General features: G+C 37.9%; 1 protein-coding gene across 2 annotated transcripts; it reads right to left on the bottom strand.

Annotated features, from left to right (window-relative positions):
- Nucleotides 1–42,513: 42,513 nt before the first annotated feature.
- On the bottom strand, nucleotides 42,514–107,577 carry LOC145984210 (uncharacterized). 2 transcript variants are annotated; one of them, XM_083117741.1, is made up of 5 exons: nucleotides 107,385–107,577; nucleotides 76,265–76,491; nucleotides 72,900–73,105; nucleotides 61,751–67,423; nucleotides 42,514–49,793 (listed from the first exon to the last, which is right to left on the bottom strand). In XM_083117741.1, the coding sequence occupies exons 1-5, from the start codon at nucleotides 107,492–107,494 to the stop codon at nucleotides 49,743–49,745; spliced, it is 6,267 nt and encodes a 2,088-aa protein (XP_082973867.1). In that variant the 5' UTR covers nucleotides 107,495–107,577; the 3' UTR covers nucleotides 42,514–49,742. The 2 variants fall into 2 exon arrangements, with proteins under 2 accessions (XP_082973867.1, XP_082973868.1); XM_083117742.1 differs by lacking the exon at nucleotides 107,385–107,577 and adding an exon at nucleotides 84,809–84,868.
- Between the last annotated feature and the right edge of the window lie 1,337 nt (nucleotides 107,578–108,914).

The raw sequence follows: 108,914 nt of genomic DNA, 5'->3' as shown, positions 1-108,914 counted from the left end.
AGTCCCAGTAGTCTACTATTTGACCTCCGGGGCGAGGTAGTTAGCACAGTGCGCTACGACAGCAGGGGTCCCGGGTTCGAATCCCGAGTAAGACATGGATGTTTATGTTCTGAATGTGAATGTTAAAAAATATGGAACTGAGTAAATACTGATATATGAGAAAGCAGAGAAAATATGACATCGGACTGCCACGTAGTAAACCCAGGTTCGATTCTCAGTGTGAATGATTTCAAGCGGAAAATTTTCCAACATTATCCTTGCATAAAACCAACTCTGTGAATGTATTTGATCTATTTTTATAAAACTTTCACTGATACATAATATATGCACTAATTTAATCAAACTTGCATATTTTAATTAATATTAGGTCTAAAGCAAAATATGGCCATTTAATACCATGTGGTCCAAAAAGATAATAATTGAGAAAATGGTCAACTTTTTCTATTTATATATATTTTTGTTGTTGTAACCCCTATGCAAGGGTAGTATTTTCCTTTACATGACTTCGTTTAAAAATTGCGGCCCTGTTTGACATGATTTGCGGCATTTTTAGCCTTTGTAGACAGTTGCGGTAATTATGATAACTCATCTAAGAAAAATGATAGCTTGGGTAAAAAACATTGTTTTCAGCACATTTCAAGCTACATTGTATGTTTCGCGTATTTTTTCAACATATTGATTTTGAACAAAATTCAAAGTTTAGGATATTTTTGTTAGGGAAGTTATGTAATATCAGAGTATTTCGGCTGAATTACTGTTATAGCTCTTTGATCGTTTCTTGATTCTCTTTTTCAAAATTTTGAGCCCAGATGTCTCCGATGGGGGAGCTAAAAAAAATTATATTTACAGCGTAAGGATTACTCTATGACAGGTACCTGTGAAACAAAAAAATTCCAGATTGATATTTCATGGATAACAAACCTACAACAGGGGAGGGATTGGTCAAAAACAGGCATTTTACATTATTATTTACAAAGAAATGTTTGCTTTTTAATAATCATGTAATTAGAATTATTGTGTTTATTAATTACATCATGCGAATGGCGTAATAAGTCCGTTAGTAGTGTTACGAATTAAATTTTCCTTTTTCTTTATCCCATTAGTTATGAAGAACTTCATCCCGGCTCGACAAATGTCACAAGGTCTTTCAAACTAAAAAATAGACTGCTTTATGCCAAATTTAAGTCAGATTACGTGTCAGTAAGCAGTTTTTCACATGTTTAGACCACTACTTCAACTGCGACATTTGTCCGAACGGGAAGTTTACCGATTCTGGCCTATGTTAACTTATTCTTTATAGAATTACAACAAAATGGGTTGCTTTGTTATTTTATTGTAATTTTGAAAAATCCAATTATATATAAAAAGATGTTTTGTTACTATAATTAACTACTTGTATTTGAAAGAAATTGGTAAAGCCACCAACCTGCATTATGCAATGTGTTTTGAAGGCATATTGGTGGGTGGGTGGTGGTGGCTCTTTACATATTCACAGTCTCGCTTATTTATAGAGGCGATGCAAATCGTCTCTATGCTCGCACGTAATATATCCTCTCCTCCGGGAATCGAACGTCCGGGCAGTCAAGCTCCTATCGATGGCCTTTATCCTCCCAAAACTAATTTCCGAAATAAATTATGACCGATTTTGAATCAGGTGCAACACAAACAACATTGGAGATATTGAATTGGTTTAATCGGTAGAGAAAACCCGATTTGCAGGTTGTAAACTTATATTGGCTCCCGAGCGTTCCTGTATATAAATATAAGCCCCCCCCATTTTTTATAATTCTCTAGGCATTGAATTAATAATGGAGGTTAGTATATTGAATCTTTCACCCGAAATTCATTATAAAATTTTAAAATTAATTCTTAATGATTTATTGATTTAGTGTTTTAAGTCCACTTTATGCACAGTAAGGCTAATCGGGACTGAGCCAGGCATGGAACCCGGGATCCCTTGATTACAAGGCGACGACGCTACCACTGCGCCATCGAGGATGCTCAGTTTTTAATGGGGAAGTAATTCAAATTATTAATATTACAAAAGCCTCCCCGCTATTTATTCCATCCTGTTTAATGATTACGAAAGATCGTTGTTTCAATTTAGCATGTAGAAGGGTTCGAACAGGTGTACCAGCCAGATTAAATCGGCGTTATCTTCCAACGTTTCGAGCACATACATAGCAACAACATCTCCTACCTGAAGACGAGAGCAATGCATACGATGGAAGCTAACGTCGATTGACGTCGCCAGGAAAGCTACAACTCTTATGTAGAAGGGTGGAAATACAAACGAGTTGGATGAGATAATTGAGGAAATTAATGAATGATAAGTCTGATGAGATGGAGGCCAAAAAAAATATATACATAAGAAGATAAAGTGCCTACTGGCAAGAGCTAAATATAATAAGATATTAGATGGAAAATACAAAAATTGATTTAGTAATAATTGGAGGTTATTGTAAGCGTAAAAAATTGATGAATGAAAAATATGTTTTGATATGTTTAATGAGTTATGATTAGGGTGCGGATTTATAGGCAATTTTTTCTATCTATCTATCAATCAATCATATGTTTTGTCACTGCTGTTTACCTACTAACTATTCATACTGTGCTTCAAAAGCTGCTTACTTTTAGGGATATTTGATATCGAAGCAACACGCGACAAGCGACACGTGTCTCTTGGTAACTGGCTCTCAGTAATAAACGCAATCAACCATTCAGCTTGTGTTGTCTGTTGCTTGTGTGTCCCTAGGACTGAGTTCTTTTTCATACCGTGCATCGTGTCGCCCTGGCCTGTTGTTCGCTCATACACAGTGAATATTTTGCTTTAGACGGTGTGAAATATCAGTGTCGCTTGAGGATTTCACCAATTCAACGCAGGTTTGTGTGACATGTTATTGTACAGCTGTGTGAAACGTTGCTGTTGATTGGATTGTTCTCTAGAGGTATGTGTCGCTTGTCACTTCGGTCTGCAGCTACATTGAGAAACGTTGCTGTTGACTGGCTCGTTCCCAAGCGACACGGAACATTCACATCCAGCAACAAGAGCCTATACAGTTTAAAGCAAAACATGCACGAACAACAAACCGAGTCGACATGATACACGATATTGAGAGAAAGTCCCAGTCCGAGCGACATGCGACACGAGTAGCTTCTTTCAGTCATGAACAAGCTATGAAGATGTAATTGAATTCATTGTCACTCGCCCTCTTAGGGAGAACTCACACCGAAGCGACAAGCAACATATGTCGCTTGGGAACGAGCCAATCAGCAGCAACGTTTCACACCGTAGCGGCATGACAGGCCGCATATGCCTACGCTCGATTGGTGAAATTCTCAAGCGACACGTGTCGCCGGTCACTTGTCGTTCCGGTGTGTTTTCTCCCTCCATCACGATTAATGTATTCACATAATATCGAAAGTAAAATATTAATGAAACTAGAATTAAAAAAATTGCAAGATGTAGGTTCCATTATTATAACATAACATTACATATAGTATAATTGAATGTGCAGTGAATTATATTTAAAATTTAAAAATCTACCTTCAGCATAGTTGTCTTACCTCTTTATGAAATACATCAGTGTTCTGTAAATGTGAATGTATTGCCCAAGCGTGTTCTTTGTATAGACACAAATTGTATTTTTAAAATGCGTTGAAGTTAATGTGACTATAATTGAAATTATATTCAGAGATCGAGACGAAAACGAGAGAGCTTTTACATAACTTGGGACAAGAACAAGATTTAGAGTTTGAAAGGGGACCCGACTGTCTCACTTCCTTTCGCTGTAATTTCTGTAGGGCCTCCCAAGGCACGTATCTAGAAATATACCGAACCAATTGTGTCAGGAATAATAATAATAATATGATGTTTAAGTTAAAATTATATTATTATCACATAAATAGGTAAAAAGATCGGATAACAGCAAGTATTCATTATCTAGCTTACCTGTAGTTAAGATCGGCATAATTTGCATAAAAAACAAGTGCCCTGGCAAAGAAATTCATTTCAACTTGATGAAGAATTGAATATTTATTGAATAAAAGAGAATGTTAGATCCGGTTAGCGAAAAGTAAAGTTCCTGATTAATATTTTATGCATATTGTTATAAATAGTAGCGTGCAAGCATAAATCTTTGGTAATTGGTACTGTCCTTCTAAGCCCCCTACTTCCAATCTTTCTTCCAATAAGTTCAAAGAGTGGGCCTCCTCGATGGCGCAGTGGTATCGTCGTTGCCTTGTAATCAAGGAATCCCGGGTTGGATACCCGGTGGATGCAAGTAGTGGTTCGAATCTCACTTTAAGCTGTAAGTCCAGTCCCGATTAGCCTTTCTGTGCAAAAAGTGGACTTAGAAACAACAAATCAATCAATAAGTTCAAAGGACATTATAACCATTTATGTAATAAATGCTACTCAAATATATTTTCATTATTTAATTTTTTCACTTGGTAAGTCTTTCTTGGGGAGGGGTCCGGACCCCTCCCCAAATAAGTCCTTGAGTTTCCTCGATGAAATTAGTAGTAATTATCTCGCCTTGTATTCAAGGGGTCTCAGGTTCGATTCCCGGTAGAACTACACAGTGGTCTGGATCCCACTGTATCCTGTAGCCCCAGTCCCGATTACCCTATTTGAGCATGTAATTGACTTAAAACAAATTTAATTTTGCTATAATGTATGTAAGATTCAATTGGGACAGTCTCTGTATTAATGTATTTATCCTTTTGGAAAATAGAAATAAGACAAATGAAACACAATGAAAAAACAGCCGGGTGAAGGAAATCAACTTTGGATTTTCCGAAATGGTCGGAGCACGGTCAAAAGCCGCCCCCAAGGGAAAAGACAATGCCAAGGGTAGAAGAAGAAGTAATCCAAGCCACGCCCACAGTAGTAAAACCTGGTCAGAGTCATCTATCGGCAGACGGCTGAACTTGTAGGACTTGACCATAACCCCGCCAGCCGATGGCCAGCCCCGCTATGGCTCGAATAAAGCCATTCTCAAAGGTGTTTGAAAATGCATATCAATGTTCGCAATGGCGTATTGTTACAATGGGCCTCTCAATTTGAAAAATAAAAAAATCAGTTTACTCAGGAAGGATGCAAGAAAGCCTTGCAAGGTTAAATTTTGACAGTAACTTAGAATCGGGCTCTATACGTCGATCTAAAAACTGAGATGTTTGACAGTTAATATCTTTTAAAATATAGAAGTGATAAAAAATTTACAATAGTCACTGTTAAGAGTCATTCTTTCTAATTAGTTGGCAACAAAGCTGATTGAAATGCCTCAAATAGTTTTCGAGAAAAAGTGAACTGAATGAAGGTCTGTTTTTCCGCCACACATTCTCAATGGGCGAGAGGTCGGGACTCGATGGTGGCCATGGCAGAGTTCGCACGTGATGGCGAGTCAACCATTATCTTGTCAGCCGCGCTGTATGAGGCCTGGCATTGTCGTGTTGAAAGATGAGACGCCGCCTGTGGAACAGGTGCCTTCGCACTGTGGGAAGATGCCGCTCCAGTATGCGTGTATAGGCGTGTGCATTCACAATGCCCTCACAGACGTGTAGTGGGCCAACCCCAGATGCCGTCATGCATCCCCATACCATCACTGACGCAGGTTTCTGTACCCGACGTGCATAACATTTTGCTTCATTCTGTTCCTCCTTCCGACAAATGACTATTTTCCGTATTTTCCCGTACACAACATTGAAAATGGATTCGTCCGTCCACAAAACCCTGTTCCACTGCCGAAATGTCCATCCCCGGTACATTCGTGCCCACCGTAGTTGATTGCCTTTGTTCAACATGGAAAGGAAGGGTTTACGTTTCGCCTTGTACACTCGGTAACCGCATCGCTGTAGGTAACGACGAATGGTTCTGGTTGACACTTCAATGTGAAAGCGTTCTCGAGTTCACAGTCGTAATTCGGCCACAGAAACATGATTGTTGGTCTGGATATAGCGCCTAAATATCCGTAGGTCACGCACGCTCAGCAGGCGTTTTCGACCGGGGGCCTTACCTGGTTCTGTAGTACCCGTATTTTGGTGGTGTTTGATGATGCAGTGGACGGTTGACTTGGGTAAGTTCAGTTGGCGCCCTATTTCCCGTTCACTGAGTCCATCCCGTTGCAACTCCACCACTCTTCTCCTCACGGTGTTGTCAATAGGTTTGCCCCAGGCCATGGTGATGATGCACTGCGGTTCCTCGGTGCACAGCACGCTCTTATATACGGCGGACTCCCTTATCGTGTCCGTGACGTCATGCTTCCGTCGAATGCGCCACTATCTGGAATTTACCGTATGGGTCTGGTGCCTGGTCGAAGTTCAATGTCACGCGTATAGTTCCCCGTTTTCGTTCTTTACGTGACCTTGGGTGCAACATGCTGGGATCACGATTCTTGCCTGCTCACACGCCTCCTCTTACACACATGCGTCACTTCTGCGTGTCACCCATTCCACCGCCTATGCCTCTGTGCATTTAATCACGTATTCCTTTCTGGTCGAACTTCATTGTCACCAAGGTTGTATAAGGGACAATACTAATATTTTCCAAGGCAATGTTGATCTTATACCATCATTTTCATTTTTGAAAAGACTTCTCCAGGTTGAAATGAAGCTTACATTAATTATAAACATTGAAATACTTGCCTTGGAAAATGGCTGTTCCACAGAATCTAGTGGAGGAAATCAAGTAGCAATTAGAACATGTCCTATTCCTCGAAATCAGTCAAGCAGCCAGCGAGGCAGCCATCATATCCAGGCAGGTAGCCAGTTCAGCTTCAACTAACTGGATATCCAGTTCCGTGACTCGGCCTTAGAATTGTAGAACATGGAAAAATATCCCTGGTTCCTGTATTTTTCACTCATTATTTCGATCTAATGCATATTTTACATTGAATACTCTGTTCGAAAACTAACCAAGTGAACTTCATTTCTGTTATTAACAATCAAAATAACAAACATCCTGCAATTTTTGCAACTTGAAATGAAGGATGCCAATTTCCAGAGGGGGGGGGGGATGGGTCGACTGACCTACCGACACTCATGGAGAAAGCGTTTATCAACAACCAAAAGGCAAATGCGTTATAATGTGATTATAAATAGTTCCAACTTTTAAATTTAATCAGCACATGTGCGTTAGACAATTATAATTTTCGAAACGCGTAAAATATTTTCATTTGATTTGATGAATAGCCAACTGCCGAGCCTACTCCCTCTTGTTTGTGTCCAATCTTTTCGCTTTACTGCTTAAATCCCCTGATTTTTCCGTATCGGGTCTCTCTTAAAGCGATGCATAAATACCGGAGAACAATTGTTTGTTCGCTATCTCATGTTGAAACCAAAAGCCACACAAATATTGTCGCATTTTCCGAAGACACTGCCTTTACACCTTTGAATTCAATGTTATTATTTTCAAAACTGGAAGTGCAGTCCCCGCCAGTGCCAAGGAAGCACAGAAATGTAAACATCCGGTGAATAGCGACCATAATATGAGGGATCTCCACCTTACTCCATCCTCTCAGCGTGAGGTCTCGGGGACAATGAGCAGAAGCATTCAAACCCTACATATCAGATTCTTTTTTATGCTGATACTAATTTCTGACATTCGAAGTCTCGTGCTTTTATCACAAAAATGCACAATTCAGCAAATATCTGCACGTATCCGCTGGACTATTAGTAACAACATTGAAACTCTATTGAAAAGTGACTACCGTTATAGAACAACACTAATTTGCATTTATTGCACTTTCTTTCAAGAATTTGCAAAGATAGTGAAACTACAAGAGAAGGACTGTCAGAGGTGATTACTAAGAAGAGCACATGCAGGCGGCAATTGAAGCAGTAACAAGAAACTGTTTCTCAACAAGGTATCGCAGATGACCAATTAACACACCACACCAGGTGGTCCAATATGAAGGCAAATATCCATTCCCATCAACTTCAACACAAAGAATCTTGGCTATTTCTCCACTAACTCTCTTACTGCAGTTCAGCTGCAACACCATGATTAATCATGTACAGGCTCCGGAGGGGATGTAGAGTTGAGTTTTGGGGGTGTGACGATGCTATACCCACAACAATGCCAATCAACTTTTAGCAAGCTTCTATGAAAATGTTCCAATGAAACAGGATTACAATGAACTGCTTCATTTTTGCTTCCTTTAACCCTTGTAATCAAGGGGTCCCAGGTTCGATACCTGGTGGGGACACAAGCTGTTTGGATCCCACTTTAAACTGTAGGTCCAGTCCCGATTAGCCTTACTTTGCATAAAGTGGACTTAAAACACCAACTCAACCAAACCCAGCAACCATGTTTTGTAATTTGAAACCAAGTTTGTTCAAGGCAGATTCATGACATATAGCCTATTGTGTCTTACACTCCAAGAAAGTGGTCACTGGACATACACTGTAAACGCACAAACATAAAATACAATTTTCTTGAACAATGTAGTAAAATGCAAAGAAAATCATTTTTGCTTTAACACTAGAAGGACCTCACCCGTCAATTTGACGAGTGACTATTTTTATTGTAATTTTGACAATGTTAATTTTACTCCACAGCTTCCATGTTCCCGGACTTTTAACAAATATTAATGCTATACCCTTGTGTAAAAAAAACCTTTTATCTCACGTGTAAAGAATAATATATTGGATTACTACTATAAGTACGATCACCCGTCATTTTGACGGGTACAGTTTTTAGGTAGATGCATCTGTTAGCAGTAGTGTATTCTACGTGTGACTGAACCTTAGTTCATATTTATTTATTTTATTTATTTATTATTATTATTAAAGTAGGGTTACAATTAAGCTTACATTTTTTTTTACATTGATTCCGAACAACAAAAACAGCTTTTTGCCCTACATGAATTAATATACAGTTATGCTATTTGTTTATAAGTATACATACAATGGAATATTTTAAATTTATATAATTGAAAAATATAAGAAATAGACTAAAATAAACATTTTTTGCAGCTACGTTTTATGAAGGAAGAAATGAGGTAGAATAGGCACAGTGTCAGTATTCATAAATTAATGTCCTAATCTGTTGTTTAAATGTGGCCAAATTTCTCTCCTTTCTGCAATTTACAGGCAGTTGATTCCACGCTTTACTTGCCAGTGATGACAGGGATTTTGATCCGTATCTTGCCTTGTTACATTTTGGTACTCGGATACTGTTGGTGTTGTTGGATCGCAGATTGGGATAATTTCTATTACTAGATATCATTACTTTGTCCTTTAATAAGTGGTGGTGCTTGTTAATTGCCTGGTGAATTTTTAGTAGAAATGCATATTTTCGTCTGGATTCCAGCGTGGGTAATTGGAGTTCTTCTCTGCTTGCACGTGAGGTCGTGTGCGCTGTATTTCTTATGCTACGAATAGCCCAAATTTGCATTTTCTCTAGTTTCGTGGTGTTATTTCTATTAATCCCATAAAGTACAGAGGAACAGTATTCAAGTAACGGCCTAATAAATGCTTTGTAGAACGCTAATTTGTGGGCAAGGTGTACATATTTGCAGACAAATTGAAACTGCTTGATTTTAGGTGCTGCGCGTGAACACATTCTTTTTACATGTGGTGAAAAGGATAAACTTTTATCTAGGTGCATACCGAGATATTTTAGAGATTCACATGGTTTTATATTGAAATTTCCTATTTTAATGTTGACAATGAGCGTATTGTTATTATTTTCACTGGATAGTATTAATACTTGCGTCTTAGACTCGTTCACTTTCAACATGTTAGATTGATACCACTCAAGAACTTCGGGCATATTTTCCTCAATATTTGCAATTACTTTTTCTAATTTGCTTGACGCGCAGTACAGGAGGCAGTCATCTGCGTACAAATATAATTCAAACCCAAATTCCCTGTCTGCGATGTCATTCACAAACATGTTAAACAGTTTAGGACCTAGAATAGATCCCTGTGGTACACCGAAAGATACATTTACACGGTTTGAAATCGAGTTGCCTACTTTTGTGTCGATACTCCTATTCCATAAATAACTTTCGATCCAGTTGCATGCAAGGGCAGAGAAATTAAATTGCTGATGTAATTTCTGTATTAATAAATTTGGTTGAACACTGTCGAATGCTTTACTGATATCTAGAGAAATAATGCCAATGTATTGCTTCCCTTTACGATCTAATATATTTCTCCAGTTATGTATCAGTTCGTGCACGAGTAATTCTGTCGAGCGATTTTTTCTAAAAGCAAACTGTCTATCTGTCAGTAGATTGTTAGAATGTAAGTATTGTTCTAATTGCTTGTCTATTACCTTTTCAAGAATCCTGCTTAATGAGGAAGTAATTGATATGGGGCGATAATTATTAACTTGCGTCGGGGACCCCCCTTTAAATATAGGTGTGACCCTTGCGTGTTTCCAAGTGTTAGGAAAGATTCCGCTTTTTAAGGATGAATTAATTATATCTGTGAGAGGTTCGACAATCCATGGGGCGAGTAGATATATTATGCGATTACTTATTTCATTGAAATCTGGACCTTTTCTGACGTTAAGTTTTTGAAGAATTTTCATAACGTCATCACTTGAGACGGGCTTAAAACTGAAGCTGGTTTCTTGATATTTAGCGTCTTTTTCATTTTGTTTGCTACTTTCATTTTTCTTCGCCCTTAAATTGTTAGTGAATGTGTTGGATATTGACTTACCGACGTTAGCAAAGTGGTCATTGAGGACGTTCGACACCCTCGCATCTTCCGTAATTGTTCCATTGTTATGTTCAATAGATGCGATGGATTGGCTTTTGCTATCATTTCCAGTTAAGAACCTGAAAATCTTGAATTTGTTATTGCCTGAATATTTATCGGAATAGATCTGCGTAAGGATATAATTTCTTTTCGCATCTTTTACTGTTTTTGTTACGTAGTTTCTTATGGTCTTATATTGTTCCCACGTGTAATTATTATTATTTGGACAACGTGCGCGCTTAAACATCCGGTTCTTGAGTGATATCAATCTAAGAAGACCGCCAGTGATCCAGGGACGCTTGTTGCCCCTAACACGAAACGTTTTTATTGGCGCATAGACATCCAGAGCTTCGGTTATTAATGACTGCAAATATGTCACCTTATCGTTTATATCCGACATCATTGTTGTTTTGTGAAAGGGTAGATAAGAACAATGATCAACGAACTGTTGTTCAGGGAAATTTTTAAAAGAACGCTTAGTTACGAGTATTCTTGGAGATCTTTGTGGCCTGTTCATCTAACGGACGTATTTTCAAGTTGAATGTTAGTTCAGATAGGCCAACGAATTATCTAGAGTAATCTATTTCCTTACCCTATTTGGCTCAGTTCAGTGTCCAATATATTGCTCAAACCTAGCTCACTGGATTGTGATGTAGCTACTTCATTATCTCCTTGATTTGTCAGACGTCGAATCTGAAGGAGAGGACAATATTGATGAATATGGTGAGTTCAGAGTAGATAATGACAATGCCAGAATAGATGTTCATTACATACGACTTACAAACTTGTCTACAATTATTCTTCAGATGAAGATGTGCAAGATGATGGCAATACATGTGAATGTCGGCAGATATATGTTTCCTCTTGTATTGATTTTTATCGAATGATTTAGTTTATTTTACTTCGCTTTTGTGCCACTTTTGGCTAATTACGACGATGGGGAAGAGAGATGGTATGTTTAAATTGATGAATGGACACTCACAAACATCCATGTCCAGGTAGAGGAAGATACGTCAGCTTTCGCGAGTGGTTGTGTCGTTCCGGTATTCCGCGACGCGACCCTCGGGAAGGGTGAAAAACAGTTGTGTGTGGTCCGCCACTGAACATCATTGGGAGGGGGAATGTGTTCATTGATTACTGCCCAAATTTCATGAAAATTGGTCCACGGGGGCCTGAGATACGAGGAAAAGTTCGTCTATGAATCTAGAGAAAGTGCCATTATGCTTGGAAAGTGAAAGAAAGTGCATCGTGGTGTGAACAAATCTTCCCTGTGAACCCCCTAAGTGCGTTATATGGTGGTGACCCCCCAAATTGTCAAAAGGAAACCCCAGAGGACGTTCTGACATCTCAACCGGCACAAGGAGGGTAAGTACTGGCCTTTTATCAAGGGAAAACCACCCCTATGTTATCCTTATGGGGATATTGAACAATCGCGCCGGGAACTGAAAGTAAGCCCCTAAGCACGGCCGTAGGCAGGAAAAAGTTTCGGGGGGGGTTCATTCATAATTGTTCCCATGGGCGTCGCCAGAAATTTGAATAATAGAAATAATAACAATAATTGTACAATAATTATTAAAATTTCATAATAATAAAATAATACTAATAATTATTATTATTATATTATTGTTATATCCTTGAGGGGGGCTTACTCAATCCAGCAGATGAGTGAATATCCAGCACAAGTTTCTTTTTGTTTTTTTACGTTTCATACAGTGTGTACTGAAATGCACAATTATTATACTTCGTCATTAAACTTTGGACACCTTCAAGAAAAAGCTTTAAAAGTTAGATGGAAATTTTTGTCATAAAGTTTTTGTTGTTTAACTTTAAAATTACATTTTTGGAATTTTGAAAAGTGTGGAAGCAGTTATTATTTTTAAAAACTTAGCCTGGTGCATGGATTGTAACCTCAATCGCGAACGTATCGCTACGAAACTGGAGATCCTAGGTTTGAACTCCTATCAAGGAGGGATTTCCAACTTTATCGGACAGGAAATTTAAAAGCTGGAAAGGGAATTTTGGAACAATCGTAAGGGAATCTTCAGTCTATATTCCTGGTGTCGCAGGAGCAACACTGGAAAGATGACAGCAGAAGTGAAAATGGAGGGGTCGCGGGTTGCTTACGATTCTGAGAATAAATCCTGTTTCACTCAACTTTCAGAATTCCAAATGTATGAAAATTCTAGCTGGATCATTTCAACATTGTCTCCTTGTATTTTTGTGATGCTTCGAAAAAAAAACTTGAAAATTTGTTACAGATTTTGGTTTCTGAACTTCCATTAATCCAACATGTCAGAAGTTTCGGGGGGGGTTTGAACCCTAGAAACCCCCCCTCTAAATACGGCCATGCCCCTAAGGATACTAGAATATGAATCCTTATCCTTTGAAATACCTTTAACCCACGTAGGAAGGATCAAGGATCATAACCAAAAAAAACCGCATTGCGATACTACCCTTAATAAAGAACTTGTTGTGGAAAAACCTCCCCCATAGTAATCTTATGGACAAATTAGGCTTAACTTGATCGGAAGCGAATTTTGTGTTTCCAACTCAAATACTCCAAAACTAGACCTTGCTAAGGGGTGGGACTTATACCCCTGAAAGCCTCATCCCTCCCCGGTGTATTGGGACCATCACAACCCCCATATGTGCAAGGGTGTTTTTTCCAACCCCAGTAAAGTGACTGCATGTGTCGGTGCTGGGCGGCCATAGCGATCGAGCGTTGACACGGACAGCGACCCTGGTTCGACGTGTTTCTGTCATCCGGGGCGGTGACGTAGTGCCACGCGAGAAATGCAGGACGTTGTCTGACAGCTGCGGCACGTGCAGTAATAAAACAAACTCCACGTGCGATTTTGGTGGGAGCGCTGTATCTGTGTCTTCTGCGCGGGTGCTGAGCCGCTCTTGAGTGATTACGGTGTAGTGTGAAGGATGGCTCCTACGGGGGTCACCCCAAAGACAAGCAACAATCGTTCCAACATGGAGCAGCCCCCCGACCCCTTCAAAAGGGGTGGTTTAACACGTTCTCCCCTGCCCAAGAGGAAACACGCCCAGGATAGCCCAGAACAAACCTTCAGTGCGTTTGAAAATAGAGCAGCGACCAGCAACCCCTCTTCAACCCTCACCCCTTCTTTCACCTCCAACCCCTCTGGAAGTCAAATTTCAAAAATCCTGCCGGATTCAACGGAAGTGCAATTAGGTGCCTTCCAGAAGGTGCAACTTGATCTTACTACCCTTGTATCAAAAGAAAAAACTCTAAGTTCAGATAAAAAAGCTCAATTCCTGGAGTTAATTGCAAAAATGAGCCATTTGTACACTGAAAAAACTGCAGAAACTAAATCCCTAAGAACGGCGTGTCTCATCCTTGAATCAAACCCTACCTCAACGGAAAGCAAGCCAACTTATGCCCAGAATCTCTCTGCACCAGCGATGCAAAGTACAAAAGTACAACAAATCCAAAAAGCAACCCAGAATGCAAAACACACAGTATTCATTATGGCGCAAGACAACCAATCGGGTGAGAAATATGGGATAAATTCACCATGTCGGTAAATCCAGTCCGAGAAGGAGTAAGAATACAGGGAATGCGGTCAACACCAAAAACACTAATCGTGGAAACAGCCACAAAAGAAGATGCAGAAAAGATTATAAACAATCCTAAGCTCAAAGATAAGAAATTGAATGCGGAGCTACCGAAAAAGAGGAATCCACTGATGATTATTTACGATGTACCAACAAGAAAACCTGAAGAAGAAATAACTGAAGAATTTTATGTGCTAAATGAAATCGAGGGAATTATGTCTCCAGAGGAATTTTCAAGCAAATTCAAGTTCAAATTTAAAACTGGTCCAAGAAACAAAACAACATGGCACAGAGTCTATTAGGTGGACCCTGCTCTAAGAAGAACCATATTGAAGATGGAAAAGATCCATTTGGCCTACCTCTCATTGTCAATGAGGGACTTTCTGGTAGTCCCTTTCTGCTTGCTGTGTAGAGACTATGGACACGTCGCGAAACACTGCAAGGGTAACAAATGCTGTATCAGATGTGGATTGGAGGATCATGTAAGGGAGGAATGCAGAATAGACAAGTCAGTTGAAATTTGCGTACTTTGCAAGAGAAGGAAGAGAAATTGCCACGAAAATCCGAAAGAGTGCCCTACATTAAAGTTTTTCCAACAGAGATTGATTGAAAAGACCAACTATGAATAGTGAAGTTAAAAGAAAAAGAAAAAATAGAAACACTCCTAGCCGTCGACGACAAAATTCGGGACGAGCGGCGGCCTACGCACTGAGAAAACAACAAGAATTAAAATACACTCTTGAAACTACCTTTACCATAGACTTAGCCCAACATTTAAATGACAAACCACAACAAACTGCATCAAATCTCCTCCATACCACCCATAAATAACTACTCCTTCAACACTGTATCCCAACCTAACCAGGTTTATATACATTATCAACCCCTTCTTAGTAATTATATTCCAGGCCTAAACCCCTGCTCGATATTCTACCCCCAATACTTTCTACCTTCTCCTCTCTATTTGAGTCTTTCAACCCCAGAGCCCAGCCAATATGTATACAACTCACTCCCTCAATCTCCCATCTTAACTCAATCATTTCACACATCACCCTCTGACTCTGTTCAATCCTTATTCATCTCACAATCTGATTTATTGACAGTACCCACTCTCTTGGAGACTTCCTCGTTTTCAGAAACAGAATCATTAAACCCATCACCAATTGCTACTCCTATGTCCTTCCTTACGGACATATCTCCGACTATAGCCACACACCCACCCCTTATTACAATTCCCACACCCCCGGACAGCCCTGCATACCAAACGGAGGACTCCTGCACCTCAAACAACCAACCCCAAAGAATTGCTCATTCAAACTGCCGGGCTGAACCTACCACGTCCAGCCACCTCAATCCGGAAGCACCACCGTACCATTACCAAAATAAGTACCCAAACTTCACGGCACCTACACTAATGACATCCCCCAAACCTGACACTCCAGATCTGCATAACACTGATATAAACCATTAAGCCATTTACCAAAACTTTGAATTGAACCTAAGGTTAAGCCGACTTGAAGAAAGGGACAACCTTGTTGCGGCGCTGCGCCTACTGGTCAGAATGAAACATGAAAACGGAAATTTCATCACCTTTCCTTTCCCAGCGATAGTGGATAAAATGCTCCTGAGATGCAGCAATATCCCCGTGGATCCAGATGAACTGCAGGATTTACTAGAACAGGCACTACAGCGTAGAGATCTAAAATTGGACCTTGGTATACAAGGACTTTGCCAGGGGATATGGAAGAGTTGTTCAGGACACCAGTAAACCATGGCCATCGTGGACTTCGATATTAAGGCATTGAAGGAAAATAAAATAGGCTGCCTACAGGTGAACTTAAATGGGGCTGAGCTGGCCACAGAGGAAATTTTCATCTATGCCAGAAGAAACAATGTGGATTTATTAATGTTGCAAGAACCCTACACTCGAAATGGTAAAATAATTCATGCACCACTTAGTGCCACAGCAATATACAACCCATCTTTAAACGCAAAAGCAGCAATAATCTCACTGAACAAGAAAATTAAAACCTTAAAAATTGCTCAATTATCAGACTCCCATATCAATTGTGTGGAAATTTGCTATGAAACAATAAACTTTATAATAATTAACTGTTCCTGTCAATACAGTCACAATATTGACAAGTACATCGCCTGTATAAGAAGAGCCTATGAAGCCTACCCTAACAGGAAAATTTTGATCACGCTAGATAGCAACTCCTCCTCCCCCTTATGGTTTGGTAGGGTAATCGATGCCAATGGAGAGAAGATGATGGATCTCATTGCTGAAACTAACATAAATATAGAAAATCAACCAGAGAATCCGCCAACTTTTAGAGGTAGAGCTGGAGCATCCAGCAACATCGACCTAACACTATCAAATAGAAGTATGTGTCCATTAATAGAGGGATGGCAGGTACTGGACATGATCACTACCAGTGATCATAATGCCATACATTTTAATATAAGACTGGATGCTATTCCAAACATCCCAAACACTCCAACAGGGCAAAACCTTTCGTACAACTGGAAGAAAACAAACATGGAAACCCTCCTCGATAGTATTGTGTTGCCGGATTATCCTGGACCTGAGCATAGTCTGGATGAATGGGCAGAGATACTTAATAAAGAACTCCAAACTGCAATACAAACTAGTTATCTGATTGTAATCATACATGTCGCCATGAATTAGCTGAAGTGCACACATTTCGGCCTACACATACACAAACATGGCGACAATCTTTTATTTTATCTACAACTTCTGTTTTTCTCACTACAAATTGCAATACTCCACTATAGTGATGGAACTCGAGTGCTCTATACCTTGTCCACTTCCTCCTAAAGGAAACGGGACGGGACACTGAGGGCGGAACACCTAGCCTCTGGGGTGGAGCAAACGACGAAACAATACAAACTAAAATGGTCTTCAACCATCAACTCACCCTCTCTCGGTGGCTGGTCCAGGAGCCTAATCATACCTTTAAAAACCAACTATATTAAATAGAGCACTCGAGCCATACAAATCCTCAATTTCTTAGATTCTGGTACCACAGAATCCGGTACTTACAGCCATACCAAACTTCAATATAAACTGCAAACACTTACATACAGAATCTCAATCTCACGAAGAAATAATTGTGTACTGTAATACTGTGTCCATACACTATTTTATGTAATCATTTCATGTATATAGTAATGTTATCTTCTTGTATACTTTCAAATTTTGTAATGGGAAATTTAATAAAGTGGTAGAGCAAAACAATAACGGGGGAACCGTAATTCGAGCAAAAGACGTCCCAGTTTATTCACAGAGGCACTGGGACAAAGCGTATGCCCTCGAATGCATACAGGTGGAGGTTTGGTAACATTCGGGGGTTCTCCCTTTATTGTCCAGGTAGAGATTCGAACCTAGGAACCCCAGCATTGCAGCACGATGTGATAACCACTATGCCACAGAGGCTGACGTTTTCTTATTTCCAAGTGAGTGTTTGTGTAATTCTAATTATTGTGATAGAATAACGTAATTATATTTTTCAAAAGTTCCCATCAATGAAAAAGGGAATCATAAACTAAATCTACAAATACAAAAACTAAAAAAATAAATAAAAATACACCATAAAGAAATAAAATACACCCATAAAAAATAAAAGGAATAAATTAAATAAATACATGAAATACACATACACACCTTGGTGATTTATTTATATATTTATGGATACATTTCATTATAATTTTGACAATGTTAATTTAACTCCATGTCTTCCATGATTTAACTGAATATGAATAACACTGTCCTTCTGACCAGACATTTTGTTCCTTTTGTGCCCCTCTATTAGCCACTGCATGAGGAAGAATTTGTAATGAATATTTATAATGATGTGAAAATACAGGAAATAGAGAGAGACAGGAGTTTTTTCACTTTCAGAATAAAAGTAGTGAGAAATATTGTATGGAAAAACTATACCCGTCAAAATGACGGGTTTGTCCTAATAGGTAGTTAGGAAATCACCATCCTTCTAGTGTTAAAAACACACTTTTTGAAATTTTGCAATATATCCACCATGAATTAAAATGAAATCAAATAATATAACACAAGTGACCAGTTGTTTATCCACACACCACTACAAACCCCTAACTTGACTTGCTTGACCTGTCTTGAATCTCCCACTGGAACAAAGGGCTGCAATGGTGTTTCACCACTGGATCCTGTTCTTGGCCATCGTGTGAAGATCTGCCCAAGACTCTCCCATCTGCCTCATCTCTTTCCTCAAGATCCTCCTTCAGCTCTTCCTTGGCCTTCTGCATCGTCTCCTTACTTGGGGTTTCCATCCGAGAGCTTCTTTCTCAGGCTATGGCCTATCCAACTCCATTTCCTTCACCACCCCTAACAACGCTCTCAAATTTTTCCACAAAGGACCAATTTATGGTCATACGTATTAACTAATTTACCCTTAAACTCCCAGAATACACACTTACTACCCCCCTCCCCTTTCCAGGTGAAAACTTGGGATAAACCACTGCAAGTGACAAGAAGAAAGTAGCTGTTCACTGTTCCATTTGTGTGTGCTAATTGAGAAAGAAAATCCCACACATAAACATACATAATCATGCTGTCACTTTCATGCAATCATCAAGTCACTTTATGGACTGCTTTAATTTTCTGAAAATGTCCGCCTCTGCCATTGACCAGTAGGTTGCTTCTTAGTCTGGCTCCTCCTCCCTAGCCTGACCAACATGGAAGACACTACCGGTAGCGCCGATATAGCCTAGTGGATCATCAGAATATGCAAGCCCCACCACCAACTAAAAGGTCATTGAACCACTAGGTGGGAAGCTCAGTGAGAGTTGTTTCATTTCCTTTCATTCTTGATAAACTGGGACAAAAACTCCAGTTGCTTTCAAGCATTTCATGGTTGGGAAATTACAGTATTTCTTCAAATATCAAGATGCTATTGAATGTAAGGCACACCACAAATTTTCAAACTTTTCAGATAAAAATTACTTCCAATTTAAGGTGCACAGGTGTATATACCGGTAATACCATACTGGTACTTTAATAGAACAATACCATATAGTATTATATTTATATTGTTATTACATTATTGTTACATTGTACATTTACTCTTAACAATACTACCATAAAAATTTGCAAGGGAGATTTTTATCAATACCAGTATTTTGGTAAAACATAGAGGAAAAACTTGATTATTGAAAATGGCAAATACTACATTCTACGTATTTATACATATGTCTATACTCAAATTCAAGATGCCATAGAATCCATGGTGTACCTAAATTTTCAACATTCAAACCTACCCCTAAAAAGATGCATGTTAGACTCACAGAAATAGTGTGTAACATGATTGTATCCAGTGACGTGACTGAGTAGTAGCTAGTCTAGCAGAGATAGATCAATCAATCTCACATCTCTAATTATTTTCAAATCACAATATTTATTGTCTTGTTGAAGCTACAGCTCATATGCAACACTTTCTCTTTCACGCGCTTCTCGTCCCTCGGTGTGATCCGCGGACAAAACTGGCCTAGCTCGCTCTTCTTCTGCCTTAGCAGTTCCAGGTAGAAACGGGTTTCCGAAGGAAAAGGGAAGATTTTAGCCTCTACCTCCCTTGCTACCTCGCCCCCGCTGCAATGGTTGAAAGCCCGTGCTTTCAGGTCCCCCAGTCTATCTCCTATAGGACAGATAGGGGATTGGTTTCCATTCGATTCCTTTGTAAATCCTCTAAGAACTCAAGGGAAAATTTTCTGCAGTACTTATGTTCTCTGTATTTATAGTATAATATGGGATGTAGTTTTATTATTTATGAAATGGGAACATGTTATGTGCAGACAATAATGATATTCTTTCTTTCTTTTTTTATTTTTAAATATGGAATATATAATGATTAAATTACAAATATTTGCTCAGGCTCTCTCTTTTCATTTTAGTAGTGTTTTCTTTTAATATACTAATCTCTTGCCCTCCAACGGATGTATTTATTTGGGAAAGAGAACGCACCATTCCTATTGTTGTTGGTTTGGTTTATTTTTCTTCGCTTTTCTGCCACATTTGGTTATCGCGAAAATGAGGATGATGTGATGAAATTAATGAAGGGACCTCGAACAATCCAGTCCGGGATTCGAACCCGTGATGAGCGTGCATTCTTGTTCCTGTGTTGTACTCTGCAGTGAATAATGAAATAATTTGAAATGAAAAATGTATCTCAGAACTCAAGAAGCCAAATGAATATTATTGAAGAAACTACAAAAAAGTGTTTTGTCACGTTTTTTGTTTCTGGGCATAAAGTGGACTTAAAACAGCAAATCAACCAACCGTGGGGGAGTGGTTATCACAACGTGCTACGACACCAAGAGTTCCGGGTTCGAACCCCGACCTGGGCATGGGTGTTCTTTGTGTTTGTCCCTTCATTAATTTATCATATCATCTTCGCAATTAACCAAATGTGAGAAAAAAGCGACGCTAAGTAACAAAAATAAAGTCAAATCATTGCTTGATTTGGTTTATTTTACTTCGCTTTTCCGTCACTTTTGGCTAATCACGAAGATAATACAGTATAATTGACGAAGGGACACACTCAAAGAATACCCATGGCCAAGCCGAGATTCGAACCCAGGATTTTTCACTTAGTAGTCAAATCAAATCTTTTTTATTTTCAAATGGTGGTGGGGGTTATGTGTACTTTTTTTTAATACTCATTCATCATTTTGCAATCTTTTGCTGTTATTGATGTTCTATTTTTAGAAATACTGGGCCCTAAAGGGGGGAGGGGTATGAGCCACACCAACACCCCCCCCCCCCCCTTGAGCACACCACTGATTGCTACCCCAAGTGTCGACGTCACCGCACGTCACTGATTATATCATAATGGGTAGATTTCTTTTTAACCCTTATCCCGGCAAGCAGTGTCTATCAGACACTGTTGCTTATATTTTTTGTCACATACTCCAAATGATACTTCCTGCGAACATGATATTTTTTTGACTTTGTTTGTTTCTCTTTTTTCCTCATTTAACAATATTTGACTTTGTTTGATAAAGAAGGTCAGGCGTAAAAAAATCTTTTCCATTTCACTTACGTAAATGGGCAAGCAGTGTCTGTCGGACACAGTTTGTAAACATATAAACAAAAGTTGTAATATTACATGAATATGTATTAACAAATGTTTAATAAAAAATAAAATATTTAATAAGACATCACATAAAAATGTTATTAATTCTAAAGTAGAATAAAATTAAAAAGATATGAGCAAATAAAACAATTTCCTCATGTTTCATATACTATGCTGCAAAATATGCAATTACGATGATGATAAATACAAGAATTATGGACATAACAATGATGATTAGGTTAAATATCATGTTACTTGCTTGTTTCCACAGCGATGAAACATTAAAATCTCGCATTAGAAGGGCAAGATCTGACCAACACTGCTTGCCCAGACACTTTGCAAAAATAGCTTGCCCGGATAAGGGCTAATATATTCAATTTGTTCTATGTGTGCGATAAAAGTATCATTTCAGACTTTTTCAAAGACTGTTACAATAAGACCCAAAGTTTGCAAAGAAATGTTAGGGATGGTGCGAAAGAAGGGATTTTAACAAAGATGAAGTTGTTGTGTCCAAAGGACATTCATAAAGTAATTATTGCCAAGAAAGAATATAGAAATGCACACGAGCTTTTGTGAATGAATCAGCCTTTCTTCACATAAACTCCACCCAGAGTGACACACTTCTCCCATCAATGTATGATCTTGTGGATGCTAGTATTGTAGAAGACCTGTGTCTGGCTGTCCAGGAAGTCATTCACCACAGAAATGAAGTCATGATCATCATAGAAATGCTTACCAGGCAGGGGCTTCCTCATTTCTGGAAAGAGTAAGAAGTCGTTGGGTGCAAGGTCCGGGATTTAAGGAGGGTGAGGGAGAATTTTGAAACCCAAAGAGGCTGCATGAGGTCTTCTCTCCTGAGAAGAATGTGGGGGGGGGGCATTGTTGTGGAAAAGCTGCATTACTCTCATCAGCAGTATGTTATATACTGACCCCTGAATAATGTTCACCTTTCTTACAATGGCTGCAATGGTAATGTGATGATCTGCAAGAACGAGGGATTCCACTTTCTTCACAATTCCAGGTTCCTCCGAGAGAGAAGGTCGCCTGCTGCATTCATCATTTTGCAGACTTGCTGCACCACACTGAAACCTTCTGCTCCACCTTACCATTGTGTCATATGATTGAGCATTCTCTCTGTACACAGTCACAAGTTCATGGTGGATTTATTTTGCAATTTTTTCTTTCAAGAGCAAAAAGCCAATCACACCTTGAACTTTAGTTTGTTCCAAGGACTGCACTATCTTGGTTATCTGTCCCTCTAGCATGTTCCGCAGAACTACTATGTGCCGAATGTGTACCAATCTGATAGCTTAAGGACCAATGGCTTGCCCATAGTACAAATTCTTGATACAAGCTTGTAAATAAAAAGCAAAAGTTATTACTTTATGAACGTCCCTCATAATTCAAGTTTTGTCCTGACAATACAGCATCTGGATCAGACTGAAGGTAGGCTATGTATTATGCATGATGAATGCACATGATCGAGGAACGGAACATTTTCAGAATAGTGATGCTGACCAAACAAGTGACTTGATAATTACATGAAAATGACTACATGATTTCGTATTTATTGTGTTATTTTCTTCTTCAAATAGCAGAACTTCAGGTTGCATATTAGTGATGTACGGTATTATCCAACGCACACAAAATGAACACTCAGCAGTTGTTGCCACCTGTATAACATATTTAACATTTGATTAATAACTGAATTTTGCATCTACATTGCAAAGGTTCAAAAAATGTGTTTTTAAAGGAAAGGAGAATTTTATGTTGTATTCACAACATAGTTCAATAAGACTGTAATGCATGTCTGAATGTTTACAACCCCTTTCTTGGGAGTGTAAGATGTAATATACAAGGTGCATTCAATAAATAACCAGAATAGTAGTATAAAAAGATCTAAACTACGACTGTGATTGTTGTGTGTTTGTTATTTTGTGAAGGCATCTGTAAGCTATTCATAGCTGAGGCTGGCATGCCTGCCTCACACACAGGATGCTGGGAAACAGTTACACAAGATGGCAGCACCCTTACAGGAGTGCTCCATGCTGGAGCAGCGAAGTTACGTGAGATTTTTGTTGAGCGAAGGTGTGAAACCCATAGAAATTCATCGCTGCATGACAGTTCAGTATGGTGTCAACTGTATGAGTTGATCACAAGTGTACGAGTGGGCTGAAGTTCGAACAGGGCATAACCAGTGTTGAAGATTCTCCGTGTCCAGGTCGCTCTGTCATTGCAGTCACGGAAAGCAACATTGCTCAAGTGGAGGACTTGATACAGGAGAACCGGCATATTACTGTTAGTGAAATTGCTTCCTGGATGGTCATAATGTAAACAGTACCACCTACTCCAACCTTTTATGTGAAAAACTGAAACCAGCCATTCTGCAGAGACACTGTCATCTGGTGTCCTCCATGATAATGCGAGACCACACACTGGTCACATTGTCTACCATCGAGGACCTAAAGTTCGAGTGCCACCCTCCATATTTGCCCGATCTTGCCACCCTTGGCCCACTGAAAGATGGACTAAGTGAATCGAGGTTCCAGAATGACCACAAAGTCCAGTTAGTTGTGCACGAGTGGTTATGGACACATCATATATATATATATATATATATATAAAAATCCCTGTGGAATCAGTGCCCTTATCAAGCACTGGCACTGGCATAGGTGCATTGAACTAGGGGAGGACTATGTTGAAACATAGTACAGTAGTTCTTTTGGTGCTTGTAATAATTATTTGTTACAACATATTTCCGGTTATATATTGAATGAGCCTTGTATGTCATTATGGACGTTCAGATAGGGAGGCAAGAGAATTGCAGGAACACGATAACTTCAAACTGAAGGAGTGTTTTTCATTATAGAGCAACACCATTATGGTGGGAAATATTCATAGATTGACACCCTCTCCCATGAAAAAATATCTTACCTGCCTCTGGCTGGAAATTTTTTTTTCCGATCGAGCATTTATGTTATTGGCCTCCCTTGAACAAGCTGTTCCTTTGAAATTTCCAAACATGTCATTGTTGTGCTAAAATCAAGCAAAAATGAAGCAAGTCACTAGTATTCTTCAGTTCAATTGGCATATTATCATAGATACCAGATGGTTATAATTGAACTCACTGTGTTCAGAGTGGTACAGCATGGGCTGTAATGAGCGTAGGAGTCTGAAACTTCTTAGATATGCTAATCAACAATACACTAGCGAATTATGGGGAAAAGGAGAAAAAAAGGTTCCAATTCTCGCCACCAGGTTAAAATATGGTGCTGTAAGCAGTCAGATCATGGAAATTCCCGTAACTCTGATGTCAGTATGTTATTCTGAAGTTGGTGGCATTGCCTACCTGTTCTGTGAGCTCCCTGGTTGTTGTTGGTGACGCTTGTTGATGATTCCTATGGTGATGTGAATGTTCGTTGAAAATTAAAAAGGTTGAATTTGTTCATGTAAAACACAATGGCTATTGCAAAGAGAGACCGTGCACTGCTAGTGAACTTGTTTTACCAGAATAGGAGCAATAGCAACGCTGCATTGCAGGAATATCGCCGACAGAAAGGGCTGAGAAGAGGGTCCATGTCATTAAATGGGCTAAAGAACATGATGAAGAAATTCAAGGAAACAGATGAATTGGGTGTCGCACCAGGGAGAGGAAGATGGCCCATCCCCATGGAAATTGTAGACGAAGTTGCTGTAGCTGTAGCTGTAGCTGACCATGCAGCACATGCTTCAACTGCTGCAACCAGTGCTAGAGCTGTGGCACATGAATTGTCTCTTCCCTGGTCAACAGTTTGCAAGTTTTTGTAGTGCATTTTACACTGGTATCCCTACAAGATTCAAACTGTGCACCAATTGAAATGACAAGAAAGTACAAACTTGTACTTTTCATGTCATGCCAGTCTAATCTCCTCATTCTAAATACTAAATAAAATACTAATAAAAATCCATAACCGTTAGGTAAATGCAAGTAACTAGGAGGTATCCAATTTCTGAAAATCTACAAGACTATATCTACAGAAGTCCTGCACTGTGGCCATGCTGTCTAAGGCATCATGCTTTGGCATCTAAGCCTACGGGACGCACACAGGTTAGAGTCTCCTGGGGGAAGCATAACAACTTTTCTCCAGGGATTTTGGTATGTGTATGGGACCGGTGACCACCCACCATCGTGAGGAAATTGGGGAGCTACGAATGAGTAGAATAACCCGGTCATGAAAACCTACAACAATGACTGGGGGTTCATCATGCTGACCACACAACCCATCCCGTAACTGGTTGGATGATCTTCCACCTCAGCAGGTGGGAGTGAGGCCAGCAGTTTGTAGGTAGGCCCTGGCACTCACTGGCTGTTTATTTATTTATTTATTTGATTCGATTTTACTGCTGAAAAACAGCGTACATGCCTAATACAGCAGTTTGTGATGACATATGACTAGAGGTACATATTTTTGGTAAATAAAAAACCAAAATATCGGTACAAAAGCAGTCGATTTCAGGTTCAAAAGCAGTAAATAAAATGAAATTTCACTGTTATAGCGGTGAAAAAGCAGCATATGAAATGACATTTTGGTTTAAATGTAAATATAATCCCAAATTTGAATTTAAAAATGCACTTACAAAATAAACATATACCTTCTAATAGCACACTAAATCATTACCAGTATATTATTATATTCCTGTATAAAGGGGTCAATTTTTTGCTTCTCAAATATTTACAGCAGAATTAATCACTTTTCCGTGAATTGCATAACTCACAGGATAATTCTGACTTTGTGTCGGTATATAAATGGTAAATTTCGTATTTAAGAGTATTTCACATTTTGCAATTCATTTCACATTATTTCGTGACAAGACGGGGTAGGAAAATACACCTCACACCTTTCAGAAACATGATAAATCAACATTACAATGTGTTATTTCACATTTCTTGTTTTCATCAAAAACGAAATACACAATATTACAATTAAAAAGAAAAAAAATAGAATGTGTACTACATGAAAAAATATAGTGAGAAAACCAATTTCATTAAAATAAAGAAAAATACAATGTAATCACATATGTTAAAAAAAACAGATAAAAGTAAAATTACACATGTTATTATCACAATAAAAGGTTACTGGGCTCCAGTGGATTATGATTCTATTGGGATATAAGAAAATTAAAATTCCTATTATGTCTAAAATAAGAAGTGACAGAAATTGCAGAGCAGTTGTTTCGGAATACATAATGACATGTCTTTAATGCAATTTTAGATAATAAATATGGTACATCAAGTTTTCCATTAATTAATTTGGAAATGTAATTGTAATCGTTGATATTTCTTCTTTACAAGGGACACGAAATATTAAGTTTGTCTTAACAAATTATAATATTCATAGTAAAACCAAAAAAGTCTGAATTTGAAATATAGAAATGAGACAAATCATTTCTGTACATTTTCCAGTATCTTTCATATTATTATTACATGAAAAATTCCATTGTTGTTGTACTGTATTCCAAAATAGGCCTTACATACAAAGTGAATAACTGAATTAACAATAATAGATTGTTTGAATTCTACCATTTGTTAATTAAGTAGCCGCTTTTCTTGGTAGCTTTCCTTACAATTTCATATACATGATCTTTAAAATCAATCCCGTCTAAAATGACACCCAAATCTTTAATAACTTCAACTCTTTTAACTACACACAAGTCTAATTTATAATTATAACTACACCACTGAATTTTCCTTGTAAAAGTGATAATAAAGGATTTCTCTGTATTAATTACAAGTTGATTATTAGCAGCCCAGTTACTGACTGCATTAAGATCAGATTGCAACTGAAAATATCTATCATCAGTGTATATCTTGATATAATCAGCATAAAATATATATTTAGCATGCTTGATTACTTTAGAAATATCATTCAGATAGATAGCAAAGAGAAAATTTCCCAATGGAGATCCCTGGGGCACTCCTTTGTGTATTTTACCTGGAGTTGAAAATGTTGACTTAATCCTTACACATAAAGTTCTATTACAAAGATAACTCATGAAACAAGCACAATATCTAGGAACACATCCATAATTGTTAAGTCTCTGCACTAAAAAATTATGATTGACACTATCAAGAGCTTTGGATAAATCAAGGTTGACTCTCATTACAGAAGGATTGAAAAGCATCAGTTATCAGTCCTGGTATAAACCCATGTTGACATTCATTAATTATACTCTTAGTATTAAAGATTTGTGTATAAGAGTTTCGAAGATCTTACTAAAAATATTAACAATAGTAATAGGTCTGTAATTAGAAACTTTGCTGTTTCCAGTTATCTTCTGAATTGGCACCACAGTTACTTCCTTCCATAATTTGGGGAAGATGCCAGTTTTTAATGATTTGTTAAAAATTAAACACAAGACAGGTGCAAGTATATCACTACATCCTTTGGAAATATAGTTAGGTATAATGCAGAGACCAGAATTACTTCTAACCTTAATTTTCTTGAAGACATCAATTATATCTTTCTCACAGATTACAGAAGGAAATATAGGATTAAAATACCTATCCGATTCCTGAAGATCAGTGTCTTGTGGTTTAGAAAAATTACCCTCAAAATGACTCATAAATGCATCAGCAATTTCCTTCTCATCATGCTATATTTTATCATCAGATGTGACAAGAGTAGACAGCTTAGGAGGTGACCCATTCATTAGTCTCCAAAAACGAGTATTGTCACTAGCGAAATAAGAATTTAAATAATTATAATATCTACACTTAGCATATTTGATCATTCTCTTAATTTCTTTCCTTAATAAATAAAATTTGGCATACCAAGTAAGTTTATTGGTTTTAATGTACTTATAATAAAACCTTTTGTTCTTGTTAAGCATACGTTTTATACTACATATTATCCAAGGAGAACAACTTTCTTTCTTATGATATACCATCTTAGGAACATTTCTGTTTATAGTTATTAGTACAGAAGAGTGTAAGGACTCGACAATAGTATCCAGATCATTAGAAAAATCAATAGTTTCAAGGTTACTCTTTAATTCATAGTAAAGGAGTAATAAGTCGCCCTTGCTAAAACAATATCTCAAAGCTAAAAGGTAAAAGTAAAGGTAAAGTGCTCCCCTGTGCATAGCACCATGCCATGAAGGCGTATACGGGGTGTGGGGGGTAACATCCCACACTTTCTTGATCCAGTCGTGAGTGGGGGTGATGTGATCAGCATCATGCCCCTGACTGCCTTTACCCCCCCCCCCCCCAGGGTTTCCCCCAGGTACCCATGTCATTCAATGCTGGGTGGGCACTGGGCCCGCTTCCAATGTTAGAAAAGTTCCTGGATTTGAACCGGCCGGGGATCGAACCCGGGACCTTTAGCATGGTAGTCAGACGCATTACCGAATGAGCCACCGTGGCTGCTATATCTCAAAGATGACTGATCAAATGATAAATTTTCAGTTTTATGAACATTACTATCAGTAAAACTAAGTACAAGTAAAAGAAGTGTGTGGTAAACATAAACTTTGGATATAGCAGGAATCTTCGTGTCAACTTGAATGCTTTGTGCGAACAATTGGCCTGAGTAATGTCATTATCATAATATACCCAGTTTACACTTACATTGAAATCACTTAAAATTATTAATTTGGCTCTACAACACAAGAAATTATTAATAACTAGATCAATATAACCAGTATACCTTGCCGTATTTGTGTCAGGCGGGAGATAATGCAAACCAATAATAATGTTCATGCATGAATTAATGGTAAGTTTGACCCATAGACATTCGATAACATCAGAATTAAATCAAATAATTCACACGGAATTCTAGACTATATTATTAAAGTGCATCCACCACCTTTCTTTTAGAACTATTAGAGGGAGACCTCCTTATAACTCCATATTCACTGGTTATCGCCTCCCCCATGGCGCAGTGGTAGCGTCATTGCCTTGTAATCAAGGGGTCCCGGGTTCGATACCCGGTGGAGGTACAAGTGGTTCGGATCCCACTTTAAACTGTAGGTCCAGTCCCGATTAGCCTTACTGTGCATAAAGTGGACTTAAAACACCAACTCAAACCAAACTCAACTCGCTGGTTATCAAAACAACTCTCAACTCTTATCTTCATACATCCATGTCTCGGTTAATGCATATATATCATAATTTTCATTAATCATATTACTTTCAAAATTATCATATTTTGGCTTTGTATTGACACCCCTAACATTCTGGTAATAAATTGAAATAGATTATAATGTAGAATCCAGGGCAAGTTGTAATCAAATAAAAAAAATAGAGGGAAAAACTATCTACACTAGACTAATTACTCTTATCACTATATGTCTTTCGAATTGTTTATTAGAATGTATCACTGATTCTTCCTTCAGAGTTCGATAGAATTTAGAGAGAAGTACCCCATCAGGCCACACATTTGGGTCAAGCAAGCAATCTGTATTTTCAATGTTTGCACACACACAAAATGAGGAGTAGCTATCGTACTTAGTTTTCATCTTAACACATTTTGCAATAGGTAATTTCAGGGAAGATTAAAGAAAATTACACAGCTCGTCTGCTGTAACTTCTGGATCCAACCTTGATACAAAAATAGCTTTAGGAGGAGAAACTTTGTGCACAATTTTCAAGGAGGTGGAAGAACTGTGACCTATCGCGATGTTCCTCTTACCCACGGAAGACTTATCAGATGCATTAGAAATTACTTCTTTGTTAGTATTTGCTTTCTGCAATGATTTACTTTTATTTTTTTTTTCAACCACAAACCAATTCTTGCTGTTTACATTTACCTGATTACAATTCTTTGAATTAGCACTACCAGGAGTCTGTCCATCAATGTACTGAGGGGCAGACAAAACAGTTGGGTTTGATGTTACATGATATTAATTTGTTTTCTCAAACACGTCAGTAGGTGAGACTTGACCTTGGTTATTTTTCGCTAAAGCAGCTTCTACATAGGAAGTTGGTCTACTGTCGGTCAGAAGCTTACAATAAAGGGACATATTTTCATCTATAAGATTTGTTACTTGCGATGTAAGGGACTTCACTTCATTGCGTAGCTTATCAACAGATTCGAGTACCTTAAACAAAATGCTTTTATAACCAGAGCAACCGTTGCAGGAAGATGGAGAATCATTCAAGAAATTATATGTAACTGACGTTGCTTCAGGAGAGTGATGTTACCCGTACAGCTTTAATTTTGCAACTGAGGTTGTTGGCACCCATCAAGCCCGAAGACAACTGGGGACAGAGAGAGACAGACATAGGCCTGAAGGTCAGCTGCCAGTTGGGAATGTGACCAGTATGAGTGCAAATAAATTTGCATTATTATATTTGAACACAACCGTATGCATTGCCCTATCTGTGATCCTTACCTGACTACAACACTATCCTGTATATCTTCCATTTTTTTTCCACCAGACAAAAAATTGGTGTTGAATATTCAATTCTCTTTGAGGTTCCTCTTTCCTTTCAGTTATTTTATGTTTATTACAAATTATGATGATCTTCCCGAGCCCCTCCATGGGAAATCAACCAATGAAGAGGCATTTTTTCAACCTCTGATATTTAGATTCATTTGAAATTTGGCATATTGCAAGAACCACCTGAGATAGGAAAATATGAAAATTTGCAGATTCACATCTTTTGTAATTCCAAAATTACAGGTGTACAAAATGTGTAATTTTGGCCAATTTGTTCAACATCTTGTTAATTTAAAAAATTACACATTTCAGCAATCAGAGCATCTACAGAATTGATTCTGTTGGCATTTGAAAGGTCTTGAAGGGCTCTTTCATATGAGATATTGCATGCCTATGTCAAATTAAAATACACTTGAAGATGGTGTAAAGAAGAATTCGGTAGCCATTTTCTCAAAAACTGGTTTCAAATTTTAAAAAAATTAAAAACAATTGTACAAAATTTAAAAATTGGATGCCACCGGGACCTGGTTAGATTTAGGTTAGGTTAGGTAATGCATGTAACATGTTTTGATAGACAAATACATATAATTTAAAAGTAAAAGTCTAACAGAAATGATAAAAATATTGTTTGATTTAACGTATGTGAAGCTGATGTTTACATTCCCAGTTATTAGAAATACAGGGTGATTCAAAAGTCTGGCCCCATAGACAACCCCGCTATTAGTACACATAGTGAAAAATGGAAAGCTGTTGAAAATAGGCGAGATATGTTGATGTTTTTGCCTAACCTATCTTAAGCTAACCTACATCTAACATAACTCCCGATCCCATTGGCATCCCATTCTTAAATTTTGTGCAGTTATTGAGTAATAGTGTATATGACAATTAAAAAAAAAAGTTCTTAAAAAAAATGGCTACCAAAATTTTCTTTACACCACCTTCAATTGTTTTTTAACCCTGACATAGGGATGCAATATCTCCTATGAAAGAGCCCTTCAAGATCTTTCCAACACTGTCTGAATAAGGTGCCCTGATTGCCAAAATATTGCAGTTTAAAGTTAACATGATGCTGAAAAAAAATTGTCAAAATCACATATTTTGCACCTCTGTAATTTCGAAAATACAAAAAATATGGATCTGCAACATTGTATATTTTCCTACCTCAGGTGGCCCTTCTAGTATGCCAAATTTCAAATGAATAAAAAATGCAAGGTCAAGGACCTTCCTTGTTTCACACACAAGCAAGTGTAGAACTTATTGGTCTGCAGTCTCATCACCTAACCATCCCCAAATAAGGATGAACAATTCAACTGCATAAAAATATTGCAGATCAATATGTAAAACAAAATAACTTTCATTTTCTGAAAAGTCTTTAGTAATAATGAGGGGAGAAATGTGCGTGTAGTGTTATTATTTCACTTGCGAGTCCACTGCCAAGTAGTCTACCTGTGCATAATGTGTATAATCTAAATGCAGTGACCATTTGAGTTCACTGCAAATGAAACTAAAATGGATAAACTAGTGTTAAAGTAGATTCACGTAGTTTTGGTTCAGAGTGGAATTGTCCCTATGAATTAGAGTTCACCAATTGAATGTTGAGATCTAGTTACCATTCTGAACTGATAGTGAACTAACTGTTGCGGCTCAAATTTTATTTTCAGATTTTGTTGAATGTAACAAAGCATACTTACTTTGGTTTTGGTTGAAGCGTAATGGAAAATTAACTTTCTTGCTTCATGTAGTGTGGCTATCTGCTTGTCCACTTCTCCAAACAGGATAGCCTTCATGTTGTTATTTTGTATTTACTTCTAAGTTACCAATGTCACTGCCTGTGTAACTTATCAAATTGTTCTATGGTGGACAGCAGCAGCACCCTTTGCTGTTTGGGCTTTCTATTTCAATTTACATGTGTTTTTATTAGGCTAATCAGTTTAGCACAGTACACTGGTAATGTAACTGGGGATCCCCTTGATTACAAGGTGACTGTCCTAGCCAAAATAATAGCAGTGGAACCCATGTGCTGTTCTTATCATTGGTGTGATAAGTGACATTTTAAAATGCATTTTCTCAGCCTTCTCAATGGCACAGCAGTAATCTAAAATGGCACAAAGTGGACTTACACTAAAGGTAAAGTCCTCCCCTGTGCTTAGCAGCATGCCATGAAGGCATATAGGGGGTGTGGTGGTAACGCCCCACACTTTCTTGATCCGGTCGTGAGTGGGGGGCCACCATCATGCCCCTGACTGCCTTTAGCCCCCAGGGTTTCCCCCAGGTACCCATGTTATTTGACACTGGGTGGGCACCGGGGCCGCTTCCAATGTTAGAAAAGTTCCCGGATTTGAACCAGCTGGGGATCAAACCCAGGATCTTTAGCATGGTAGTCAGACACATTACCGACTGAGCCAGCATGGCCTTACAAGTGGACTTACACCAATTGAATGTAGAGATCTAGTTACTATTCTGAACTGATAGTGAACTAACTGTTCACTAACTGTTGACTTACACTTGAGACTGTAATACAGTGCATCTCATGGGTCAACTTGGCTATGAAGTGGCAGCCAGCGTGTGGCATTATTACACTGCAGAAGAGCACCAGTAATATGTAAACTAAAACAAAACAATGTTAAAACATTTGTTAACACCTTAACACTTCAGAAACATGTGCAAACTGGACACCAGCTATCTGGATACTGAAGCACTGATGCATCCAGAGCCAAGGTCAATGTACAGCTGTGGATCTAAATGACAAAAGATGCACTCTCACTGCTGGTGCGCTGGCTGCTGCTCCATGGCCAAGTCAACCATGAGATGATAGCTATACACATGTGGAGGGTGTCACCTTACAACACATCACTGTGTAGAGAGGACATCAAGATGAACATCTTTCTTTCATTTCATTTAGCTCATTCATTCAGGTCATGTTTTGACACTATGATCCTTTCAAAAATGGCAATCCTTTATCCTGCATGTATGCACTCATGTGGCACAGATTCATGGTTGCTACTGACATTTGGTTTTCTGTGCCCCCAAACAAGGCTTTTGGTATGCAATTAACAGCTTGTGTAGCCAATAAAGGCAATGGAGTGTGAAGATTTATAGACAAAACATATGAACCGCTCATCTAAGGCAAAAGCATGAAACAAAGTGCAACATAATAAATGGATGGTGATATACTATATCGCCAATAATGACCAGACACCCCCTGAAATGTAAGAAGGATTGCCCATACATCACTACAAATCATGAGCCACTAGAATGGCTTGTGAAGGACAGTGAGTGTGCTGTAGACATGCATAACACTGCCTACACTCAAAATTAGCGGACGACTTGAGCCAAGTGAGGCTGAATGGGGGATGACAGTGCCCATCAATTTCGGCATTCTATCCCGTGATATTTTGGACAGGTTCCAGATACCACACACAACAGTCAGTGGTGAAATGGAAACATAAGGGTGAGACAAAACCACAACCTGGGAAGCCAAAAAAATTGACCAATAGGGATTGTTGAGTGCTCCGACATGTGGTGAAGTCAAACTAGCAAGCATCATTGGACACTGTGACCAAAGACTTTTGAATGGCATCGGGAAGTGATGCCAGTACTCGTACCATCTGGCGAGAGGTGGTAGCACTGGGATTCCATGGGAGAGCTGCAGCGCATAAACCAATCATTACTAACCAGAACATGGCACATTGATTACAGTGTTGCAAAGAACATCACCAATGGTCCCTAGAACAATGAGAAAATATACTGTGGAGTGATGAATCATGCTACATGTTGAGACGATCTGACAGATGTGTGTGGATGTGGCAAATGCTCAGGGTGTAGTTCTTACTGGAGTGTATTGTTCCCACAGAGAAATTCAGTGAAGGTGGAATCATGGTATGGGGCTGCATTTTCTGATATGGCATGGATCACCTGGATTTGGTGCATCTAACCCTGAATGCCTATTATGCAGTATTAGACAATTCCATGCTCCCCACCTTGTGGCAATAGTTTGGAAATTGTCCTTTTCATTTTCAGATGACAATATGCCCATCAATAAAGCAAGGGCCATAATCCAGTGTTTTGGTGACATGGGGGTGAATTCAATTGGCCACCTCAGAACCCTGGTCTCAACCCCATTGAACATCTGTGGGATAAGTTAGAGTGGTGGTTGTGATCCAGGCCAAACTGCCCAACCACCACCACTAAGCCATTTGCCATTTTGCATGAGGAATGGAAGTGACTACTAGCTACAACCTGGTGTAGTCTTCCTCGAAAGTTAGAGGATACGATAGCTATGAATGGTGGACTTGCCCCATAGTGACACCAGGTAAGCACATTCCTACAGGTATGATGTGGTCATTATTGGCAATATAGTGTATATGCATGATTTAAGGAAGAGGGATTAAATCCAGTAACTTCATACTGCAGTGTCTGCTGGTATGATGATGTACTTGAAGCATATTATTGCTTTTTGCATACCAATCAACAGAAAAATAAGTGACAGTGGCAACTATGACTGTGCCACATGGCTGTGCAGTTTTTGTAACAAGCCTTAATGAGCAAAACGTTACAAAGAAAAGTTGTTTGTCCTGATATCTCCTACATGCTGCAAAAGGTTGTTAGTGTTGCATGGTAACACCCTTCATATGAATTTTTATATATAAAGAAGCATCATTTATTCCTTTCAGATTATCATCACCATTATTATAAACAAGTAGGAACATACAAAATAAACCATATACCATATTTACTCATGTATAATGTGCACTTTTTTCCAAAATTGTTGCACCAAAAACCATGGTGCATATTATGCATGGAATACTTCCATGATTTTGTGACACTTGCATTGATTTTTCATGTTTACGGATGTAAAGCTTAAATTCTGTAGTTTCTGAATATGGCAAAAGTATTCCATTCAAGATGGTGACGCTAATGTGCAATGTGGTTGAAATAAGCTCATCACAAAATGAAGAAACTTTGTGATTTTTGTGGTACTTTGGATGAAAGATAAGAAAAAAGAAAATAATATTTTTATTTAGAAAAGTAGAGAGAAAATGAGCAAAACCATGTATAAAAATTTAACTTGCCTTGGTCCACATGACAACAGGTGACTCATTGAATAGGTATGATGTCATTTACTTTTGATTGACATAGCAAAAGCTTTACAACCTACAACTAAGAAAGCCATTTCTTGAATCTGGATTATACTGTGCATTATATACAAAATATGTTTTTTTGTAAATTTTCCCCCATCAAAATCCAGGGTGTGCATTATACCTAGTCTGGCCAGAAATACTGTTACAAATTTTAGCTTGGACTGTACGTCTGGTAGTCAGGCTCATGAACCATGCTTGTGCTGAAGTTCACTCCTGACCATTGTGTGTTCAGCTGTGAAAGAGCAAGCATGTATCTTCTTGTGCTTAGCACGGAGTGGGGCAAATATGAAAACAGAGTAGCCGTAATTGCTCTGCATATGGTTGGAAAGTCACTCACTGAGATTTTCAAGCCCCTAAAAATCCCGAAGATCAGCAAAAGGTTTGTGTATCAGACAACCCAGAGATTCACTGATACTGTTAGCATGAAAGATCGCCCAAGAGTTGGTCGACTTCACACCGTATGAACAGCTGCGGCTGTTAAAGCAGTTGAGGCTTGCATCGCCCAAATCCCATCCAGAAGCAGGTGATAATGGCACAGGAGCTGAACATTTCACAACAATCAATGTTCAGGGTACTTAATGAAGACCTTGGAGTTGGAGCTTACCAGTGAAGAAGCAGAGGGAACTGAAATAGAGACTGCTCCTGCTGCAGTACATTGCCAATGGGCATTGCAGGATTCTCTTCACTGATAAGAAATTGTTCACCACTGAATAAAGTTTTAACTGCCAAAATGAAAGGGTGTATGCTTCAAACTCTCGAGAAGTTTGTGAGAGAGTTCCCAAAAATCAGAGATGCCACCAGCCCTCCTCAGTCATGGTTTGGTGGAGGGTGAGCTATGAGAGTTCCACCAGGCCTCATTTTTGAGAAAAGGGCTTAAAAGCCATGCAAAAGTGTATGTGGAAAGTGTCTTGGACCCTCTTGTGACACTGTTGAACCAAACAATGTTTCACAATGAATCCTGGATGTGCAAGAAATATTTTGCCCCAGCTCATAAGGCAAGGATGACACGATGGTGACTGGAGACCAGTGTACTTGATTTCATCTCCACTTTTTGATTGGCCATCTGATAGCCATGATCTCAGTACCTTGGACTACAAACTGTGCCCAGAGCTACAGGGGACTGTCTGCAAGAACAGACACCCTATGATTGAAAGTTAAAAGTGCTCCTTGATAGCAGCAGGGGTGGACTTTCCCATCAAGACCATCCATGCTTCAATAACTGTCTGGCCAGGGAGACTTTGAGCCTGTGTGAGGGAGAAAAGTGTACATTTTGAAAACTGATTGGTGCCATTTGTGTGTAATATATGTAAGTGTAACATACTAAAAGAACATTTAAAAATCTGAAACCATATTCAATTTATTCACACAATAGTGTGTAACAGTATTTATGGCCAGACAAGGTACATGCACGCACAATATACACGCGTAAATATGGTATACAAAAATGAGCTAAACAAATCTGTAATAGGAAGGTCCATTCATAATAGTTTTCAATTACCTAGGTACAATGTTGACCACAATTGGTACCTACATCAAACTGAAAATTGAAATTCGTTTCAATTGCAATCCCTACTGACCATAACTACAGCCAATAAATTAGTAATCATTTTGTACAGTTTTATTAAAAATGTATGTAACCTTTGTACACATGATAGATCTTATTAATATACTTTGATGAGAAATTCATTCACATTTATTACATGAATTTTAATACTGTACTACAGTTTTTGTGCCTCAACCAGACACTTCTCATTAAATGGGAAAAAAAGTAAAGAAAATTTTCATTCATACATTAACCTCTAAATGCCAGCCTGGATATATATACCAAATAAATGTTATTCACATAATTTCTCTGAACTATTGTTACACTTATATGCAAAAGAAGGTACGTCATACTAGAATTTAGGGTGTCTCATTACAAGAAAATGAATGTCGAAAAAGCTGTTAAAAAATATTTTCATTTTAAAGCATGGGGTTTTCAAATGTGCACACATGTAGAGACAAAACTGTAGAACTATTTGCTGTAGAAAATTGAAGTTTGTTTTATTATAAATTATATAATATATTAGTAGAGTTTGGAATACCTAAGAAGCTTGTTAATATGATAAAAGTATGCACCAGTGAAACAGAAAGTAAAATTCATGTGGGTATTAATGTGCCGGACAAATTTACAATTCATGATGGGTTAAAACAAGGAGATGCATTATCACCATTGCTCTTTAATTTTGCCTTAGAATATGCTGTTAGGAAGGTAAAAGAAACTAATGAAGGACTAAAATTAAACGGTGTGACTCAGCAGTTAGCATATGCAGATGATGTAGACTTATTAGGGGATGATATAAATACAATTAAGAATAATGCTAAAATATTTTTCAAAGCAGCTAAAGAGATAGGTTTGGAAGTACTAAAAATATGCTTACAGGCCGAAACCAAGTGTTAGGTAATAATCAAAATCTAATTATTGATAACAACTCGTTTGAACCAGTTTCCAAATTCAAGTACTTAGGAGTAATACTAAAAAAGTAAAAGGTAAAGTGCTCCCCTGTGCTTAGCACCATGCCATGAAGGCGTATAGGGGGTGTGGGGGTAATGCCCCACACTTTCTTGATCTGGTCATGAGTGAGGGTGATGTGATCAGCACCACGCCCCTGACTGCCTTTACCCCCCAGGGTTTCCCCCAGGTACCCATGTTATTCGACGCTGGGTGGGCGCCGGAGCCGCTTCCAATGTTAGAAAAGTTCCCGGATTTGAACCGGCCGGGGATCGAACCCGGGATCTTGAGCATGGTAGTCAGACGCGTTACCGTAATACTAACAAATGAAAATGATATTTAAGAGGAAATAAAAAGTAGGCTTAATTCAGGAAATGCATGTTACTTCTCTCCTCATAAACTTTTGTCTTCTCGTTTAATATCCAAGAAACTAAAAGTTAAAATATATAAAACAGTAATTTTGCCTGTAATATTATATGGATGTGAAACTTGGTCCCTTACATTGAAAGAGGAACACAAATTGAGAGTATTTGAAAATAAGATCCTTCGGAAAATATCTGGACCTAAAAGGGATGAGGAGACAGGTGAGTGGAGAAGGTTACATAATTTAGAACTACATAATTTGTATTCATTAGAATGATTAAATCAAGAAGACTTAGGTGGGCAGGCCATGTGGCACGAATGGGAGAGGAAAGAAGAGTTTACAGGATTCTTGTTGGGAAACCTGATGGTAAGAGACCTGTAGGAATGCCAAGACTAAGATGGAGGGACAACGTTGAGATGGACCTAAAGGAAATCGGTAGGGATGGAACAGAGTATATAGATCTTGCTCAGGATAGAGACAGATGGAAGGCCTGTGTTGCTGCAGCCATGAACCTTCGGGTTTAAGAAGGCTAGAGAGTTAGTTTATTTTTGGGGTGAACAACAAGTAAAACTTTGATATGTCCCCTTCTAATAAGCACAGTTGGAAGAAGAAACAGGAGAAAATTTACACAAAAATTCATCTTTGGTAAATCTTTGTGGTATTCTGCAATAAGCTCAAAAGCAAACAGGAAAAATGTAGGATGAAATGCACATACGTATATATGCAAACACCTACAATCCCCAAGGTTAAGTTGAAAATTTATAGTTATGAGTTTTAAATGAACTATGAAATGATTTTCCAAGTTATTCCAAGTTATTTTGCATGATTGTTGTAGGGACCATAGTGCATCTTTGAAGAAAATGTTTTGTGTGCAATTTAAATTTTCTTCTCCTACCTGTGTTTGAAGGAAAGGTGATTTCAATTTTTTTTTCCCCCTCAAAAGATCCTGATAGGTCTTTTGTTATAAAACAATGCACATTTGAAAACCTCCTGGCAGTAGAGGTTTATATTTTTTTAAAAAAAGTTAGAAGCAGATAATAGTTTTCCGTAGCAAATTTTGTTCATCTGGGAGCGGTTATTAAGGTCCATCAGGACCCAACTAATGTTTATTTTATATATAATTATTTTATTTTCAAACATATGAAGTCCCAATTTATCCTTATATCTACCAATTACTTATATACAGCACTTGATTCTCAGCTGCTGTTCAGCACGTATCTACAATAGATGTTCTCGGGTCAAAGTGAGTCCACATGAGATTTTGAGTAACAAGAACAGAATATTGCACCCTCAACATTGATTACATAAGAAAGAGAAAAAGACACCACCACCCACCACTTAGCATAGTAGAAGGTGATGAAAATGAGTTAGATGATGAAATTTCTGAATATGAAAATGTGATAACAGAGATCAGTTGTTCAAGTTAGAATATAAAAATTTTATAGAATCATAAAATTCAGAGTCAAATTTACACTATTTGAATGTTATTCAATAGATGTCATCTTCAATAACAAAGTATAACAAGAAAAAATCTAGTCACCCCTCCTCCTCACTCCCAAAAAATTGTATTTGATGCTTAAAGAGAAAAAAGTAAAGCTTACTTTTCAGACTATCTGTGAAATTAATCAGTATAAACACAAAACACTTCTTACAAAAATGTTTGCAAGAGAATGCTTTATATGTCTTTGCCACGCTACTAATAACAACTTCTATTAATTAGGATGCTTTTGTTGACAGAATGCAAAAGAAACTTACATAATATAAAATTAAAAACGGAAAAGAGAAAAGAAAAAAGTCCTGATCGCTACACCATGACAATTTTAAGCTACAAATCAAGTGCAACCGCTCCCAGTTTTATATAACTATACATAATAATGAAAGGATGAAGTAAAAAAAATATATAATCTACTTAAGAAGAAGCAAACTGTATCCAGTACAAATACAAAACACTTGTTATGCAAACCTTTACAAAAGGTCTCAACAACTATTAATGCTATTCAGTTCTTTGCTAAACTATGAACAAAACATTCACTTATATAACCCACACATTTTCTTTAGAAATATAGTATGATTTCAGTCCACATACACTCAGCAAAATGTTCAGATACATTCACTTGGTTCCTTTCTTCTACAGCTGAAGACATTTATTCAACTGTTACATGCTGGATGCATCTCAAAACATGGCTTTTTGGCAATTCAGAATTTGTGTAATGGAAATAATCTTTGGTGCAATCAGAATGTATATTAGACACTGTGTTATATCTAGGCCCATGCTTTAAATACTGGACACAGTTGCCATCTTAATTAGAACTGAGTGGCCACTCAACTCCTTAATTATACAGATAAGCACAAATATAAAAACCTTTGGTCCCCCATTTACAGGTAATCTTTTGGCACTTGCAACACTATGAGGACAACCAAAAAAGTATTTGAAATAGCATATTCTCATCCTGAAAGTTTCACATCACTGAAAAGTTTCTAACTACAGAATGATCCAAAAGTTGCACACCAATAACTTTAATTGTAATAATACGGAAACCAAATTATTTGAGTTGGCAAATAGTGTACAGAAAAGATGTGTAAAACAAATAAAGACGTAACTGAAAAATAAGAATTTTTAAGTTGCTCCTTAAAAAATACTATAACAATCTAGACATTGCATATTTTGCCACTTTATTGTTCTAATTACGGTTGCTTAACCAGTTACATATTTTAAAAGCTAAAAAAATTGGGATTGGGAATTCGAACCACTGTGTGCTGTCTACAGGGTATCGAACCTGGGACCGCTTGATTACAAGGTGACGACGTTACCTCTAATATGTCATAAAGGATACCCATGAAACATGAATTGTGTGATAGATACAGGAGTAACCTAATGGGTGATCCTTTAGCACACATCAGGGATAATAGTTGTAGAAAAATTAATGTCACAATCCTGGGTGGAATACATATATAACTTAAAGAACACAAAATATGCATCTCTTGACATGTAAGATATATTTTGGATTTTTTTTTTTCATTTTACTTGCTAAACATAAACAAGCTGGGGGATGTTGATACAATGTGAAGTTTGTTGTGTGTGTAAAATAACTAAGCTGTGATCAGTAGTTCCAAGGTTATTGAGTCCTAGTTCCGAGGCCCATTGCTCACATTTGGGTCATTTTGTGGTCTGCACCACCTTCTACCATAGGATATAACTCTGGAACTCTTTCTCAGGGGAAACCTAATATTTTGTATGCAAGGCTTCCAGAGATGGTTTTATCATCATGCCAAATTTCATCCAAATCCAAGGCTATGACATGGATGATGATGATGATGATGACGACGACTTTGAATTGTATGTCCACTTTATGCACAGGAAGGCTAATTGGGACTTGACCTACAGTTTAACAATTAGACACCGGACCTCTTGCACACCTGACTTAAAAGGAAGTTAACGCCATTTCAAGTGCATGCTTTTCAAACTTGCCACGAAGTACAAAAAAAAATCGTAACTCGAGAACTATTTGTCGTAGATAGATGAAATTGGTTTTGTTTTCTTAAAGGCAGGGCTTTTAGTGGAGTTAAAATTTATACATTGTGCCTCCCAATAATTGGTGTTAAATAAAGAAGAAGAAAGTTGAAAGTTGCCCGCCCCCCCTCAATAGATCAAAGTGAATTAAAAAATGTAGTATGTAGAATGCGAGTGCAAGGCTCATTACATCGGCAGATCCATCAGGCCCATCAGTGAGAGAATTCAGCAGCACCTATCAAATGCAAAAACTTCCCAACCCACCACCGGACTTGCCAAGCATATCAAATTCCACAACCATAAAATTGAGAAAGTACATGTCAAATACAAAGCACACACTCTCATAGACACAAAAATCAAAGAAACACATGCAATCGTGCACTACAACCATGAACTGAACATAGATAGTGGTCAGGCACACCACGCCTGGCTTCCGTTACTGCAGCAATTAACACAGGTAAACAGTAGACAACATATATGCAGACACACAGATGACAGCAGCACACCTAGTGGCTATTTAGGCAAAAACAACAGAAATGCGCCAAGCAACAACACAACGAATTCCAACGAGGATGGTGGAAGTAGCCACCGAAATTAATAGAAAATAATGTAAAACAGCTTCGCGGGAAACGTGAGTACCTTAATTATCTATTACCGCATCTCTCATTCCCATAATATGAAATGAACTTACTGGTTTATAAAACTGAAACAGTCTAGAATACATCGCCATGTAAATTAGTAGCATTTATGATAAAAGGAAGTTTGTGTATAAGTAAGGTAACACGTTAGAACTTAAGCCTATTTTACTTCGTAATTCATACCTGCCAATTTGTTATATTTAACTAGATGAGGAATGCAAATTAATCAGATTTCATAATTCCCAGCGCATGGGACAGCTTTATTGTCGATTTAATGTCTATGGTATTGCAATGACCTTGCCGTTAATCCCGTAAATTATTGGACCTCCCCCCCCCCTTTCCCGGTTAAAAGATCGATCCTGACATTCGGCAAATCTTGCAATGATATAAAAATATCACACCTCGCCATAGCCCCTGGACACTTAATTGTCGGATGTTAGCATGTTGCTGTTTACTCATTCTTAGACTTAGAATTTAAGTTGTTCAAAAAGATACAGCTTATTATCTTCAATTTATCCCATAGTAACATAAGAGAAACAAAGGGCTTTTTTCAAACCGTGTTTCTTAATAATAGTAACATTGGATGTATTGTTTTGTAATTCAAGTATGTCATACCTTCATATGTGTACTGAAGATCAAGAAAGGTAGAACTGAAATATCATGTGTAGTTTTAAAGAAATGGCGCATTAATTGATGCCACGTGCAGCTGGTCAAAATATCGACCATCCGTCATCAACCGGTATACATGTGGCAGTCAAAATTTTGACCAGTCAGATGCTACAGGTAGTGGGATTCACCAGGTATTGAACCTGGGACCCTTGATTACAAGGTGACGACGTATTAACTGATATCCATATATCCCAATTGTTTAGATATCTGCCATTAAGATGAATAAATTCTTCAATGGACATTTCAACTAAAAACGTATGTGTAAAAATTTTAAAAACTATGCCATAGAAAAGTGACTCCTACTGGTTCTTGCATTTCTGTGCATTCAATTTGAGGCATAAAGTAGACTTCCAAAGTTGCAAGGCCAGTGGGACACTCAAAACATGATCAGTCATATTGATAACATCACTAGATCAGTGGTTGTTTTGTCGTCGGCTCTTTGCGCATCCATTTTACTATGGAGTCTATGGAGAGAAGTGTGCGGCAGTTTTAGCGTCTGTACAGATTTAAATAATGAAATAATGTAAGATCGTGCAATGATGAAAGGGAAAGCTATTAGAGGTCCGAGTGGGTGAGCATGAATCACTGGAAGAGGGAATGTCTACTTATCCAACATGCCACCTGTCAGAACCCAAGCTCTCGATGCAGACAGATGCCATCCTGCTTGGTTCTTTGCTGGGCGAGATCCATGTGCTTCCAACTGTGGTTGCAGACTAATGAGTCATGCCCACACAAGAGCAGGTATTCACAGTTCATCTGGGACTTCGAGCGCAGGCTCCCTTGGGCAGATGGCACAACCATGGTTATTCTTGGCATAGTGTTAAGGGAATCATTTAATAACCAGGAAGATGTTTCATAATTCCCAATGATACCTACATAAGTAGATTCAGTGTTAAAAAACGTGTTTGTCATGATTATTTCAAGCTCTGTTCCAGTATAAAATAAATTATAAGCATAAGTAGCAGATTCAGGACTGAGAAGAATCACCATTTTCAACATTGGTGAAATGGTGGAATCGCTAAGGCAGTTGCTTGTCTTATGTTCGATCCCCACTTGAGACAGCTATATTTTCAAAACTTTTTTTAATGTTTCTTTGCATTTCAATAGTTAATTAAAACATATTGGTAAAACAAACAAAAGAAAATACAACTGATTTATCACTTTTATGAATTTGAATTTTTTTTTTTTTAAAAATACGGCTTAAAATAATTGTCTGGTTATAAAACATTATTAGTTTAAGCCTACTTACCCACAAATCGAGAACATTTATTAATGGGTGTTAAATTACTAATTTGCCGACATCCATGATGGAGGGATTAGCACAATGTGCTACAATGCTAGGGGTCCCGGGTTTGAATCCCAGCCTAGGCCTAGGTGTTCCTTGTGAGTGTCCATTCATCAATGACCATATCATCACTCATACTCATCATTGTGATTAGCCAAACATGGCAGAAAAGTGATGCTAAATGACAAATCAAATTAAATTACGAATTTAAGAAAGGAGAAAGAATGTGTAAGTGTAGATCAGGTATATGACGAGGATCGTGTGGGTTCATGTTGCAACTCTGGTTATCACAATGCACAACAAAATGATGCTGTTTTTATAATACCCACTTTCTTGCACAAATATGCAGTGCTTAAAGTCATGTAAACAACATGCATGTATCTACTTTCAATTTATTAACTGGGAAAATCCTAAAACTATTGGACAGGAAACTGTTTTTATGAATTGTGACACCTTTGAAGTGTTTATTACAAAATGTCCAAGGGGAATATTTTGTTTTGAGTTTCAAGGTTGTCAGTAATTCAATCAATATGAAATAGCCTGGATGTTACATAGGCTCTCTTGTATAAATAACACAAGATAAAAAGAGACTCTGAATTGGTCTCTAATAAAACACAAAGCAAGAGTTGAAATGCAACTTGGTTTAGGGCCATGCTAGAACTGTAGTAGTCATATCCTGTTGTTGAACCACACTGGGTACTGGTGCATGCATGAAAGTTTCCCCTTCAGATGGGCAAGTTGGGCTGGCTCAAGACAACAGATGCAAAGGGTAGGTGTTGGGAGGTATTTCTTCCCATTACGGTGAGTAGGTCATTGGCAGGCAATTGATCACATTTGCACACCTCTAAAGCTATGATTTGTAATGATGATTCTTGTATTAGATATTTCTGATGCCCATGTGCAAGATGATAAATGAAACAGGTCTTACAGGCACACGTACATGTTCTCATGAAATCAAATGAAAAACATTTCTTTTATAACCGGTTACAGACTATTTTTTAAAAAATATTTAAAACTTTATCATACGTATCAAAATTAATAATAACGCGTTGTGCAAAATAGGAATAAGATAAAAGTGTCATATTCATTAATTCCACATTATGAGCCCTTGAAGCGACTGTTTAAGTAGGGGGATGTTAATCACCATTTATCTTTCCTCATTCTCATGGTTAGCCAAAAGTTGAAGAAAAGCAACCACAGATAAGAGAAATAAGAAATAAACTATTCATATTCATTGTTGCCATTAGTGAAAGTGAAAGAAAAGCAACGTAAAAGTAAGCAAAATATATGCTAACTAAACATTTCTGTATCCTTTCCACATACTGCCATTGAATATCAAACATTTGGATACTAATGGGAAATTTATTACGCGACTATCTATAATGTAGGATTATCATAATATCTATCACACAGATTATTCAGATTGCCATTAACTTATATATATAGCCTTGCTCATAATGAACATCCTACACAAGTGTCATTGTTGATAATTTTTTGGCACTGTTGGCATGTAAAAATCTATCTCAAAATGATTAGAAGAAATGTACGGTAGCTGTAGTGAAATTTTCGATACAAGCTACCAGGAATTTGTAGCTAGCTACAGTACTGCCACTACAAGAAGCATGCTACTTCCAAACTGTGCATGTATATAACACAGAAATAGAATGAGGAAAAGTGCCAGAATGGCAGATAAACAAAAATGTGTGATGTAGGAGACAGTAAACACCAGAAATATGAACTTATTACTATATTTTGAGGAATTGCCTCATGCTCACGAAGTAGAAACACAAGACTATTGAAGTTGGTGTCAGTACATCAGTGTAGCCAGAAAGAAGAGATCAATAATGGGTGTTGATGTGAAGGTGCTTTTGCCAGTGTTTACTGCATGTTAGGTGGTGGATGAATTTCAGGAGGGCAGGAAAGGGCAAGCAAGTTTATTGGGTGGCTAGGTTGAGTCCAGGGATAATAGTGGTGTGCAAGCATACAGGCGATGAGAAAGGACATACATGGCAGGCTTGCATGCCACTATTCCCCCAGACTCAACCTAGCAATCCAATAAATGCCCCCACCCAATTAACCCAACCACATGCAGTAAACACTGGCAAAAGCACCTTCATGGCAACACCCATTATCTATATCTTCTATCTGGCTACATTGATGTACCAATGCCATCTTCAATAGTCTGTGTTTATCAAGAAGTTTTATAGTTTATAAAGTGTAAAAACTTATACAGTTTTAATATGACTAATGATGGAAGTTATGGTTACATAACTTTTGGATCACTCTATACTTTACTTTCGTACAAGTCCTGAATTCTACAAGATATTTCTTTTTTGTGTTATTCAATTAAGTTAATGAATAATTTTAAGATTTCTGTAATATACATGTCATATATTACAGATTGACAAAATATTATTTGCTGCATGTGGTGAATGTAAAGAATAACAAATACAGTCAACTCTCGATCCTACGACCCCGGATATAATGTCCATCTCGAAGTAATGACTCTTTTCCCTGGAACCGTAAAAATTTGAAAAAAATTTGAAAAATTGAAGGAAATCAGCCGAAAAATACAGTTTTTGCACTCGTTTTATTCACACTCCTTCCATTCACGAGCGCTTTACCGCTCGCAAATGGGTATGATCTAAAAATAGACACCACCACACCAAGATTGAGTGATATCCAATAACACATGACATCTACCCTCCCCTCCCCCAAGCGCGACAATGTTACCCTGCACCCGACGGCCGCTAGCTACCCAACGTGCTAGGCTTGTTTTGCCATTGTGATTTTGCTTGCTCTTGGATAAGCGAGAAGAGAAGATCGAATGTGCTTGGATGTTATGGGGAGGGGGAGCATCCCAAAATGAGTGTTGGAGTTGTAGTCTTTGTCTATGTGTATGGCAGATCAAGCTCTTTCATTGATAAATACACCACCTTGAGAAATTAGAGATAAGATCGATCATGCCTCCCCGATGGCGCAGTGGTAGCATCTTCGCCTTGTGATCAAGGGGTCCTGGGTTCGATACCCGGTGGAGGAACAAGTGGTTCGGATCCCCCTTTAAACTGTAGGTCCAGTCCAAATTAGCCTTACTGTGAATAAAGTGGACTTAAAACACCAAATCAACCAACCAACAACTAAATCAACTAGAGATATGATCGCAGGAATGTTCCAAAATACAGATGCGTGGTGTTTGGAAGTCTGGACCATCTGTCCAGCTCTGACCTAGAGTTCAGCAGGTTCCCGTGAGTGAGCAACTCTTCACCTTGTAGCAGACAACTTCCTGTTTCCATTCTAAAGGCGTTCTTTGTTCCTTGTAACACTTCATAAAAAAGCGAAACTGTTAGAGATAATCAAAGCCACATAGGGCAAATAAAGATCATCAACCTGCTTAACGATTTGTCATTCAAGCTTCCACAAAAGTTTACTTCGATCGTACGTGCATCATAACTCCTGTTTCCCACTTCATACATTTTCCTAACTGTGGCGATCTTGTAACATTTGCCAAAAAAGTGTTCCGTTGGCTGAGTGACTTCTCTCTCTTTCCTCTCAGGTAACGTGTAAGGCTGGATTACAATGCAAGTCAAGGAAGGAGTTAGGACTGCTCCCTTGAATGGGGGAGGGGATGACTATGAAGTTGGTTGAAGCAAAGAAAACCTGACTTTTATTTATGATGTATTTTACACAGCCGAACCAGAATGAAATTTACAGCCCCGCCTTTTTCTTTTCCTGTCTGGTGCCTTGAAAGGTTGTGTTGTTTCTCCCAAGAGATCTTATCTTACCAATGAATCTTGTAGCAGACAATGATCCAGTAGACCCGTATAAAATCCAACATTCATTCTGCCCGATTATCTTATGACTTTTGCTGGCACCGGTGTGATTGGACTGGTGTCAAGATTCTTCGAGTTTCGCTTGCAATAAGCGATTGCTTTCCTTTCCATAGGTCTCAGTGCAAATGGGTTTATCATGAACTAGAATTGGAAGAATTTCCTAGAAGAGCAATGACTGTGCACAATTGAAAGAAAGTAACATGATTTTAAATCCTTTTTTGTGAAAACTTTTTCATGTTCTATTTTCCTTCTCACAACACACATTTTGTGCATAACAGGTTGTATAACTACCAGGATAAATTGTGTTACAGTCTCCTTGGAATCTTTGTGTCTGTCTTAGCTCAGTTTAAGCTGAAAATTGGTGCAAATTCCAATAACAACCCCTTCGAAATAACGACCCTTTTCCCAGGAACTGTGAAAGGTCGTTGTATCGAGAGTTGACTGCATAACATAAGAGCTGACATACGTAATTACTGGACAGTAAATTTAGGATCAATACTCCTAATACTCTTTACTTCAGAAATCTAATGTAAACTAATGTAGTCTAGCATAAATTGCAGTGAAAAACAAGATATATATATTTATGTAACTATCTTTCTGTATAACCAGAAACTTCAGGCGCTATCATTTATGTGGCCACCCTTGAACAAATTGACACTAAATAAAATTTAACAAGTAACATACTGAAACTCACAAATTATTTGAGAAAAAACATTGATAAATGGAAATGAAACATTCATATATAAAATGCTGTTAGGAAAAAATAGTATTTGTAACTAATCCAATACTTACTTGAGCAAACACACTTCAAAGTATTTTAATATATGTTACCCACATTTTTAAGACTTTGACCAGTTTAGTGTATGAGGACACACACATTTGATACACATACTGTTTTTCAATATTGCCTATAATAAATAATACATGTCAATGAAGAGATCTTGCTGATACCTCACTCACTGTCAAACTGGCTTCTACCATGATTGCATAATAGATTTCATTCTGGTTACATCGTTGCCATCAACCTGCAAAAATTGAAAGTTTGTGAAATTAAAATGCATGACAAATTAAATTAACAACATTCACACAGGCTGTGATAGTTTCATTGCAAAAGTAAACAAACAAACAAACACACACATATGTATTTATTAGGCTTGAGCCAATACCACTTTGCCGATACTCACATAGATTTCGATACCAATGCTTGTATATTGTTACAATTAAAAGTTATACCAAATATTTATTAATATTGGTGAGCGAGTGTTGTTTGTTTTTGAGTCCACTTTTTGCACAGACGTCTAATTGGAACTGGTCCTACAGTTTAAAGTGGAATCTGGATTGCTATATGCTCCCAAATTTATTGGTGGGCGAGTATTTCATTCCAATTATTAGGATAAATTTACCAGTTTAAATTACAGAATATTAGAAAACATGTTGTGCAATCGCAAAATACAGTTGAATCTGAGTTATACATATGTCGAGGTGAAGAGAAAAATAATATGTATATCTGAGAATTACTTACATATCAGATTTAGTTGTTGTTGTTGTTGAATTGGTGTTTTAAGTGCACTTTATGCACAGTAAGGCTCATCGGTACTGGACCTACAGTTTAAAGTGGGATCCGAACCACTATGTGCCTCCACCGGGTATTGAACCTGGGACTGTATATCAGATTTAGATACCATGTTATATCATTATCAAAATACTGTAATTGTATCTATCTTGAGGAACAAGATGAATGTAATAGAGGTTTTTCTTATTTCTGTCATCAAGTGCTAAATTAATGAGTCTAAAAGTTTGATTCTTAAATAAATTACATTTGCCATTTTATTAGTGACACTTTGATACTGAAATACTACAGTAGACACTATAGTTTAATAGTTTTACTATTTTTTTTTAAAAAAAATACTCTAAACTAGGTTTTGTTTTACTAATGACTGTGCAAAGTGTGGTATAAGATATTCCTAAATCTGCTCCTATTTCAGTTTTAGTTTCATGTGGATTAGCGTCTACTTATCATGTACAATTTACTTTCTGGTCAAGCGTGTAACTATTCCTCTTTCTGTTCTCCATACCCGACCCGTAGCAATTACTACTTCTTCTGTGGCATTGTTGTAGCTTGGTTACGTACAAATGAACTGTATTTTATGAAAATTAGTACATACAATGCCGAATTATGTATAAATGCATTACATACAAAATATTTTAAGTAACACAATTTTAAATTATATTTTGCTGGGACCTACAGTAATTTACACATAAACAGAATTATGCAGCACTGAGTTACGTATAAAGCAGTCTCAACTGAACAGTTTTGCACACAATTGCTTGTTTATTGTTTCTGAGAAGCAAGACTGCGGACCACATAGATCTGCACAGTGGCAACAAAGTATAAATGTTGATTTTCTTGGGTGAGAGAGAAGTGGGAATTAGTAACATAATTTATAAGACAAGAATCAATTGAAGCTAGTAATGTGGTTGTGGTTTTCATAGTATTACTTATCATGAATAAATTAGTAATCAAGCAACCTTGGGTGGACAATACTATTGGTCAGTGTTCCAATACTGTAGATTTTAATTTTGCTCAGAAGTCTACTATTTATGATTTATGAAGTTAGTCTTCAAATAATTTGGGGGTTTGTAATTTTATATCAAATTAATGGGAAACAAGGAATGCTAGTGATAGAACTTTTCAAAATTCATGGCAGGGCTAACATTCTTGGAATTTTTACAAGGAAAATATAAAAGTGTGCAAGAAAACTAATGATAAACTATTAGCTTCCTTGCATACTTTACATACCACCACATATTAAATTTTTTCACTGACAAACTGATAACTGACATCCAAAGTGATGTTAAACGAACAAAAGTTTATGACCTTTTATATACCCTCCAATTGCATTAATTACAAATTTTCTGTCACCCAAATAATAATGTTTATTATTATTATTTTATTTTTTTTCGATTTTACACCTCCCAGAAGTTGCTTTTGCTATTGTAAAACACTTGAAATTCCTGTTTATTTACAATTGGAATGAGGGTTCAAGCATCGGCTCCTGGTTGTTACAAACGTAATTTGGAAGAGAGTCACAAGTTGAGCAGCCCATTGCTTACCTCACCCTTGCTACTACAGTTGCACACCCGACAGCAGTTTGAGTGTCCGAAACAATTTCGTGGCACATGTATGGGATTCACTTATGGTCTCTCTTCAAGACAAGTCATGGTAATAGTTACAATGTCAAGACTGTATTTTATGTAGCCCATGTAGTGTCTTATATTATTAAAAAGGTAAATTTTTACAATTTTAAGTCCATATTTTGGTGAAAATAACTAAATATGTATTTACTAGGGCTAAACCAATACTCATACTGATGTGACTAATACCAGTGGTATTGGTAAGTATTGGTTGAAATTTTCCCACTGATACCATTGTTTTTGAGTCACTAGAACCAAAGCCAAGAGCAACATTTGTCCTTTTGAACAGTTTGTTCACCCTTCCTTGTAGCAGATTGAAAGAAGTTCTGCATGTAGTATTTCAGAGAAGCAGAAGGCATGGGTAAAGAAAAAGCTGTGACCAAATTTCTCGAAGGCATGTAACTAAATGGTCAAGGCTGTGTGGAAATAAAATAAATCATTCATTTCCAATTCCTGCTTGCAAACTCATGTGGTAACAAAGATGGACATTTTTAAAACCAGCATTACTACCATGCTAGGCTGTTTCCAGGTCAGATGATTGTGGAGTTTTTGGGAAAGATGAGTAAAAGTCACTGTGGAATTTGTTTTGTTTTATCTACATTCAAACAGGGAGGGAGGGATGGTTGTGGATACCACCATTTCTTCTTGTACTCTTCCCTTCTGTGTAAGTCTCTTATGTGACTGTTGGTATTGGTCGATACTGCAGCGACTTGACTTTTTTTTTTCAAATGACAGACAATGGTGGACAGCATAACATAAAAAGGTGTTATAATAACTGTATCTGCATATATTTTTACATCTGTTTTATCCCTCTCCAGATCTACCCAAACAACAAGAATGAATCCAGTTTACATGGAACAGAAAAAAACACAATCCACAGTTTATTTTCTTTTTTTTTCTTTTTTTAAAACTGCAACATGTTAAAAGTCTTGCAACATTTCAAAAATCTCTTCTTTTGCATCCTCTGGGTTTACATAGAAGTTTACATAAAAAGAAATTACCAAATGTCAAGACTTTTGAAGTGTTATAATGCTACATGCCAATAATTTGAGTTATTTAATGCCATTAAAGGAATGTGATGTGATGAGTTAGTATAACTCTGTACCAAGCCCTTGTTATTTTAAAATCGAATTTTACAAGTATCGGCATCAGTATCGATGAGAGTATCGATTCAACCCTAGTATTTACATATTTAGCACATTTTTACTGTATACAAGTCCGTTCTGTGCTGATAACCAAAGTTCTACCACACTAATTATTTCAAAATTATAAGCTCTGTTTAATCATATTGTGGAAATATGTACTTATCTTATCTGTCAAATATCAATTTCTAGCATGATTTGAGAAAAATGGCCTGATAGAACCCAATGCAAGTTCTACTGTATTAATTATCTGGAGTGTTTTAAGTTCTGCTGAGCCAATTTTTACAAGCTCAAAATTTTCTGATATTTTTCACTGGGTTTTTGGTGAACTTTTAAAAAAAATGCATGCAGAGAAAAACTGAACTGGGCCCATGTGGGCCAACCCATAAAATGCTGCATATGACTCACATTGGTTGGAAATAACAGATTAAAATGGCATCACGCATCGAATTATTACCCTTACATATTTCTCTCACCCAAAAGTGGCATTCTGGAAAAACAAATAATGCAGACTTCTGCCATTCATTAATTTGCACAATTTCCTGTATGGAGTAAAATGATAATGTTAAGCATAAAAAAATATCTTAACAGATGAGGAATCATAATGCAGAAAACTCAAGTGTAAATCTCTCTTATGGTTCTTTATAATCAATTAAAAGTTGGGTTGAGTGACTTTTGAAACACACCGTAGAAAGTACACAATTCCCCTCTAGGATATTTTGGAAATAACAATCTTCCATTGCAACAAAAAATTGCTGTTATATACACTTTCCTGTATTAAGCACTGCCAAAACTACAGGTGGTGGACAAATTAACATGAACACCCATATGAAAGTGGGTCGAAATTCGTCATTGCAGTAGAGTTACACCACTTGGCACAGAAGTCTGCCACCTAGTGAGTGTAAAGGTAGAGGTATTAGTTAATCAGCAGCAGTCATGTGGGCATCGTGCTATTAATCAAACGTTGATATGCAGCCAACCTGGTGAGGGTTGGAAGGAGCATGGCGTCAACTGTGATGACAGCCTACTGTTAAGAAGGTCAGCTTACAAACAGAACAGTGGGTGAAAGTCAAAACTCACCGATAGAGATAGACAGTGTTGAAGTGGTTAGTGGCCCAAAAGCACAAGACAACAGTGTCACAGATAACTTCCAAGATGAACTCATGCCTCCAGGACTCTGTATCAACCAAAATTATCCAACGGGAACTGCATACTGCAATCATTCATGGCAAAGCAGATATTCCAAAACCATTGGTGACATCATGTAATCCTACAAGGCATCGAAAATGGTGCCGAGAGTACAGAGGCTGGACATGTCATCTGGTCTGATGGATCTGCATTCTCATTATTCCGCACCACCGGGCATGTTAGGGTGTTCGGAACACCTGCCGAAGTCTTTCATGTTGTCTGCCTCCTTCCCACAGTTAAGCATGGAAGGGGTTCTGTGATGGTGTGGGGTGAGATGTCTCAGTGTGGCCTTGATCCACTTGCAGCCCTCCATGGGAGGATCACAGGATTCTGAACAAACATATCCATATTATGATCCAGACTGTGTTCCCTGGTGAACAACCTATGGTCCAAGATGGCAATGCCACATTCACACTGTTCATTGCATCAGCATGATTTAATGAGCACGACAATCTCTCTGGCCTCCTCAGTCACCAGATCTTAACATAATTGAACATTAGTGGAGTATTTTGGAGGTCAAAGTGCATGCTAGGTTTCCACCTCTAGTCACATTTTCTGAACTAGAGACCACCTTGCATGGGGAATGGATACATATTCACTTGAAACATTGTGCATGGCCTGCATTTGTCCACCATGCTTCAGATACAGGCTGCAATTCCTGCCATGGGTGGGCCAACTTCCTACAAATAAAGATTTTTGTGTTGTATCACAGTGTTCATAAAGGACTGTTCACCACCTGTATATCAATACACCACCTATGATCAAAATTTTAAAATTAAGGAACTGAATATCAGAAATTTACTGATTCAGATATCTTCAGTATATAAAATAAGATTCATCACAGCCTTGGGATCTACAAATATCTTAGCCAAATTGAACTACTGCATGCTGAATTTAAATCCCAAAATTTGATTCATTGCAGATATCCTAGAAGTGATTTATACCAAAAAATTAATGTAAATTCTCTTTAAGAGCAAGCCTTGCGAGAGTGAAAATCATAGTATTATATTTGCTTATGCAGAGTGTATAAGATGTGTTAGTGCAAACTGAAATGGTGAAAAGTACACAATATTAGAAGCAAAAAAAGTCTGAGTAAACATGGGGTTGCAAACGAACCATTTGTGAGATATTGCAAAATGTTTGCGAGATGATTGCAAATTTATGGTTACGATCCACCACTGACTTGATTGTTTCTACACATCATATGTTTGTCTCCTTGAGCACTCTTGACATTTCTTTGTTTGAAACTGAACACTGCTGAAAGGGGACATATAAACAAACCATCTGTCCTGTACAGGACGCAAGGCATAACTGGCACATCAGTAAAGTGACAAGCATACAATGTGTACAAACAATCAAGTCAGTGGCGGATCATAACCATACATTAGCTATTATTTCACAAATTATGTGTACAAACAATGGGGTGACATAATGTTTTGACTCATAAATGGGACATCCTAAGGAGATCAGTTTATTCACTTTCCTCCCGAAAAATTGATTAGGACTAATTATAAAAATATTAACATATTACAGTGAAACCCCGATATTACATTCCCACATTATACGTTTTCCCGCTTAATACGTTCATCCATTCAGGCCCAGGTAAAGGCTGTGTTAAATAATAGGATGTTCACCTCGATTTTACGTTCGCTCTAACTCTCGTTTCCCGCTTTATATGTTTTCAGAGCCATGGCGATGTTTTAAAATTTGGCAGAAACCTGTTCTGTTGACTACATGACTTCTCTCTCCTATTTCTTACTTTTGCAGCTGTTTCATTCACGACGCAACGTTGAACTTCCAGATGTTAGGCTTTTGTGCGAGGAGAGGAGGAAGCGAAGAGGCATGGTCAGTGGAAGGCTTTCTCATACCCCCTATGGTATCATCATTAGTAGTGTTGGGCAATATATCGTCGAGACGATATATCGCGATATTGAAAAAATATCATCCAGGCGATATCAACTAGACGATATATTGTCACGATATTTTGGTGATATATATCGTGTTGGTGATACATCGTCACGATATTTTAGCAATATATATATAGTGTTAGCAATATACTGTCATGATATTTTAGCGATATACGAGGTGCATCCAGAAAGTAAGTTTCCCTATTTTTTTTAAAAAAAAACAAGGTACAGCAAAGGTTCAGCTATTTTTCAACATAGCAACCACCAGAATTGAGACACTTGTCGTATCGTGGTATTAACTTTTGGATCCCACTGTCGTAGAACTCTGCCGCCTGTGAATGGAACCAGCGTGTGACAGACGTCTTCAGCTCTTCGTCGTTGCCAAAACGCTCACGGGCGGACAGGAATTTCTTGAGGTGCAAGAAAACGTGAAAATCACTGGGAGCCAGATCAGGACTGTAAGGTCGATGATCAAACAACTCCCAGCCAAATTCCGTCAAAACAGCTGCTGTGCACCGAGCCGTATGTGGACGAGCATTGTCATGGAGGAGCACAACACCTGCAGTAAGCATGCCACACCTCTTGTTTTGAATGGCACGTCGCAATTTCCTTAGTGTTTCACAGTAATGGTCAGCGTTCACCGTTTCACCTTTGGGAAGGAAGTCAATGAGCAAAATGCCCTTCCTGTCCCAAAACACGGTGCACATCAATTTCTGTACCGACAGCGTCTGTTTGAATTTCTTCTTGACCGGAGATCCACTATGCCGCCAATGCATTGACTGCTGCTTGGTTTCCGGGGTGAAGTGCGAAATCCACGTCTCATCGCCCGTGATGATCCTGTCGAGGAAATCATCACCGTCATCATGGTACCGTTGCAGGAATGTCAGTGCTGCTCCTGAACGTTTCACTTTGTGTTCGGGTGTCAGGTTTTTTGGCACCCACCTGGCACACAATTTTTTTAATAGCAGGTGCTGCGTGACAATCTCATGTAACACAGATTGCGATATCTGCAGAAAAAGGCTATTCAACTCTGTAATCGTGAAGCGATGGTTCTCTACGATGCGCTGCCGCACCAGCTCAACCAGATCATCAGTGATGAGGGACGGACGCCCACTGCGCTCTTCATCATTGGACACTTTGACGACCTTCCGAAAACTGTCGACACCAGCGACGCACCATCTGCTTACTCATAATGTTTGGCCCATAGACCTCACAGAGCTGACGATGAATGTCAATTGGCGCAATGCTTTGTGCATTCAGGAACTTTATCACCGACCGAACCTCGCATGCAGCGGGAGAAGGAATACGAGCTTCCACTTCGGACCACTGCTGCCTTGCTACTGGCGCCGGGTGGGATCTGTCCGCCTGGCATATGATTGATACATCTTAGCTCTGCTGCGCATGCGCAATTTACACGGCTCATTATGTTTACTTTCACGGGAAAAAAATAGGGAAACTTACTTTCTGGATGTGCCTCATATATCGTGTTGGCAATATATCGTCACAATATTTTAGCAATATATATCATGTCAGCGATATACGAGGTTTGGCTAGAAAAAAAACGGATTGATGTTGCTATTGGCAAACAACGAATGCGTGAAGGTTGAGCAATGCATGATTCTATACTACCATACCCTGCCTACAGAATGACTAATTGTCCTGGGTGCAGGCCTCTCAGTTTCGCTGTGGCACTTGGACAAAGCGGAATGTGCATCTGTGCTCCGTCGGAAAAATGCTGAGTATTAAAATGGAACAGCGTGTCAATATGAAGTTCCTTTACAAACTGGGGAAATCCGCAACAGAAGCGTACGACATGTTAAAATCTGTGTACGGGGATGAGTGTTTATCACGCACACAAGTGTTTGAGTGGTTTAAATGGTTTAAAGAAGGACAGGAAATGATCCAAGACAACCCACGTTCAGGACGACAATGCACGTCGAAAAAGGAAACAAACATTGAAAAAGTGAGTGATGTGATTCAAAAAGATCGTCGATTGACCATTACAGCAGTTGCTGAAATCACAGGAATAGACAAAGAAAGTGTTCGACAAATTTTACACGAGAATTTGAACATGAGTAAAGTGTGTTCAAAACTCGTGCCAAGGAACCTGACATTGGAACAGAAGGAAGCTCGAGTGAACATTTGTACGGACACTTTGAAGAACATTGAAACAGACCCTACATTCTTAGAGAGAGTGATAACCTGTGATGAATCGTGGTTTTTCATGTACGACCCTGCCACAAAGCACCAATCAATGCATTGGAAGACCCCGAGTTCGCCACGTCACAAGAAAGCTCGCAAGAGCAAGTCCAAATTCAAAGCCATGATGATTTGTCTTTTTCGACATTCGAGGCATTGTGTATGTTCATTGGGTACCCGAGGGTCGAACTGTAAACCAACATCATTACATTTATGTGCTGAAAACCCTTCGTGAGCGAGTAAGAAGACGACGACCTGATTTGTGGCAACGGAAGTCATGGATTCTGCACCAAGACAATGCTCCTGTCCATACGGCCCTGTCAGTGAAGACATTTTTGGCTAAATATGGCATCCCAGTGTTAGAACATCTGCTGTATTCGCCGGACCTTGCTCCCTGTGACTTCTTTTTATTCCCCAGAGTGAAGTCCGCCCTAAAAGGAACCAGATTTGAGACAGTAGAAGCTGTGCAAAGAAAAGCAACGGATGTAATGAACATGATCTCCGAAAATGACTGGCAACACTGCTTCCAGCAATGGAAAATTCATATGGAGCGGTGTACAGATCGTGCAGGGGAGTACTTTGAAGGAGATAAAGTTCCTGTTGTACAAAATGCCGAATAAAAGATTTCATAGCATCAGTCCGTTTTTTTTCTAGCCAAACCTTGTGTCATCACGATATTTGGCGATATATATCGATCATCACGATATGGAAAAAATATAGTATCCTATTGTCTGTGACAATATTTTCATGACGATATATCGTGATATCAAATTTCCGATATCATCCATCCCAAATCACTAGTCTTGTTATTACTGAAAAATGCCAAGTATTTCTGCCTTGATTTTCTTGCTCATGTGGAAGTGAGCACCCTTACACGAGACATCTTAACCAATTAACATAAAGGAGAAGAGACTTTCCTCTGGCATCTAAAATTACGCAGTTGCTCTTCAACCTGAATACGCGCATTCAACGAACATAGCGTACTGCAAATGAAAAATAAAAGATGCCTATCTTCCCCCCACATGAGCTCATTACTCTGGCACTGTGCAGAGCTATGCAGTAATTGAAGGATTCAGCCCCTTTATCATTCTTTAATGGCCTGCATCAGAAATCTTGCTCATATGTCTGGAAGCTTTGACATGACAACATGGGAGAACTTCAAGCAGTGATCCTTCTCCCTCCCCCCCTCCTTCTTTCTTTCTTCCTGCAACTTAAAGAGAATAAGCACACCCACCACCTGTTTGTTGGGTCTCCCCCTTCCCCTCCCTTCAAATACAAACCGGTGGGAGAGGTTTCTGCAAGCAACGGGCAGCTGCAACCGGCACCAAATGTTTTGTCAGAGGTATGACTCATCCACTCTGAAGGGAAGAAAACGGCATTGTTTTGAATCTCCTCTCCGAAGGTTCTTTTGTTTTGATGATTAGGAAACACTAGTATGACACAAAGTGAGGAGTCAGAAAAAGAAAAGCTATTTTCTTTTTTTACAGAGCAGTGCAGGAAGGGAATGCACATGATGCTGAGAATAATATAATCACCGCTTTTCTTCGGAACCATTCTCGTGCTGAAAATAAATCATGCAATATTAAATGTTGACGGAAAACAAAAAAATGAAACTCATTATTTATGGGGAAACTATTGGCGGAAGGGGTGTTTGCCCTCTGCAAGACTTCCTAATCCAATAATAAATCGTTAATTAACATGGATGTAAATAACAATCAGTGGTGTGCCCAAAGGGGGGTGATAGGGGTTATAAGCCAGTATTTCTAAAAAAAAGCAGAAGAAACGTCAAAGGTAGGAAAAGATGGCAAAGTGAGAGCCGATTATTATAAAAAGTATAGGTAATCCCATTCCCCCCTTCTGAAAATCCTGCGCACCTCAGTGATAATTTATTGTGACTTCTAAAACTGAGTAAGTTTGACAAAGCTTGTTTTGTTCACTTCATGCTGTTGGGCTGATTGGGACTGGATACATATGCAGCTCAAAGTGGAATCTGAACCATTCTGCACATCTTTAGGACACTTTGATTACAGTATATAAAGATGCTTGGTGTCCAGCTATAAATGATCATTCCCCTCCAATTAGCCAGGACTTCTAAAAATAGCAACTAATTACCAATTTACAGAGTAAACTGAGATCTCACAGGATCAGATGCATAAACTGAACCTAATAGGTGGCAGTTAGAAGCAGTCATCCACCATTCCTACCTTTGAAAGTGGATCCCGTTAATCCGTCATTGACTTTCACAGCACATCTTGCTTTTGTCCTTAGACATTCATTATCATACTTATTTCCCATTGTTAAATAATTTTTGACACAATATACCCCCTAAAAAGTCGACTGTGTAGTCTATTCTTACTGACACTTGAGTTTTACCCATCCCTTATGCTTTCCTGCTTTTTAAGTTTCCTAGATTTTACGTTTTTATTTACGAGCCCCTGACAAACATAAAATCGGGGTTTGACTATTATTTATTAAAGAATGGGTCACATAAATGATACATAATAAACAATAAATTAAATATGATCTGTTGTTGTCAAAAGGCTTTCATTATTATAAGCTCGGTGCAACTTACATTGTGTTTTTGGTTCCTTCTGATCAACCTTTCATGTTAGTCCTACGCTAAAGTTGGGGAATGCCAGAAGTATTTATCAGAAGAATCAAATCATCACCTTCATCAACCATTCATAAAACTCCGCACATATCTTACACACAATGCGAGATTTGTTTTTTGAGTTTGATCAAGATGCAGGAATTGACGTTCTAGTTGCAGGTCCATATTGAAACTAAATATACCCTTCATGGCCATTCTTATTCATTGCTCTAGAAATAACGGAATAAACAAACAAAGCAATACAACTCAGGGAGAAAGCTAACTTAAACAGTAATCTGCTGTCTGCTTGAACATTCTTGACTACAATGGAAAATTTTGATTGTTATGAAGTGCTTGAAATGCAGACCAGCTGTATTGCCATGCTGTTGCCATGATGCTAGTTTAACATATTTTTGTTCAAAAGAATGAAATGTGTCTGAAAATTAGATTGGGTTTCCAAGATAACTCCTAGACTTTGATAAAACGGGAAAAGCAGTTGTTTAAATAATATCGACGGGATGACCAGGACATGCCTCTGAAATGGGACAGTACCAGTCAAAACAGGATGCATTGTCACCCTAACAAAAAATCAAGTCCGTGGTGGATTGTAGCCATACATTTGCAATTATCTCTTAAATGGTTCATTTGTGACTGCATGTTTATGGAGACTTTTTTGCTTCTACAATCATGTACTTTTGACAGTTTCAGATTGTGCTATAACTTCTATATGCCTAAATTAACAGTTAATGAAATAAACTTACCTTAGACTGTGGAGTACTTTTTTCAGGGTTGTTCTTTAATTTGTCCACTATCCACTGTAATCCATTCTCAAAATTCACTCTTACAGAAGCTGATTGTTCCAGATTATACTTCAATCCACCAGTGATCCACACACACCAAAACCTGTGTTCTTTGATAGGATTGAAATTAAGTTTGTGGCACAATAAGTCAAACTTTGTCTTCCGCACCACATACGCTGCCTTTTCTTTAGGATTCAACACTTTCGGTTTCCTCACTCTCTTTGTCTTATCACTCTTCATTTGTCCTTTATTTGTTTCACTTTGGTTTTTCATAAGTTTATCAGGTTCATCTGCACACTGTTCAACCATTCTGTCACTCTGCTCAGAATCACTACACAAGGAATTTCCCAACCCATCCCTTACTTCACTCTTATTCTCTGTCAATTTGTCACGTTCACCTTGTTCATGTATTTTTCCACTTTGCTCCTGATCACTACAAGATGGACTATCAGGAACATCCCTAGTTTCACTACCGTCACTAAACATGTGAGGGTACCGTGCAACTTCACCATGAATCTTGGAGGTTTTACGCCTTTTTCTTGATCTTACCTCAGGACTGAAAGGCAGACTGAACACAAAATCAACGTGTTTCCTTTTTTTTCTTCTGCTACGATCTTCTGTAGGGCCACTGCTCTCAGAGTCTGCAACATATTCTAAAGATACTGATTTTGTAGGTGAAATGCTTTCTGATTCTGAAGATTCAGACTTGGATATAGGTGATATGTTTTCAGACTCTGAGGATCTAGATTTTCGAGTAGGTGATGCATTTTGTGATTCCGAAGGTGAAGATACTTGACCAGATGCTACATCTTCAACTTCATTTGGTTGTTCCTTTGATTCTTTGTCACCACTATTGTCCTCAGGTAATCTTACATCCTCTCCCATACTTGCCACTGCCCTTTGCTTCTTTTTGTAGTGTTGGTATTCTTCCAAGAGATCTTCCTCATCTGACTGATCATCACCCGATGGATCATCATCATCTTGAAATTCCCTATCTGGTAATTCTGTAGCCTTTTCCTTCCTAACCACAGCCCTCTGCTTCTCTTCATAAGTTTCTTCTTCCTCCACTAGTTCTCTGTCATCAGACAGATCACAATCATCATCTGAAACATCTTCATCCTCATCTTGTAACTCTTCATCCTCCTCTTGTAACTCTTCATTGTCCTCTTCCAACTCTTCGTCATCCTCTTGCAACTCTTCGTTGTCCTCATGCAACTCTTCGTCGTCCTCTTGCAACTCTTCGTCATCCTCTTGCAACTCATCCTCCTCCTCTTGTAACTCTTCATCTGTTAATCTCATGTTATTTTCCTTACTAACAACAGCCCTCGGTTTCTTTTCACAGTTTTGTTCCTCCTCCAATACATCATCTTCATCTGACTGATAATCATCATCAGATACATCATCCTCCTCCTCTTGTAACTCCCCATCTGACAATCTTATATTCTTTCCCTTACCAACCACTGCCCGTGGCTTCATTTCATATTTTGCACTTGTCTCCTCAATACATTCATCCTTATACTCCTCATTTTCCTCTGACAAATCAGAATAATTTGTTCCATTCCCCTTTCTATCATTACAGACTTTATTATAATCAGTATATCTTTCAATTCTTCTATAATTTGGGATTTCTCCTTCCTCAAGTTCACTGTCATCATCATATACCTCATAATGATGCATTTGACCTTGAGAATTATCATTTTCATATCCATCTTCATCTTCTTCCTCAGAGTAATCTTCGTCATTGTACTCCTCACTGTCTGAATACACACGACCCTGGGAGGAGTACATATGTAAATTAGTGAAGTGTTTCTTTGGTGGATGTTTTTGGTTGTTATAGTTATGAGTAGCATTATCATCATCGTCGTCATCATCATCAATGATAATGCAATCACTGCTGTCATCCAAGTTATCAGCTATTTCTTTATTGCAGTTTGGAGAAGAATTTTCCCTGCTATCGTCTGGTGCTTGATTACTTGAGCCTCCTTCACCATTCATGTGAACGGCATATGTATCAGACTCACTTTTATTTACTACCTCTTCATTACTTGTTCCATGCACATCTGCAGCACTGCTACTCTGGTCAGATAATTCTTCCTCTTCTGTATCTTCAGGTTCATTAGACTTATTGGCCTCTAAGTGATTGGAAGTACTGTTGTCTAATTTCACATTGCAAACACTGTGGGAGTTGGTCAAAGATTCACTCACAATTTCTATGTCTGATTCATTCAAATTTATTTCACTGCCTAATACCTGGTTGGAAACATTTCCATTTGATTCTCCATGAATCGAGCTGCATTGCATGTTCTCCACTTCTGTAGAAGCTTGAATCTCACCATCTCTAGGAATTACCTGATCTACTTCAGTCTCACCTGTATTTACATGGGGAGTATCTTCCTCTGCATAGCTTTGTTCATTGTAAACCACTTGTTGCAGAAGATGCTTGAGCACACTGAATGTATCTGTTACAATCTCTTCATCTGCTTCCTGAGGAACTCCTTGCTTGTTGCCTTCATCATTTGACTCCAAGGTATCTATAACCATACAGTCACTACTCTGGCCTTCAGCATCACCTGTATCTATATTCTCGTTTCCACTCTCAATTGGTTGCACAAAAGATTCCTGCTCTACTTCCAAATGGTGAAGGGTTTCCAATCCAGAAACAAGCTTCGGTTTTTTCAAATTTGTGTGAAGTTCATCAGCTTCATCAAGATTTGTAAGAGCTCTTTTATTTGCTTCATCAGAAAATTCACCATTTTGTACTTCACTAACATGAGGGCTGTCTTGTTCATCAAGACGTTTGCGTTTCCTCGGAAGTAACTGAAGGGTTCCAGCTTCTTCTTTACTCATTTGCTGATTGTCATCTTCAGAAGATTTCTCATCCTCTACTTCACTAAGATGAGGGGTATCTGGAAGCTGACTACACTCAGTTCCTTTAGATGGTGCTGAACCCTCATCTCCAATTTTAAGTACAGTGTCATTTGTATCCGTGTCTGTGCTTGGAATCCATTTGGTGCCAAATATGTTATCAATTTGTCGTTGAAATGACGCGTCACTCTCTGATTTTCCCTCAATATCTGTACTTTGTGAATTTTCAATACATTTTCCAGTGGAAAGATGAGGGGTATCTGGAAGCTGACTACACTCAGTTCCTTTAGATGGTGCAGAACCCTCATCTCCAGTTTTAAGTACAGTGTCATTTGTATCCGTGTCTGTGCTTGGAATCCATTTGGTGCCAAATATGTTATCAATTTGTCGTTGAAATGACGCGTCACTCTCTGATTTTCCCTCAATATCTGTACTTTGTGAATTTTCAATACATTTTCCAATGGAAAGATGAGGGGTATCTGGAAGCTGACTACACTCAGTTCCTTTAGATGGTGCTGAACCCTCATCTCCAGTTTTAAGTACAGTGTCATTTGTATCCGTGTCTGTGCTTGGAATCCATTTGGTGCCAAATATGTTATCAATTTGTCGTTGAAATGAAGCATCACTCTCTGATTTTCCCTCAATATCTGTACTTTGTGAATTTTCAATACATTTTCCAGTGGAAAGTTCTTCTATTTTATTGTCCAGGTCTGTTGAAAACCTATTTGAGGGCTCATTACTTTCTAGTTTTTGCATTCCTACTTCATCTATCACACTGTCTTTTAATTCCACATCACCTCTCTGCTCTGATATTTGATCACTTGAAATCTGAAACTCAGTACTGTCCACTATATCATCACCACATCTTTTTGAACTACCACTCTCATTATCGAATTCAGATGCATTTGGAGCAGCACACTCATTGCTCTGGTTTTCAACATGAAGTTCTTTAGTTTCACCTATAGGCACATTCTTATTTTCTTTTTCAGCTCCCATTTCAGAAGATTCCTCATCTTCTTCTTCACTCTGATGGAGGGTATCTGGAAGTTGATTACAATCAACTACTTTGGATGGGGATTGGCCTCCAGTTTCAGAATTATTTATTGAATTCAGCTTTATTTCATCTGATGTTTGAGACAGTTCACTGGTTATCATTTTTTTCTCTGAAGTTTCACTTTCTGAATTCACACCATGTTTCTCAGGAACCACTTCTGCTGTTTTATCATCACTATCAGTACTTGCAGAAAATATATTTTCACATTCATTGCTCTCTAGACGTGGCAGATTATTATCAAGTATTCTTTCTGCATCTTCCATGACATCAGTTTTGGATTCAGTTTGCTCCAATACATGATCACTTGAATTATGAAACTTGCTATAACTATCCTGTGTCACTCTATCATCTTTCTCTGGACTTCTGCTTTCATCATCAGAATCTGATGAATCTACAACAACACAGTCATTACTCTGGCTATCAGTATGACATGCTTCTTCTTCTTCCATTTTGTTATTCTCATTTCTATCACTACTCTGGTTATCAGTATGAAATGCTGCTTCTTCTTCCATGTTGATATTCTCATTTCTATCTCCAGCTTTGCAAGACTCCTCATCTTCTAGTTCACTAAGAGGAGGGGTATCTAGAAGCTGACTAGATGTTTCTTTTGATGGTGCTTGACTTTCGTTTTCAGAATTAGCAATTGTTTCTACATTTCTGGATGAATCGCTGCTTAGTCTTTCATCTCTCTCCACATCTGGTCTTTCTAGTTGGCCTTGCATGGTAAGAGATTCATTTTCTACATTGGCAACGTGTAAATTCCGATAAGTTACATTTTGTTTGGCTTTAACCACATCTGAATCCATATTATCACTATCACTTGAACAAAAATCTGGAACTTTATCTTCCAATTTTTGCAAAGGTCTGTTATGGCTTCTCTCAGTATCAGTACAAACATTTGAGTTTCCTTGCACAGACTCTCTTTCAGTGGAGATGCTATTACCCGAGTTCTGAAAGTTACAATCATCTGGTGTTAGTGTCACTTGATTCGCTTCCTTTGAACTTTTACTTACACCATCCGATCCTGATGTATCTACAACAGTGTGGTCACTGCACTGGTCTTCGGTCTTTCCGCTACCACTTGAAACACTTTCTGAGACATCAGTTTTAGATTTTATGTCTTGCTCAGAATTGTCACTACAATTTACACTGCATTTGTTATCGTTGTCACTTTCCTGCAGAGAATTCTCTACAGGAGAGATTCGATCAACTTCATTAATATGGGAAGGAATTTCATCACCTTCATCATCCTCTCTACTCCCCTGATGTCCCTCAATACACTCAGTTTGGACAATGTCATTATCTGTTAATTTATTACTTTTATCTTCTTCTTCCCTTGGATTTTCATTTTCAATAACATCCATTTCTTCTATGGATTGCACTGAATTATCTTCTTCTTCCCTCGGATTTTCATTTTCAATAACATCCATTTCTTCTATGGATTGCACTGAATCTACACTTTCTGAATCACTTGCGTCACTCAGCAAATATTCCAATTCACTATCCACACTATTATCATAATTTGCCAATGGATTGGAAATAGTTTTAAAATTATCAAGTTTAACTTCTCTATCACAGTACCTACAATTTAATTCTGGTTTGTCACTTGAGTAAACCCATCCACAGAGTCCCAATGTAAGGGCAGCAATTCCCTCTTCTGTTTGAGGAACTCCCATCTCTTTGCACAGTGCTTCGAAGAACTCATCTTCAACATCCTACAAAAAAATACATGCATGTTAAAAGTGTACGAAAAATACCACACATGACATATCTTTTAAATATGTATTTTAATATAGGAATGAAAACACTTCCCACTAGCTGAATCATGCCAAATTACACCCCTTCCAATCTGACCCTCTCCAAAATTTTATTAACTTCGGTGAGAAATGTTAGGTATAGGAGGGGTAGATAAACTAAAAATAATTCAGGTACCAACTTTGGGGGGGGGGGGCAGCTGCTAAAAAGATCATGAATCCAACTAAGATAATGGTTCACATTTGTAAGTGACCTTAAAACAACTAATTTATTTTATTTTTAAAAAAAAATTGGAACTGGATTTGAAATTTCCGGTTATGTGTGAGTTTGAGTTTATTTTTAAGTCACTTTATGCACAGAAAATTTAACCAGGCTGGACCTACAGTTTAAAGTGGGATACAAACCACTATGTACATCCAGAAAATTTAGGCACTGTGCCAACTGGGCACCCTGTATTTGTCTACCCTATGAGGAATATTGTATGTGCAAATTCTCAAAGCTTGGTGACAGATAAACCTCAAGCAACAAGGTTGCCAACTTAGGAGAAAATGGCATATTTCAGCAAGCAGTAAAAAAACAAAAATCATAAACTTTGTTCTGTTAGGCAGGAGAAGAAATGTAAAGATGTGCTGATTTCGAAAGTAAGGTGCTGAACTTTTCACAAAAATTGTCAATATATGATCATATCAAAATTTTTCCATGGTCACATAATGTGACCTTTGACCATGGATGTTACATAAAATTGATTAATTGATTTGTTAAAATTATGGGAACATCAGTAAAATGGCTATTTTCACTCACCCCTTAATGTGAGGAAAAGTCGACTTACAAAAAAGGTGGTGGTCTAAAAAAGGTAATAAACAGGGTAATTCAAAATAATTGAATTATCCTTGCTATTTAACACACCACCCTTGGCAGGCTGCTTCTGGCAGGAAAAAACAAACGACTAAATTGGCTTGTTAGTCCTGGGTTCCCATCCTGTTCCTGACCAGAGTGCTCAGAACAAAAGAATCAATTTACAGGCAAGAACTTATTGAATTTATGTTGCAGGGTGATAGCCGAAAACTTGCAGAAATGAGCTTTATACATTTATTTACAAACAAACAAGGTTCAGATTCTTCCATTAAGTGCTCTATTTTACATTATATCCACAGAGACAGAGACAATTTTTGCAAGCAACTCCACAGCTGCCATTTTTCCATGTTTGGTTTTACTTCATACAAAAACCTTTTTTACACCTTAATAGCTTTTCCTGCATACTGTACATTCATATAGAGCCTGATTTTCTTGTTAAGTGTTTAATTATATACACATAAACAAAGTCATTTTAATTTCCTTTCATGCAAGACACTGCAAACTACAGATAGGTAAAAATATCAGGAATTTGGATTCCAAAAAATCTAAAACCAGAATTCACAAATTTTACTATCCAGGTTTTGGAGGCAATCCAAGTTTCAGTGGGAAATGTTTAAAATAATTTTTCCACTTTAAAGTTAGAATTTATTAACGAAGTTCTTAATGTGCTACATTTTAATTTTTGTCTTTCTCATTCCACGATCAGGCAACCCAAGGCCTGTTCAGAATGCTAGGTTTTGGTTGAACCCCAAATTCAAACCCAGACAAAAACCAGACCTTTCCATTTAACATTGCATGTGATGCTTCTCTTTCAATTTAAATAAATCTTTTGCCAGTAGAAACACTAACAACATTCACACTCATTGTGTTAGTGCAATTCAAGTCGAGAGAGTTGGATGAAGATTTTGATGCCACGAGTTCACTGCGATATTGTCTGGTGTCTGGCAAATACAGGGAGCAATGCACACAAGTAAGAGACCTCATCACCAAGTCATGGTGTTAGTTTTCAGAAGTCAAGCAAATTTTATTGCTCTGACAAATTATATTTTACGTTGCATACATTGTTGTTTTACAATGAATGTATAGACTGACATGGAAAGACTATTTCCAGTAAGCATGCATGATGCATGTCGGTTTTGAACAGGTAAACACATGTTTAGCATGGATGATATTCACATCCCCGAAATCTGGATTCCCTCTGAAATCTGGGTTACCTCTAAAATCCAGATTTTTGCATCCCCACTGCAAACATATTGTTTTATTTTATACTCTTCAAAAATCACTGTGGAAGTAATCTGAGGCTGCTATGAAAGATCATACAGGGTAAGTCAAAATGATGGACCCGATTACAGAAATTTATTCTGTGAAATCTAATAAACATATGTTATTGTGAGACATGCGCTTCGAAAGATTAACTTTCAAAGTTTAGTTTCCATGCAGTGTTTCCACTTTCTACTGCTAGGAGTCAACAGCGAGCAGCGAGCAGGAAAATGGCGTTGACCGGAGAACAGAGATCTTTCGGTGTGCTTCATTATCATGTGAACAAGTCTGTGATTAGTGTGCAACGGCATTTCCGTACCAAATATCAGAGAGAACCACCTATGGGGAAGGCCATTCGTAAGTGGTATGAACATTTCAAAGATTCGGGCTGCATCTGTAAACGAAAATCGACTGGCCGTCTGTCGACTGAGGAAGAGACAGTTGAACGAGTGTGCACATATTTCATGCGAAGTCCACGGAAGTCCACCTACCGGGCAGCGAGAGAACTTCAACTTCCACAGAAAACTGTCTGGCAGGTTCTGCGAAAACGTTTACAAATGAAACCCTACTGCTTGCAACTAGTTCAAGCCTTAAAAGACACTGATTATGCTTTGCGCGCGTCCTTCTGTGCTGATTTCCTCGCATTAATGGAAACGGATGGGTTCTCTGAGAGGTTAATTTACAGTGATGAAGCAACTTTTCACCTTTCAGGGAAAGTGAATAGACACAACGTAAGGATTTGGGGAACTGCTAACCCCCATGAATTTGTGGAACATGAACGCGATTCTCCCAAAGTGAATGCCTTTTGTGCCATTTCCCATGAAAAAATTTATGGGCCCTTTTTCTTCCATGAACGTACTGTGACAGGACTTGTTTTCCTTGATATGCTGCAACTATGGCTCCTTCCACAGCTTGCAGAGGATAGCGCAGATTTCATTCTCCAATTGGATGGTGCCCCTGCGCATTACCATGGCAGCGTTCGGGACCATCTCAATGGGGCATTGGAACAACGTTGGATAGGCCGTGCATCTCCGGAGGATCGACCTCTCCTTCATTGGCCACCTCGTTCCCCCGACTTGACCCCATGTGATTTCTTCATGTAGCGTTTTGTCAAGGATCATGTTTACGTACCACCACTTTCAACAACATTGGATGACCTGCGTGCCCGCATCACAGCAGCCATTCCTGATATTGACCGCAACATGATACACAAGGTTTGGCAGGAGATAGACTATCGGCTTGATGTGTGCCGTATTACGCGAGGTGCTCACATAGAACACTTGTGATTTGTTTGAAAAAAACTTTGACAGTTTACCTATCTTAGCACATGTCTCACATTAACATTTGTTTATTATATTTCACAGAATAAATGTCTGAAATCGGGTCCATCATTTTGACTTACTGTACAATGATTCCAATGTGACTGTCCACAGAAAAAAGAAGGTTAAGTTGGGAGTGTGGACCAGAGTTTGTAAAGGAGGGATGGACATGTAGCCTTCCCTTTCCCCAAGTCAAACACCCCATCCCCTTAGCACTTTCCCTACAAAGAAAATATAGATAATTCAGTGAACTTTTTCATCCTGATTATGGATTATAAGCGTTATATTTAAAAGTATATTAAAAATGACTTGCTCCCCTCCCCACTGCCCCATCTGCCCATGCATTGATACTAGGGCTGAGCCGACACTGCTTTCGGTATCAGAAACAATTGGTCGGAATTCATCTACCGATACCAGCAGATCCTTTTCCGGCATATTGGTTTCTCATGGGATTCGCAAAAATGCGAGCAACATGTTCGCCGAGTTTGATTATCCTGGAAATTATGCAAAATTCAAATTTGCTTTTCATTGAGCACCAATTTTGCACAAAAAGCTGTATTTTTGTGATTGAAGCATAAAATTGGAGAAGAATATTTACACACCATTACTGATCAATATTTTGAACAAATTTTAATTATTGTAATTTTCAAGTATCGGTATCAGTAGGAATCTGAACGAATATCACCATCGGTATTGGTTCAGCCCTAATCGATACTGAAGGTTTGTCTTGCACATTTTTTAAAAACAAATTCATAGTCAACAATGGGAGTGTGATGAGTTTGAAGAGAATGGCACAATCCGTTGATATCAGAACATGGGAGAAACAGAAAATTCTCTAAGCTCCATGGGACAATGGCATTTTAAGATTTTATTTTGGCGTTATTATCTTTGTAGCACCTACCAGCATTTCATTGCTGTTTATATCATTCACGATTGCACTGCGTTGACATTCAAAGTATAAATACATTACGAAAAAAAAGACTTCCTCCAAGTTATAGATTGGGAATGGATTATTTTCTCATATTTCTCTTTTTCACAGTACAAGAACAGTCACTAGAACATGATTTACTGTGGCAAAAACTTAGGAAAACACTTGCTCATAAATTGTCATGTCACATCATTGATTGTGAAAATGGTAATAAAAGAAAATTTGATTACAAGTTCATGTCAGTTGCTTATAATGCCTGTTCAGATGCCTATTTCCATAACTTTTGGTGCCTGTTTGCCAGCCCATTTTAGAGATTTTTGGTGCTTATATTCTTTCGTATTTCTAAAAATTAAAAATACAAAATTATTTTTTACTTACATAAAATGAGTATATATTTTGTACACCGACAATGTTACGGGAACCACTGTTCCCTTCTTCAGGTCCTATATTTCAGCTATCCGAAAATTGCCATAGCCTCGTCAATTCATACACTCCTCAGGAAAAGGAATTGGTACATTATGGTAAAGGTAAAATATTTGGAAAACACTAAAACCTTTGCTTGACCCATGCTCACTGCTATTTATTACAAATAATCTATAAAACCTTCCACTTCAAAACCAGTGAGAGTTAAAACTTTTAAAAAAAGAAAAGATGCCCCCTATCACACTATTCCCATGCGGACTGCCTATGCTTTCCTTATCGTATGTGTGAGGTTGCGGGCGTGTCGACCCTCCCCTACTTTGCCCCTACATTTCTCCTCCTCATTACGTCATTTCAAGCTCAAAATATAGAAGTGAGTAAGTCGCACAATCCTGAAGTATGAATTTTGGTGCTTATAAATCCACCCCCTGGTTATATCAATGCTTTTTCAGTATCAGCTAAAATTTTGCATCCCTAATGGTAATACAAAGAACTGTAAAAACATTCTCATAACTAAGTATAAACTTATCAAGACAATATTTCATACATTTAAATATTACATATTTTCATGTGATTATGTAAACCACATTTCATAAATTTCATGAAGAATTATTATAACTAACACCATCGATAAAAAAAATAAAGAAAACTTACTAAGTCTTTATGTATGTCTGGTAAGATGACTGGCAAATCTGACTTGAGTGAATAATTCCTTAAAGTCCGTAACTGAACACCATGTCTGAGGCGAATTTCTGATTCTGGAATGTTGACAAACTCATCTGGGGAAGAAGCGAGAGCCCATTTACAAAGCCGATAGTGAGCGTCCATTAAGTCCAGTTTAGGAACAATTTCATGCTTGGCTGAAAAGGGAAAAAAAGCAGGTAAATGACTATACATGTCTGCATCACTATTTTCAAACAGGGTACAGTACACAAATCTTATGTTCTATATTAGAAATGTAAAATTTCATCAAGCTAACATAAGCCAATATATGGCAAGCATACCACCTCCACAAGGCAACAATTATCATGCATTTTTTTCCAAAACTACACATGATATTTCAGTTCTGCCTTTTTTGTATACATATAAATATGCTAGAATGACGAAATAATATATTTATTATTACTATTATTAACAATTGCAATTTGAAAATGTTGATTTTGGTCCCAATAACATTATAGGATAGAACTCATAAATTGGGTGATGATATATTTTAGTTTTACAGATAATAATGAGAACTAAAGAACTTGTTCACAGCTTGTAGCAATTGAGCATTGCATGTCCTCAAAAAGTGGTATTTTGTCATACTTCCCTGCAAATTTAGTCCATTTGGTGTACATAGGGGTAATGCTAGAAACAATTTTCTGGATTTTTTCTGTTAGGGCAGCAACACTGCTTTCTTATACATTGTTGTTATTTTTTCCTCAAGGAGTATTAGCCTATTTTCAGCACAACTTTGCATGGTTGCACTTCTACATACTACATTTTTTTTGGTTTACTTTGGTCTATTGGGGTGGCCATGGGGACATGCAGGATATGAATTTTTAGGTAAAATTTCAATTATCATCTTCTTGTTCCTTTAAGTTTCATTATTGAAAGGTACAATGCATAAATTTCAGATCTGCTGAAAGCCCTGTCATTAAAAAAAAATAACAACAATTTCTCTATAACATTTAGCTCCCTTGTTATGATTTTTTTTGTATGTCATGGTAAGTTTGAAAGGTGTGTGCCTGGAAAGTTCTCGTACATAGAGGCTAACACGTGGTAGTGGTTTCAGTCCACTAAAGGTTCAATTGCCTCATTTCTCTCAATGATTTATGTGAACAATATCAGTTAAGTTTCCACTACAACAACAGTGTTTTTGACTACCATTTTATAAAGTTTCAAGAGGTTAAATGTTGAGTAATTTGGCAAGTTTATAGCAGTGCCTCAGGAAAGAAATTAAATATTACAATTTATTATAGTTTTAATATTGAGTGTAGCTTGCCTCTGAAACTGAGAATTTTGAGAAAAATAAAACTAAAAGTTTGAATATAACACTGATTTTTGCAAAAATTAAATGCGAAAAATTCAGATCCCTAGCCATAACTATGGGGAACATTGAGCTGAATCGCATACAGTACAATACAATGGTCCATTGTTTACTGGAACAGATAAATTGCAATGCTGATTCAAAAAAATGAATAATGAATCAAGTGATTTCAACTCATCAAATTTCATATGTACAGCTCAAATGGTTTCAGAGATACACCAGTATTAAAAATCTATTGATTGTCAACTTTCAATTGTTTGCCGCAATAGACAAATAATTAATATCATGTTAAACTTACATTTGCTATGTTGTAGAAAATTTTACATCTTCATATATGTTGGTTTCTACGATTTTGAGAGGTCAATTCTGATTTTTGTTTTAGCCAGACAGGGCGAATGAGATAACTTACAATGCATGAAACTACTATTTGGCACACAAAAAAAATTGTCTTTGTAGCTAGTTTCTGATACTGATAGTTGACAACAGACAGATGGACAAGGTAGATAAAGGCAGAGGTACGCAAAAATATAAATTATTCAGGAGGCAGCTTTTCTTTTCAAATACAGGCTAAGAAAACCATGAATTCAACAAAGACAAAGCTGTGTGTTTTGAAATGTAACCTTAAATCACTTAATTTATTAACACTTAACTGGGCAACCAGTGTCTATCAGACACTATAGCTTATATTTTTTTGTCACATACTCCAAAATATTTTCCACCTCACTTATGTTAACGGGCAAGCATTTTCTGTCTGACACAGTGTGCAATTAACATGTAAAGATGCCTTCCTGACTTATTCTTTGGTGTTTTCTTTTTATCAAATTTGCTTTATTGTTTCAGAGCAGACACCAAGCTCCCCTGCTTCTAATACTACTGGTTCATATAATAGAAGATGTCACTTGTGCCCTGATGGGAAAAGTCATACACAGAAACAGTGTTGCAGCAAATGCAAATGATAAGATACGTCCAGATACGTCACTAAAATAGCTTGCCCAGACAAGGGTTAATTCATACAAAATTGAATGAAAAGTAATTAATTATTGTGCCAGAGTGGCCTTCCTAAAGATCTTTATGTACATGGCTCCACCTTTAACAGTGTGAACAACTATTCTAATATATAGCAGTCTCGACCACATCACTGCAGATTTCAAATTTCAGTTAGCAACAGTGGAAACAAATTATGATGACATGTTTATTAATCTGATACAGAATAACACACTCAACAACTAAAACATAAACTGTACTCATTAGTTTTATAAAAGGTAATTGAATTACTTATAAATAAAATACTAGCATATTCAGACATAAAAGTTAAAGCAAATCCACCAGCACAATATTCAACATTACATCCTGAAATCATTCCAGATTCCCCCTCTGCAAAATCAAATAGGGACCAATTGGTTTCAGCTAAACGAGATCCTAATCAAGCCATAAAAATGAGTAAGTTAACTTGAAAAACAAAATCAAAATATGAAACTTAAAATACTAAAAAAGTATATTTTTTTACAACTGAGCTTGAAGATTCAGGCACCATGAGTGCCTTATATACGATTGATTGATTTGCTCTATTTTACCTCGCCTTTTGTGCCACTTTTGGCTAATTTGTGAAGATGAGGATGAGTGAAGACATGATGAAATTGATGAATGAACACCCACAAACATCCATTGCCAGGCCAGGATTTGAACCCAGGACCCCTGGCTTCGTAGCATTATGTGCTAACAACTCCACCACGGGGGCCGGCGATGCCTTGTATTTGTCAACTCCTGCATAAGGGTATTTTTTCTTCAGTTTTTGGTGATTACTGCTCTAAAAGATTCAAGGAAGCATTTAGAAGAGTGAGTCTCTTTACAATTTTTCTGTAGCTAATTCACTAAATTCAAGGTGGAAATGGCAACCTATCCCAGAACCAAATATACTTTGAACAACTATTTCCTTACTATTATAATTTTTTAAAAAAAAAATCTCCATGACTATTTGGAAACTTACAGTACTTGGAAATGTCAAATGAGGTCTTGCATGAATCACAAGTTAGAATATTCTCCTCTTGCAGCCTCCATCCATGCTGTGCCAACATTACTGCTTTCACAGGACTTGCACCCCATTGCAATGGGTCAAACGATTCAACCCTCTTCACAAAGGCTCGGAAACTTAATGGCTGAGATGCATCTTGATCCTGCCTATCATCATCTTTTTCAGTGATCCCATCCACAAACCTAAGTGAATATTAGTCAGACAATTAGACACAAAGACATGTTTGACATGCAAAATACATTAAAAAAATATTTACAGATCTGAAGGTGCTGCCTCAGAAAATATATATAATGTCAAATTTCACAATCTTTTAATCCTATTTACTGATGTAAATAGATATTATAGCCACATCCAGTTCGCTACTCTCTTTGACACTCGGCGTAGTGCAGGTATATCCCAGTGTAAGGCTGTGCAAGAATAGGACATTCAACCAAGTAGATGATAAGTGGTGTTCTTCAAGTTTAGAAGATTCAAGAAATGCCTGTCTGCTGCTTCAATGATTATTAGTTAGCATGCACCATATGCTGCACTGCTCCAGAACATAGTGCGGTGTAGACACCAAATACACTACTCGACACCAAATGAACAAAGTAGATGAGTTGGATTTGTAGCATGCAGAGACTCAAAAAGTGCAGTGAACTAGACAGGGCTTATGATTACCATCTACTTGCCATTAACGAAAAAAACAGCTAGGTGAAGTTTTGTGGGTTAGGGTTTTGGTGCTCGAGACCAGATATTATGTGACCAGGTGTTTAAAGCATTTAGAGGCATTACATTAATGCTAAGAGCTAAACCTGTCACACCTAACAAAAAAAAAGTTTTAGGTACATTTTATGCAAGTAAAGAGCCCCAAACCTGATTTGCCTAAGATAACAATGAAAGAATTTAGTGGTGAAATATACCTTCGTACAGCATGCACATGAAAGTATATGGCAGCAACACTGTATCCAAGACAACAGTAAACAAATGGGTGCTCACAAACATAGAATCGTAGAAGCGTATATGGGAGTGAAAAATAATTCTCCAGGAAGCACGCAGTAAGTAATCACTAAAACACTGAAGTATGTGTTAAAATACATAATTAGAAATTGAAAAATGCCTGTGCATCATCATAGATTCCAAATTAAAAAATTGGAACCTATTTTTATTATCGTTATTATTATTGTATATTAATCAGTGAGTGATTAAAAAATCTACCTTGTTATCATGGGTACTTCTGATGATATGATGAAATTGACGAAGGGACACCCATAAATAAACCACCCATTGCCAGGCTGAGATTTCAACCTGGGTAGGACCCATAGCGTCATACTGCACTGAGCTAACCACTCTGCCATGGATGTCGCTACTTCCCCATTGGTGTACTGGTAACTTTGTCACCATGTAATCAAGGTGTGTTCGCTTCAATACTCAGTGGTCAAATATATTTTAAATTGACAGATTTTGATGTTTTACACAATGTAAAAGTGGTTCCAATGTTAAGAAAACACAAATAATGGAGATATTTGAACCCAAAGTATCACCTGCATAAGGAAAACAAACTTCTACTCTTTCACTTTCACTCCTATTCTCCATAAAAATTCCAAAACAGCAGCCAAAGTAACACTCCTGGCATAACAAAGTCAAATCACTATCGTCACCAAAGCTAACCCTCCAAACCTAAGAAAACAACTATTTCCAATATGAACAAAAATATATAATTTTTGAAAGTACTTAATGGAGATGGGACAAAGGGAAACTCCGTAAGATCACAAAAATATAATTTTAAAAATACACGAGAGAGTTTTAGTTTCAAAAAATGTTACCGTGAGAGCGGAGCAATCCAATGTACATTTGGATTCACCTAAAAAGAAATTCCACCAACTCACTCTCTCCTTGCTGACATATTTTCAATCTCATCCTGGCATTCCTATATCATCATCTGCTGCACTTGAAGCATCTTATTCCTGGTCACTAAACCATCCTCTTGCAAACTACCGGAAATAAATCTCCTGCTCCCAGCCAAAAAATACTAATCAGAACACTGAATTACATTCACAATCACTTGGCACCTTCCAAACAAAAACCAAGTACCATGTGACATTTGCTGATCTCACTTATTGCACCGAACTCAAATACTCCCTCTGTCCCATGATTATTGTCCGGTAAACTTTTGTTTGTTGTCCCATAATACTTGTCCGATATTCAAACTGTGACATTGGTGTATACAGAAGAAGAAAATGAAACACGGGAATGAGTCATACAACGTTATTACTCAAGGATCAGTACAAATTGGCCGATCAAGTATCCAAAATAACATAAATAAAAAGTTACCATTTTGGCATACCGGACTATAATTATGGGACAGAGGGAGTACTTCTAGTACCGTATTTCATCTTTTGACGTCAGGCTAAATGCTTTCATTGTTTGGCTAAATGTAGTGTATTTATGCTAAGACACTTTAACCTAACAACCATGAAAGCATTCCACACTTACATGAGATGATGAAATACGGCACTTGATAACAAGGTGTTTGTGTTTCGTGTGATGGGTCATACCCATGGCATGCACTGCAACAGTCTGCAGTAAACCTCACATCCCCTGACGTCACACAATGATTGCCAACATGCTTACAATACCACTTGAAGATAAAAACATAAAAATAACAACATGCCAAATTCCGTTCACATCCATCTGCCATTCTTCCATTAAGTTATGACTTTCAAAACCAATACCCTTATATAAAGACACTACAAAATAATGCATAATGCACATAATATCAAACAACAGGGAAATGGCGACGATGAAAATGACGTAATAAATAGTACCAAACAACTCTCATTCTTCCACTATAATACAACCCTGTGAGCTAAAAATAACAGAAATCGTTCACATGGAACATAATCTTCACATATCATGCAAAAATGTTTACTTTCTCATGAGTAGAGACCGGATGTTAGGCAAAATGCCTATTCTTTCCTGTTAGAGATATGATGAAAACGAATGTTGCGAAGGCCAGGGGGGAGGGATTAGCTTCATTTAAAGGCAATTTAATTTTGCCTATTTCGTACGATATTGCCTATATTATTTCATAAATGCCAGATATTGCCTATTTTAGGCATTTTCTTTAAAATTGGGACATGACTGAACTCTGTGCATACAATTACCTGTTCCCCGGATTAGTTTCCAATGCTTCCAAGGAATTTAAAAAATAACAATTAGCGAGTTATTGCAGCTAACAAGGACGTGGACAAATTAAGGGCAATTCAACAAGTTCTGAAAGGTGAAAATGTACAAACTGAGTTAGATCCACATGTTCTCGCGTACTTTAAGTATGCTCCAGTAGCATCTGTGGAGGTTGAAAGATCTTTTTCAATTCTAAAAAAAATGTGTTGTCCGATCGCAGACATAACTTGTCGGTTGATCACCTTAAGAAATACCTTGTTGTGATGTGTAACCGCAATTAGTGCTTCTTATTCAGAGACTGCCAAACCATACAGTACAAACTTGAAATGCATTTAAACAGTTTCTTAGTTTGAACTGCTGTGTATATATACACTATAGTGTATTTTTTTTAACTGAAATAACCCTGTGTGCAGTGATAAAGTGTGTATTTAAATAATTTGCGTACTGGTTGGAAGTAGCCAACAATTTCTTTTGTCAGACTATTGTGTGTAGCCATTATACAATGGAAAATTTTGGGCTGACGTGACTCCTGTTTGCAGTGATTTATTAAGTACAATATTGGACTGCTGTCTCTAATGATGAGCTCCTGGTTTTTTTAAGCAACTATAAAGAATGTACAGGTATGTTTCTATATTATTGAAACACCTATTTCTTTTTGTATGTCTATCTTCATTATTTTGAGTTAAATTTCATAGCCTTTTTTATTGCCTATTTGTATTTTAATGCCTATTTTGCTGCCTATTTTGAAAATTATAAGTGCTTATTTGCCTGCCTATTTTATATGTTTTTAGTGCCTAAACATCCAGTCTCTACTCATGAGGCTTCAGAGGGTTAAGGTACCAAAATTTTTAGATGATGGGGTGTCTGCTCAAGCTTTGGAACTGGCTGTGGGATGCTCCTATGTTTCAAAATAGAAACAATGGGACAAGTGGGGGATGCCTTGCATAAATATTCATAGCTGGGACATACCCACCACATCACTCTCCACTTAAGAACACATGGTGGTTCATATCCCACTTCACCCTGCACAGCCAGTCCTGATTAGTCTACCTTTGTACAAAGCAGACTACAAACAAGCACATCTATAAAACACTTTGTTGCACAAGAAAGGAAAAGGTGCATTGTTAATGCTGCTAAGTTCTGGAGAATCAGTGGCGTATGCTGAGTCGAAGACCTGGACTATCTCACTATGACACCTGGTCCGAAGTGAGAAGACCAGGCTCATTCTTGACGTCTTCAAGGAAACCACGTTGCCATCCCAATGGTAGTGAAGTTGCAAACTTATAGAAATTCAGGTTGCCAACTTATAAAAATTCAGGTTGCCAACTTATAAAAATTCAGGTTGCCAACTTATAAAAATTCAGGTTGCCAACTTATAAAAATTGAGGTTGCCAACTTATAAAAATTCAGGTTGCCAACTTATAGAAATTCAGGTTGCCAACTCCTAAGAATTCAGGTTGTCAAATTCAGAATCATCATCTACTTATTTTTTTAATCAGGTTAATTCACAGTACCTAATCGATTTTTCTTCAGTATTTTACTTTCTAGGCTTCAGGGTTCGCAGATAGCCTAGCTAGCCTGGAATATACGCTCCTGTGGAGAATATCCCCTGAACGCTTTCCAATAGATGTTCATTTTAACTAGGGTCAGTGACGGTATGTTTGTCAGATGATGACAACCTGACATCTGGTTTAGAATTATAAAACAATTTGTTGTGACTGAAAAGCAAATAGTTCTGAAAAATCTTTGGTAATGATTCCAATTGTTTTAAGATTTTTTTCAAATTGTCGTAGCAGAAATACTAATTATCGTAGAATTGTGCCACATAAAATTTGAACCTACCTTAAAGTACTGCGCAGTGCTTGGATTTTGGGGAAACAAAAGGTTAATTATGTTGGAAAAAATTAAAAATAACCTTGCACAAGCATGTGCACTTCCCATGGACATGGGATTCTGTTAATAGAAGTGATAGTAAGTATCGTAGACTGGTGGGAATGAATGTAGAAGTAACTTAGAACCTTCCTGAAACTAATCAGCACTGTTATCATGTCGTAAAAGTCCAATTTATGGGCAAAAATAAGATGTTAGAGGAACCTTGCGAAAAACTCCCCGTTTCGACCACATGAAGTATTCCACAGACTACTACCACTATTCCCCTCTTCCTGAATGTCCGCAGAAGGCTGAAAGGGGTTTTGTGTTTGAGATCACTGGTAGCACGATCAGTAGTAGAAAGCATTTAGGGATCTTATGGTAACACTGTTAAGCCTTGTTTCCATGTTAATAAAACATTAAAATGCTGACCAAGGCAAAAATGTTTGTATAAAAAATATACACTAAAAACATAACGTTTCCACCATCTAACAGGGTCTTTCTTCTTCAGACGAAGATTCACAATAAAGTGGAAAACAGTAAGTTACATATTTAGTGTAAATTTTTTATACAATAAATATTTTAATGTTTTATTAGGGATCTTATTTTAATGCTAAGAGAACCAAACCTGACCCACCTAACCTAACCAAAAAATAACTAGGATTACTATTAAAATGCAAAGAGAACTACACCTGACCTGGCTAACCTAACTATAAGAGCATGTAGGGGTAGAAAGCATCAAGGGATATTATTTTAATGCTAAGAGAACGAACCTGACTTGCCTAACCTAACTACGAAAGCATTTATTGAACGAACTCTTCAAACATTTTGGCGGCAAGAAGAAAGTACACATCTGAACACCGCATGGTAAACAAACAGATTCTGTGACCCGATACTGGAAACACCTTCGTACCTCACATGTGACCTAGGTAGAAGGGACAGTTTTGTAACTAAGATGATGATAAACAAATGGCTGTTGGTAAGTAACGAATTATGTAGAAGTATATGGAAATGAAACACCAGTGGAAACATGCAGTAAGTAATCGATAAAACTCCGAAGTATGTGTTAACAAATGGAAATCAAAATCGAACTTCGTAAAAATTGTATACGTAGCATGATGAAATCGCAATAAAACAAAAGGAACTTGGGCCAATCTTTGTTAGATATCACTATCATCACAGACAAGATGAAGGCAACAGAATATGTTGTTTAACTTCCACCCCACTTGATTGTAGCATGTGTGATGAGCACTTTGCAATGGAGCTTGGTGTTTATGATGCAAGGACAAATAAAATGAATTAGAAATGTATCTTAATGACTGAAGCAAAATATTATGTTCCTTCTGTTATTTGTGCACTTATAAGATAAGCACATCTTCGGCATCTTGTGGTCCCTTCGTAAACATTCAACGTTTGACCTCCTAGAATGTTTTGGTAATTGTTCCTAAGGTTTAATAATTTTTTACAAGTTTTATGGAAAAATTAGGAAGTGCTTTACAATACTGGAAACAATTGTGGGAGTAAGTTAGAAGCTTGGAGAAACTAATTTAAAAGCTTTACTAAGTATTAGGTACCACAGAAATTATTATTTGAAATGTAGCTTGCATTAGTAGGCATTCTTGGCTTCTGGTCAACTCTGACATGAGTTTTTCATGAGAGGCTTGAAGGAGGTTTCATGCTTGACAGAAGATATTATGTGGTTATTCTAATGCTAAAAGTCAGGTAGCCAGTGTAGGACCATGATAAAATTCAAGCACAATTCCTGGTTTTCAAGGCGAACTTTCCAAAAATTCAAGGCTACAAGCAGATGTTTTCTCTATTTAAACCTTATGTATTACCACCTCTCAACACCCACACACACACATATAGCATTAACACTATAAAGGATCTGTGTGATTCAAACATATTCAAAAATTCAAATTTAATTCGATTAACGGTATATACCTATATACATATTAAAAACACAAGTCACAATGTTATAGGATACACTAATCTTCAAAAAATTGTTATTTTGTATAAGAATTTAAAAACTCAAATTTACCTAATCCACTTCCAGATATCTTGCAATAATATCCGTCAATCAGATAAATTGTTCAGCCCAAGTTCTGATTGTCTAATTCCATTTTCACCATGGTAGACAGGCATTTTTTAATGGTTTCACTCTATTTATGTTTGATAACACATACATCAGAGGTTTAGTGATTACTTACTACATTCATGGTGGTTGCAGTAAACGCGGTTTAAAATTACTTACGTGAAATTTAAAAGATTTCGCGGAATTACGAAATCTTTTAAATTTCACGTAAGTAATACTTACTACATGTTTGCCTGAGAATGTTTTTTTACTTCTGTATACTCCTATGATTCTCATACAACCAGCCATTCGTATACTGTTGTCTTGGATACAGACTGCTGCTGCCATAGAGGTCACATATGTAGTACGAAGGTATTTAACTTAGGAAAGTCAGGTTTAGAGCTCTTAGTATTCAAATAACATCTCTAAGGGCTAATTGTTCAATTTTTCTGTTAGCTATCTGCCAGTTGGAGATAATCGCCAGTCTTAACAAGCACCAGGTTTTTCAATGTGAAAGTAAGCGGCAGTTAACTAATCCCAAGATTGCAAATCAAAATGGCAACCAAGCAACGCTTAAGCATGGAAATAGAGGGAATCGGTCTGCATGCCATCTCTTAGTACAGTTTCAAACTGCATCGACTAGAACACAGTCTGACGTGTAAATGTAGAACGACAAGTGCATATGCACAGGCCACTCTCAGCAGCACATTTATGCATTGAGTACGATTGGAACAATGGCTGCATATCCATTCTGCATGATTACAAAATATATTTAACAGAAGCAAGCACTGCAGATTTGCCTCTTCTAATAATCATCAATCCCACATGTGTCAAATGCTGTTGTGGAACATAAGCATATGTACTTTATTACAGAAGAGTGAAGAACTCGAAAGTCAAAACATTACTAATTCCTGTCTGTTGATGTAAACACTAATAATATGTACCATGCAAGCTTTGTACCACCTCCAAGCAGGTTTGTTGAAAGAAAAAAAAACATTTTTGTGAGCATGTTTTGAAGCCTAAGATCAAAAAATGAAGATACAAAGAGTAAAAATAATCTTAAAATAACTGTAATATTTCTCTGAGGTAAGAACATTCAACAATAAAGCCTGAAGTGAAGAGAACACATGTAATACATAACTGACAAGAAGAAAAACCGGGATCAAAACTCGAACTTGTGTTATAAAATGTAACATGCTCCACAAGCTAGTGCCTCTGACAAATGCACTAAATCACAGCTCGGAGATCACAGTGTCTGGTAGTCGGATATCCTTAGTCACAAATTGTTATCATCAAAAAAATTCTAGCAACCATGCTGCTTAACTTCCCTGTTTGCATGGACATTGGTATGCTCTGTCGAACAAAACAAGTCTTCCTCTATACCACTTTACCTTTATGAATCATATCACAATCATTTCCACTATTCTGCAATACTTTCTCTTCTATGAATGATAACTGCATTGTAGATGGGAAGCTTGGATGCTTGCATAAGTAGGGTGACCAGACACATACATTAAATAAAGAGGACCCTGCAAAAAATGGCAATACATTTGCCATTACTCATAATGTAATCAATATAACAAAAACTGTTTGCCATTACTCATAATGTAATCAATATAACAAAAAAAGTTAGTAACACTTTGCTCACCGATTCTACATAGTACATCTCCTGTGTGTTATTAATCTTCAATTCTCAGATAACTTTTTTCAATAGTTTAGTCTTACCTTTAAGCAAATAAAGCATTCCACTAATCTATTCTTGAACACTTGACAATAATCATAACTAACAATATCTATAATTTGAAGCACAGAATTTTGCTACTCTGCCAATTTTTTGATATTAGAAGGAAATATCCCCACAATTGAATGCAAATGTAACAAGTAAGCTTTGCTTATTTCAATTTTTAAAAAAATATGAATTAAGATTTTAGGTAGTTTAGATTGGGACAAGAAATAAGATAGCAGCCCCATCTAGTTGGCTGCACTTTTTGATACACTGTGCAGTGCAGGTGTATCCAGTGTCAGAATGGTGCAAGGAAATTACATTCAACCAACTAGATGGAAAGCGGTGTTCAAGTTCAGAAGATTCAACAAATGCCTGTCTGCTGCTTTAAACAGTCATTTGATTAGTTAGCACGCACCACGTGACCGTACACCAAACATACACCGGTAGTGCAGACACCAAATACACTACTTGACTCCAAATCAACGAACTAGACGACTTGGTGTTGCGCCGTGCAACCAACTAGACGCTTCGATGCAAAGAGAGTCAAATCGAGTCAAAAAGTGCAGCCAACTAGACGGGGCTTTTAATGCCGCGAACATGTCTAGTGTTCTTTCAACACCAAGGAAAAGTGACAGCCACAGACCAGCCAGTGTGTGTCTCACACTTTACCTCATAGCTGGATATTTTCTTTAAAGATAATTTTTGAATTTACACTTTCGCCCAGTTATTTCATGGAAGTAAATACAGTACTTAATAATCAAAATCCTCATTACACCAGTAGTGGCTCGTGCCTAAAATAACAGGTTAAGAAGTACATTTGTAGGCAATGAAAAAACTTTGAATTGTAACTTATACTTTAAATGTTCCACCAAATCATTGTGATTATGCAGAGAATGCATTATATTCATGGCGCGTCCGGAAGAGGGGCAAGGGGGGGCCATGGCCCCCCTGAAAGATGAAAGTCAACCAAAAATTATGTATTTCACACATATAATTTCATTTCAGCCACAATAATATGTGTTAATTATTGCATGATCACCATAAATTCAAATTTAAGCAATGTTTTTTTTTTAGGGAACAGCACTATTTTTTGAGAAAATGCGAGTTGTTTGCCCCCCTGGAAAATAATACCTTCCTTGTCCCTCCCTGGAAAAATTCCTGTGGACGTCCATGGTTATATTGACAAAATCGTTATACCCTTCTTTATTCCACACATTGTATTTGTTCCTAAACAGTAAACAAGGCCAGCCGAACAATGACTGCAAATATCGAGTACTACACAACCAAGGAATTTCGACAAACCAGGAACTTTTAAATTTAATGTTGTACGATTTCCCTGCCTTTTTGTTCTTTCGCTTAACTGATATTTGAAGAATGTCAGTGGGCCGCCCACAATTTAAAACGTCTTTTTTGTCTTCATCCGTCCATCTGGAAAATGGTGTCTGTAACAAATTACACACTACGTCATTTTCTGGGTTCATTGTACAAACCACAGCTCAACACATGAACACAACACACGATAGGAATCGCGAAACACACACGTGGAACAAGATCTCGTGAGAACGCAACGATTTTGCCACAACCACTGGATGCAATGTTTTCTGTCGACGAGAGAACTGCTGCTCCTACAAGGCGGCACCCATCCAAGGCCAACGCTAGGTGATGTCACCATTGCCATGACAACTGGCTAAAGTCTTCCGCAACCTGGCGATGTCTGCCCTTGGTTTCTTTATGCTACGACGAACTCTTACGTGCATAGCGCCGAGCGGCGTATTATTTGAGTATTATCGTGTGCGTTCTGCTGGAAAATAGTTTAATTTAACAACCAAATGAAAAATGCCAATATTAATTTGAAAATTAATTTAAAACATCTGCACTTGTTGCACTTGGCCAGCTTCCACTGCATTACACATTTTTGTATTGTGTATGCATGACTCGAAAAGGAACTGGCAGGCCTCCATGTTGGAGCAGTTAGAACAGACTGCTTCAATGCAATAGAATCAGCAGCTAAAGAAAGTATAGGATACCATAAACCGAGAAAAAGTAAGCCATGGTTTGATAATGAATGTCATAATCTAATAGAAATAAGAAATCAGGCTAGACTTAGGTGGTTAAATAACTCTGATGATACAAATCTAAACAATTATAATAGAATAAAGCGAGAAGTTAACCGCACGTTTAGAAGTAAAAAAAGAGATGACTTGAAAAGCAAAATTAACGAAATTGAAACAAACAGCAAAAATAAAAATATCAGAGATTTATATAAAGGTGTAAATGAGTTTAGAAAGGGGTGGCAACCTAAAGTAAACTTGATAAAAGATAAAGACGGTGATTTTCTAGCTGACCCAAGCGATATTCTAAATAGATGGAAGAACTACTTTAATGAACTTTTAAATGTCCATGTAGGAGATAAATCAGAAGTAAATGAAGTCCACACAGCAGAACCTTTAGTTCCAGAACCTAACTTGACTGAAGTTAAAGATGCTATTAAAAGGCTAAAAATAACAAAGCACCTGGCATTGATTTAATACCAGCTGAGTTAATTAAATATGGTGGAAATTCATTAATATGTCAAATTCATAAATTAATTTGTTTAATATGGAATAAAGAAGAAATCCCTCAACAGTGGAAAGAATCCATAATTGTTCCTGTGTTTAAAAAAGGTGATAAAATGAACTGCAATAATTACCGTGGAATTTCTCTACTCTCAACAACATATAAAATATTATCTAACATTCTTTTAACAAGACTAACCCCATATGCTAATGAAATTATAGGTGATTATCAATGTGGATTTAAATGTAACAGATCAACTACAGATCAAATTTTTCACATCAGACAGACACTTGAAAAAAAGTGGGAATATAATCAAAATGTCCATTGATTTCAAAAAAGCATATGATTCGGTCAAAAGAGATAAATTATATAATACATAGGCAATTCAATAATTATTGTCCCCGGCATACTTAAAGTATATGAATTGCAATGAATGATGGGGATATTGTAGCCTAATGTCTTAGATGCCTATATGCAAAATTTCAGAACCGTAGGTGCTATAGTAAATTTGTTTTTCTCGTTTTATGTGTGAGAGGTGGCACTTAGTTTGAAAAATGGAGAAAACCGAACAACGAGCTGTCATCAAGTACCTCCAGAAAAAGGGGCTAAGCCCAAAGGAGATTCATGAGGACATGGTCAGTGTGTTGGGTGATGGGGCTCCTACCTACCAGGTGGTAAAAAACTGGTGCCGCGATTTCCGTTGCCGCAGGGAAAGCTGTCAAAAGGCCCCTGGTGCTGGTCCTCCAACAACAGCATCCACCCCAGAAAACATTGATGCTGTGCATGACATGATTATGGCTGACAGAAGAATCATGGTGCAACAGTTAGCAGACATCATGCACATCTCTGTAGGCTCAGTGGAAACCATTGTGCATGAACACTTGGGATTCAGAAAGGTGTCAGCGCGATGGGTCCCCAAAATGTTATCCCGTGAACAACAGAAAGACAGAGTTCAATGTTCAAGGGCTGGTTTGGAGCTGATGGGGGCAGACCTGAAGCAGTTCTGTGATAGATTTGTGACAGTGGATGAGACATGGCTCCACCACTATGATCCCGAGTCCAAACGACAGAGTATGGAGTGGCGGCACAGCAATTCACCTCCCCCCCGCAAATTCAGGGTGCAAGCATCAGCACGCAAGGTTATGGCCACAATTTTTTGGGATGCGAAGGGTGTGCTCCTTATTGACTACCTGGTGGGACACACTGTTACTGGGGACTATTATGCAGCCCTAATCCCTAAATTACGCGAAGCAATCAAGGAGAAACGGCGTGGGATGTTGCGGCGAAAAGTGCTGATTCACCACGATAATGCTCCAGCACACAGAAGCCATGTTACTGGTGCCGCAATCCATGCTGCTGGTTTCCATGTGTTGGAACACCCTCCCTACTCACCCGACCTCGCCCCTAGTGACTTTCATTTGTTCCCGAAGTTGAAGGAGCACCTCAAGGGGACGCATTTTCCCTCAAATGCTGCTGTTATGGACGCTGCGGAAGAATGGCTCACGGCTCAGCCACAGACATTCTTTGAAACTGGCATAGTGGCTTTACAGCATAGGTGGAAGAAGTGCATTACTGTGAAGGGGGACTTTGTGGAAAAATAATACTGCTTATATGTCAGGGACAATAATTATTGAACCACCCTCGTATATTAGTAGAGTTTGGAATACCTAAGAAGCTTGTTAGTATGATAAAAATATGCACCAGTGAAACAGAAAGTAAAATTTGTGTGGGTATTAATATGTCTGACAAATTTACAATTCATGATGGGTTAAAACAAGGAGATGCATTATCTCCATTGCTCTTTAATTTTGCCTTAGAATATGCTGTTAGGAAGGTAAAAGAAACTAAAGAAGGACTAAAATTAAATGGTGTGACTCAGTTGTTAGCATATGCAGATGATGTAGATTTACTGGGGGATGATGTGAATACAATTAAGAATAATGCTAAAATATTTTTCAAAACTGCTAAAGAGATAGGTTTGGAAGTTAACAAAGAGAAAACTAAATACTATATGCTTACAGGCCGAAACCAAGTGTTAGGTAATAATCAAAATCTAATTATTGATAACAACTCGTTTGAACCAGTTTCCAAATTCAAATACTTACGAGTAATATTAACAAATTAAAATTATATTAAAGAGGAAATAAAAAGTAGGCTTAATTCAGGAAATGCATGTTACTTCTCTCTTCATAAACTTTTGTCTTCTCGTTTAATATCTAAGAAACTAAAAGTTAAAATATACAAAACAGTAATTTTGCCTGTAGTATTATATGGATGTGAAACTTGGTCCCTTACATTGAAAGAGGAACATAAATTGAGAGTATTTGAAAATAAGATCCTTAGGAAAATCTTTGGACCTAAAAGGGATGAGGAGACAGGTGAGTGGAGAAGGTTACATAATTTAGAACAGGGCATGAAATTTCAAGTTTGAAATCAGTCGCCGGACTAAAATCTTTGGTCGCCACTATTTTATATTGATAAATAATAAAAATATGAGCAATTATTAAATATTAATGTTTGTGTAGCGCTGTCGTTCTGCACTGAAGTACCACTTATCAATCGCAGCTGCTGGGTCAAACTCTGACAGGGAGGATGGGGGGGGGGGGGTTCCGTTTACGGAAACTCTGAGCAAATCATCCAGTGTCTCAGTCTTCAGAGAGTTCCTGTAAGTAGTCTTGAGTCTGTTGTGACAGCTGAAACCTCCCTCACATGAGGCTGTGCTCACTGGTATAACAGCACAAAATGTCAAAATCTGGAGCAAATTGGGGAATCTTGCTGAACACTCCACACTGTGGATCTTCTCCAGCGTCTGATTCAAAGCTGGAGAAGGAAACAAAAGTTTGTATTCTGTCCACTCTGCTGACAGAACATCCGTTTTCTCATTATAAAGGATCGGGTTAAAGTATATGTAGATCTTCTTCATTTCTTCTATCCCAAACTGAAGAATATTTTCTTTGGGAGGCCAACCCAAGGTGTCGAAAACATGCAGAGATGCAATCGCATCTGTTGACATAGACGGCAATGTTTCTGTGATGTACACCTTCGCATTGTTAATTAAGTTTCCTCTAACAGTCTGAAACTCTTGCACATCCCTGATCTTCCCTGAAATGGATACATGGTCCAAGAAATCTTGTTCGCTTGGTCCAACATTAGATTCCAGGTGAGGTCAGCCAAAACTGAAATACAGTGTTCAATTCTTATTTTCAGAGATGAAATCAAAAGATTCTTATTTTGTAGTGCCACGCTTAAAGGGTTCAATTTCCGTAGAAATCCAAAAGGAAGTACAGAAGCTTAACAAATTTAAATTGCTTCAAACTTTTCAGCAAATCCTTAGCTTTAGCGCCATCATTGTCTTTTCATGGGCCACCTGTTCAAGATGGGTCACAACCAGTGGCGTAGCGTTATAGTACGTCCGGCGTTCCCAGATTTAAAATTTCAAAAATGCTTAAATGCTGTGATTATAAAGTAAAACGTGACTAATTTCATATATGTTTGACCTTCATGGCATTACAATGGCTATTTTTCGCGATCCGCTTGCAACGCTCCACTCTCAACACTCGTTCTAGCATCTCTTTTCAATGCCTTTCCCGGCCGGACGCCGAGCAGGTTCGGCGTACAGGACTCCTATATTCCTTGCTGCCTTTATGGAGGGAAAGCTTCCATTTCTACAGCACGCGCATAAATAGGCTCTCTTACGCCGGCGTACGAGAGGTCTACCGTGATTGGTTCATGTGACCCTTCCTGCCTTCTGAAGCAGACCACAGCGGCAGAATTCCTACCCGGTTCTTCGCTCTTCGCGCTCATGTATTTTTTCGTTATTATCTAACTACTTAATATTGTGTGAATGGAAATGTTTAGCATTCATTTGAAAACTCTTAACATCGAATGGTCTCTGGAGAAAATTATTTTAAAATGTTTATCAGCATTCTCTAGATGTAATAAACAGTGGTCTGAATTACTAATCGGCACTGTTACGTCAGTAGAGTGTACGATATTTGGATCATCCACTCTGCTTTTCACAGTGCGCCAAGACGACAGAGGTCCCTGGTTCGAATCCCGGCGTGAGCAGGGGTGTTCTTTGTCAGTATCCCTTCATCAATATCATCACTCATATTCATATTCGCAATTAACTAAAAGTGGTAGAAAAGCGAAGTAAAATAAACCAAATCAATCAGTAGTTGGATCGCCCACAACAATGACGTCTACTGTTGTGCAGAGGCGCTTGTGATTCAGGTAGGTTTTTAATGACTTGCGTCATGCAGAAAGATATAAAAAAAGGTATAGAACACCAGAGTTCAAAACATCTGTGGCATAGTGAGGCATCTAATTTTCTAGCTAAAACATGCAATGATGATGTTTTTATTGAAAACCCAGCTTACTTCAGGCAAATAATACCCGTGGCGACTAATACCATAAGTAAATTATTAAGTAAGAAAGGGCCGACTCTTCCTTCGGACTTGGCGTTCCCACCCGAAATGTCCATGCTACGCCACTGCTCACAACAGCTTTCCATGATTGCAAGAGAGCTATTTTTGCACGTTCTTTGCTGGCTAACCACCTAATAGTGTGGATGCCACTCAGTTTTAGAATTTATTCTATAACTTCTGCCGTTTCTCTCAAGAGGTGAAGTCTTGAGGCGTGTTTGACACACATTTGAAAGAACGAAATTTTAGTCGCCAGCCCAAAACTTTTGGTCGCCAATGGCGACCTGGCGACCGGAAATTTCGCGCCCTGCATTCTACATAATTTGTATTCATGTCCAGATATTATTAGAATAATTAAATCAAGAAGACTTAGGTGGGCAGGCCATGTGGCACGAATGGGAGAGGAAAGAGGAGTTTACAGGATTCTTGTTGGGAAACCTGATGGTAAGAGACCTGTAGGAAGGCCAAGAAGAAGATGGAGGGACAACGTTGAGATGGACCTAAGGGAAATCAGTAGGGATGGAAAAGAGTATATAGAACTTGCTCAAGATAGGGAAAGATGGAAGGCCTGTGTTGCTGCAGTCATGAACCTTCGGGTTTAAGAAGGCTAGGGAGTTAGTTAGTTATCTAACCCCTTTTCTCTCAATAAATTCGTTAGCTAGTTAGTTAAGCATGCACACTTCCCATGGACAAGGTATTCTCCATTGACAAGCGACACTAAGTATTGTAGACTAATGGGAATGAAGGTAGATATAAATCAGAACCTTAGTAGAATGCATTTAGGAACTACATTTTAATGATAAGAGAACCAAACCTGACCTGCCTAACCTAACCATGAAAGCATATACACTACAGTCCTGTTTAACCAAATCGCTAAAAAAGCCATCACTCGTGCGCGACCGTGTTTTATGCGGGAGTACCTTCGAAGCACATGTTACGATGCGTTATGCATTCTGTGCTGTACGCTCAAGGACAAGAGAGACCTGCCAGTTGAAATTTGTAATTCAGTTCGGTGCATCTGAAAACTTACTGTTAGTGAGTATTATACTGTACATAGTTTCGTGGCGTTGTGTTCAGTGAGTGATTTTTTTTTGGTGATTGGCAGTGATTATGGCAGAAAAGAGAAAGCAAGTTGTGACAATGCAAAAAAAAAAAAAAAACTGGAGGCAATTTATGGACAAGGGTGAGTCAGTGAAAAACATTTCCATTGAATATGGGGTAGAGGCTGCAACAGTACGTGACTGGAAAAAATAGCAGGAGTCAAATTGAATATTTTTGCATGTTAATGGTATCCAAAGAATCGGTCCACTGTTAAAAAACCTAGAAATGAATCCTTAGACGAGGCCCTTTTTATGTGGCTTGAAACCAAAAGTTGGGTAGGGATCCTACTTTCTCTGCCAGTATTGGATGGCTAAGTAGGTGAAAGATCAACATGGAGTGTGTCAAAGTCTCTCGGGTGCTATGGATGATTCGGAAGAGTATAAGAAGAAGTGCAATAACTTATTAATGATGAAAAATTACATACATTACATATGTACTGTATATCAAAAACCTTTATTCCAGTTTAACCGAAATTTCGATCAACCGAAGCACCATCGGTCCCATCAAATCCAGTTTAAGGGACTGTAGTGTATTGAACAAAATCTTAAGTAATTGCTAAAACTCCACAGTATGTGTTAACAGACGTAAATTGAAATCGAACCATGTAAAAATTGCATTCGTAGCATGATGAAATTGCAATAAAACAAAAGGAACTTGGGCATGAACCTTCCTTAAAGTTATGAGCACTGTTTGGATTTTGAAAGAAAAAAGAAGTTATTTATGTCGGAAATAAAACTTTAAAATTGCCTTAGTAAGCATGCATGCTTCCGATGGACAAGGCATTCTCAGTTGATGGAAGCAAGAGTAAACCTGACCCACCTAACCTAACAATGAAGCATTTATGGTTGTTATTAAAATGCTAAGGAAATTAAACATGACCTGCCTAACCTAACTACCAAAGTATTTATTGAACATAATCTTCAAACATTTTGATGGGAACAAGAATGTACACACCTGAACATCACATGGTAAATGAACAGATTCTGTGAACCAATACCAGAAACCCCTTCATACCTCACACATCTGACCTAGGTTGGAGGAGCAATTCGTAGCCAAGACAAAAGTAAACGAAGTAAAAGTGCAAGTACAGAGTTATGTAAGTATATGGAAATAAAAAAAAACAGTTTCAAGGAAACACGCAATAAGTAATCACTATAGCTCCACAGTATGTGTTAACAGACATAAATCAAAATTAAACCATGTAAAAAATGCATACAAAGCATGATGAAATCGCAATAAAACAAAAGGAACTTGGGCTGTATGTGTTAAAGGGCATACTTAGAAATTGAACCATGGAGAAAATGCCTGTGTGCATGGTCATATATATAGTTCATGTAAAAAGGGGGGGGGGGGGGGGTTCAACTTTTGGTTCAGTTAGGGTTCCTATATTTCATTGGTGAAAATCTTCGCCACTACTGACCGATAGCTTGTTAGGGAGCAGAGGGGGAGGGGCTAGACCCAATAAAGTTGTATGTACATGTATGTACAATATAATTGTCATTTACATCACACACTGTGTGGGAACTTTATTTGAGTTGGTGTTTTAAGTCCACTTCATGCACGGTAAGGCTAATCGGGACTGCACCTTCAGTTTAAAGTGGGATCTGAACCACTATGTGCCTCCGCCGGGTATTGAACCTGGGACCCCTTGATTACAAGATGACGACGCTACCACTGCACCATCGGGGAGGCCCGGGAAATTTTATTTGAAAACTGCGGACTGAACAGAAAGGTACCCAAGCACCAACTCTTTGTAATAAGCGGGTTATAATACAATGGAAGAGAATCGCAACTGAAATTCAGCACTGCTGATGAGCATTTTCGAATTACGTCCACGCATTTAAATATAAATAAAGTTCAGGAAAGTATAGTATTAATCATTTTTTCTTTCCCACCAGATTCCCGGATATTTGTGCATCGCGAAGAAACTATTCGGAACACCGGGACAAATTATACCACTCCGGGATTGTCCCTGAAAATCTGGGACGTATAACGTCCCAAGGTACGAGTATGATCTGGCTATCAAAATCCACTCTGCCACCACATGAAAGGTCACACATTTATTAAATTAAGACTGTGTACGAACTTCTAACTTTTCTACATAAAATGAGCAGAAAATGCTTTCGAAAAAGCTAATCCCAGCTTCTCTTTAAAAAAGAATTACAATGTTACAATTAGTCTTTTCCTCCTTGCTACAAAATTGAAAATAACATCATCGGTGTTATTTTAATATTCGTATGTATGTACACTTAACAGTACAGGGTCCATTAGTCGAGGATCTCTCATTGAATTGGGAGAACATTATTTCAATCTCCTTAATGTTAAACATATCATCTCGGGTGTTGAAGATGAAACTGTCAGTGTAGCCAAGATCACCAACAATTTGCTCATATTTGAGTATAAAGTTCTTGTCACAATTTTCTACTGCCTATAATGCAGACCCTGGACATGTCTTTTCATTATTGTTTGCCACATTTTTAATTCAGATCTAAAAATGTAAAAAAATGTCAACCAGGCCATCCAACATTTTAACACACTGTTCCAATGAATGAGGAAGAGGCATTTCATATTGGAATAAGCTGTTGCAATTTTTCAAGGTGTTGACTGTGTTCATTTCCACTACAAAATGGTCCAAAAATGGACAACAGTAAAGTTCCTACTATTAGTGTACACAATTTCACAAGTCACCCTACTGAGTATTGATACTATTGTGTCCATCTTGTCTCAAGCAACTTGAGAACGTTGCAGAGCTTCCCTAGCTTATCTTGCACTGCACTTTTTACAACCAAATTAATTTGAGAAGTTTGATTGATTTATTTGCATTATTTTACTTCACTTTTTCTGTCACTTTTGGCTAATTTCCGAAGATCGGATGAGTGATGAAATTGATGAATGGACACCCACAAAACCAGGGTTGGCCCAGGTGGGCCCAGTTCAGTATTCCCCAGAAAAGAAAAAGTTGTAAATTATTGCTTTAAATACTTGTGAGGTTCTACAATTGTCAATTTATTTTGGAAAACTTGTAAAGGAGAACTTATAATGATAAAAATAATGAATGTAGTACAAGTCATAATGGGTTTTTTCAGACTATTTTCCTCAAATCATGATAAAAATGGACTTTTAACACAAATAAAAATAATACATAGCCTATCCAAGGAACAAAAAAGAAAAGTATCAGAAATTTTTGCATAAAACATTTGATGCAGCATAGTTGAACAAAGCTTATAATTTTAAAATGTTTTAGCTTTTTCGTTAGCAGTCACGTCCTTATGTGGGGGAGTAATAGAGGCCTGCACAAGACCTGGAGCAGACCCGTTCGCGAGACATCGCTCCTGAAATGCCATGCAACCTGCGCAACACCCTCGCTTGAGCACCTGGCCTGACCATATGCCCAGATCGTTCTTGGCAGGTATTGAAAACCCGCCGGGTACCCGCAGTCGTAAGATACCTAGTAGGTCTCAGTGCGTTCATTCAATCAACTGCATGCCCCTCCCTCTGCATGACGTAGTTGCTTCGAGTAGAAACTGCACCGGGCTCACACCTGTCTGAAGTGTTGCCAACTGCAATAGATTTTCACTACTTAAAAAAGGGAACTCAAAGCTTCGTAAGCCACATCGCCAATGAAATGAGATTTACGAATGTTGCTACCCCCCCCCCCCACACACACATTGAAATAGGTTTTCCGTGGCACAGGATCCATAAGTATATGTCGTAAACAAGCAATATACGTATATATAGTGATACAGGGCAGGACTGAAACATGTCACGTTCGACGATGAGGTCGCGAGTCGAACAACACACTGTTCTACTGCGAACACCAGGGCCGTAGCCAGCCAGGGGCATTGCCGTTACCCTCGTTTGGGGGGCAAGTACTTGGATAAACGTGCCAACAATAACAATAATAAAGTAGCATGAAAGGCATTATTATCCTCATAAATCATGCCAAAAGGGGGTAGAAGTCGGTTCTGAAGCATTTGTGTTGAAACAGAGGATTAGAAATATTTTTTTCAACACGCCAATTTCACATTAGCTAATAATGAAAAACAAGCACACAAACTGTTTTTGAAAGAAAGGAAGTGCATGATAAATGCATTCCGAATGTACATACATATGTCATGTAAAATTTCCATCTACAATATGTTCTCTTCACATGGAGCGACGTAAAATAAGAAATACATATGCTAACACTAAATTGTGTACATATTCAAAATTTCATTAAATTATATATTATTTAAATACATTACATAATCAATTCATCCAACTCGTAACAAACCAACTTTAATAGCAAATAATATCACGGGCCGCCATGGCATTCTCTGTTTTAAAACTTTTCACACTTAGATCATTTGGCGCCCAGGGCTGACTCCCGCTACCCCCTTGCTACGGCATTGAACTTGATGAGACTGTATAATATTTTATAATATATTTCTACTTTCATAATATTTGAAATCAAGGTGTTGCAATTACCCCTTCATTCCCCCTCTGCAGGTGCCCTTGGCCGTCTGGAAGGAAAATGCAAGAGAAATATGAAAATTAATTCCATCTTGAGTACCTTTTAGCCCTGCTACTCTTAAATTCTGCTAGCCTGTTTTTTCTTGTACTTTAATGTTTGACCCCCACCCTGGCCCCTCCGCTAGACTTAATTTCCGTCCAAGGTTGGGGGCAATGCCCCCTGGTTGCGCCACTGCGTGCCTGGTTAAGGCACCATGCAATGAAAAACAATTAGTTTTCAGTGAGGAGATTTTTGTTTGCTCGATCATTCATTTAGATAAATGAAGCTGTAATATTACGTGCATTTCCTGGCAATAAGATAAAAACTGCTTACGCTGAACTGAAATCGTTAAGTATATAAATTCTCCTTGTAGGAGAGAGCTCCTCCTAGGACTTTGTAGGATTTAGGAGCTACGTAAGTAGGCAACACTGGCTGTAGCTGTCCATGTGGTGATGAAACACCTGGAGCGACACGCTGCCGGAGGGCTGTTTCCTTCCAGCAGGTTTTGCAGGCGCCCGGGTCTTGTTGAATGCCCAGTTACCTTGTAAGCGCAGAGCACCTTGAAGATCAAGAACCCGGGTAAAGACGCAAGTCGACTCATTGCTGTGGGCAGGCGAGCACGTATACCTGTCCTCGCGTGCAAGCGGGCAGCGGGTAGGTAAAAGGCAGACTATGCAGCCCTCTGGGGAGTAATAGTGACACATCATAGTTTCAACTGTGATGATCAATTGATACCATAAATTTTTTGCATGTTTAAGCATTACAATGGAGAATTGAGTACATTTTATTGAAATGTCGTTAATTGTGGCATCACAGAACATTCTTTAAACGATTTTTCTCATTTCTCATCAGAATGGGCTGCTTGCCTGTGCAAGATGAATGTTATTTATATCTGGTTAGGAACTTGTTACCCATGTAAGTCTTGTACCTTCATGATCTACCACAATTTCAGCTTTTTTTCTTTTCATCTTACTTTTCTTTAAGGATGTATAGGGTACTCAAGTAAATACAGTGTACATGTATACTTTCATATTTTGATCATTTTCAAACCCTTGAATAGGCTATATTTTTTAGCTTTGTGCATGAGACTTACAGGAGCATTATGTATGTACTTGCACTATAATTTGACAAATTTATCAAAATATGGTGCATGAGTTAGGGTGAATGGCCAGAAGGATCTCATCTGTTTAGTGCAGTAAATTTATAATCATTTAGGTAAAATTATTTCTGCAGCTAGAAAACTTGTGAGTAAAATTGGACAATGTGTTTCAAGATGGTGGATGAAAAATGGATTTTCTATGCTATGTTCTACACTTTTTTTTTGTTCAAAACTGTCTAGAATACATTTTCAGAGTATAAGGAATTAAACTGAGTCATTTTAGAGATTTCATCCAAAAACTTTATCATCATGTTTCAAGATAGTGGACGACAGACTGGTTTAACATGTCTTCCAAGAGCTTTAAATTATGCTGATATTTGACTAGGTTAAATTTTCATAGATTAAGAAAACAAGTTTCAGCAATGTTACAGCATCACTTGAGTTTTAAGCTTTTAATAAAAAAAAAACTGTAATATAATGTGTGCTTTACGAGGGGTGGGGAAAAGTCACCAATTTTGAGACCATGATAACTGCAGCAAATTTAGAGGTTTTTAGCTGAAATGAATCACAACTAGATACATACACCTTGGAAACATTTTTTTCTTTTCCCCCCCATTTGCATTTGTTCAAAGCATTTCAAGATCGTAAACAAAAAATGGATTTTTCATATGATGAAGTAGATTCCAAATTCTGGTGACTTTCAAATGCCTAAACTACATTTTTGTGAATTTTAGACAATAAATGTTTTTAAATATATTGCATGTTCGGGGACCAAATTGATGGTCACTGATGTTTTGACCATGGGAATTGCCATTTTCATAGCAGCCAGATATTTTGTAGGATGTACCGTATTCTCACGTCTATAAGCCGCACTTTTTTTCCCTGAAAAGTGGACCAAAAAATGGGGTGCGGCTTATACACGCGAATGATAAGAAAAGCATGTGCGGCTTATACACAAGAATGAGAAAACATTTGCGGCTTATACACGCAAATGATAAGAAAAGCATGTGCGGCTTATACACACAAATGAGAAAACATTTGAGTTTTATACACGCGAATGAAAGAAAGTGCAGCTACGGCTAGGATATCACATAACGGATTCATTAACAGCAAATTCAACAACAATGCATCTGTAGCAGGCTTTGCAACAATATGATATCTTTAAACTTTTTTTGCAACAATATGATAATATCTTATCTTTGAACACGAATCATCCTTACTGTCGTATTGATCTGGAAACCATTCAGTAAAGTGAAGTTGTTAAAGAAGGTTGTGGGCCTGAGGTCAAGGTTGGTACTATCAAAGGGAGGATGTCTGGCAGAAGAATCAGCTACGATGCTCATTTTAAACTTCAAGCGATACGATATGCTGAAGGAAACGGCAACAGATCTGCAGCGTGATATTACGATGTGGACGAGTCTAACATTCGTCGATGGAGAAATCAGAAGAAACAAGTTGCTGCAACAAGTGGCAAGACAAAGACATTTCGTGGAAAAGAAGCCAAATTTCCACAGGTAGAAGAATAAGTTTTGGCCTTTGTAAATGAGAGAAGAAGTGCCGGCTATGCTGTAACCGTAGACATGATACGTTTTCAAGCTCATGAAGTAGCTTCAAAGTTAGACATCAGTCATCAAGCTTTTCGAGCTAGTGCAGGATGGTGTTCACGTTTTATGCGTAGGAAAAGTTTATCGCTTCGCCGTAGGACAACAATTGCGCAATTACCTGCAGACTTTGATCACAAAATTGTTAAATTTCACAAATACGTGATTCGAATGCGAAAGTCCAATGATTATAGCTTGTCTCAGATCGGCAACGCGGATGGAACACCTATTTACTGGGACATGCCTATGTCTAGCACAGTTGCACAGAGATGCTCGCACACCATATCGATCAAGACCACGGGTGGAGAGAAACAATGATGCACTTTAATGTTGGGTGTTCTCTCAGATGGAAGGAAACTGCCACCGTATGTTGTGCTGAAGCATAAGAATGTGCCAAAGGAGGCATTTCCACTGGGTATTATCATACGTGCCGAGCAGAAAGGATGTATGGAAGAAGAACTGGTATTGGACTGGATAGACAAAGTGTGGAATAGAAGGTCTGGTGCAGTGCTGAAGCAAAAGAGTTTGCTGGTGTGGGACAGCTTTTGTTGTCACCTAACAGACAGAATACAGACAAAATTACAACAGTTGAAAACTGATGTAGCTGTGATTCCTGGGGGTCTAACGTCTGTACTGCAGCCCCTAGACATTTGTGTAATTCGTTCGTTTAAAGCTGCGTTCCGGCGTCTGTATAATGACTGGATTAATGCAGGAAACCACGAGCTTACAGCAACAGGAAAGATCAAACGTCCGACTATCAAACAAGTGTGTGAATGGATTCTGGCAGCATGGGAAAGTGTAAAGTCGGAGACAATTGTGATGGGTTTTCTGAAGTGCGGCATATCCAATGCCCTAGATGGTACCCAGGATGAAATGTTGTGGGATGATGATGCTAGTGATGAAGATGACAATACCTCTTGTGCAGAAAATATTTCAACGAGTAGCAGCAACGACAGTGAATAAGGGCTTTGAGGACTCAAACTGAATGATACGGTATTAATATATAGATCATTGCGCTAAAATAAAGGTTAAAATACTTTTAAAATACTTGCTTGAAATTGGCTACCTACGACAAAAAAATGTCAATCGTGCGGCGTATACACGACAAATTTTATTTTCCTGAAATCTAAGGCCAAAAAAGGGGGTGCGGCTTATACACGCGTGCGGCTAATAGACGCGAGAATACGGTATAAGGTATTCCAATTTGGAAGAAATCAGCCAGACAATTAAATGTGGCAAAACTGTAATTGAAACATCCAGAAAAATAATGGGGAAACACAACTGTGATAAGCTGTGAAATAACTGTATTCAAGCAGATTGAAAACATTGTGTTGCATAGTACAGTGCGTTTCACAGTTGTTTTCCACAGAGCAGCGGTCGTTACATTGGGGCAGCAAGAGCGTGTCTGCCGGCAAACTGGATGCAACATCTGCGTAACTGGAACTGCTAGCTATGTAATGAAATATGCTCGTACACTCGTACAATTACATGCACAGTTAAAATTAAAATGAGCATGTACCATACTACAAGAAGTGTTGGAAATTATGTCCTCCAGCTTCCAAAAATTTACGGCATTTTTTAAGGAAATTTTCACTAACACGTATCAGTTCCTCTTCTGAAATTGCTTCAATTACACTCCTGATATTTTCTTTCAATTCTTCTAATGTATGGTTTCAGGTTTAAAAGCTTGGTAGCTTGCCATGCAGATGTTATGCAAATGTCTGTTTCTTGTGCAAGGCACCAGAGGGGTTTTTGAAAAGTGTGTACTGATCGTGCTCCAGCATCGTCTAGTTTCTCACCAGTAAGCACACAATATTTTACCCTTCACTGCTTCTTATCAAGAACAGACCCTGTTTCCCTAAATTTGCTTATAAGTTCTCGAACATTGTCTCTATGTGGAACAGGAACATCTGGGGATTCTGCTGCCAAACACCTTCTGACTTCCCTACAAGGATTCATAGCATTATTTGGACAGCAGAAAAGTACCAGTAATACCAAAACTAAAACAAAACAATCTAAAACACTTCACAAACAAGTGCAAACTGGACACCAGCCATCTGGATACTGAAGCACTGACACATTCCGTGCCAAGGTCAGCATACAGCTGTGGGTCTAAATGCTGGCAGAAGCCCTCCCACCACCCAGCATGTTAGTTGCGACTTCACAGAAGACTCGACAGAGAAAGGCACTGTATTTTTGGATTATTTAATGGTCTATGGCACATGAAATAAATGAGATAAAAAATGTGTTTGTAGCTGTACCATTATTCATTCCAACACAGGCACAACAGTGGATTTACAAAATAATTTGTTTCATAAACTGAAGTTCAGAATGGAATATTCACTAATGCTATTTATTAAAAATGTGCTGCATCTTGAAAGGCATATACTTTAACATGCTTAAATTTGAATACCATTGCAGGGGGAAGAAAGTAACAAACCTGATTAATAAAATTTAAAAGTGTCACTTTAAAAAAAAATATAGTTGGTACTACTTCCGTATAGTGGAAACACCTGAAAATCATTTCTTTTGCACTTTTTTACATTGCTAACGTACAATTCTACATTGTGGAAAATTTGTTTAGGTGTAATAATGAATTTCTAACAAAAATAATGTCTTATTTTTTAAATATACGTGTACTAGACTGTTTTTCTCCGGTTCTGTAACACACAATGTGGCGATAGCGTACTGGTTCATCGCGCATTGTGGCAGTGTTTTGTTCATTTGGAGTGTGTATGCAGTGTTTCCAACCTTCTTCACCGAAAATACCTAATTTCGTGGCCGGATTTGAAATCATGCTAATATCATGCTACCTCGTTAGCCCCACAAACGATCGACGTTAGCCCCATGAACCATTGACATTAGCCCCACAAACCATTGGTGTTAGCCCAACAAACCATTTCCGGTAAGGTTAGGAAAGCATAGTTTGAATTTTCGAAAAATAAAAAATCTTGCAACAAAAAGGCATGTTTGGAAACATAGACAGGGTGTTACGTCATGAAACGCACGGACCATCCTTGACATATAGAAGCAAATGGAAGCAACAGGAATTGCGTGTCGGAGAGATATTTTAATAGAAAAAAAAAAGATTTCACGGTTAAAATAAAATGTTATTAGTCCTCACCTAAAAGGTGCCAGTATGGAGTACCATTCTTGACTGCAGGATAAAAAAGCACTGGTTATAATTAGGGCTGAGCCGATAACGATACTCTTGCCGATTCCCAGATACTGATAATTGAAAATTGCAACAATTAAAATTTGTTCAAAGTACTGACAAAATAAATATTCTTTCCAATTATATGCATCAATTTACAAAGAAATTTGCATGATTTCCACAATAATTAGACTCTGCGAAAGCACTTTTGCGGGCCCCGTGAAAGATCAAGAAGCCGGAAAAGTATCGGCAGATGAATTCTAATGGATAGGCTACACTGGCATCGATATTGGCTCAGCCCTAGTTATAACATATTTTCTACCTCCCCCCTCTCTCCGGTAGCCTGATTGTTGGATACACCAAAGTATGTTCCTCCTCAGTAAATATAACACTGAAAACTGATACAGCATTACCTATTACACCCTCCAGAAAGAGTAGAATCAAAATGTTGGACAATATTTTGGAACAGAAAATGTCAACACAAGGAAGAAATTGAGTGGGCAGAGCAAAGCAGTACACACTGCTGTGAAAGTTGGTAACTGCAGTCACTCCCCCTCCCCTCCACGCAATCCAGTTCCCTTTCACGTGCTCATTGGTGGAGCAGTCTAGCAATACAAATTGAATGTTACGATACACGGTAAAAATTTACTATCCTTCGGACACCTCTAATTTTTTCGTTTCGTCAATTTTTGACATTCGTACTTACGTATCTGCTTCGCGGAACATTCCTGAAGGTGTATCAACGTTGTTTTGATGAAATTAATCGCAATTTTTCACATTACCAGTACATCTTTCTGGTAGGCCTCCTACCTAATTTTAACTATGTTTCCTAACCTAACAGAACTAACCTAACCACGTGCCAATGGTTTGTGGGGTTAGTGCCAATGGTTCGCAATTATTTCCAATTTCTAGATCCTGATACTAACACGACACCAAATTTTAACTATGTTTCCTAACCTAACAGAACTAACCTATCCACGTGCCAATGGTTCGTGGGGCTAGCGCAATGGTTCGTAATTATTTCCAATTTCTAGATCCTGATACTAACACGACACCAAATTTTAACTATGTTTCCTAACCTAACAGAACTAACCTATCCACGTGCCAATGGTTCGTGGGGCTAGCGCCAATGGTTTCCTTTCTTCACGACCCCATGTTCAATTAGAAAATCCACTGGATCCTCCACACCTGGTACAAACTTCACCACGCATCCAGGACACGTCATCCTTCTAACTCTCGTTGCAAACGCAGACAGTTCGAAACACTGGATACCCAATGAACATGAACAAAACACAACCACGACGCGTCATGATACAGTCACGATGTGTGATGGTGTATGAAGGTTACGTGCCAAATGCTATTCTCCGTCGGAGAATTAATTTTCAACGAACAACATGAATTTCAGCTATGAAACATTCCCACATCACACAAAACACCTTCCCGATGTTCGACAATGCTACAGGAACTTATTACGGTAAGTAGTTTGTTCTGTAAAAATAAATAAATGTGTCCGAAGGATAGTAAACAAGTACCGTTACACTACTAGCAGGGGAAAAATGTATTTGATAATTAAAAGATATATTTTTAAACATAACCTGAAAACCCAATAAAACCCAGTTTTGCCGGGGTTTAATAAGGTTTTATCTGAAAAAAAAAATCACCAAGGTTGGGTTTTTCAAAGGAAAAAAAACAGGCAAAATGCCAACCCTGCCACAAACGCCCAAGCAGAGTTTCGAACCCGGGACCCACGATGTGCTAACCACTGGGGGCTGCTCCTTTGAGAAGACGTGGGGGGAAAAAAATTATAACTGATTTAACAGTCTCAATATTGCAGAAATTCCACAGAAATGGGCAATAGCCAGGGTTCAAATATATGCTGAACAATGTACAAAAATTGCTATTGTACACTTCTCTGAAATTATCTATCTATCTCACCCCTTAATTCTATCACCCATTACATCAGCACCATCATAATCTTCACCAACTATTTTTTTTCTAAATCCACATTCACTCAACCCAGAAAGAGAGTAGATGTGCTAATAGCTGAAGCTAGCCCCAATGCAGTTACAATCTCCAATAGGGACAAGTTTCCTATTCCGATCTACAGTTTGGAAAATGGTTTATCGACTTTCGGGATTATCAAACAGTTGGGAAATTTCAAATTATCAAAAAATTAGAACCTGAGGAATACTTAAATCTTGAATGGTAAGAAACCATATTGGGAACCTCTATGAAATTATAATGTTTGTGCTACAAGTTCACAAGCAGCTGCTTCAGGGAAGAAATTAAATGTGGCATTATAGAACTTGTGAAATGTCAGGAGCTTTCGGAGTATTTTCCAGAGAAATTCCGAAAATATCAGGAAATTGCAGACATTTGCTTTCCAGTCCCATCTGGTGTGTGGAATTAATTTATTTCCCATTCGTATCCCGTTCTATACACTTGTAATTTATGAGAACAAAATAAGTTTGAAGAAATTTTTACGAACAAGTCTCTGTGCATAGCGGATAGAACAGGTAATCTGGTAATTTTACTGAACTAAAGGGGAGGAGGTTGGACCCATTGAACCTCCCCCTTAAATATGCCCATACCTGTGCACCACGATAAAATCTGAATTAAACATTCTAAACTTGGGCCAATGCTTCTAACGAGTCTTCAAATATTCCCCACTTGACGGCGCTAGTGTCAACATGAAAACTGGATTTGAGTTACTCGTGTTTCTATCTATAGATCGTTCACTACAACACGTTGACACTCCCATAGCACATTCAACAAAGTCAATGGAAACCATGCAATTTCGTACTATAACTTATGTATTGTTTTGAACCAAAACAATTTTTTTTTTTTACCCAAAAGACAACTTCCAAAAATTCAAATGCAAAACATGAGTTAAATTTTCTTTAAAAAACTACAAAACCTATAGATCACTCTGGCATATGAAATTCTCGAATGATGCTACTATAGTGGAACCACAAGCAAAGAAACCTGCGCATACCCGCGACTCCTGTGCACCATACTCCTGCGAGGAGGGAAGGAGGAGGGTGGACTATGCTTCCTTATGGGCCGAGTGAAACGGAAGAAGGGAAAGCTGCGCGGGGACTTTTTGTCCGAGATTTTTTTCCTTGTGGTTGCTCTATACAGGTTGACAGAAGTTCAAAATTGCACGTCCAATTTCGTCGTTGTCTTCCTGCTGTAGACAGAATACATACACCAGATATTATACATATGTAGCGTAATTGATACTGTTATCTATATGTAAAAAATTTGGAGTGAATGTAGACTATAGAGAATGTCACTAATTTCGTTAATATTTGGTATACTAACTAAATCTGGCCTTCTAATCGCGAATCTGTTGTTAAAATGCCGCGAATACGTCTGGAAATCGTGAAAAAAGCCGGTTTTTTTTAAAAAAAAAAGTTTTTTTCGCATTGTTTTACGAACAAAATTTTAACTATGCTTGCCTAACCAAACCTAACCTTGCCGGAAACGGTTCGTGCTGCTATCCGTGAATGATTTTTGGGGTTATCCGTCAATGATTTGTGGGACTATCCGTCAATGGTTTGTGGGGCTACCCGTGCATAGTTCTTGGGGTTACCCGTGAATTTTTACACGCGTCCGCGGGATTTTAACAACAGATTCGTGATTAGAAGGCTAAATTTAATTAGTATACCAAATATTAACGTAATTAGAGACATTCTCTATATTCTTCATTCATACCAAAATTTATAATACATCCTATTTTAATGGTTGAACACAATATATATCAACATTATGTTGTTTCGTGTTTTCAGGCGGTCTCATGCTGCTGTGTTACCTGGTATCTTCATCAAATGGTGTGTAGTAAGGAATACCAAGACTGCTAAGAAAACATAGATCAGATATAGCTGTGCGATAAATACTTTCTCGACGATTAAATGCAGTCATACTTATTCTCAAAGATTTACTACAGCCGCTAACATCACTATTTGCAGCAAACAAACTGACATAACGTCTACCCAAACAATCGACAACCGAGAAGTTTGCCAATATGGCAACCATAAATGTTGCCAAGCCAGACCAAGTTAACAACGTCTACGATTTTCTTCTATGCCACCATTCCATATATCGGATTTTATTTTGGTAGTGTCTGCTGCCACGTTCTTTTTCTGCTGGAACATCAAAAGAAATGCGCTTGGCAGTAGACTCGGTCTTTGTTTTATCGTGATTTCATCATGCTATGTATGCAATTACGTCTGTAACACATACTGTGAAGTTGTAGCGATTACTTTCACAAAAATGTTTTAAGATTAGGTCCCTTAGCATTAGTAGTTAGGTTAGGTTCTGTTAGCATTAAAATAATATCGCTAAATGCTTTCTAAAGAAAAAAGTTCTAAATTACCTGTACATTCATTCCCACTAATCATGAACTTGCATTTTTCTCGTCTTCATCTGTTCTTAAGACTGTAACATCCTCTTAGCAGACGAATTACGGGTAAGACTCTAGTTTACGTCCTTTTCCTAAGGAATACGTGTCATATATCGTTGGAAAGGTTATTTTATAAGGAATTCAACAAAGTAAATCCCAAGGCGAGGAAAAAATTCCTGGAGGAGAAAATCGAGAAAAACCGATGTTGTCCGGATATGCGTGATTGAACGTACTGAGGACATTTTTCGATGATCAAGAACATATTTAGGGGTGAAATGAGTGCTAATGGAACCTAACCTAACAGCCCTAACCTAACATCGTAGGCAATCCTCGTTCCCGTGAATGGTTAGTAACAGAAGGTGTAAAAATAAAAACTTACTTACCCTACGGAAGCCGGAGCGCCGGCTGTCTGCTAGCACGGTTTTGTAAACGGGCAACAAGGACAAGGAATGCGCAAGAAAGACGTAAACGGGTAAGAAGGAGTGGGCAAGAAGGACGTAAACTAGAGTCTAGCAGAATTACGTGACAGGAGCAAATTTGACGCTTATTCTTACAGTTGACACGTGCGTGGCAGCAGACTCGGTCTTTTATTTTTCACAAATATAAAAAATCAATATTTTGAACACGTTACATTCTAAAACTGAAATATGAATATTATTTGGTTGCAGAAATATTACCCAGAAAATGGGGCTGTTCAGTCTCAAACTTCTCCGGTGACAGTGCCAGCATAGTTGTGTGCTTAATTAATTTAGTTTGTCATTTGGTTGTCCTAAATTTCATAATAATAATAAAAACATAATAATGATTTATTTCCGCAGGCCTATTGTACAGTCACGGACACTTTTGGTTTTAATGATCCCATATTGTTACAAACAACCCAGAAATGTCGGAATCCATAACTGTGGGTTCCAAAACCGGAGTGGCAAGGTGCCTAAACTG

This window comes from Lepisma saccharinum, chromosome 2 (genome assembly GCF_977018435.1).
Source record: "Lepisma saccharinum chromosome 2, izLepSacc3.1, whole genome shotgun sequence".
In the NCBI taxonomy this organism is placed as follows: Eukaryota; Metazoa; Arthropoda; class Insecta; order Zygentoma; family Lepismatidae; genus Lepisma; species Lepisma saccharinum.
Note: the sequence above shows the minus strand (reverse complement) of the source record. Positions and strands in the feature narration are given on the sequence as shown.

Bases quoted from the DNA above. Each gene is read 5' to 3' on its own strand.
- LOC145984210 (XM_083117741.1), bottom strand. From the start codon at position 107,494: ATGACTGCATTTAATCGTCGAGAAAGTATTTATCGCACAGCTATATCT. The intron at 73,106-76,264 runs GTAAGTTTCCAA...TTCCCTTTTCAG, and splicing joins ATTTGACATTTCCAAGTACT to CCAAGCATGAAATTGTTCCT. The intron at 67,424-72,899 runs GTAAGTTTTCTT...ATTTTTTTGTAG, and splicing joins CAGACATACATAAAGACTTA to GATGTTGAAGATGAGTTCTT.